General features: G+C 44.7%; 1 protein-coding gene, 1 long non-coding RNA gene and 1 pseudogene across 2 annotated transcripts; all 3 read left to right on the forward strand.

Annotated features, from left to right (window-relative positions):
* The first annotated feature begins 49222 nt into the window (after positions 1 to 49222).
* On the forward strand, positions 49223 to 106363 carry LOC148183345 (uncharacterized). Its single transcript, XR_015773611.1, has 3 exons — positions 49223 to 49360; positions 103521 to 103733; positions 106131 to 106363. It is a non-coding gene; the product is annotated as an uncharacterized LOC148183345 (long non-coding RNA).
* LOC148183346 (uncharacterized) lies at positions 87109 to 100222 on the forward strand (annotated as a pseudogene).
* A 15878-nt stretch (positions 106364 to 122241) lies between the features above and the next one.
* On the forward strand, positions 122242 to 124693 carry LOC148183347 (uncharacterized). Its single transcript, XM_088061539.1, has one exon. The coding sequence runs from the start codon at positions 122242 to 122244 to the stop codon at positions 124210 to 124212; it is 1971 nt and encodes a 656-aa protein (XP_087917665.1). The 3' UTR covers positions 124213 to 124693.
* The last annotated feature ends 19486 nt before the right edge of the window (positions 124694 to 144179 follow it).

Below are 144179 nucleotides of genomic sequence, written 5' to 3' on the forward strand. Positions count from 1 at the left end.
GCAGCAGCTTCGCTTGTGGCCCTGTTTGCCCCCCCGTGCTGGGCTGGGCACAGAGGGAAGAGTCCACACCCGCCTCCGCCGTGGTGGGCGGTGCCGCTGCCGTCAGGGGGCGGTGCAGAGGCTGTGCGGAGGCTGGAGGGAATGCCCCTGATGAGGGTAGCAGTGATGGTTGCCCCCGCAACACTGGCTCATGCGCGGATCCCGCAGATGGACGCGGGGGGGCTGACAGCTGATCTCCCCCCGCCATGCCGGTGGGTCGCAGCGGGGGCGCCTGTGCTGTCCCTTGTGGCACAGGAGAAAGGAATGCAGAGGGCACGGAGGGGCTGAAGAATGCTATCGACAGCGAAGGGCCCTCCGTGGCCGCTCGCGGCGGTGCCCACGGCGCCGGTGAAGGCACCGCGGAGGGCGCAGGCGGGGACGGGCGGTCTCCGTTCTCCTGCCGCCTCTTTGTTGGCGAAGCTTGCACGCCCAGCTCCACGGGTGACGGGTACTTGAACTCTCATGGAGAGGGAGATTTCTGGTGCACAGACTGCTTCTGCTCGCGGCTGAAGTCCTCCGAGGGTACAAAAAAGGCACCCTTGGCATCCGAATCCTCCATCTCAGTCTCACTGTTCCCAGACTGGTACCGCTCCAATGCTTTAAAGAGCATGCCCCAGGTGGCTGCCAGGCTGCACACGCTGGTATCTCTTGCAGCTAACTCAGACCGTAGGTGGTCTCCCACTGACAACCAAAGTCCGAGATCTAAGGCACTATTGACAGTCCCAGTAAAACATTGCGCTTCTACCCACTGGAACAAAGCGCGCATAGCATCTTCAGAAATACTGAGTCCCATGCGTGGCAAGGCGTTCTGCCACGCAGAGAAGACAAGCTGATCATTAGTTGAATTGCGGTTCTTCATTGTGAGAACCGTCTATCTTGACGGCCCGTGAATGCAAGTACGCAGACGCAGTGGCTTAACCCGGGACTTTAAGCTCTAGCTTCGCCAAGATAAGCCGTTCCAAACCCGCTCACTGGCAGGGCTCTACTATCCCGTTGGTCTAAAAAAACAGTTCCCTCCAGGGGAGCCCGGGAGATTCTCACTTACCCCTCTGTGGGGGAAGCGGCTGGTTCGTTGTCTGCCGGCTGCACTGACCCTCAGGGATCACCAGATGCACATCACATCGGAGGTCACCAGATGTGCATCACGTCAGGGTCACCAGACCTGTTGTTTTTTGTTGGTTTTTTTTTTTGATTGTGTTAGCATTTGGAATTATCCATCGTTTAATTTTTAAAGCCCTTAGTAGTATAATTTCTACTACCTCAGAAGCTAGCCACATGGAACTAGTCGACAGAAAAGAATCTAACCAACCCACCAATAGTGAGTGGTGGACAAGCTCATAGTCTGAGTCAAAATAAGCCCAAGTTTTTTTTTTTACTTTTGTATAACAGAAAAGGATAAGGTGTTGTAGTGCATTGAAAAAATTATGGTATTCCCAGGAGAAGAACTCACCCTTAGTTTTGTATAATGTTAGTCCCTACCTAACCTCCCTTCCTTTTTCCCTATCCCATTGGCTGTAACCCCCCTGTATCCCCTGACCACTCCCTCCCCCTAGTTTAAGAGATAGCACCTGAGGCACCTCGGCCTCTTTCTTTCCCCGGGCGATTCACATACAATAAACCCTGGACCACGTCTCACAAGTTTGATCCTCCTTTGTCTAAAATACTCAAGTCCATGTTGTATATATTATGAGATTTCCCTCCTCCCATGTTCTGTGAAGGGTAGGCACAACCCCACAGGGGACAAGAATTAAGGGGTTCTCGAAATATTTACAGCAGTAGTGGGCCAAAACCAGCAATGGGTAATAGATGAACAGAAGCGTCATTTAAGACTGGTAGAGCTGATGGCCAAGTGCAGGCTGGTGGAGTTTGGGGTGTCCCTTCCCAGACCTGAGTTTGCACTGGGGGTTGGCTGAATTGGGCCCCATTGGGTTGAGGGGCACTGGCCTGAGCATCCCTGTTCAAGTTTCCCTGCTTTTGGAGTACAGTGCCATCCTTGTCAAACTTAGAGTGGCATTGGTTACTCCAATGAAGTCCTTTTTTTGCAGTGAGGACAGGGTTTATTTGGCTTTTAACTAGTTTTTTGTCCCTTTGAGCATTGTTTCTGGACACGCCCCTTGTCTCTGCATGCAAAGCACTTAACAGTTGTTTTAGCTGCTTACAATTGCTGCGTGATTGTGGTAGCAATTAGTTTTGCTTTATATTGTTCTGAGGTGATATTAGCACATGCTTTGGTATAATCAGCAAGTTCCACATAGGTATGGTTGCATTTTATATCTAAGGCTTACAGTCATTATTAGCATTTTCATAAGCGAGGGATTTTAAAACAGCATCGGCTGCCAATTGCATTTAAATTTGTCCTCTTGACTGTTGATTGCAGTTGGTCTATGAAGGTGATATATGGTTTCTGGGCACCTTGACGAATAGCAGCAAATCCTGGCTCTAGGTATTTTGTATCAGGTACTTTCCTTAGAGCACACAACAAAATAGTTTCGCTTTGGTCTCAGTCCTGGGGTTGTAGTTGCAGCTGGGCACAGGCAGTGGAACATGCTGGTCCCTGAGAGCTGGGGTGCCATGATATTAAGTGACAGATTTTGATTACCATTATTCAAAGCCTGGGTTTGAGCCAAATCTACAAATTCCATCCACCATACAGAGTACTGCCTGCCTGTTAAAACAGTTTTAAAAAGATTTTTCTAGTCCACTGGTAATAGGGTATGTGATTCCTCTAAAGAATCTATTAAATTCACAGTAAAGGAGAAATGAAAGGTATTTTCCTTCACCAGTTTCCTTAGTTCTTTAACCATTTCATAGGACTACTCTTCATGATGTGGGTTTTGACTGCAATATATTACAGGCATAGCTTGTAAAAATTCAATGTCTCTCTTGTAAAGTTCTTTTGCAGCAGTTATGTATAAACCTTTCTGGCTTGGGTTCAGTGGGTAACATGTCCTCATAATCATTAGCCATGTGAGACATGGCATAGGTAGGAGGACAAGTAGGTGAAATGATTGCAGCTGCCTTTCGGCATGCTGTCTGTAATATTTCTTCTGCGCTAGGAGTGGTGGCTGCCATAATGTGTACTGGGGTCAGAGGAGGGTATAAATCTGGTTCTGGGTCAGGATCAACCGGCCCTGGATCAAACGGCTCTTGGCATTCTGGATCATCCTTCTCAGGAGAGGAGGATAGTGGTGCATCAGAGGCGACATGATCCACTTCCTTAAATTGTTGCAAGGCAGAATAGATGACACGCCAAGTCAAAATATCATTGGGATGAATGTCATGGTGAGTAACCTGAAGAGTTTGTAAGCATTCCCTGACTTTTTGCCAATGACTAAGTTCATAAGAACCATCAGAGGGGTACCAGGGGCAGTTTTGTCAGATCCAAATGAGTAAGGATATAAGTTTCTGAGGTATTAATTTAAATCCTTGCTCCCTGGTAATGCTCAACAGAGTCTTTATGGAGTCTTTGAGATTTTGTTGTGCTTTGCCCCATAATTAAAGAAAAATGCTACCCAGCCGCTTGATTTTTGGCTAATCTTGATCCATAGCCGTGATGAGAGGAGCTCCTCGGTGATCTTTCAGGCACAACTAGATGGTTTGGCCAGGGTGTATCACAGGACTGGATCACTGTAGCAGTTGTAAGCCCATATAATTGGATGCCATTTGTGATACATGAAGGGACGAGACCCACCAGCGGAGTGAATCTGAGGTTATATTTGGAAGCATCAGTATATATATCTTTACTCCTAAGAGCTTTTTTTTTGGGTTACAGCTAATAGACGTAATCACGATTCTACAATAACTGTCCTCTTGACACTTTCCATTTTTCTCTCCAAAGCCATGGTAAAGGAGCATGAAGAGTGTACATTTCTATGTTGATGTAGAAGTAGAAACTCATTTGTCTGTTGTGTTGCACTAAGATGGTTATTATGTTTACATTAAAGTGGTTTTTCCCTGTTGCTCCCCCCTGGGTGTGTGGTTTTGGTTCCTTCCTCTCACCCCTCCCCTTTGATTTCATCCCATTGGTTGTAGTCCTGCTTTCCCCCTCCGCTTTCCCCCCAGTTTAAAAATCCTTGCCATTTCATGCTCGGTCTCTTTTTTCCCTGGAGTTCATTCTGAAAATAAACTGTGGACTGAGCCCTGGAGAAAAGAGCCTCCTTTGTCTTTTACCTTGTCCTTGTCGCACCTCCTTCTCCCCCCGGCGGACTAGGAGCTAGCCAGGTGATCCCCCAGGCAGAGGAAAGGAGGTTTACAACAGCTGGTCCCCAAAGGTGGGGGCTTTCCACAAGGACAGAAGACCCCACACGGCAGCTGGAAATCCACATGTGGACTATACAAGCTTTGGATTATCAGATACCTTGTAGAACCGAGTTGCTTTTTGTGCAGCTGCGCTTACAAGGGCAGGATCAGCAGCTTTCCCTATGCTCGGGAAAGTTGGTTCCAGGATTAAGGACTTCCTACACAGCCCCAAGCCAGCCGAGGTTCCAAGAAGGGGTGAGTATCTCCTGCGAGTGTAAGCAGGGACCCCGTGGTCACCCCCAGTTAGTGGAGTCTTGGGCGCAATGCCGGGCATGTGCGGTCCCGGCGTGCACAGAAGCCGTGGTTTTTCAGCTCTGCCGCACAGGAGCCGCTGTTTTTCGGCCCCAGCCACATGGTGTGCTCGGTGCCGCGGCACTTTCAGCGCGTGGGCGGGCGCGGGGGTGTGGCAAACCACGAGCGGGGACAGCCACGAGCCGCAGTTTTCGGCTGCTCCAGGGTGGCTGCAAATTGTGGTTTTCGGCAGGCACTGGCCACGCAGCAGCGGAGCTCCACGTGGTTTTGGTGGTGGGAGCCCTGAGTGTAGGCAGCAAGCCACGTTTTTTTTTTTTTTTGGCTCCGATGCGTGCCAAGCCACGGCTTTTTTTTTCAGCTCTGCTGTGTGACACGCTTGGCTGAGCAGCGCGTCAGTCGCGGCTGAGGGCACAAACCACAGTTTTTCTGCTGGCGCTAGCCACATGGTCTGGGATCCTCTGCGCAGATCTGGCCACGTGGGTTTTGGCGGCGCGGCTAGGTGTAGTGGGGGGCAGTGGTGCCACTCCCATGCAGCTGCTGGCTGAGTTTAAAAACTGTGGTTTCTCTGTCAGGTAGTTTCATGTCTTACCCCAGTGTGTGTGTGTGTGTAACTGCAAAAAGCCTTTCAGGGCTGGCTGTGGAGATTTTGCTGTAAAGGAAGGTAGATTAATTGTGCAGATAGCTTTTAACATCAGGATGGGCTTGGAGCTCTCTGTACAAGAAAGGAGTTTATATTTCAAAGTTTGGGAAACTTTAGGTGGTGGGAATGTTAAGATTTCTAGGACTTGATTAAAACGGTTTGTTTGTTGGCTGTCTCTCCACTTTCCCCAGTTCACCCTGCTAGATGTGGATTCTGTCTCTTCCTGGGACAGAGTCAGAAACCTGTTAACTCTCAACATAGAACAGGGAGACAAAGTTGCTTCTAAGTTTCTCCTGTTGTTTCTTTTAATTCGGAAAGAAATGGTTAACAGGGAAGTGAAGGGACAGTCACAGCAGACCACCCCAGTTTCCCCTACCCCTTCTCCTAAACCCTCTGCCCCTGAGCTGAAAGGGACTCATGGAGCAACCTGAGAGACACAGGACACCCGGTGCACCTGCTGTTGTCCTGGCTCCCTGCCTCCCATTCAGCACCCTGGCTCTGGTGGTTGTGCGCAGACTGACAGAGATCCTTCCCTGCATGCCCCTACCCTGGTTGTTACTCTGTTTCAGCATTCTGTTAGCTTTAAAAGTGATGACCCCCCCTATCCCCACGCAGCTGGGGTCCAAGATGGTGCCAGCCATGTAGCGGCCAGCCATGTGGTGGACCCCCCATCCTCCCTTTCTTCTTCCCAAAATCCCTTTTACCCACCTGTCCTCTCCCCCAACCCTTACCCCTCCCAAAACCCCTTATTTCCCTTGGACATCCCCCTTCACCATGTTCCTGCCCTGCATGACATCACCCTGCAACCCTACACCCAGGTGTTCCAATCCTGGTTCCCATGGTGGGGAGGGCAGGTTCCCACCCTGTTCCCATGGTGGGGGTTAACCCGCTTCCCTGCTTCCACGGTGTGGGGGCTGAGCCCCCACCTGGTACCTGCAGGGGTGGGGACGGGGGGGGGGACCCAGGGGATGGGGACCCTGGGGATCAGGAAGAGGAAGTTGTACCCTCAGCCGCTCCTGTTATATATACTGGTAAGAGAAGGGTGAACAGACGTTACCAGCCTTTCTCTTACCAAAACATAAAAGAGATCTGTAAAGCCCAATGGGAGTTTGGCAGAAGTAGTGAGATCTTTAAGGAAACGGTGAGAGATACTCTAACATCAAACGAGTTAGTTCTGGCTGATCTCTGAGATCTCTTCTGGTGTCTCCTAACCCCCTCGGAGTTTGATCTTTGGGAAAGCACGTGGAAGATATCTTTAAAAGGGCTCCTGGTTGAGCTTAAGTGCCCAGGATGCAACAGATGCGGATGATAATGATATCACATATGAACATGCATGCAGTGAGGGGGAGTGGGCCAATCCTGAGGACCAAGCTTGGGTGTTAACATCCAACATTCGAGGTGGCCTAGTTCTCCTAAAGCTTTAGCTGCTGCTACCCAGGGCAAAAACACTGAAACAGCAACTCTTTTCCCTTTTGCCCAATGAATAATTTCTTCATTGCAGTGTTCGTCGAATTCGCTAACACTGTGTTTTTGTATTCAGGTCGAATTTAGGATTTTGTTTTGCCAATTCGCAATATGGGTTTCGTTGGGAGTAAATAAAGTCTCCCAATGGTACAAGGTCCTCCTACCAGGTAAGAGGGGATGCCAGCCCAAGCTCGATCACCACAAATAAAAAACACACCTTTTTTAAGGATTTGGGGGCGTCCAACAGGGGAGGAATCTGAATCAATGGTAGCAAGGGATTTACAACACCTGGCAGCCTGAAATTCTTTTTTGTGCTGCCGGAGAAACGTGTATCCTTTAGGGTGCAAAGGGTCAAAATTAAAATGCACACAATAATGGCAGGGGATGAACCCAGGACTCCAAACTCCTGTGGTTCTACTGAGGAGATGGGCAGGACTTGAGCCCACCCTTGCCAGAGGGTAAATGGGTTATCTACAGGAGAAAATAATTCAAGAGCTCGACCACTTTTCCTGTTTATAACTTCAACTTTGGAATTGGGGGGGGAGGAATTAACCTTGTAAAATAGGGCTTTTAAACTGAATGGGAGTTCATTGAACTTCGCTGGGATCCCCACCAGGCATGTTGACATTGGATTTTCTGCTGCTGCTGTGGACAAACAGATGTGGTTTTGTTTGAGGGTTTCTGCCAGCATAACCCATATGTTTTTTCTGGGCTGTGAAACAACCCATGCCTCTGAGGCTGGCATCAGCACAGGGAGGATGAAAATGAGCCACAAAACTGTCATGCTGGGGATGGTTTCTGTTGTAGTTTAGGGTATAGCGGAGCGGAAGAATTCGGGATGTAACGGAAAGTTAGCAGACCCCCCTCTCTGTTAGGATAGTAAGGCCTCCTGCAATTAGCCAATAGCACCTAACTGTGACGAAAGCAGAAGGGAGTAACACAATGACCCTAGGCTATAAAATGTCAAATTCCCCTGCAATAAATCACCATATTCGCCATCCATCACATTGATGCTGTAGGTTATGGTCCGTGTGGCTGAGGATAGCCGCCGTGCTGGCTCTGGCCAGGGTGCCTGCCTTGCTTGAAAACCTACATATGGTGCCCGAAACCCGGGAAGAAAAGTGGGAAGAAAAGTGGAAAAAACCCAGAAAGCAAGGATTCCCTGGATCAGGAGCAGCGGCCAAGATAGCTGGACTGATCTTGGCGAGAGAAATCCTGGGCCCAGAAGGAAGATGGAATCACTGATAAAGGTCAGATTGCAGTTAAGGTGTAAACTTAATTCACTTGCTATTGCAAGGCTTTGGGTTATTGAGGTTGTAAATCAGCTTGTAAGGTTTATCCACCCTAAGGTGTGGGACAGATGTACTAAAACCCTTGCCGAAGGGATTTGGGGAGCGACAAGGAACTGTATGTTGGCTACCCTGAAATTTGGGGTCAGAGCTTTACAGCCCCCAGATGGGAGAAGCTCAGCTGAACCGGGGGGGGCCGGGAGGGCGATGCGTCCCCTCGGTCCCGAAATCCTTATCTGCTCTGGAACAAACAACGGAAAGCAAGAGATTTTTGGAGAAAGTTAACGGAGGAAGCCAGAAATGTAGCAAGGAGGGTAGGGGGAGAAGCATCCCCCCAAGGACTTAAAGATGGTGCTGAGAAAAAAGTTATAGAGCGGGAAAAATATGTCTTTAACAAAGAACAAAGACTGGCCTTGAAAGATGAGCACAGTTGGGAGGTCGAAAAAGATAAGAAATGTGGAAAAGAAGCAGGGGATAGGTACAGAGGCACAGAGATTGGAATGCAAGAGAGGAAGGAGGGGGGAGCAGAAGGCGAAGGGAAAGGTGGGGTGAAAGGCAGAGTGAAGGGTGGAACGAAAGGCGTGGAGAACCAGGAGGGAGGGAACGGCCCGCCCACAGGGGTGGCAGGCGGGGCCAGAGCCCAACAAAAAGGCACGGAAAACAGGAAGTGGCCAGCCAGTCGAGCTCTGACTCTGATCGACATAAAAGCGACGAAGGGTCAGAGCCCGAGTCCTCAGAAGAAAAACAGTAAAAAATGTGAAGGGGGATGGGAGCAGAGCTACGACAGCGGAGCAGGCGGTTCACCCCCCCCACTCCCTCTCTAAGAAAAAGCACCGGGATAATACCCAGTTTGTTACAAAGTCATGATTTATTGGGTTTTTAAAATGTTTCTATATACCCTTTTAGAGTTAATTTTGTGTTTTAAGTAATTATGAGTTTATGCAGTTGTAGTTTTTAGAGATTTTTCTCAGATTCAAAACCAGCCCGGCGCGGACGGGTTTAACAAAACACACACGCGGCAGCACACTGCAGCCAGAAGCACTGTCGCCATGGCAACCATCGGTGTAACAACTCAGGCAACTTCGGTAAAACCACAGAAAGCAAAGCAACAAAACAAAAGAGAAACAACAGAAAGCTGGACATTTCAGAGAGGGATAAAAAAGAGAGTTTTAATTGGACAATTCAAAAATTAGAAGCTTTGTAAATTGTACTGTTTGTAAATTAGCAAATTGTTGTAATCAAGATTGAGATTTAAAAATAAGTTTCCATTGAATGAAGTGCCTTTAAAAATAGATTAAAAAGTTTATAAATATTTTATAATGAAATATATATAGATGTTGTATTTCTAATAATATCTGCTGGTTTTGTTTTTACAAAATAACATGGAAAATGATGATATTTATGCATCCCAAGAAACTTGAAAGATTTTTGTTTTGTTTCAGTATTCTCAATACATGAAGGTTTTAAAAATGTTATCTTCTCTGTACATCTACTGATAATGTAATATTATATGATATGGAGTGATCATCAAGTATTATTACTGTAGTTACAGTTAATTTTTGCAGGATGCATTTTTTTTAAAGTTGAGTTGAAAGATCATATGATTTACCCTACAGAAAAAAAATTTAAAGACAGGTTTCTTTCATTCTTAACCTTTCCTTTCATTTGAATAAGTGTATTGTGGATTTAGTTCAATACAGTTTTCAGTAATTTCAAAGTTATGTTAACCATATATTAGCCATTTGCTTGGTTTTTTGACAATTTTAATCAGGAAATTTTAATGTGAATCCTTTTGTTATATAAAACACATATAACTGCATATATATCAATTTGGATTCTGGATTTTAGTTTAAAAATTAGACTTGATGTTCCTGAAAAGTGTTACAAAAGCTAAATGACAACTTGCCAAATCCTGTGTTGTTGTGGTTTTTCTCTAGAAAAGCTGCACATTAAAATCCTAACCAATTTAAGCATATATTAGGCAAATTTTTGTTATGAATGAGTATTTTTAGTAATATTTGCAGTTCTTGTGGGTTATTTTCAAAGAGATGACATGGAATTGTGATGTATTTGTTACATTTTTATAATCTTTATAGTGAATCCATGTTACTGTTGACTTGGATGTTTTTAAGTTAAGTTGTATAAAATGGATATTTTTTTAAAGTTAAGTTTTGTTATTTCCTTTTGTCATAAATAATTATTGTTAGGTTTAAATATTGTTTAATTTAAATTGTTTTATTGGAGACACTTGTCTAAATTGCAAAGTATAGTTATTTTTCTAGAAATATGAAGACAGCTACAACTGAAACAGCTGTGATAGAACACTGATGAACACCTGCTTGTGGACAGAAATGAATACAGTCTGTGACACCCTGGACTTCATCGGGAGTTCTATTGAGTTGTTGCAATCCCTGCAGTTTCGTTTGTTATAGCTTTCTTATTTTTCAGTGTTTCCAAAATTTTAAGATGTACCATTGCTGAAGATCAGCTGCCATAGAAGAGGCTTCAGATTAAACCAACTGCTGAATGATTTAATTGGTCTGGTACCTAAGGTTTTTAATTATTTGCTTTGTACAAATGCATTTTAACAGTTTGCTGTGCTGTAAGCATCTCATAGCTGCTGCTATTGAAAATCTTGTTCCAAAAATATATTAAGAGGCATTTTTCCAGTTTAAAGCCTAAGGCCCTGGCCAAGCCTTGACTTTATCTGGACAGAATGTTTGCCAACAGATCCAGGTGTTTTCTGTACTAAATCAGTATTTGAGTCACTTTTTGACTCAGCAATTTGACCCTATTAATATGACAGCTGGATCAATTTTGAAGTGGGCTTGGAGAATCATTTCCGGAGGTGATTATCCAATCCTTCACTGATAATTTTTTGTTTCTGTTTGTTTGTTAACTATGTGATGCTAGTACAGTGTTTTAATAATTAACAGTACTTTTATATTACATATGTTATTAATAATGTTTATGATTTAATTAATTTTCAACTGCTATAGGTTTTTACTAATTGTGTATAAGGTTTTGTGTTAATGTTGAACAGAAATACATCTCATTTTTATTTTTTTTAAGAAAACGGGGGAAATTGATACCCTAAAAGCAATTTGATTAGTGTAATTCATTAACTTCAAGGAGAGAAGTGCCTGTGTTTTGTTGGCAGGTTCAGAAAGGTCACCTGTCCATCTGACCAGACTGTCTGCCTCTGAACACATGAGAACCAGTGAACAGAGAAGTCACCACACAGCCTTGGTGCTCCAGACATGGATCAGAAGCGGAGCTGTCAGGACACAGTTGTGTCTGAACACTACACAGACAGTTGCCAACAGAAATTTTATGTTGTTATTATGATGTTGTGTCTCTATCAATTTTTCAGTTATCCTTTGTTTTAAGATTTAGAAGGATCTGAAGAACAATTTGAACATCAAAGCCCTCAGTCACCGATCAGCTACCAGCTGACATCACGGGAGCAGTGAACATTCCAGGACTGAATTGTGGTAGAGAAATTCTGTAGAAGATCTAAGAAGTGTAGAGACTCCGTCTAACTGTATATAAAGCAAATTGTAGTTGTGTGTTTATCCTTTTAGCAAATTGCTTTCACGCTTAGACTACGTATATACCAGAGCACGTGTGTTAAAAGTAGTTAAATAATAGTTTAAGGTAAAGTGTCTAGCCTGTGTAGTAATTGTTATGTTAGTATAAAGTATAAGCATCCCCCCCTTCAAGAGGTAGTGTAAGCATCTTTGACAGTTCATTTAATGTTAAAATTTTAGCTGTGAGTTTGTAAGTATGGTGTCATTTATATGGTAAACTGCTTATAGTAATTGTGCTGTTTATAGTCATACCACCTGAAGCAGTGAGCCCCAACCTTGTGGTACAAGCTGAGAACCCACGATCTAATAGTCTAGCCCTTGCATTTATACCCAGAGCTTTAACTCCTCTGTTGACTTTTGTGTATTAGCTGCTATCATCCCCAGAGTCCTATACCACTCCAGAGAAGAAGTGAACCAGTACCTTGAGCGAGCAGGCCACCTTCAGAAAAGAGAGCTGCTGACAGAACTGCCAATAACAATGCTGCTCGGCTTGGGAGCGACCGGTGCAGCCACGGGTGTCTCCGCTCTGGTAACCCAGAGTCAGAGTCTCTCTCAGCTACAGATGACTGTAGATGAAGATCTACAGAGAATTGAAAAATCCATATCCTTTCTAGAAAAATCAGTCTCCTCACTCTCTGAAGTTGTTTTGCAGAACAGGCGAGGTCTCGACCTTTTATTCATGCAGCAGGGAGGCCTCTATCGCCCTGAAAGAAGAGTGCTGCTTCTACGCAGACCACAGCGGAGTAGTGAGAGACACCATGGCAGAGCTACAAGACAGGCTGTCTCAACAAAAGGCAGAGAGAGAAGCCCAGCAAAGCTGGTTCCAATCTTGGTTCGAGCAATCTCCATGGCTGACCACCCTGGTGTCTACCCTGATTGGACCAGTTGTGATGATTTTACTCGTGCTAATCTTTGGACCATGTATTCTAAATAAGCTTGTGTCCTTTGTTAAGAGCCAACTAGAAAAAGTTAACATTCAGTTTACAGAAAGGCAAGAGATGCTTTAAAAATATACTTAGTTACTGCATGTGCTTTATATTTACCAATGAAAATTGTAGTATCCATTTTATAAGCTTTTAGCTTTTTAGCTAAGTATAATGTATCCTATATTTTACTCAATTTTATATTATTCATTTTTAAAACTTTTTTAATATAGATAAGCAGACAAAGTGTTTAGAAATACGTATATAAAAAATAACATTAGAATTTTTAAGACTAATATACCTTATATTTTAGCAAATTAGTTATTCATAAAGAGAGGGGAATATGTTGTAGTTTAGGGTATAGTGGAGCGGAAGAATTCGGGATGTAACGGAAAGTTAGCAGACCCCCCTCTCTGTTAGGATAGTAAGGCCTCCTGCAATTAGCCAATAGCACCTAACTGTGACGAAAGCAGAAGGGAATAACACAATGACCCTAGGCTATAAAATGTCAAATTCCCCTGCAATAAATCGCCATATTCGCCATCCATCACATTGATGCTGTGGGTTATGGTCCATGCGGCTGAGGATAGCCGCCGTACTGGCTCTGGCCAGGGTGCCTGCCTTGCTTGAAAACCTACAGGTTTCTTCCTAAAATACAGGTAAACAAGGAGCAAAAAACATTAACTGAATTCATCAATAAACAGATTTATGGATGCTAACTGTGAAGCAGGCAGCATAGTGCCTGTGAAATTACAGGCCACATAACTTTCTCAGTCTTGCCTGGGAAAGTGGCCTGAGAATTCATAAGGAGGAAGTAAAACAATCCTCAGAGATAGAAAACAGCCTTGCAGGTGCTGTTTGTCAGTTTCTTGTTTTCTTGCAAGAGAAGGTCGAGGGATGGTGTACCCCACTGACCAATGATGGTGATGTGTTAGTTTACTAACCAATAAGAGTTTTACTTTTCTGTACTTTCACGTATCGGTCTATAAAAGAAGATCTGAGGTAATAAACCTTAAGAGAAAGAACTCTCCTGTTCAACTCACAAGAGAGTGTGTGTCATGCTTCTCGCCGTTCCCAATAGAGCGACAGCCTTGTAATATTTTTGGATCGATGGTGACTGAGAAAGACCCACTCTATGATTGTCAAATGGTCTTTCTGGTCCTTGTCCCACTGAAAATCAACCCCTGGAAGTGTGGCAATTTTCCCATTACAATAAATTTGAAAGGCAGCTCTGGATGGCATCTATGTGCCTGTCTCTTCTCCATCATGCTGTTTACCTTCTCTAAAGCATCCCTGGCTTCTGGACTCAGAGTCCTTGGAGCACTCAGCTCATCTCCCCCTTTCAGTAAATTGAAAAGAGGGGCTAGGTCATCAGTGGCAATGCCTAGCCAAGGCCTAACCCAATTCAGTGTTCCACACAGAGAGTCCAAGTCTGCTATGGTTTTGGGATTGCTGTTAAAAGTCAATTTTTGAGGAACAATTGTTTTTGCAGTGATTTCCAGACCTAAGTATTTCCAAGGAGGCATCTTTTGCACTTTTTCCTTCTGAAGGGTGAGTCCTGCATTTGTTAAAACTTCAGTCACCCGGTCAAGCGTGGACTGTAGCAATTTTTCATGTGGGGCACACACTAGCACATCATCCATATAATGCAGGATGATGGCCTCCCCCACCTCGGCCTGCACAGGGGATAACAAGGCGGCAACATACCATTGGCAAATCACAGGTGACTTTTTCATCCCTTGGGGGAGGGATTTCCAATGAAACCTTCTCATTGGTGCTTCCCAGTTGATGGTAGGTACCGAGAAAGCAAACCTAGGGGCATCTGCAGGGTCTAGGGGAATTTTGAAAAAGCAATCTTTGATGTCAATCACAGCCAATTCCCAGTCTTGAGGAAGCATGGCAGGGGAAGACATTCCTGGTTGAAGAGGTCCCATGTCCACAATGATTTTGTTAATTTCTCTCAGATCATGAACCAATCTCCACTTGTCTTTCCCCGGCTTTTTAATGACAAACACCAGGGAGTTCCAAGGGCTAAAAGTTGGTTCAATGTTGCCTTGAGCCAATTGCTCGTCCACAAGATCATTTAGCGCCTTTAATTTCTCTTTACTCAGTGGCCACTGGGGTATCCAAATTGGGGAATCCGTGGTCCATTCTAGTTTCTGGGCCTGGCGCTTCTCAGTGGCCGCAATCAAAAATCCCGAGGTGTTTTCGGAATTTCAGTGCGGACTCCCCATTGGGACATGACATCTCTTCCCCATAGGGGAACCTGGAAATCAGTGACCCTCAGGTCCTCTAATCTGAATGGGTTCCTTTGATATTTTGGCCAATTGGGCTCCCCCTATACCTTGGATGCGGCTAACCATCAGCTGCAGTTCCCATTGTGGTGGCCATCTCCTTTTAGGGATGACAGTCACATCTGCTCCCATGTCTATCATGCCTGTCATTCCCATGCCTTCACTACCTTTTTTCAAATGGCATGAGATGATGGGTTTGTTTTCTCCCACTGCTTGAGCCCAGTAGATCTGCGGTGCTACATTGTCTACTGGGATCCCTGATGGAATGGGAATAGCTTGAGCAATTACTTGCCCTTGTGCCAGGTAGAATGGTGGGTTGATGCACCGTGCCAGAAAGATGAGTGCATCCAAGTCAGCTGAAAGAGTGACAGGAAAAATTTCAATCTCTGGGGGTGTGTTTTTTGTGTCTCCTATAACAAGGAACTTACAGTTCAAGTCGGGGGTCAGTTTTTCCCTCAGCAGGTCAACGGAAACAACCGTCCAGCAGCAAGACCTGAAAAACTAATCTTTCACGGTAAACAATTTGAAAGGTAATTTTGGCTTTCAAACCTCACAACCCTTAGTGTTATTTTGGTGGCAGAAGTCTGTCTTGTGAAAAATGTCACCTGTAAGAGTGTTATCACATTCAATTTTCCCTCCCCCTGCGACTTCTATTCCACTTGTGTCTCTGCGCAGAATAGATTCGCACTGTGTATCTAGTTTTTTTGGTTTTGACGTTCCCCTCCCTTTTCCCTGTTTCCCTGCCCTTGCTTGTTAGGATATGGCACTTTGCAGAACTTTGCAAAATATCCTGGCTGTCCACATCGATGACAGGTAAACGGTCCTTTCGGTTTGGCTGGTGATGGCAGGGTGTGTACAGTTGTGGCTGCAATCCTTCCCGGGGTTCTCTGGGAATCCTCAGTCTTTGGCTTTATAGTGCTGACTACATCTATACACATCTTGATCAAAGTTGTCAAGGTAGGTGGTGGATCTTTTGGCAGCACTCGAATCAGTGCTTTGCAGGCTTCATTCGCATTCACTTGAGCCATTTCCAACAGCAAGTCAGAGTGCAGGGTGGTATATTGCAGTTGTCTTTCAATCTGTACCTTTAATCTATTCACAAAATCTACAAATCTTTCATCAGAACGTTGTTTAATTTGAGCATAGGGAACAACAGATTCAGAAAGAGGAATATTGAAAAAAGCCTTTTCTGCAGCCTTCTGTATTTTCTCTCTAACTCTCTTTGGCAAAATTTGGGCCTGGTAGATAGGTTTTCTCAAATCCCCTTCTCCACATAAATGATTCATGGTAATTATTTTACCATTTTCATCTAAAGCCTCAAAATCACTGCACAGTAGTTCTCCCAAAAGGGTTTTCAACAATCTTTTCCAAGCCCCTTCCCATAGGAGATATTCTCCTGGGGACAGGAGGCAGGAAAACAAATCCTTCAAGCTATGTGGGAGCAATTGATTGGAGGAGAGGGTTGCCTTTAAAATACTTTTAAAAAATTTGCTTTCCTTTCCAAATTCCTTTGCTGCTTTGCATAATTCCATTTTCAATCGAAATGACATTGCATTCCATTCTGGTAACCTTCCTCCAAGACCATGATAAGTTACAGGTGCTGCAAAGAAGGCAGGCCTCTGTTCGTGGTTTCTCCCTTCACCCCCTCCCTTCTCCACACTGTGTGAACTGGAGGGAGTGGCCTGGGAACCAGCAGCAGAGAGAGGGTAGGCGGGGTTGCAGAGGGGGTAGGAGGGGTCAGGGGAGGGGTGCCTTGGGAGGGAGACACCCCTGGGAGGTAGGGCTGAGGCAGAGGAGGGAGGGTCTGGAGGACCAGGAGGAGGGAGGTCTTTAGGGAAAAAAGGGTTGAAGGGGGTAGGGGAAACAAAAGGATTGTGGGAAGAAGAAGCTACCTGGGGGTCGACCATGTGCTCGCCACCATTTTGAAACCCCTGGGCCCTTTGTGTAACACTTGGGGAGGGACCCACCATGTGGTCTCCTCCATTTTGTGCACCCAAAGAACTGCCAGGAACAAAAGGAGAGGGATATTGACTATAAAGAGGGGTAGGAGAGTGTTATAAATGCAATGGCAAATTAGGGTTAATATAAAAAGCGATTTATTATAAAACAATTTCAAACACAAGCAACGGGAGAAAAACCACAATAAAATAAATCAGCGCAGCGCCGGGTGGATAGGGGTCTGCACCCAGAGGTACAGATTTTCCCAAATCCACGAGGAAGGGACTGCGGTCCGGGGTTTTTATAAGGATTTTTGTATCCTGAGGCAAAACCCGGGATGGGCACAGTCCAACAAAGAGTCTAGATGTGTGGGTGAATAGACTTCCCGGATCCATCGAGCTGAGTCAATGGTCGACGGGGCAGAGTCCTTTCACATGCAAATGGCTCTGAGTGTCTTCTGATTGCATCTCCTGGGGTGGAGTGTCCAGGTTGGGTGCGGAGCCGATGGATATCTCGACTGGGCTACTCTTATTGTCCGGTTTGATTGCCTGTGTCCTGCTCTTTATTTCGTGCTGATAAGCGTCGCCGTAGATCATTATTGTCCGACTCGGGAAGGAATCTCTGGATTATTTTATGTTATAGATACATTTTATGTTATTGGCTTTTCGCAAATATTAAGATGAAAGTTATGTGTATAAGAATGAGAAATTTTGTTGTATTAATATAGTTTTCTTTATTTCTGTTATTGATGAAATTTAGAAATAGTAGTATGATACATATATGTTAGGTTATGGCATAGTATTAAAATAAAAACTGTCTTTGTTTGTATAACCCAAAGACTGAGAAGAAAATAGCTAGAGAACTCCTGCATTTGTAAACTATCTTATCCAGATGAAGACAGCAGTGACCAGAGCTCTGGGGGAGGAATTTATTGCGTTCCTGGTATCAGAGAATGTAAATCTCAATGGCGCCGAGAAGATCGATCTATTGGGAAGGGGGCAAGAGAAAACTAAACAGAAGAACACCAAAGATCCTAAGAAGAATGTATGAATATGTATGAGAATTTATGAATATGTAGTAGGATTCTGTTTTTAAGGGACAATCCTTTGTTAGTAAGGTGTGCTCTCTTAGCTGAATGCAGACACCCGGCCGTATCTGTATACTTTACTTTATTTTTCTCTCCTAATTGTTTTTTTATTAAACTTTTAAATTCTATAAAAATTATGTGAACCTCGTTTTTCACATTTTACATTTTGTATCTTTATAGTATTACAAATATAACATATAATTCTTTATTCTCCTTCACGAATTTTTATCCAATGCTATATTTATCACACAGAGGGAGCTGGGATGGATTTTAGGGAAAGGTCTCCAATAGCTTGGCCAGAGCTGCTGGAACAGGGGTGCTGAGAGGACTCCCCCAGCTTAGGGTAACAGGGTTGAGGTAAAGAAACAGGGTTATCAGGGTTAGGATTGGGTAAGCTTTTTTCCTTTTCTTCTTTTTCAGTAAGGGTTAGTCTAATTAAAACAAACAAATGGATTACTTTGGGTTAGGATTGGGTAAGCTTTTTTCCTTTTCTTCTTTCTCAGTTAGGGTTAGTCTAATTAAAACAAACAAATGGATTACTTTCTCTGCTGAACTATTTCCAGCATTCACAGATTCAGTCAATTTTGTCCCCACTCTGTTCCAAAAGGAAACAGAAGTTACATCTGCAGGAGACACTTGAGAAAAGTTTTAAAAAACCCAATTCACTAATTTTTTCACTTATTTCTTAGAAAACGGTTTCTCCTCAATTTGAAAAATGCCAATCACTTGATTAAAAATCCCCCTTTGTGTTACAGACAGTCTTGCACCCATCTCTGTGATCTCACCTGTCTGTCGCAGCTGTTTCACCAACAGCTCCAAACTGCTCTGCATCCAAAAGTTTCACCTGGGATGGGACTCTTCTCTCACCCACTCCCTCTTCACCACTTCCCCCCTTTTGGGGAATTCAGTCTTCTGAATGCTCGTGCCATTGTCTCGCTCTCAAAAGCAGCCCCTCAGTGCTTAGGGGTTCTTGCTTTTCTCCCCCAAAACGTCTTCCACTTAAAAGAGTGAATGTCGCTTCTGGGGTAGATGTCGTCCCAGCGGTGGTCTGAATCTCACCTTCCGTGGTTCTTCTGTCCCCTTTATTGAGGGACAGGCCAGCCCCACATCTTGGGGGCCACCTGACTCGAACCCCCAGAGTGGCCCAGCTTAGCTTAGTGATGAGGTTTCTCCTCACTCTGGTTTTGAGCCAGCATTGTTGGATTTTGGGGCCCTCTGAGTTACTTCAGAAATTCAAGTCTATTGAGCGAGCAAAGAAATAAGGGGTGGAATCTCTCCCTGGGTTGCATTCCACAGTTTCTTTCTGTGAAGGGGAATCCAGAAGGCGAGAGACCAAGGGTTTGGGGTCTGGGGGGTTTCTTTTAACAGGGTTTCTTGGAGGGAGGGAACATAAGAGAGAGAACCAATTATTTTTCTCAGCTACTACATTTACAAACTTGCTACAAATCAAGTTTACATACACCAAGATAAGGAAATAACAGACACCAACTTCTTCAAATGCTTACAAAGTGTAGGAGGATTGTCCACAGAGGGGCAGAGGGGGAGAGAGGGGGGGGCATGGTTTCCTGGCAACGCAGGAGGGAAAGAAAGGGAAGGCGCGAATACCCTCTCGGCTTCCGTAGCTCAGAGGCATTCTGGGACAGGAAAAAATAGAGTTAAAAGTTGTCATGCGGGAGAGAAGGGTCTCTCTGCTATCACCCCCATGCTTTCCAGGCTAAAGTGACTCCAAGCATCTGGAAATGCCAGAAGGGTTTTTTCTTTACTCTATCCGGCTTCTTGCTGCAGAGATGAGGAGAAAAAACTTTGGTAACCATGGTAACCTGGCTCCCGATAAGAGCTGGGACGAAAAGAGACGGGGGAGGGGAAATTGCAACTAAAAGAGGGAAAAGATACATTTCAAGCTATCAACTACTAACATAAACTAATTTAACAACATTCTAACAACTTTACTACAACAGAGTGGGTCTTCCTCTCCCACCAACAATCCAAAACCATCACTAAGCCACAAGAGCTGATGGCTCAGCTGATCCAAAAGGCCAGGGTGAGGCTGTGGGAACTGGCTGGTTGTGACCTGTGATAAATATAACATTGGATAAAAATTCGTGAAAGAGAATAAAGAATTATATGTCATATTTGTAATACTGTAAAGATGCAAAATGTAAAATAATCCAGAGATACCTTCCCGAGTCGGGCAGTAACGACCGGCAGCAACGCTTATCAACACAAAATAAAAAGCAGGACACAAGCAATCAAACCAGACAATGAGAGTGGCTCCGTCGAGATATCCATCTCCTCCGCACCCAAACTGGCCACTCCATTCCGGGAAATGCAATCGGAGGGCACTCAGAGCCTCTCACATGTGAAAGGACTCTGCTCCACCAACCATTGACTCAGCTCAACGAATCCGGGAAGTCTATTCAAACTCTTTTGTTGGACGGTGCTTACTCCGGATTTTGCCCCAGGATGCGAAAACCCCTATAAGAACCCCGGACTGCAGTGCCTACTTCGTGGATTTGGGTAAATCTGTACCTCTGGGTATAGACGTCTCCCTGTCCACCCAGCGCTGCGCTGATTTATTTTATTGTGGTTTTTTTCTCTCGTTGTTTGTGATTGAAATTGTTTTATAATAAATCGCTTTTTATATTAACCCTATTTTGCCATTGCATTTATAACAGATTGGTGCTGTGACTCGGATCGGAGAAACTGCGGGGAATCTCACTGCCCAGGACGGGTACCCCTGCTGATTTTGGCGGCCTGGTGAGTTGAGAACCCCCGTAGCTCGTTCCGACGTCCGAACCAAATTTAGGCTGAGATAAAACCACAATAAAAAGGAAAAGGATCCGGAGCAGAGAGCTCGGGAAGGCACGGAGCCTTCAGGAAGCCGCGGCTTGTTTTGCTCGTAAAACGTCTGTTGTGCACAAAGACATCCACGCAGGAAAATAGCTGTAAGTACTGCTGGTTGAGTGGGCGATCGGGCGAGTGTGTGAGACGTGATCTGATCACGAGGCGAGTGTGGACTTCAAGGCCACGTTTCCATCCTCCCGCGAGGGAATTGGCCGGCCGCGAAGGAAGCGATCCAGAGTGAAAGCTTTTTTTTTCTCGACACGCACTTGTAAAAACCTGAGGCCAAAGGGTGTCTTGGGGGACTGATCGCAAGGAACGAAAAGGGGAAGGATACGTCCTGTCGAGCTCGGGAACTGGTAAACCCTTTTAGTTAACGGACCCAGGTAGAGGTCCGGAAGAGGATCAAAAGTACCGATTACAAGAGACCTCAGCTCAGCTCGCTGAAGGGTGAGTATCGGCAAAATTTTGATTCCTAGCACACAACGCAGAAACGGATACCGACTCACGGAGAAGTCGAAGACAGGTAAGAAATTATATATATTTGCGAAGTATGGGGCAGAAAAAGAGTAAGCTTCAAAGAAAAAGCACAGGGAAAAATCCCTCCGATCAGGGGGAGGAATCACCAGACATCCCGCTGGAAAGTCCCTTGGGGTGGATGCTAAAAACACTGGGAAGATTGTCCCCAGAGGAAGGGGAAATCAAAAGCAAAATTGATACATTATTGTATGGTGGTTTGGGGAGGACAGGAGTTGAGAAGTCATCTCACTTGGCCAGTGTTAGGCACATTTGAAAAATGGACGTGTAATAAGTTATTCTCCTATGTGGAGAACAAGGTCCCCTCAGATCCTGAGGAGGAGGAATATGCTAAGCTCTGGGTAAACGTCGGAGTAGGGCTATTCCCAATGAAACAAAAAGAAAAACGTGAGTCGAGAGCTGAATCCTGGGAACCCCTCGACCACTTACCACCCCCATATCATGGACCGGCTGGGCCTTCCTCTGCAGATCAAGTGGTGCCTTCAGCACCTTTGGGCCCCCGAGACCAACCCACTGAGATGCATGGGTCTCAAGCGGGAGACTCGGTGCCGGCAGTGATGCCGGCAGCCCTTTCCCTTTCCCCGCCTGCAAACACCGTAGCCACAGTAGCCTCTTCAGAGGTTTCTCCTGCACAAGGCTGGGGATCACTCTATCCGTCCTTGGTGGTCCGGCCGCCACAACCAGGACCCTCCCATACAACGAAGGGGATCCCTCCCGTCAACCGGCTGGCGGCGGAGTTCCCACAATTGATAACGGGGAGGCAACCCACAATCACCAACTCCCCTCCCGCAAGTAGAACCCGTTTGAGAGCGAGAATGGTGGATAATGAATGGGGAGAGAGTGAAGAAGGGCACCGGTTGCTCCCTCTTAGGGAAGTACCAACGGCCCCGGGAATGATCGGTTTTGTGAATGTACCCCTTAACTCTGGAGATGTAAGGGCATTTAAGAAAGAGATGGGGCGGTTGTTGGATGATCCTTTTGGTGTGGCTGAGAGGTTAGACGAATTTTTAGGGAGTAGTATTTATACCTTTGACGATCTTATGGCAATCCTAAGATCATTGTTTAATCAGGAGGAAAGAGAAATGATTAAACAAGCTGGTATCAGGGACTGGGACAGACGCAATCCACAGGGGACGCCAGGTAACCAGAAATGGCCTAGCGTAAGCCCGAGCTGGAATGCACAGACGGAGGAAGGCAGACGGAACATGATGGATTTAAGGAGCATAATTGTACAAGGTATAAGAGAAGCGGTCCCTAGAGGCCAGAATATTAGCAAAGTTTTTGGAGAGTGTCAAGGGAAAGAGGAACCACCCACTGAATGGATCGAGAGATTACGGCGAAGTTTACAGATTTACTCTGGGACTGACCCGAACTCTCCTGTGGGGGAGGTTCTGTTAAAAACACAATTCGTTGCTAAATCTTGGGAAGACATTAGGAGAAAATTAGAAAAGATCGAGGGGTGGCAAGATAAAAGCCTCCAGGAGCTCCTAAGGGAAGCTCAAAAAGTATACATGAGGAGAGAAGATGAGAAGCAGAAATTGCAAGCTAAGGTTTTAGTAACTGCAGTGAAAGAGGTCCAGAAACAAGAGCAGATACAGGGTAAGTTTAAAACACTACCCGGAAAAGGTCGAGGTTCTCACCGGGCAGCCCCGGCCCCACGGAGAGAACCCCCTGAATGCTACTACTGTAAAAAGGTAGGACACGTTTAGCGGAATTGTAAACAAAGAATAAAAGACGAGAAAATTTTTCAAGAAGATTAGGGGTGTCAGGGGCTCTTTAATTTGGGGACCGGAACATCCAAGGAGCCCTTGATAAAATTAAAAGTGGGCCCCCAACGACAGGAGGTAAGCTTTCTTGTGGATACTGGGGCAGAGAGAAGTACCCTGCAGAAATTGCCATACGGATGTGTGGCTAGCAGAGAAAAAGTTTTTGTAATCGGTGCAAAGGGAGACCCCTTTGAAGTGCCTGTAATAAAAGATGTGGAAATAGAATCTGAAAATAAAATTTGCTTAGAGAATTTACTATTAGTGGAAGAAGCAGATTACAATTTGCTAGGAAGGGACATGATTGTCGCTTTAAGAATTAATATCATGATTAAAAATTCTGAATTGGTGGTGAAAATATTTAAGTTCACTCCTAAAGATGAAGAGAAAATAAACCCTGAAGTATGGCATTCAAAGAGAGAGGTAGGAAAGCTAGATATCAAACCTATCAAAATAGAAATCGAGAACTCTGAAGACCCTATAAGGGTTAAACAATATCCCATCCCGATGGAGGAGAGAAGGGGGTTGAAACAAGTAATTGATGACCTCCTAAAAGGGGGTACTTTAGAACCTTGCATGTCTCAACATAACACCCCCATCCTGGCTGTAAGGAAGACGGATGGCAGTTTCCGATTGGTCCAAGACCTAAGAGCGGTAAACGCTAGGACCCGGACTAGATTCCCAGTGGTAGCCAACCCCTATACTTTACTAAATAGACTCTCACCAGAAGATGTGTGGTACAGTGTGATTGATTTGAAAGATGCTTTTTGGACTTGCCCTCTGGATGAAAGGAGTAGAGATTATTTTGCATTTCAGTGGGAGGACCCAGATACAAACCGAAAGCAACAGCTAAGGTGGACGGTCCTCCCCCAGGGGTTCGTGGAGTCTCCGAACCTTTTCGGGCAAGCTTTAGAACAACTGTTAACCCAATTTGTTCTTGAGGACGGGACAAAGCTTTTGCAGTATGTAGATGACTTGCTAATAGCTGGACCGACTGAGGAGAGCGTGAGAAAAAGCACTATTGCCTTGTTGAACTTTCTAGGAAAGAAGGGTTTGAAAGTCTTAAAATCCAAGCTGCAATTCACAGAGCCTGAAATAAAATACCTCGGACATTGGATATCTCAAGGGAAAAAAAATTGGACCCAGAGAGGGTAGCAGGCATCCTTGCATTGCCTGCACCAAAAACAAAGAGGCAAATTAGACAAATTCTAAGGCTCTTGGGATATTGCAGGCAGTGGATTGAGGGTTTCAGTGAAAAAGTGAAGTTTTTGTATGAAAGATTAAACACTGACAGGCTGAAGTGGACTGAACAGGATGAGTCTAATTTCCAGAAATTGAAAACTGTTCTTATGACTGCCCCCGTACTAACTCTACCAGATACGAATAAAGAATTCCAGTTGTTTGTGGATGTGAGTGGACAAACAGCACAGGGAGTCCTGACTCAAGAATGGGCAGGCAAAAGGAAGCCTATAGGGTTTCTTTCAAAAATCTTAGATCCTGTTAGTCGGGGTTGGCCTACGTGTTTACAAGCAATTGTAGCAGTGGCTCTGTTAGTGGGAGAAGCGAAGAAAATAACTTTTGGGGCTCCCCTGGTAGTTTACACTCCCCACGATGTGAGAAACATATTGCAGCAAAAAGCAGAGAAGTGGCTGACTGATTCCAGACTTCTAAAATATGAAGCCATCTTAATCAGCTCACCCAGTTTAGAATTGAAAACCACTTCTGCACAAAATCCTGCTCAGTTTCTATTCGGTGAACCTCCAGAGAAATTAGTACATGATTGTTCTGAGATCGTGGAACTGCAGACCAGATAAGTTACATCAACGCAAACTGTGATTGTTTTCCATTTATACATTTTAAATGTGCTTATTGTAAACAAATTTGAGTAACCCACTGTTGGGGAGAGTACAAGTCTAAGGGATTGTGTACCGATTGTATGACTAAAGAACAGGAGCTGACTAGCCGTTTCTTAATACTTGTCACCCTGGCGGGGTGTTTAGAACTTGACTCTCCTGAGTGGTACCTGCTTTTTCAAAAGGGGATTAGAGGTAAACTAGACTCCAAGGCAGAAACTTTAGAAATCGAGTGCCGAAAGACAGTCAAGGTACCGTGCAGGACAGACAAGATTAAGTCGTCTCGGTGGGCTGCTTTCAAGAGAAGGTACGCCATTAGGACTACAAGGGCCCCTGAAGAATATCCTTGCTGCCGAGAAGATGGTAATCCCCGCCGTATATTTCTATATGGGCGAAGGGCAAGGCAGAGGGATACACCGGTGGGGAATCCTGACTGTCCTGAGTCTAGCCGTGTGCTTGGCCGAGGGAATGATTCCCGAGGTACCTCCGGGGGAGCGTCTCCTGGGGAAGTGTGAGCAGTGTCGGACTGCCACAGATACCAGACGAATAATTAACTGTCCTCCGGAACGTTGTTTGTCTAACAGCACTCAGTATAATCTTTGTGAATTAAAGGGGGAGGTCTAGTGTTACCACTCAGGGGCAAGTTTTAAGGACGGGCAGTCTAAGACTCCTATGAGAAGAAAAACCAAAGCTACCCACTTCAAGTATAAGAGAGAAGTGGGAATGCTTCCTCCAATTCCAATCTGCAGCCAATGTAACAAAACTGTCTGAATAGGAGGAAAAAGACAATCCACCTTTTAGCATATTATAAAATCAACCCTTTGTGTTACAATAAAGCAAACTTAAAAATGTGTACCATAAGGGGGAAAGTGTATTGAGAAAGTAAAAATTTAAAATATAAAGAGAAAGCCTCCTTTAGTAATGAACCGATAATTCTTGATTTGTTAAAAAGTGATGATGACCAAGTATATTTACAATTCGATCAAGTGTTCTGCTTCTCCAGGGATGAGGAAGGGATGGACCCTGAAAACAAAATAAAACAACTAACCCTAGAATTAAAGAGGCGAGAAGTGGAAAAAGATACTAGAACAAGAGAGGCTTAACTCTCTTAGTAAGCACTATGAGCAATTAGAGAGACAATACAGCAATTGGGGATTGCCAGCCCCCAACCAGAATCTTTTCATAGATCTAATGCAAGAAATAGCCACAGAATTAGGTCTATCTAACTGTTGGATCTGTGGCGGTTTAAAATCGGCTGAAAGGTGGCCTTAGAAGGGAGAGGGACTCACCCCAGAGCAACTCCTAAAATGGGAAGGCTCTAAAATGTCAAAAACAAAATGAAGACCAGAGGGATGGGTTATAGACCAAAGGATAATCGGTACCGTCTGCATTAGCAGAGAAGGAAAAGAATTCACTGATTTAGTAGGCTATACCCCGTGTGTAAGCACACTCACGGTGAATTCTGACAGCAAAACAAAAGTTTGGCAACCTGAACCACCCGCGGGCTATTGGAGTCGCTCCCGGGAAAATAACTGTGAATGGATGGAAATAATTGGACTTTGCTGGTACAAAAACTCTGGGGCCAATCCCTTCCATGAGCTAATAGGCCTGAAAGAATATTGGGATGATCCGGCAAAGTTGAACAAGGGTTGGGAAGCTCCTGATGGCATATATTGGATATGTGGAAAAAAGGCATACAGCGAGCTACCTAGAAGGTGGAAAGGATCCTGCACACTTGGAATAATTCGGCCCTTTTTCTTTACTCTACCTAAAACAGAGAGTAAATCATTGGGAGCCCCTCTCTTTGAGACATTAAACAGACAAAGGAGGGAATTAAAACGGGAACTACCAATGGCGGGAGGCAACCAGAAGTGGAACGAGGAAGAATGGCCTGCCGAAAGAATCATTCAATATTATGGGCCCGCTACTTGGGCAAATGATGGCAGCTGGGGTTACAGAACCCCCATTTATCTCCTCAACAGACTTATCAGGTTGCAAGCGGTGGTAGAGGTAGTTTCCAACCACACTTCAGAAGCCCTGGAACTCCTAGCAAAACAACATTCACAAATGAGAGCTTTTGTGTATCAAAACAGACTAGCTCTCGATTATCTGCTAGCCGAGGAGGGAGGAGTGTGTGGCAGATAAAACGAATCCGAGTGTTGTATGGAAATAGACGATTACGGGGAAACAATAAAAGGATTGGCTGCTGAAATAAAGAAAGTAGCGCATGTACCAGTCCAAAAATGGAATTCAATCCTACAATCCTCCTGGTGGGACCAAATATTCGGGCAAGGGGCTTGGTGGAAGAAGCTAGTATTCTTCATAGTTTGTTCAATTGCCAGAATCATTTTCCTTCCCTGCTTAATTCCTTGCTTCATCAGACTAATTCACTCTGTTGTGCAAGGAATGCAGATTGCCACCCTTCCAATCGATCCTGAGAAGGCACAAGGGAAACCTACTTCCCTCTCTAAACTAATGAAATTAGAGGAGGAAAAGGAAAACAAAATCGCAATGAAGGCTTTAAAGAATTTTGAAAATAAACATAACCTGTCACAAGAATATTGTGGGAATTCGTTAACGGACTGGGAAGAAAATGAATGTGAGTGAAAATTATAGTCCTTCCCCCGTAGAATTGGATAAAATAACACGAATTTTTAATGTGATGGATTATTAGGCGGGGGACTGTGATAAATGAACTTATAAAAATTCGTAGAGATCTAAATAAATATATTTGTAGCTATAATAATATAAAATATAAAGTACAGTGTGGCCAACAAGTCCTTCCCAGATCTAGTCGCGAATTCCCATTCGAGAGATAACGATCCTAGCCGGCGCCCATCAACGGAAAAGAATGAGCAGGACACGGGCCATCAGGCTGACAAAGGGACGAGCTCGGACGAGATACTCATCACCGGACCTGAACACCCCGCCTTGCAGGCCACTGTTGGGGAAGCAATCAGGCAGACAAAGGGAAAAAGTCCAGCCGAGATATCCATCGGATCCAACCATCCCATCCAGATGGCCTGAACCAAAATGAAATCAAGGAACACTCAGAACTTCTTTATATATGAGGAGACTCTGCCCGGACGTCTATTTGACTCTATTCTCCAACGCCAGGAAATCAATTCATTCAACAATCAAGGACCCTTGGTGAATGGTGCCTGCCTGGAATTTGGCCTCAGGACACAAAATCCCTATAAAAACCCCGGACAGTCTACCCTCCTTCGTGGATTTGGGAACACCTATACCTTTGGGTATAGACCCCTGTCCACCCAGCGCTGCGCTGTTTATTTTATTGTGGTTTTTCCTCATTGTTTATTTTTATTATAAAAATTGTTTTATAATAAATTGTTCTTTTATTTAACCCAAATTTGCCTTTGCATTTATAACAAAGGCAAAAAGAAATTGCTAGAAGAAATACCCCAAGATAGCCCTTTGGGATTTATGTTAGCTAATTGGGATATTACCCCGAGTACAAGGAAAAAGGATAGAGTAAAGATGATTAATTTTTGCATGATCGAATGGGCAAACAAGGAAGTAAGATCTGACCACCTTAGCTGGCCTACATATGGTTCTTTTGAAACTTGGATTTGTCAGGCTTTAAACGTGTTTGTAAATTTAAAAGAACCGTTTAATGCAGAGGAGAAAGAATATGCAGCATGCTGGATGGGGGACACAAACTCTGAGAGAGTAAAAATTCTAGAAATATCAGAAATCTCAAAGACAAAACAAGAAGAAAAAAGGAAAGAGAAAAGCTGGGACCCTTTAGAAGTGTTACCCCCTCCTCTCCTGCTTTGCCCCCCGCCTGCTGCAGATGTCCCACTGGGGGTCCCGCCTGCCCCGGGTGCAGCCGCGTGGCTCGCGGCCGCCCCGCCGGCCCTGCCGGGGGTTCCATCTGCCCCGCCTCCGGCTGCTTTGCCCGCACTGGGCACCCCCGCTGTCCCATCCCCGGCCACTTTTCCCGCAGCTGCCCCGGCTGTCCCAGCCCCAGCTCCTTTGCCCGCACTGGGCACCCCCGCTGTCCCCTCCCCGGCCACTTTTCCCGCAGCTGCCCTGGCTGTCCCAGCCCCAGCTCCTTTGCCCGCACTGGGCACCCCCGCTGTCCCATCCCCGGCCACTTCTCCCGCAGCTGCCCCGGCCGTCCCGGCCCCGGTGGCTGTGTCCGTGCCGGCTGCGCTGGGCACCGCTGCTCCTGCCGCCAGGAGACACGTGCAGACTGTCCATGCCCCGGTTTGGTTTCCGCCGAGAGACTCCGCTCTCCCGGTGGTTCCGGTAACAGTTCCTGCCTACGGCCCCCCCTTGGAGGACTCAGCGGCGGGACGGATCCCTGCCTTCACCATCCCATCAACCTCTGCCACGGACGCAGCGGTCCTGAAGAATTTCTCCCTTAACGGAGAGGTACCATATCAAAATACAGCAAGCTTAGTTCAAAAGCGGGTTTCCCCTGACTCCTCCCCAAAACAATACAGAAAGGCTACTAGTTTATTCCCATTACGAGAAGTCCCAATGGGAGGGGGAAATATGGGATTTGTAAATGCCCCTTTGACTTCCTCAGAAGTCAGAGATTTTAAAAAGGAGCTAAAAGGACTACTAGAAGATCCTATAAGTACAGCAGAGCAATTAGACCAATTTTTAGGTCCCAACATATTTACTTGGGAAGAAATGGAATCGATAATGAAAATTTTATTTTCCCAAGAGGAGAGACAGATGATTAGGGTTGCTGGAATGAAAATATGGGAAAGGGAAAACCAGCAAGGACCACCAAGGGACCAGAAAATGCCAATGGTACCTCCCAATTGGAATCAAAATGATGAGGCAGGACGGAGAAATATGAATGATTATCATAATCTGATAATCAAAGGAATAAAAGAAGCAGCACCTCGAGGACAAAATGCAAAAAAAGCATTTGAAGGACAACAAGGAAAGGAGGAGACGCCAACTGAATGGTTAGAAAGACTTCGGAGAGATATGAAACAATATTCTGGGATAGATCCTGAGACAATAGCAGGACAAACCCTTTTAAGAGTTAATTTTGTCACCCATGCCTGGCCAGATATTAGAAAAAAACTGGAAAAAATGGAAAACTGGCATGACAAACCTTTAAATGATTTATTAAAAGAAGCTCAAAAGGTTTATGTAAGACGAGATGAAGAAAAAGCTAAAGAAGAAGCAAAAATCCTGGTAGCAGCTATGCGAGAAAGTAGTTTCCAGAGAAATTTGGAGCCTCTAAATACTACCTCTAGGCATACAGGGTTTAGGGGCAGGGAAAAAGAAAAACACAAAACCTCAGTACAAATAGAATCCCAAGAGCACTTTAAGAACACCTGTTATCACTGTGGAGTGAAAGGGCACTACAAGAGAGAATGTCCTCACCTATTGAAGGACCAAAAAATTTTCCAAGAAATAGGCCCAGAAGAAGAATAGGGGAGTCATAGGCTCTATTTTCTTGGGGACAAATACCATCTAGAGCCTGTGATAACCTTAAAAGTAGGTCCCCAGGAGGAAGAATTGGAGTTTGTTGTTGACACGGGGGCAGAGAGGACCTGTCTATTACGGATTCCAACAGGTTGTGATGTAAGTAAAGAAACTGTAAAAGTAACAGGGGCAAAAGGAGAATGTTTCACAGTTCCAGTCATCAAAGATGTGGTGATTGAGGGAGAAACTAAAATTTGGATGGGGAATGTTTTATTAGTCCCTGGGGCAGGTAGCAACTTACTGGGGAGGGATTTACAAGTGAAGCTAGGAATAGGAGTTATACCTGAAGAAGGGAAAATGACTGCCAAAGTTCTAAAATTGAACCTAGAAGATGAAGAATAAATAAACAAGGAAGTTTGGGCTGGGGAAGGAAATAGGGGAGGACTGGATATTGACCCCATAAGGGTCACGATTGAGAGAGAAGAATGCCCCATACGTGTGCATCAGTATCCCATATCTTTAGAAGGAAGAGAAGGTTTAAAACCAGTGATAGAAGGACTAATAAAAGATGGGACATTAGAACCTTGTATGTCCCCTCATAATACCCCTATTCTCCCAGTAAAGAAACCTGATGGGAATTACAGATTAGTACAAGATTTACGGGAAGTTAACAAAAGAACTCGGACCCGTTACCCAGTAGTTCCAAATCCTTATACTCTCCTAAGCAAAGTTCCACCCCAGCACCAGTGGTTCAGTGTGGTAGATCTTAAAGATGCTTTTTGGGCTTGTCCATTAGCTGAGGAAAGCAGAAATATCTTTGCTTTTGAATGAGAGGATCCCACTACTGGGAGAAAGCAACAACTGAGATGGACAAAATTACCACAGGGGTTTACCGAATCTCCAAACCTATTTGGGCAAGCTTTAGAAACAGTATTACAAACTTTCCCCACTCCTCCAGGAATACAAATTATCCAATATGTTGATGATCTTTTGTTATCAGGGGAAGCTGAAGGTGAAGTTAAAGAGGCTACTATAAAACTCCTGAATTTCCTTGGGGGAAAAGGACTAAGAGTATCAAAAGGTAAATTACAATTTGTAGAATCAGAGGTAAAATACCTCAGACATTTAATAAGCAAGGGTAGCCGAAAGCTAAACCCTGAGAGGATTGCAGGAATTCTATCTCTCCCCCCCCCCCTCTTCAAAAAGGGAGATTAGGAAATTGCTTGGATTATTGGGGTATTGTAGATTATGGATCGAAGGCTATACACAAGCAGTAAAATTTTTATATGGGAAATTGGTAGAAGGTGAAGAAGTAAAGTGGACCCACGAAGATGATAGCAAATTAGAAGAATTGAAGTTAAAACTAGCCTCAGTATCAGCTTTAAACTTGCCATCATTAGAAAAACCCTTTTATCTGTTCGTGAATGTGGAAAGTGGAGTAGCTCATGGAGTTTTAGCCCAGGAGTGGGGGGGAGTAAAAAAACCAGTAGCATATTTGTCAAAAATGCTAGACCCAGTGAGTCATGGCTGGCCAGTATATATTCAATCTGTAGCAGCTACTGCAATCCTAGTAGAAGAGAGCCGTAAGCTCACTTTTGGAAGCAAACTAATTGTGTACACACCTCATGCAGTCCGAAATGTGCTAAACCAGAAAGCTGAGAAATGGTTATCAGATTCTAGTATGTTAAAATATGAAGCAATCCTAATAGACAGCGATGATTTGACACTAGAAGTAAGTAAAAGTTTAAACCCAGCTCAATTTTTGTATGGAGAACCAAAAAGTGACTTAGCTCATAATTGTTTGGAAATTATCCAATACCAGACTAAGGTTCGAGAAGATCTTGAAGAACAAGCTCGCTCAGAAGGGGAAATAATATATGTAGATGGCTCTTCCAGATGTTTACATGGGAAAAGGATGTCAGGTTATGCAGTAGTCGATGGGAGAAACATGCAAACTGTCGAGAAAAGAAAATTACCCTCAAATTGGTCAGCTCAAACTTGTGAATTATATGCTCTAAAAAGAGCATTGGAACATTTAGCACATAAAAAGAGAACCATCTACACTGATTCAAGGTATGCCTTTGGAGTGGTACATACTTTTGGAAAAATCTGGGAGGAAAGAGGATTACTAAATTCAAAGGGAAAAGGATTGATACATGAAGGACTCATTTTAGAAGTTTTAGAAACATTAAAACTGCCTGAAGAGATAGCAGTAGTACATGTTAGGGGTCACCAAAAGGGAATGACCTCAGATATAAGAGGAAATAATTTAGCAGATCAAGAAGCTAAAGATGCAGCAGAACATGGGATCAAAAGAGTTCTGTTAATTCTAAATCCGGACATGGAAAAATTGACAATTCCCAAATTCAGTGAAGCAGAAGAAAAGCAGTTAAACAAGATAGGGGGAAAACAGGATGAGTGTGGAAAATGGAAGCTCCCTGATGGAAGACAGTTACTTAATAAGTCACTTACTAGAAAAATACTAGAAAATATGCATCAAAAAACTCATTGGGGCACTCAAGCTTTGTGTGATCACTTTTTAAGGAATTATGGGTGTATTGGGATTTTTGGAGTGGCAAAACAAGTAACTGAGAGATGCATAACTTGCCAAAACGTAAATAAAAAGGTAATGAGACAGACGACATTTGGAGGCCGTGAGTTAGCCCTCCAACCATTTCAAAGTATCCAAGTTGACTTCACTGAACTTCCCCAGGTACAAAGATGGAAATTTTTATTAGTCATAACAGATCATCTAACCCATTGGGTGGAAGCAATTCCTACTGTCAAGGCCACAGCTAATGTGGTATGTAAAACCCTTTTAGAACAAATCATTCCCAGATATGGGATGGTTAATAGAATAGACTCAGACAGAGGAACACATTTCACATCAAAAGTCTTGCAGCAAATAACTCAAGCCTTAGGAATAAAATGGGAACTACATACCCCATGGCATCCACAGAGTTCAAGTCGGGTAGAAAGAATGAATCAAACTCTAAAGAGAACTTTAACAAAATTAATAATTGAAACACAAATGTCATGGGTAAAATGCCTACCTCTAGCTTTATTGAGAGTTCGAACACAGCCTCGATCAGATTTAGGAGTGTCACCCTATGAGATGATGTTTGGGTTACCCTTTCTGACCACCCAACATGAAACTGCTACCTATGAAGTCGGAGAGACAAGTATCAAAGAATATGTGAAAACAATTGCAAAAACCCTTGAAAATTTGCAGTTAAAAGGGATAATCTCTCAAACCACACCTTTAGACTTTAAAATTCATGATATCCATCCAGGGGAATGGGTATTGGTAAAAACATGGAAAGAACAATCCTTAACTCCACAATGGGAAGGTCCTTTTCAGGTACTGCTGACAACGGAGGCTGCAATCCGGACCAGGGAGCGAGGGTGGATCCACGCCAGCAGAATCAAAGGACCCGTGAAGAGACCTGAGGAGTGGACTGTAACTTCTGAACCGGGTGATACCAAATTGACTCTAAAACGGGGACTGGGTGGTAATGAACTGGGAAAATCCACATGATCCAAGGAATGTACAGAGAATAGCACCTACCTGAGAAGTACAGCCTAGCTTATACCAGTGGTTTCAAGTGCTGCCTGGACAAGCTTTAAAACATCTCAGATACCCACCTTGGGGAGGAATACTCCCACCTCAAACCTCCGGACTGTTTCAAATTAAGAAATTCCCAAGTTCTGGCTCTTGCCTGTGACTTATACAAAGAGGAGGGAGAATTACAAGTCCCATCAGTGCCATACCATATACCCTGTCTCAAACATCCTAAGACATGCTAGCTGAATTAAATGTAAGTATTTAAATTGTAAAGAAAATTGGTATTATAGTACACACAATTGTCGTTCTCTTTGCATGAAATGCAGAGTGCTAAATCGATCCTCTCTCCAGACTGAATTAAGAACAACTGAAATAATAACTTTGCTTTGTAGATGGGAATTATTAGTGCCTGTTGAGTGGGAAATACCTGAGGAACAGTGAGAAATTACAATTAGGAAGTGCTAAAAGCTATTTGCCTGGAAACTGACAGAAAGGAGTTGATAAGGAAATAGAGGGCAAGACCGGGTTGGCCGCTGTAGTCGCCACCAAGAAGATACTACACACCTGCTATGGGCAGCAACCCCATAGGCATGGGAGGTGGGAATACAAGCCATACCGGACCTCTGTTACTCCTTTTTTTATCACTCATTTTTTGTCTTTTCTTTTTTGGAATATCAGCAAACACGTGCCATAAATGCTACCGAAAGCTGTATATGCAAAGACACCGAGGTTCCTTTTTTGTCACTCATACCCATATCAACAGTCACTGTTATAACCCATCCAAACTAGGTAACTGTATGCATAATGGGAAAAAATATTGGGTTACAGAAAATTTGGGAGCAAGTGGTAATAGGTTAGGAAGTGAATGTCCAAAAGGGGAGAGATGGATTTGTTTTACATATATTATTGGGAGCAAAACCCAAGATTTAGTAAAAGAACAACTGGTAAGCAAAAAGGCAAAACCAGCACAGCAATCTAATCCTGTGTCAGTTTCACTTCAAGATTTGTATACAAAACTGGACCAACAATTAAAAAAAGAAATAGATATCTCAAGACTGGGAAAAAACCAGTTTGTAGAGTTGGGAGAGAGAATCAGTAAGGAACTTAACATCACTAACTGTTGGGTATGTGGAGGGGCTTTGACATCAGAAGAATGTCCATGGAAAGGCAGCAGCTTAGGTCCAATTGAACTCCTAAAATGGAACCAAACAATTACAAAGAGAAAAAACCGTCCTGAAGGGTGGATTTTAAGCTCAACAGTGATAGGAGAAGAATGTCTCTGGCGCACGGGGAGGAATTTCCTTAATGAAGTAGGAAATACTCCCTGTAAGAGATATAAAGTTAGTAATGAAACTTCCACATGGTGGATCCGAGATGAACCAACTTGGTACTGGGCTCCCAGAAAAACAAAGGAAGGAGATTGCATATATAATAATGAAACTAAACTGTTTCAATGTAAAGATAAAGGCAAGAATCCTTACTTTAGTATACCTGAAATCTCCAAACTCTGGGAGAACTTAAATCAACAGGAAATTGATTTTTGGAAAGCACCAGATGGCTTATTTTGGTTATGTGGAAAAAGAGCATACCCAAAACTCCCCCCACGATGGAAAGGGAGTTGTACTTTGGGAATTATACAGCCAGGATTTTTTCTTCTGCCAGGACCAAATGGAGACAAACTAGGAGTGCCAGTATATGAGGACCTAAAAAGAAGCAAAAGGGAGGAGATTGGAGGATTTCAAAAATGGGGAGATGAAGAATGGCCCCCTGAGCGCATATTAGAAACCTATGGGCCAGCCACCTGGGCACAAGATGGGAGTTGGGGATACCGAACCCCAATTTATATGCTAAATAGCATCATAAGGCTCCAAGCAGTTGTAGAAATAATAACAAATAAAACTGCTCGGGTAATAGAATTAATATCCACTCAGCAACGTCAAGCCAGAGCTGCAATATATCAGAATAGGCTGGCTTTAGACTATTTGTTATCTGAAGAAGGAGGTGTTTGTGGGAAATTTAACACATCAGATTGTTGTTTAAAAATAGATGACAACGGGGATGCCATTCTGGATATAGTCAATGATATCAGAAAAATAGCACATGTACCAGTTCAAAAATGAGACCCAATACTAAAAAGCAGTTGGTGGGATAATCTATTGGGAATACAATGGTGGAAAAAGTTAGGCTTCTTCCTTTTGTGTGCTACAACTGGCTTGATATTTCTTCCTTGTTTAATCCCCTGCTTTATTCAGCTAATCACCAGAGTAGTTCAGAGTATGCAAGTGATAACAATGCCTATAGATCCAAACTTGACTACATCTAGAACGGCACAAAAAATTATGGTGTTAAAGAAACAGAACAACATAGAAGATCCTCTTGAAGAAGCAAGATTAATTTGGAAAAAAAATGAGCAAATAATAAAGGCTAGAAGACAAGAAATATTGCTCAAGCCAAATGATTCATGAAAAGAAAAAGGGGGGTTTTGTTATAGATACATTTTATGTTATTGGCTTTTCGCAAATATTAAGATGAATGTTATGTGTATAAGAATGAGAAATTTTGTTGTATTAGTATAGTTTTCTTTATTTCTGTTATTGATGAAATTTAGAAATAGTAGTATAATACATATATGTTAGGTTATGGCATAGTATTAAAATAAAAACTGTCTTTGTATAACCCAAAGACTGAGAAAAAAAAAAAAAAAATAATAGCTAGAGAACTCCTGCATTTGTAAACTATCTTATCCAGATGAAGACAGCAGTGACCAGAGCTCTGGGGGAGGAATTTATTGCGTTCCTGGTATCAGAGAATGTAAATCTCAATGGCGCCGAGAAGATTGATCTATTGGGAAGGGGGCAAGAGAAAACTAAACAGAAGAACACCAAAGATCCTAAGAAGAATGTATGAATATGTATGAGAATTTATAGATATGTAGTAGGATTCTGTTTTTAAGGGACAATCCTTTGTTAGTAAGGTGTGCTCTCTTAGCTGAATGCAGAGACACCCGGCCGTATCTGTATACTTTACTTTATTTTTCTCTCCTAATTGTTTTTTTATTAAACTTTTAAGTTCTATAAAAATTATGTGAACCTCGTTTTTCACAAGCTGATGCAAGGCATCACCGAGGCAACGCCAGTGTGCCTTCAGCAGGGCGTCCGCAGCAGTTGAAAAGAAGCCCTGCTCCTTTCCCCATAAATACAAGGCATTAATATCTGCCTAAGGAATGTTCAAGTCATGCCTGTGCAAAATATCAAACCATAATTCCAGTACCAGCTCCTCTTCTCGACTCAAGACGGTGATTTTCATGCCGTCAGGTCACAGGGAAAGGGTCTCCAGCAAAAACGGCAGGCAAAAACCCACAGACTCAACTGAAAACTCAGTTTTTCCGGGTGGGCGGGCAAGGGGATGGGGGATGGCTTTTATCTTCTCCAGTCGCTGCAATACCAAGTTCGGGCACCACTGTTGGACACGATGTAGAAGTGTGGGTTCAATGCAGCACACCAGAACGAGTTGCTAGGAAAAGGGGCCTTTATTCTCTGAACTTTTCAGCTTTTATAGGGTCTTATGCTACAGGTTTAACATGATTGGTCAAGAGAACACCACCTCTTGTCCCATTAGTGGGACAAGAGAAAAACACACCATCTACAATTATACATAACTCTTTTGCAAAAGTAAAATGGTTTACAAAGATCGTCCTTGAGCGAGAGATCTCCCAAGAAACTTTCCCTTGGGAACAGATCAGCCACTGACAGGCTGTAATTCTCTCAGTTTCAGAGAAAATCAGGTCCACAGGTTCTGGCAGGATGATTCTTCACCCAACTATTTTAAGGGTTTCTTTTCCTGCGGAAGTCTGATGGAGCATTTAAGCACTTGATGAAAACAGTGGCATTTTGTAGGTCACCTGCTAAGGACATCACTGTGTCTTCATCCTGGAAGATATTCCCATCATCCCACCTATGCCAGGACTTGAGGAAGAAGAAAGGAACTCTCTTCTGCTTTAGCTTATTTTGTCAGTACCTATCTGTATCTATAACTGAGCTTTCCATGCAGGAGATGTAAAATTTGAGTAGACTACAGTACATCAAATTTTGCCTTCAGCAAATAACCCCTTTGGAGCAGCAGGTTCTCATCATTGCTAAGCCTCTTGTTATTTTCTGGGAACAAAATCTTTGAGGTTGGAGCTTTTTCCATTAGCATAGATCCACCAGTTCCCACTGAATTAGGAAAGAACTTAGGGAGGCTCTTAACATCTTTCCAGAGATGCTCAGTGTTTCCCCAGAAGCAGCCCTGGGAGGATTCTGAGGCAGGATACAGTCCTTCTTGCACAAGTTCCAGTACCTTGTGGACTCTGTGCTTGGCAGCATAAAGAACCAGGCAAGCCTGCCTCAATTCCCACTGCTAAGGTGATGTAGGAACTCCCCTGACACCTCACTACCTCCCTGAATACACACTTTTAATAAAGAGCAATTTTAATTTCCCAAGCACTGAGTAATCTTGTGTTATTACCTGGCATATTGTACCCAGCACAGCAGCCACAACATCTTTTCCTTGAAAGAAGGACATTTGTGTTCCCTCCTACAATAAGATTAAGCCAAAAGCAGGGATAAAAGGAGCAGGTCAAGACATGCAGCTTGGAGGGGTTGAGGCACCAGGCTGAGGGGAGCACGGTTGTACCTGCATGGGGACAGGACCAGCAGCTCTGCTGTGCTCTTTGCACCTGCAGCTGTGCCAGCTCCTTGTCAAAAATCCCTGCTTACCATAAAGCTGCACTTTCTTTGTGCTTGAACACGTTAATAATGAATGGAATGCCATGACCAGGGTGGCCATGGATCTTGGAACCCATGTAAGGGAGGGAGTGCAGGGGTGAGATGGCAATGATGGCCCCTTTTCCCAAATCCTAGGCTGATGCTGCCCAGCATCCATCCCTGGGTTTACCTTTAGTCACCCTACTGTTATCCCTGTCCAAATTCCACCTCCACCTACTAGAGGAATGAATCCAACTCCCTCACATACTCAGACACCATGCTCTGTTGGATGGTTCATTACCCAAAAATCTCAGGCTGGAAGTTGTGTGCCTTGATCCAGCACCTATCTGAGCTCCTGAACCAGAGCCCCGAGTTCCCAGCCTTGCCACCTTCTTGCTTCCAGCAAGGATGGAGGAAAGCTCATAGTGGCATTTTGTGATGCCACCAGGCCAAGGATGCCTTGAGCAGGTTGGGGCAGGACCAGGATGCAGAGAGAGGTCCCACTATGTAGGGCCAGGACCTACTGTGCCCACCCAGGAGTTGGATTTACACATGCCAATATGTCTACACCATTAATATTATGGGCCACTATTCTCCAAAGTAGGCTATTTGCTTTAAATAGCTAGATGAGATGAATTGTTATCAGGTTAAAGCTGACAATTCCAGTTGCACTGACATTTCAAAAAAAATTATTATTAATGCAAGAACGGATCCTGCCTTTTTCCCCCCAGTCTTGCTCCTATATACCAGGAACATCCTTGGGAAATCCTGGGCATTGGGGGTCTCAGTTTAGGGGCTTGGGAGCTGGAGAGAATGGGGGGGGGGGGGTGCTGCATGAGGGGATGTGCCACAAAAAAGGGATGCAGGCAGAGGTGTGTTCTGCCTCAGTGAGCCCTGCATGGCAGCTCAACTTTCAGTAGAGCAATACTATTTGTGCTTGGATTAATAATTAAACCATAATATGAGCATAGATAAGAATATGAAAATCCAGGCAGTTCCCTTTTGCTTAAAATGCTTAAAATACAACAAAATAAAAAAAAAATCTGGAGTTAAATTAACAGTGTGCTCTCCTAATTATAGCCACCCTCCCGTGAATAGTGGGTTGACATGGAAACTTGCCCAGCAAACTGATATGGCCCTGGGCACAGCCAGGGAAAGAGATCTTTTGAATCTGATTTTGCTGTCAGAGTAGAATTAAGGTTTCTTCAGTGTAAGGGACTTCAGATGGCTCTTCTTTATAATGCTATTTATTCCATAGACTAGATTACAGCAGGAGGTCGTGGGTCAGCCTACAGCTGATGGCTACAGGCAAGCCATGTGTCCTAAAGCCTGTTTAGTTCTTGTTACAATGCATTATATCTCTTTATTTTGCTGTGCATATTATTATATAACAACCAATCAGCATGTCCTGGTTTAGGGCAAATTTGGGAGAAAACCTCCAATGGCCCCCCCCAGGAAGCAAACCTACGTGGCCCCTTTCTCCCACCCCCCAGCTGGTTCGGGAAAAGATTTCTCTGAGAGAAGTGTAAAAAAACTGTTTATTTAACAGGCACAGTGCTACCCAGCACAAGAATGAACAGTATAAAATTACAAAACCTCTCGCTGCTCTGAAGAGATGACAAATTCAGAGGGTCTCTTTCCTGTGGGTGTTTGCTTTGTTATCAATCCCTCTGGCACTGGAAAATGCCGCTGCCCAGGCTAGGCTCCCGGTAGTCCACGGGTGCAAGCTCCCGGTGCTCCCCCAAGTCCCCAGTCCAGAGCAGGTTTGATCCGTTCCAAGGAAAGGGAAGGAAAACAGTCCAGGAAGACCACTCTGCTTCGGCTAGCTGGAAAGCCAAGGCGATCTCTCCCCTGTTGTCTGTCTGTGCTGTAGTCAAAACCCTGTCCCGGGATGCGGGGGGAGTAAGTACAGTCTCTGATAACAGACTCGGTGCTTCTTTTCCACTCACTTTTACTCTTAGATGAAGTTTTAAGGATACAAAACCTATTTCTGGGCTAGGTGGATGAATGAGGATACAATTTAACATCACAATTACCCCAGGACACAGCATCATACACAATACCTTTACATTTACATATATCTTATTGTAATAAATAGAGACCCTTTTGTTCGACTAAACATGTAAGATACGATGCTTTGCAAAACTATGCTTTGTGTAATAGGGATGAGGTTGAAGGCTGCTGCTGACGTCTGTATAATTATGAGAACAGCCTTGCAAGCTCTCTTGAATTCCAGAAAGTTAAGCCACTCAGATAAGCCTTAAAAGGAGAACAGTGAGGAAAGGTCAAAAGAGGAAGACTCCTGATCTTCGTCCTGCAACCACCAGAAGGCAGAAAGCGACCACCAGTGACCGGAGGCACATGCGCAGAGACACCCGAGAAAGGACACGTAACCCGGAAGTCGGAACACTTAAAAGGGAGAACACGGAAATTGGAAACGCGGCAGCCGAAGGAGCAGAGACTCCCCTGCTGCCCAGCGCTGATTTTTGCTTATTGCTTGCTTGCTGTAATTAATAAAATTTTTACCATATCACTCTCTTGAGTGCGTTCATAACAATTTGGTGCCGTGACTCGGATGCAATCTGTAGGACAGATTCTCGGCACTACCGGGGGGGCGCCCCGCTATTATTTAGAGGCCCGGCGGAGGGCTGGTTTCTGCCTCGGTTGCACCGACGAACCTAAAATTAAAGCAATAAGCAAAAGGGAGACCGGTCGACCCCTTAAAATCTGTGCACAGAGTCTGGACGAAGACGCGGGACGTGGGACGCGGGAGTATAACGGGGAACTGTTCGGTCGGGGTCGGGATCCCGGAGTGCGGTGACGTGGTGTGTGTGTGAGAGGGGAACTGGCAGCCAGATTCCCCAAGTGAGAGCGGACCCTTCATTAGTGCGTCTCCCATTAGCCTGCGAGGGCGTGGGCCACGAACCAGGGGAAGCGAAAGAGACTGTGTGATTTGGAAGGCACTCCGGAAGAATGGGGCAGGGGAAAAGCAAGCCCCCTGTATCTATTAAACTCCCTCCGGTACCTAGAGATAGTCCGTTAGGTTATATGTTAGAAAATTGGCAGTATTTCCCGGGAACAGAAAATAAAGATAAGGCGAAAATGATTCATTATTGTGTAGAAGTATGGGGAGGAAAGGAAATTTCAAAGAAGGTATTTTGGCCTATATTTGGATCAACCGAAGATTGGGTTAGACAAAAGTTAAATTCCTGGGTAAACACAAAGATCCCCTTTAGTTCAGAGGAAAGTGCTTATGCAGAGATCTGGGTAGTAAATCCCGAGGTTTTTATATTTAAGCTGACAGAGAATTCGGAGGAGGGGAAGGGAAAGAAAAAGAAACCTCAGAAAGAAGATACTTTGATAATTCCCCCTCCATTTGTACCACCACCTCCTCCACGGGTCCCTCCCCCTCCGAACCCCGAGGAGGAGGATTTAGACGTGCCAGATGTGGGGCCTGTTACCAGGAGTAGATCCAGAAAGAAACAAGAGAATCTATTCCCATTAAGGGAAATGCCAATGGGTGGTCCCCAAGCTGGAATAGGGTTTATATCTGTCCCTCTCAGTTCGGGGGATGTCAGAGAGTTCAAAAAGGAAATGGGGCATTTGCTGGAAGATCCACTGGGGGTTGCAGAAAGAGTGGATCAATTCTTAGGACCCAATATGTATACATGGGAGGAATTACAATCTATTTTAAATATTTTATTTACGGCAGAAGAGAAAAACATGATTAGAAGGGAAGGAATGCGCATTTGGGATGCTCAGCACGCCCAGGGACCACTGGCAGATGTAAAATGGCCCCTCCAAAATCCCCATTGGGATCATCAAAATCCAGCGCACAGAGTACATATGCAGGATTTGAGGACTATTATAATTCAAGGGATTAGGGAAGCAGTCCCGAGGGGTCATAATATCAATAAAGCTTTTAATGAGAGACAGAAGAAAGATGAAACTCCTACAGAATGGTTAGAAAGGCTAAGAAAGAATTTTCAACTATATTCAGGAATGGATCCAGACACCCAATTGGGGCAGGCATTGCTTAAAGCACAATTTGTGGCAAAAGCCTGGGAGGATATTCGGAGGAAGATAGAAAAATTGGATGGGTGGCAAGACAGAGGTTTGGATGAGCTTTTGCGGGAGGCACAAAAAGTGTATGTTAGGAGAGAAGAGGAGGCTCAGAAGCGGCAAATTAAGATGATGGTGGCTGCTGTGAGAGAAAGTAGAGATCAAACCTGGAAAGGGAAACAACAGAGACCAATCAGAGATTCAAAGGAAAGACAGAACACTCAAGTTTGTTTTTACTGTGGAAAGAAAGGACACTTTAAGAAAGAATGTAGGGTAAGAATCCAGGATGAAAAGATGTTTAAAGAAGATTAGGGGGGGTCAGGGGCTCTTTATTATGGGGACCCGAGAACATCAGAAAGAGCCCTTGATAAAGTTAAAAGTGGGTCCCCAGCACCAAGAAATAACATTCTTGGTAGATACTGGAGCTGAGAGATCAACAATTCAGTTTTTACCTAAAGGATGTAGTATATCCAAAGAAACTACTATGGTAGTAGGGGCAAAGGGGGAACCCGTTGAAGTGGGGGTTATTAAAAATGTGATGATAGAATCAGAGTCAAAAATTGAGTTGGGGAATTTTTTTGTTAATACCAGAAGCATTAGGAATAAAGTGGGAACAACACACCCCTTGGCACCCTCAAAGTTCAGGGAGAGTGGAAAGGTGGAAAGGATGAATGGAGAAATAAAGAAGCAACATACTAAGCTAGTAATGGAAACAAAACTATCATGGGTCAAGTGTATTCCACTAGCCCTTCTGAATATTCGAACCCAGCCAAGGGCAGATTTGGGAATTTCCCCTTTTGAGATGTTATACGGTATGCCCTATAATATAGAAGAAGTTCAAACACATCCAAATGTGAGTGATCAATACATCAATGAGTATTTGATAAAATTAATGGAGTTTAAAAAGGCATTGTGGGAAAAAGGGATGCTAGCTCAAAGACCACCATTGGATTTTATATTACAGCAGGTACAACCCGGAGAGTGGGTGCTGATAAGAAGTTGGAAAGAAAATCCCCTAACACCGAAGTGGGAGGGGCCGTATCAAGTCTTACTAACAACTGACTCTGCAGTTCGAACAGCGGAAAAAGGCTGGACACATGTGAGTCGAATAAAAGGACCTGTGAAACCACCAAAATCTAATAACTGAGAAGTGGGTAGCCTGGCTGGGGACTTGAGACTTAAAATATCCTGAACAAAATAACATCCCAGAACTATTAATTTGCTTAGAAACTTATGAATAATAAATTCCATAAAGGCTTTTATATAGAATATAAGATACCTCCATCTAGTGGTGAGGAAATATATAATAGAGGTGTTAAAATAGGCTGTACGTTATGCCAAAATTGTTACCCTTTTGTCTGTTTTAAATGTATAATATGTGAAGAACGCTGGTGGACCCACTGTCATAGAGGCTACCCACCAAGAGGCGTGTGTAACTCTTGCTACACTGCCCAGAGGGATCTCACTGATTGGGCTCTAGTAACTAGAATACAAGCAGGAGAATTTGAAAAGGGATCAGAGAAGTGGTGGGCCATCTACTCAAAAGGGGTCAATCCCTTGTATTATTGTTATCATCCAAACAAACCTACGCCTTTTGTAGCAAATATAGTAGCTGGGTTGTGCAGACGGTGGCTCCAGAAATTAGGGTGTTATACCCCTTTAATAAAGCATAAAAGTTGGGAAAAATACATACAAAGAATTAATAAAAGAGGAAATAATTCCCCTCCTGAAGAGTACTCTTGCTGTCGAGAAGATGGTACACCCCGTGTCCCGAGGCAACCGGGTCGACGAAGGAGGCAGAGGAGTAAAAAAACCGTGGAGGGAAGCATTCCAATATACATGGGACCAAAGGATCATGGTTCTGGAAATGCCACAAGAGTGGGAATGAGACAACCCAGCGAAGTAATTTCTGGGGAATCCAAATTGACACATCACAAAAGAAAAGCCTCTATTATAGTAGGGGAAGCCAATGCTCATTAAAGAAGTCAGTAACAGTTATAGTCTTAATTAGCACATTTAATATTAGTACAAGCAAGACTCACGAGCCCTTCAATTGGTCCTTAATCCGATGGGAAGACCAGGTCGTTATCCAATCACAGATTACCTCTGAAGCCCCTAGCTTTCAAGTTACACTAGACTCTCTCATTGAGTGGAAGGGTACTAGTTATAAACCGCCTGGGTATAAGGTACTATATATGTGCCCAGCTTCTAATCCAGGCAGAGGATATTGTAATTACCCTGGCGAATTTTATTGTAAATACTGGGGCTGTGAGACAATTTCCATGGGGTGGAAGGTACAGAACCCAGATAAGTATCTAAAGGTTGAAAGGGGTCCACACGGATGCATAAAGCCCTGGATAGGTCCCTCAGGGGCAGTAACATATGTTGGGACTTGCAAATTTCACTACATCAATATAACACAATCCCAAGACCCTGGGTGGTTATTAGGACGAACCTGGGGTCTCAGGGTGTGGGAACCCGGAAGGGATCGGGGAGTGCACATTCTTATAAAGAAAGAAGTAGTTCCCCATGATTCGGGATTTGTTGGACCGAATCCAGTGGTGTGGGGAGCCGTAGACCCCAACGTAAGGAATCAAAATAACCATTCAGAAAAACTAGAAAATAGCACCCAAATAACAATCACGATAGGGACACCCCAAGAATATGGAAACAAGGCTCTTTGGAAAATTTTGCAAGCTACCTTTAAAGTGTTAAATGACACACACCCAAATTTAACTAGAGAATGTTGGTTATGCTATAACATTAACCCACCCTTTTATGAGGCCATAGGCTCCATAGCAGAACCAAAAAGAGCAAACGGCACTAATCCTGCCGCCTGCTCATGGAAATCAGGAAGAGAAGACACCCCAGGAATAACATTATCTCGAGTTACTGGAAAAGGAAAATGTGTGGGAAATGTGCCCCCAGATAAAATTCATTTATGTCAAACAAAACTACAGATTAATGACCCTCGTAAGCCAGCTCAGTGGCTAATTCCAGCACCTAATACTAAATGGGCTTGTAACATTTTAGGAATAACCCCATGTGTTTTTATAACAGCCTTTAATGAAACCTACGAATTTTGCATACAGGTTATAATAGTTCCCCGGATTATTTATCATTCTGAAGAATATATGTATACACAATACCAAAATTCAAAGTTGGTGAAACGAGAACCCCTCACGGCACTAACAGTAGCCGTATTACTAGGTATAGGAGGGGCTGGATTAGGAACAGGTGTAGCATCCTTAATGAATCAGCATCAGGGATTCAGAGAGCTTAGAATTTCAGTAGATGAAGATTTAAGAAGAATTGATAAATCTATAAAAGACCTCACAGACTCCCTAGACTCGTTGGCTGAAGTAGCCTTACAAAACAGAAGGGGATTAAATCTATTATTTTTACAGCAAGGAGGCCTGTGTGCAGCACTTAGAGAAGAATGTTGTATATATGTAAATAAAAGTGGAGTAGTAAGAGAGACCATGGCTAAATTACGAGAAGGACTGGAAAAGAGAAAAAGAGAGCAAGAAATGCAACAAAGCTGGTACGAATCTTGGTTTAACTATTCTCCCTGGTTAACAACTCTAATATCTACTATAGCAGGACTGCTAATTTTACTAATCTTAGGACTTATGTTTGGACCTTGTATTTTTAACAAAATCATTAGCATTGTGAGAAGCAGGTTAGAAGCAGCTCACCTTATGCTAATACGAGCCAAATATGAAGCCTTAAATGGGGAAGAGACAGAAGATTATTTAGAGTTAAGTAAAAGAGAACTACAAAGATTTAACGAACAAAAGTAAGCAATAGAAAAAGGGGGGAATTGTAATAAATAGAGACCCTTTTGTTTGCCTAAACATGTAAGATACGATGCTTTGCAAAACTATGCTTTGTGTAATAGGGATGAGGTTGAAGGCTGCTGCTGACGTCTGTATAATTATGAGAACAGCCTTGCAAGCTCTCTTGAATTCCAGAAAGTTAAGCCACTCAGATAAGCCTTAAAAGGAGAACAGTGAGGAAAGGTCAAAAGAGGAAGACTCCTGATCTTCATCCTGCGACCACCAGAAGGCAGAAAGCGACCACCAGTGACCGGAGGCACATGCGCAGAGACACCCGAGAAAGGACACGTAACCCGGAAGTCGGAACACTTAAAAGGGAGAACACGGAAATTGGAAACGCGGCAGCCGAAGGAGCAGAGACTCCCCTGCCGCCCAGCGCTGATTTTTGCTTATTGCTTACTTGCTGTAATTAATAAAATTTTTACCATATCACTCTCTTGAGTGCGTTCATAACACTTATCAAAACTGCAAGAGTTACCATATTATGTTAGTGACTAACTGTAGGAAAACATATTAACAGAGTAAAAGCATGATATTTTAGTAAAAGTCTGTCTGCACAACCCAGCTTTCAATCCAGGCGACAATATTAAAGGCGGTGTCCTTGAAACTCTCCTGGAGCAGCGAGAATAAAGAAAAACAATGGCATTGTGTATTGGGGAAAGAATGTAAAACAATATGTATTAACCAATAGTAGCTTGCTAAGCCCGCGGACCCTGTTGGACCGTATAAAAGTGTGCTAAAGATAGAAATAAATGACGTTCGCTATACTTCTATGAAGACTCAGTGAATAGTCTGAGTGGTTTTCCAGTAACTAACCAATCATTTGAGTTAGTTATTACATGTTAAATTTTGAAGCTTGTTCTGCAGTGGAAAATTCTTTTTGGTTTGGTAAAAAACTTCTTTCTGCTTGCCTATTCTTTTTTTACTTGGTAGAAAACATGTTTTATTTGAAGACCATTTAACCTGTTGGACTTTAGCCATAAAAACCTCCTTCTAACTGACTAAACCTTTGTTCTAAACCTTCCAACTCGACTTAACCTTTGTTCTGTCAGCTGTTTCAGCAACAACTGGCTCTAAAAACATCTTTTTATATATCAAAACTTGCTTTCATTTCTAGAGAACTTTCTGCTAAGCATTCATAACCATAAAACTTTTCTGCTAAGTTCTCATCCTTCCCAGCACTTCAGAGGCCAGTTCTTCTGGTGAATTTATGGCTGTGGTTCTTCTGCTGATGTTCATTAACACGATCCATTTATCTGGATTAATGTTACAGCAGAACTAGACAGAAAGCAACAAAGAATCCATGGTCGGAAATAAAGTTAACCTCATGAATATTGCTCAAGAAATAAGAAAAGGGGAATAATTGTTGGGTCAGTGTTTTTGAGAGCCTGGTGGGGTAAAGAAAAAGAGGTTTAAATCCCTTGTAGGAACATTTGAGCAGGTCTGAAGTGTCTAAATAGATCCAGTTAGCTAGAAGGGTGTTTAAAAGGTATTTGAATTAATTTTTTTTTTACATTTCTTAACTTAGAGTTTTGTGTATTTATATGGAAGCACTTTGATTATATACTATCCAGAGGGACCTAGACAGGCTTAAGAGGTGGGCCTGTGTGAACCACATGAGGTTTAACAAGGCCAAGTACAAGGTCCTGCATTTGGGCTGGGGCAATCCCAAGTGCTAGTAAAGGCTGGGCAGAAAATGGATGGAGAGCAGCCCTGAGGGGAACAACTTGAGGGTATTGGTGGATGAGAAGCTCAGCATGACCTGGCACTGCATACTCACAGCCCAGAAAGCCAACTGTGTCCTGAGTTGCATCAAAGGCAGGTCAAGGGAGGGGGATTCTGCCCCTCTACTCCGCTCTGGTGAGACCACACCTGTGGTACTGTATCCAGCTCTGGAGCCCACAACATAAAAAGGATGTTGACCTACTGGAGCAAATCTAGAGGCAGCCATGAAGATGCTCAGAGAGCTGGAGCACCTCTGCTATGGAGACAGGCTGAGAGAGTTGGGATTGTTTAGCCTGGAGAAGGTGCCAAGGAGACCTTAGAGCACCTTCCAATACCTAAAGAGAGCTGGAGAGGGACTTTGGACAAGGGCATGGAGTGATAGAACAAGGGGCAATGGCTTCAAAGTGACAGAAGACAGGGTTAGATTAGATATTGGGAAGAAATTCTTGACTGTGAGGGTGATGAGGTACTGGCACAGGTTGCCCCGAGAAGCTGTGGTTCCCCATCCCTGAAAGTGTTCAAGGCCGAGCTGAATGGAGCTCTTCGCAACCTGGTCTAGTGGAAGGTGTCCCTGCCAATGGCAGGGGGTTGGAACTAGATAATCTTCATGTCTCCTTCCAACCCAAACCTTTCAAGGATTCTGAAACACTTGCTGCTTCCTTCTTTTAAGCTCACTTGAAATCACCCTCCTGAAAGCTCGATGGATGCTGCTTGACCATGAAGAGGGGGGATGGGACCGGAGAAGATGCAGTTCTAGGTCTGAATCCCACAGGATGAGGGTAGTAACATGAGAATCAGTGTTCAGCCCGGTCAGGGAAGGGTGTGTGTGTAGGGGGAAGTAAGTAGCACCACAAAGACTGCTCTGCGACCTGGTCGGTCTCAATCGCTCTGCCGGGCTGGCCTCTCGATGGTCGCGGGGGCCTCGGCAGAGCCTCGGGACCCGGGGGATCCGGCCGTGGCGGGCAGGCTGGGCCCAGGCCCGAGCTACATCTCCCGACAAGGCCGACGGCAGGGCCTGCGGGGGGCGGGGCCGGGCGGGCGACGCGTCACTCTCCGGCCGCCCCAGCCCGTCTTTTTGCAGAGCTGGATTTTCTTCTCGGGTGGGTGATGTTCCTGGTGTCCCTCCGCATTTTCTCGCACCTCAGCGCTGCGCCCATGAACCTCCCGGCGGGGGTCTGATTGCGCCCGGCGCCTCGCACGGTAAGGCCGGGTAGGGGGGGCCATGACAACGCAGCGGCGAAGCCGGGGGGGAGGGGGAGAACGTCCGGCCTTTGTCTCTCTAGGAAAGAATCAAACCCCCACGCGCCGGGCTGCCGTGGGTCTGGGGTGTCGTTTTGCACATGGTTTCTCATCTGGTACCGGCGACGGTGCTACCCGAGTGGCCTCGTCCCGGGTGGGTTTCTCGCTGACATTCTGTGCGTGGACTTGGAGCCCTCCCTCCCTCCATCCCTCCCTCCATCCATGATATTCCCTCTCCCGGTGAAGGTGAGCGGCGGGCAGGGCAGTAACTGCGGCGGCAAGGTCTAGGGCCGGATTTGGATATGCTCCTGGCCTCTGGAAGCTTCCTGGCAGCTTCATTAGCTCTGCCCAAGGGCAGGGCTGGCCTCTCTCTCCGGGTCCTCTGGCGAGTCCCCCACGGACAAAAAGGAGAGGGAGACCCATTGGGTCCCCATCGCAATGAATATTGTTCATCGTGGTCCGTGCTGCAGCAAAGCCAGCCGAGGTTCCTGTGCAGCAGCATCTGCAGACACAATGGTACCACCTGGTTTAGCCCTGAGCATCTTCACAGGGAGGACATTCCCAGTGGTAATGCTGCTGTGTGGTACCAAAGTGGGAGCCTCTCCCACCTCCTGGGAGATGCTTTCCTTGTCTTTGGTGCAGGGTTGGGTTTGGGTGTAGCAAGCGAGGACACAGCAGGGACTCAATTTTGTTGTTATTTTATGGTTATCATTTCCTGCAGAATCGTTCTGGCTGCATGTGGTCTTAGAGATCGTGGGTGACAGTAGGGGAAAACAGATGTTATAGCAGCAGAGCAGTCAGCAGTTGCAAGACTTGTTTGCCACAGCTGCCCCCAGCAATGCTGAACGGCTGGAGGCACATTTGCTGGTTTTCCCTGGCATCCCAATGCCTCAAAACTCAGTCCTTGGAGCTGTTTTTCCATAAAATGAGAAAAAGATTTATCTCCTGGGGCTGTTCTGTGTGTTTGGCTCCTCTGGAAGGGGTGAGACCCCCCCCACCAGTAAGACCCCGCACTGGATGAGGTAGCAATGCCATTAGATTGGAAAGGAGCAGGTGCAGCATGATGTGGAGGGCTGGAGTGCCTTGGGCCTCTCTGGAGACCTGATGGCTCCTCTGAAATAGGCTATTTCCACATGTCCATTTGTGTCACTTTCACTCCTGCTTCAGTAATCCATTATTCTTCCTCCACCACTCAAGCAGGTATGGGATGAAACTTGAAGTCACGGCCTTGTTAACAGAAATAAGAAAGGTGTGAAGAAGCAGAAGATATACTGAGCTTCCAGGTTGTTTCTCTCAACCCAAAGATACCAAAATAAGGCCAAGAGATTTAAGTCACTCCTTTCCAAAATCTAGAAAGGCTTTTTGATGGTGGACCATCCTCTGAGCATCCAGATGATGGCAGGGGAGTGCCACATGGGATGGAGAGGGAAGCATCCCACTCTCCTTGCAGCTTATGTGACCCTGACAAGCAAATATTTACACTATGTCTCCAGTGAGTGGAAAAAAACATTTTATTGTGTTGATACACATTATGTTTCCCCATAAGGACCGTAAAGGCTTTGCTGTGCCATTGATGATCCTGAGGTCCAAGAGCAAAACCTTGCACTGGATTTTATTCTTTCAAGCCTTGGGTAAAATGGTTAGGTTGTGATTTCCCTGTTTTAAGTGTGTTATCTTTGGCAGAGAGATTGTTACCAAAAATTCAGTAAAATAAAGTCCTTAACACCAACGGAGCATTAAGAAGCAGGCATTCTTTATTTGGCCAGATGCATGGGGGGGATAGCTCCTCCCAAAGCCATGCATGCTGAGTATGGGAAAGTTTCTGTTTCTATACTGTATTCTACATACATATTAATTGATTGTCTTGAACTAAACATACATATGATAATAATTTCCCCAAAATCATTAACGTATTTCCCCTCCCTTTTACGCATGTGTTCTTCTGTCCTGGGGATCTCTCTGGTGGGCCCTAGTGGTCGGGGACCCCGATGTTCCAGTTGATCTGGTTGAGTTGGCAGGATACTGGGGCTGGTGAACTTCCAGTTCTCCTTCTTACACAATGGGCATTGTGCAATTACACAGGCCAGTGGTTTTGGTAGAACAAGCATTGTGTTAGCTCACCAGGTGTAGACAGTTTATCATTTGGTAACAAGATGAGTAGCATCTCTTTGAGGAAGTTCAGGCTGTGCTTGTATGTGATGCTCTTCTGAGCTCTATCTGAGCCCTTCTTGCAATTTGCATACTGTACCAGAGGGCTCTGTGAATTTGAGGTGTTGTAGTTAGTGTCTTGTTGAACTTGTGCAGCTCTTAGGAAGCATTTTTTAAAAAAATTTAGAGGATCTCAGGTTGCTTTTGAGCAGTGGTTGGATGCTGAAGGTGAAAGGGATGTGGGGAAGTGACTTGTCTCAGGTGAGCCATAGGGTTAAGTCTGGCACCCAGGAGCTCCCCTGCTGATGGGAGATTGGAGAAACTGTGGAGATGAATTAAATATCAGCTCTGCCTTTGCAATGAGATTTGGGAGAGGAGTGAACTTCCTGAGGGGCTTGGCTGGGTTTGACACCTTCATTTCCATAGCTGAGTCAACCTCATCCACAAATGGGATGGGAGTGGTCTATGCAGGGTTCCTGAGAGGCGTGAAAAATAATGTGCAAAGCATGAAAACACACTTGATACTTGTTAGCCCTTGATCCGAACTATGGAAGGGGTGCTGACAAGGTGCTGAGCTTTATCTTCAGCTGTCTCTCCTTCAGCACTTGATCTTGAATGAGAAAAATATTTTTCTTGCTCTCTCAGCATGCTCACTTTGGGATAAAGTGCTCCCTTGAGTTCACTCTACTGGGGTCTCCTGGTGAGGACAAATTTTGCTATGCTGATTCTTTCATTTCATTTTGGGTCTCTCCTATTTCCTGTTTTCATCCTTGCTGCTGTTTGGTCTTTTCCCTGCAGGAGTGGTATGAAATTGTGGTAGTTATCACTGGTTGAGTTTTTGTCTTCTGGTCTCTACAGAGCAGCAAGAAAAACCTCCTGGAACTTATTTAATTTCATGTTCTTTCTACTCAAGTGGGTCTTTGGGGTCTTGTGTCTTTGTAAGGAGCTATAGCTAAAAATATAGCAAGACCTTATGGTTTCTAAGGAAACTGGGGCAGCAGATGAGTGTCTCGGTTTAGAGACAAGTTTAGGAGAAAAACACTGGAATGAATGTTTCCTCTAAAAATAAGGGTTCCAACAATCCATTTCTGCTAATAAGAGATGAATACTAGTGGATGAAAGTGAAAAAAACCTAACCATTTATTGACAAACAGAGTGCCCACATGACACAGGAAAAAAAAAGTGGCACCGGCTCCTGTCTCAAGGAAAAAAACCGCAAAACAAAAGGTTCATGCAGCAGCTTGGGCAAACAGATGAGAACCTGGTGAATCTCTGGTGTTGGTCCCCTCTTCGCAGCAGATGAAGCAGGTAGTTTGGTGTTGGGGAAGATGAAACAGGGAAACCTTATGAATATGATTGTTTAGCAAAAGATTCTGAAAATATGAAACCTAGAATCGAAATAGAAATGAAAGCTCACTTTGAGTCATGGGATACTGAGCGCTAGTTACTATATAACCAAAGAACAATAGCCTAGCCAGCTAAAGGAGAATCTCTGTTGATGAAACAATGCCCTTCTGCTGACAGTGAATCCAAAGGTCAAAAGCAGCAAGAGAAGAATTTGAAAGGCTTTTAGAGTTTAAAATGTAACACTGTATGGTAATGTAGTAGTTCTTACAGGCTATATGTAAATTCTCTAGTATGTGTGTCTCATAGTGGTTGGTTACTAGGAATTAGAATATTCACTATAGAAAAGGATATAATGTATTGTAACAAGAACTTCACTCTCTTAACTTCCATGCTTCTCTTGCTCATAACTTCTCCCCACCTCCTCTCTTAAGTTCTTACTCTCTTAATTCCTACTCTCTTACCTTTCCCCTCTTAATTCCTATTCCCTTCTCTTAACCCTTAACTCTTAACCCTCATCCTCTTCTCCTCTCTCCCCCCTCTCTTAACTTGCTCCCTTACTCCCTTCTCCTACACTCTCTCTCTCCTCTCCACTCCACTCTCTCTCCCTCCCTGACCACGTGTACACCATGGCTGTCGGCAGAAATGGGTCTCTTCCTCCCTCTACCCATATAATAAATTGCCTATACCTGAACAGCTTGACCCTGGAGAAGTCTCTCACTGCGAGCGAGTGTTTTGTACATCTATAATTTGGTGTCCTTTTCTCCTTGGTTTGGCTTTTCCAAGGTCTGGGGCTGAAAGGGAGCGGCCTCATGCTGTCCTACTGGTCCCTGGCCAATTCTTCTCCTATTGATTGTTCTCTCTGATCTTGGACCAAAACCAAATTGTTCAATTCAAGAAAAAAGCTACCGAAGGATTGCTGTCGCAGTGTCTGAGGCCAGGGAAAGGGAAAAAACAAAACTTCTTGCCTAAGCTAACAAAACCCCAAGTTAGCTAAGCAAAAAAACCCCACAGTCTGTTGTGGCTGGGCCTGGGGGCCTGTCTGACCCCCAGCTTCTGCCAGCAACAAGCCCAGATAGATGTCCCGGGGAAGAGCCGCCATCCGGGTTTTCCAGGCAGTCTCCAGCCAGGGGTAACCCTTGGGAGCACGGGCAGAGGCTTCGGGTGTTCAGCTCTTTTAGAAGGTGATTTCTGCTCTGTGATCAGCTCTGTTCAGCCTAGCCAGCTCCGTTCAGAGGTTACCCCAGCCAACACAGACGAGACAGGAAGATCATATGGCATTCCACAGAAAGTCTTTAATGCAGGCTTCAGCGAAGGGGGCCAGTGATGATCTAACCACTGATCTGGGAAAAAGCTGGGGTTTTTATAGGGAAGGGGACCAATGGTCTGGGAGCAGGATAAGATGACCAGTAGTTGACAGGGAGATAACATGGGGTCGTGAAGCAGGAAGGGGTCCACAGCTTCGTCACCGTGACTAGGCGGTTTTGTCTTATCTTAGGGGGTAGAACTCCAGGGAGGATGCCTGTCAGACTGGGCTCCCTCCACAGCAGTCCACACAGCACCATGGCTGCCTAGGGAGTGAAGCTTTGAAAAAAGCCTGCCAAAAAGCCCCAAGGCTCCCCCTAGACCCACCTTAAAGCTACAGCAATCATTTCTGGGCACAGAGCAGACAATCAGGGAATAGAGTATCACCATAAAATCACCCCAAGACAAGAGCTATTTCAGGAGCTCTTTGGGACACATTTAGCATATTGCCTGACTATTTCAATGGAGTAATTAAATATTGTTAATTATTTCACTGTTTTTATGTTTGGCAGAAGTATTGAGATGTTTACATTACTCATGCCATTGTTAAGTTTCAAAGTTAACAGTGTGGTGCTCTGTTTGGGGTAACTCATTGTCTTCATCAGGTTGGGAAAAAGACAACTCTTCCTGTCTTGAAAATCTGGAAGCATTGAAGCTTCCGGATGCGCCTTGGGATGTTCTTCTGAAACTTCTTGGAGAAGGTACAGTTATGCTATAATTAGCACGTTACTGAGTCATCCAAAATAAAGCACTACTGTAGCTAACCAATAATTTTCTGTTTGTTTGAAGCCCTGGCTATTTTATTTTTATTTATTTATATGTGTGTATGTGTGCATATATATATATATATATATATATATATATATATTTACAACATAGATACCTTGCTAGTGATCCTAAGAAAAATATGTTTATTGCTTGGTTCAGACTGAAATGGGAATGACATTGGATGTTTGTCGCTTTACTGGGAACGGCGAAAGAACGACACGGACTCTCTCGTGGAGTCAGAACTGGAGAAGTTTCTCCCCGGTTTATTACCTCAGGTCTTTTTTATAGATCGATACGTGAAAGTACAGAAAAGTAAAACTCTTACTGGTTAGTAAACTAACCACCATCATTGGTCTGTGGGGTTCACCATCCCTCGACTTTCTCTTGCAAGAAAACGAGGAACAGACAAACAGCACCTGCAAGGCTGCTTTCTATCTCTGAGGATTGTTTTAATTCCTCCCCATGATTTCTCAGGCCGCTTTCTCAGGAAAGACTGAGAAAGTTATGTGGCCTGCTATTTCACAGGCACTATGCTGCCTGCTTTAGAATTAGCATCTATAGATGTTCTCAAAACTTTTTTTGCATTTAACCATCAACTTTCCTGCTGAAAAGAGAGGTTTTGTTTCTTCTACATCTACTTTGGGTTGTGCCATAGTCAGGCTTCTGCAATGTAGGGGTGCTTCAGCAGTGGCCAGGAATGGGGATGGTGTCTATTGTGGGTGGATTGCAAAAAATTTGTTATGGAAAATAATGGATTTGAGATCTTTGCTGTTTTGAGTTAGCTTTGAAGTCTCCTTTGCAGGAGTCCATGGACCTCTGAAGCTTTAGGGACCACAGCTTGACTAGGAGTGGTCTTGTGCTTACTTCAGAAAAGTCACTACTTCCATCTCCTCTTCTATAGAGACAATCCTTGGCCTTCTCTGTCCTCCACACATGTAACAGTTGTGGTACAGGAGAAGAAAAATCTGGTTTCTTAGGTGGTAGGAGAAACTGTGGTGATACAACTTCTGCCTCTGCTATCTCTGCAGGACCAAATCCTGCCACACCTGTTGGCTAGGAGCCTGCCACAGGAGTATTTCATAATGTGCAGCCATTTATTGAGGGCATCTCCTCTGTGGCCACCAGCACTGGCTCAACTTCATCTTCTTCCCTAGCATGGTGGTGTCCACCACGCTGCTGGGTGGTGGTGGAAGTCATCTTCATCTCTCAAGTGGCAAGATGGAAAGGATTATGGATGGGATGACATGTCCATGATGGGGATGTCCCTGAGATGGGGAGCGGAGCTGGGAGGCTGTGTGGTGCGCCTCATCCCTTGGTGTCATGTCATGCCTGGGTGATTTGAGGATGCATGTAGGCTTCCACAAGCTTCTCATTTCTCACCAGCAATTTTAATTTGCCTTAATGCAAAAGAAAACAACTCAACCAACCTTCCCTCTCCCTCTGGAGCTGGCCTGGCTCACTGGGACTGGTTTCTACAGCCTGTGCTGACCTGGGAAGGGTTCACCACCACTGGAGCCTGCCCCATGATGGAGCAGAAACTACAGGGAGAAACACAGCTGCTACCAGCTTCCCCAGCCACCTGAGATGGGGAACCATTAATGGGGTTCATAATTAATTCTGAAAAATGCTTTTGAACCCATAAAATCCTGGAGGAGCTGTGTTGCTTGGCTTGTGTTCACTGGGACCTTGGGAGAAGCTTGGGAGAAGTTGGTGTTCACAACCAAGCTGTCACCATCCCTCTGCTGCTGGTTGTGTTGGGTGATCGCTGGCATGGGAGGTTAGCAGTTGGGTTGGCATGGGAAGGGAGGCTTGAGAGACTGCAACACAGTAGTGTAGCATGCTGCAACAGTCCAGGTCTGCCATCAGATGTGCTGTGCCACGTGTCAGGAAAGGCACCCAGTCCATCCCCAAGCTGGCATTGAGGTCTTCCGCAAATAAGTATGTACAATCTCAAGTGTTTTGCATTGTTTGATTAAGTCTCACAAGTCTGTCTTTGCAAGCACAATGATTTTGAGCTAAAACAGAATTGCACTGTAGATAATTCATGGATCTTGGCCATCCCAAGCATTGTGTATCTTCTTTGTGAAGCCAAAGCTTTGCCAACTGGCCTGGAGCTGGTCACAGATGACACAACCTTGGGTGAGATCAGGGCTGGGGCAGCTGCTTTGCACAGCTGGGTTTGCCTGTGTCTGACTGCAAGCTGCTCCTTCTGCTACATGGTCCATGGAGGCACTGTTTTAGGACCACCATCTTCTGCAGAGGACTTTGAAGAATGTTTGTGTTTGTGAAAACACATCTTAGTGTTTGCTAATGGGGGATCTTGCATGAATAATCCTGGGGTGTATTTTAAAGGATTTTTTTGTTCTGCAGAGAAGTGTGCGCTCCAAGTGGGACTGTGGTATAGTCTAGGTCCTACCAAGCCAGCCCAAAGCAGTAGTCTGCAAATGCTGATTTGCTTTTGGGTGCTGGCATCTCCCTGCACCATCCACCTAACCAGAAGCAAACCCCCTGGGCTGGAGGGCTCTATCATGTTGGATTCCTGGGCAAGAGAGGAAAAGAAAGCAGGAAGGATTGTGGTTGTGCTGTGGTTGTCAGCTGGAGTTTAATAGAGAAATTATTTATGTTTAAGGTGGTCTTTGCTTTGCATGGTGAGAGGAGATGGGGGAAGATGCCTGCACCCACGGGAGCTGTATTCCCTTAAATCAGGGCATATTCCCAGCTGGGCAAATGCCTTGGAGACATCTTTGATTACATTTTTCTCTAGCTCAGGAAGCTGGGCTGGTGATTGTCACTGTTGGACATGAAATGATTCACACGGACGCATCTCGAAGTGTGGTGAAAGAAGAAGAAAAGTTTATTTGTTCTTTCAGTATTTATAGGTTTTTGACAATGACCAGGGACTGGATATTCAGGTTACCACCTTCTCAACCACACTGGCCGTGAGAGACGTCCATCAAAAGGTATATCTTTAATGGAATGTATAAACACCTATGTTTATAGTTACTTTCCTGGGAAAATGGCTAGAAATTATGAAAACAATATCGAAAGGCCTGATTGTCAGGGTGACAGGTGATTCTAAAACTTGCAGCAATAATTTTTATAGCTGAAGGTTTTACAGCAGGACATGACAGTGGGGAGTGCTTTTGGAAATGATTTCTTTATTTTTCTTGCCATGTGCATGTTTAATTATTGAGAGTGACTTGGAGTTTTCAGTGTCCATGGGGTCTCACTGCAATGGCTACAGATGCCTGTAAAGGAAGAGGAGGCCATGGATGGGGATGAAGAGCTTCAAGGGACCAGCTGTGATAAGGTGATGAATAGCTTTATCTGACAGTTTTTTTCCCCTTATTTTGAGACCAACAGATTCTTGCATCCTTATGGCAGCTTTGCAATGAAATGCACGCTTCTGGAAAGCTCTTCTGGTGAACAGCGGGTTTTCCATCCCTTTCTGCATCCCTGCTCTATCCATCCCTGTGCCAGCCTGGTGCAGGTAGAAGAGTGTTTTTTCTTGCCTTTGCAGGTGCTCAGAGCAGCATCAGTGGTGGGCAGGACATTGTAGCCCTGTGAAGTGCCTAGTTGTCGGCAGAACTGAAACATCCCTCCCTGCCAGGATGCTTTTAATGCAAAGATTCACCCCAGGGTGCTGGTCTCTCCCTCCCTCCTGAGTTTCAGAGCATCTGTGAAGCACACATCATCTTTCTCAATACTGGCTCTGAAAAAAGATATTTGCACATTGCTTTTTTAATATATATTTTCATTACATTGGGTGAAAATTTTATTTACTGTTTCTATGCTTGTTTTTTTTTTTAATTAACAGAAATGAATCTTATGTAAGTCAGTCTGGCTGCCACTTGCTATTTCTCTGGAAGCTTTTTTAACCCAGGGACTAATTTCAGCCGAATTTGATAGAGGAGTGCAGGTTTCAAAGATAAGAAATTAAAGTCTGTAAGAAAGAGGGTGGAAAAGTGAAATGCAGATTTCTTCTTGCCTCCAAGGAGAGTCTGCAGCAATTGTGAGCTTAAATATTATGTCTGGGTGCAAGCAGATCGGTTAACTCAGAAGTACCTTTAGTAAATCACTACATTTTCTTTAAGGAAATAAAACCTAAATTATCTTGAACATGGGGAAGAGGAGTTGGTCCCAGGGATGCTGCCAGGGAGGGTGTGATGAGATGATGCTAGATGACTTGTAAAGGTCCCTTCCAACCCAAACTATTCTATGCTGCCATGCTGTTGTCTCAGGACTTTGTGCTTGTGCATGACCACCAAGCTTGCAGTGAAAAGCTAGTGGTTGATTTCTCCCCAGTCTCCTGCCTGTACTGGTATCCTGCAGTTCAAAATGCTTTTCCAACCTTGAGCTTAGCCTCCCTGCATACCTGCTGGGATGGATAATCAGGTATTATATTGTTACTGCTCTTAATAATGACATTTCATGTGCTACCGCCTAGCTCACATAGAGAATTTGCACACTGAAGACTTGATAAAGTCTGTCCTCAAAAGCTTGGCCAGGCTGTGGCCAGGCTTGCTGCAGTTTCCTGTTGAGACCAAGGTCTTGACTGACTGCATCACCTGGAAGAGATAAGGCAGCAGTGCAGTGGCTTTTCAGCATCATCCATGGTCCATGAACTTGCCTTGAAGCTTGAGCTGCTTTGTTTGGTGAACCTCCAGTTCCCAAAGGAGCTGGGAATGATGCTTTGCGCCTCTCTGCTCCTGACAGCCTTTCCTATTACAGCTGCAGCATGAGGCTGCCTTTTCTATCCCTTCCCCTTTTACTGTCACTATATGCACTTCCATTTTTCTTTTTCTTTTTTTTTTTTTTTTTTTTAAACTGTGGATTATCTTCCTTTTCTGTCAGCTTGGAGAATGATTTTCCTTATGCTCTTCTCTAGGGCTGTGGGGGAGAAAGTGACAGCCTTTCCCATGCTCTGGTTTTCATAGTCATCCCTTGCTAGCTTAGCTAAGGTTTTCCTTGAGCACCTCCCATTACACTTGCTTCATTCAGCAGAAGTGTGTCTTCCTCCTCACTGCACGTTTCAGTAGGAAAGGGCATGGTGGGGGAGGATGAGCCATCAACATTTTTCTCTGTGCCAGGAGGATAGCAATGCAGCGAGGATACTCTGACAGACCTGTGGCAGCTCCAAGTTTCCTGCTCTGCTCCTCATCTATGAGTACAGACATCTGTAGAGAGACGAGTCCAGTCAAATGAAACTTTGAGGGTTGAATCTGTTGAATCAGATCCATCCAGTTCAGCCAGATGTTTCTGGAGAAGGCTTGGTAGCCTTGCAGGAGGTAAGTTTCACCCCAGAAAACGAAGCCTATTGTTTCTTGTAATAGCCATGTCAGATCACATTTTTCTCCTTCCTTGAGTCCCTTGGTCCTTGACCTGGGCTAGCCCATTGCAGCAGGTGGAGGATGGGTGCCTGGGAACATCATGTTTTTTCTGTCCAGTTATGGCTGTTGTGAGACAATACAGGCATTACAGTCAAGTTTTATTGGAAGTGCTTTAAACTTGAGTCATGATAAGGTGGTGGCTGATGTTGTGAAAGCTTGTAATTGAGGAGTTGTAGAAATTTAGCAGCCAAGGTGAATATTTGCATAAAGAAATAAGGTGTGCTGGGAAGTCTCAAGTTCACCAAGAAAAGCTTCAGTAACCCAACTTGGGTTTGGCTTTCTCATGTTCATATTTTATTTTTTTCTTCTTTTAAGAAATCCAACCAAATCATGAACCTGTCAGAGGCTGGTAGTTAACCAGTGTGGTGGTTGTAGAGCATCTAGTGATGTGACTCTTGCATCCTTTTAACTGGAGTTCAAGAGGTCAATCTGTTGGTGAGCTGTCCCCATCCCTTAATGCTTCTGACCTTTTCCACATGTTTACAAGTGTTACACTGAGCTTGATGGGAAGTGTAAGCCAGTAAAGCCTTCATCTCCTCTTCATAGGCTAATAAGCATAAAAATATAATTTCCCACTTTTTCAGTAATTCTGTTTATCCACTTGATTACAGTAGACACATCCATCATGTGATTCCAGCTTCTCTCTTCTCATGTCTCTTCCACGTCATCCAGTGACATGAATGAAAAGCTGTAGCCTTGTTCTCGCAGCACCTACACTCAGCTAAGGCCATGTTAGCTCTCATGAGCATCTCTGTCTATTGATTAAAGCATTAGGAGGAATGTCATCTTGGAAGCAATGGGTTTGATTAGCCAATTATTTTAACAAAAAAGCAGTGAACTTTGATTAAAAGTACATGAGAAACTGTAGCCATTGTTTTTTAATGTGCTGGAGGGAGGTCTAAGCACATAACCAAATGAGAGCATTGGATGGGAAGCTAATGAGAGGAGTTTGCAGGCTGAATGAGAACATATCATGCATGAGGTCTTCTGTAGGACCTATGAGTATGCAAAAATGTTTGTTTGCATCTAAGGGGGATGGCCATTTTTTGCTAGTGAACTGTAGTGACTTCAGAAACTTCATGGTTCCATGAAACATGTAGAGGTACAGTTGAGTCTGTAGGATGCTCTTGTGTGAAGATTTGGTTTAACTTGGATCAGTGTTTTGGTTTAAGACAATTTACGGGGCATAGATTCCTAAAAACGTTACCTCCCTAGTTTTCAAGAGACAAATGCAAGAAGATATAAGTGAAAAAATAGCAATTTACTAAAAAAGAAACAGCAATAACCACTAGATACAAATGTGCTGAGTCACATGCCCCCCCCCCCCCCCCCCCCCAGGGACAAAGAAAACAAGGTGGCGGCCGTTGAGACAGTCCATATAGCCCAGAAGACAAAGAAAAGATGGGAGAGAAACCCCTTCTCTGGACCACCCGGCCGAGAGAGTGAACAAAGGAAAAACAACACAGCAGCTGAGTCTCTGCTGTTCCAGAACTCCCTCCCCCTCAAAAACCAAAAACAAAATCTGGAAAAACTATTTTTTGTTTGGAAGGAGTCAATGCTGCCAAAATGCTGGGAGAAATTTGCTGGCACTTGCAGGGCTGACCCCCTCAGTGGCTGGAACTCATGGAGTGGGCTGTCTCCCTCTGTGATGGGTTGGCATTTAAGAAAAAAAAAGTTGAAAACACCCATGGATGTGATGGCTCTGAACGAGGCTGCTGAGAGTTTCTTCGCCATATCAAGCATGGTCTCCTTCCTGTCATCCCGCTTCATCATTGCTAAAGCGGAGGCGTATTCTTGTGGCCTGAGTCATACAAGTTTTTGCCACATCATGGATGTACCATGGTACCAAGTCTGGATTCCTAGTGTTTAAGTCATCCAAAAAACCACTGCCATTTTAAGTTTTAAGCCTGTTTTGCCCTTCTCCTAATCCATATCTTACAGCAAGAAATGAGTAAGTATTCTGGTGATTTTTTAGCTAGTGCTTTAAAGCCATCACACCCTCCTGTCTCGTTACAGACTTCGTGGTTAGGTTCTTTTTCCCTTTGAACTGAAGATTGACGAGAGGGAGGCAGTTTTCTCTTATTTGGTCTCGGTTGTTTATTCTTTTTTTATCAGCATTACAAGGTACAAGGAGCTATGTGCACTATGATAGGTGTAAAATGGCTAACAAAGATACTTTTCAAGGTCTTTTATATGTCCATTTACCCAATTAACAGATGCCAACTAAATTATTTTTCTTAGTGACTCAATGACCCAACACCTGTGTACTGCACTGTGGCATTCTCTATCCAATCACTTACTACCACCCAAAAACCTTTAGGAGAAGAACATGAAAAAGAAAGAAGGACAAGCACAACACCCTAAATCCTCCATCTTGTCTTTTGCTCTCTAAACTACTTTTTCACCCAGTGATTTAAGAAACTTTCTAATCTACATACTTACACTTTTTCTATCTAACTTTGACATTTGTTCTCATGTATCACCATGAAAACATGCTCATGAATTTCATGTTATCTGAAATTCAGTGTTTTTCTGGATCTTAAAACTAAGTATTAGAAACAAGGGCACACTATCTCAGACTCCAATGCCCTCCCAGCACTGCGTGGCTGGACTGGGGCCAGTGGTGAGCTGCTGGCAGTGGCTGGAAACTTGTGGAGTGGTGTAACACCCCGGACACTTAAATGTAAGGAAGTAAACCAAAGTTACTTTGCTCTGGGTAGGTGCAAGGGAGGGATACCGACCAGATATTCTCAAAAGGTAAAAATTTCACAGAAGTTTACTGGCAAAATATAGACAATCAAGGAACTTTGGCAAAAGATTTAGTACAACATAAAACACTTAGCATAGACTTAGCACACTCAACTTAGCAACCTTTAAACCCATTTGATGTTACATTCTATGAGAAGATATTTAGAAGCCCCTGGGATATCACTATTGGGTTTCTCAGCTCCTCAGGAATGTTGCCACTTTCTAGCAAGGCAGCAGCACACACATACCTGTGTGCACTGAGAAGGCTTATCACCAACTGACCTAATTATTATAATCTCACTCTTCCCTAGATAGTGCAGGTTTCCTTGGCTGTCAGGAAGCTTCCTAGGTTTCTCCAAGCTGCTGTTTTGATCTCTCATCTGTCTTTTAGTAATATTATTCGTTCACTCAGGATGGATAAATTCATAGAATAAGGTTTGTAGCCAGATAGAATGTAAGTGTGAACTGCCCTTCCTGCTCTGATGGACATCTTACTGGGTTTGGTGGCCACAGCCTGCCAAACCTTCCAGGCAGTCCCCTGGATGCCTTTCCTTACAGCCCTGCTCTTCACTGTGACTCCCTCCTCTTTCCCCTGCCCCGACTGTACGCATGCATTGTCTTTACTGTGGAAATGATTTACCAAAATATGGATATGATCTAGTATCAATATCCAACTGAGACGGACAAAGACTCTTTAACCATTTTAGGGTTACAGAGTGTATGTTTATTAGCAGTGCTGGACCAATGTGTCGGGTCACCCCTTAATACACACGGCCCCGAATACAGGTGAATACAGGCTTTTTATTTACAGAAATATTGAATACAAATGCATATTTATAACCCAGTTACCACCCACTCTTTGCTTCCTATGCTAATTAGGAAAAAAAGCAATTAAGCATGCGTAGTTTGTTCCTTGAAATGGGTCGGTGGTCTCATTATGGGGAGGGGTCACAAAAGGGAGGAAGGAATATATCTCTTCCTCGTCTTGACCTTTCTACCTTTTCAATGCAAAGTGAAAAATGGACCCTTGGCTGGGCTCCTAGTTTCATGTCTTCAATGGGATTCTGATTTGCAAATGTCATATGTTCTTGAAGTTGTTTACCAGATTCTTTGTTTCTTATTACCAGCCCTGCTGAACAAGCATAAGTTGACAGACAATTAGTTATTAGCCAATGATTAACCTCTAATTTTAGCAAAGCCTTTCTATCTACCTTTAATTTTAGCAAGGCCCATCTATTTATTTTAATTAAATTTAGCAAGGCTCATTTTTAATTAAGGCCTTAGCTTCTCTAAAATTTTAAATTCTTCAAAGTTTGTCTCAGAAATCATCTGTCTGCTGAAGTTGATATGCGGAATAGAAAGGAACTCTATAACTCGCAGAGTAGTTATAAGAGTAGGTATGAATTTATTTAGCGTTGAGGTGCATAGGGGATATCTCCTCTGAAAAGCATGCTCACCTTTTTTGATTTGGTTTTCCCTTTTTATCTTTTACAGACTAGGTTTACACGATACGCCTAATACATATTCATTTCGTAACCCCGCCTGTCCTCACTTCATATTACAATTAGCTCCATGCCTCTTTCAGTCCTTTGACCACCTTTTGGGACTTTAAATCCATGCCTTCCAGTTTAGGGTCCGAGGAATACCCTTTATCCTGTGGTGCCTTTGTCTTTGCATCTTGTTTGTGTATTCTAGCTCCTTATCTTATCTTGCAGTCTGACCCTTTCCCTGTTCTTGTGGATCAGGGTGTCAGGGTATGGTTTTTGTCAAACCCCCCCTTTTAGTCAAGCATTTCTTTATGTTTATTTCTTAATTCTTAATTTCTCTGTTTCAGTCCCCCCTTTTCTAGAAAATCAGTAAATTCTTTTACTTAGGAATACTAATGCTTTTTTTTTTTTCAGTCTACCTCTACAGCTTGCTCTCCTTCGTATGTATCCCTCATTGCATTACAATATGCTGCTGCTAGGGAAGTTAGTACTGCTATCTGTTTTAACATCCTCTAGTTCTAAACAAGCATTACAACCGATAGCACCAGACTTACACTTACTAATGCCAGTATGACAATGATAGGGTGGTAAAGTGTGTTCAAAATCCCAGTTGCAGTTGGTGACCATCTAAAGAGTGCATCTCACCAGTGATAATTTGTGTCTTCGTTTACCCTTTGTAATACTTTGCTTATTTCTTTTATATCATGATAGACAGTAATCAGAGTCTTTTGCCCGTTTTCTTGGATCTCTTTCAGGATTCTTGCCAAGTCTTGATGGTTCATTAGCTGTCTTACTAATGTCAGGTTCATTCTAATGGGTGTAGGTGATAATTTATGGTATATTGTATAGTTAGATCTTATCAACTGGTGGGATGTAACTGGTGCCGAATATAAAAAAACCACACTCTGGTTTTCATGCATAACCACAGTTGATAGGTTTAAATCTCTTATATCAGAGTATTTTCCCATGAATCTAGTGGATTGAATGAAAGCTTGGGACCAAGGCCATTCAGCATTTTTCTGGCTAGAGGTGCTTTCCAATTTTTGAATTACACTTGTGGCTACAAGTAAAACAAACAGAATGATTCTATTGACTAGGTTTTTGCAAGCTAGATCATGGAATACTTCCAACTGCAATGTACTCATTTTGCTCGAGTAAGTTTTAGTTTTAGTTCATTGTCACCTAGTGTTACTTTCCAGGGGGCTTCTGGAGCCTTCTTCACTCGAGAATGGTGAATCCAGGTGCTCTGTTCCTTGATCTTAACTGCAGTGAAGGTGGTAAGGAGCACCTGGAATGGTCCTTCCCACTGTGGCTCCAAAGTTTTTTCTGTAAGAGACTTAACATACACATAATCTCCAGGCTGTATGTCATGCACTGGCCCATCCAGCCCTCTGCTCCGGGTTCCAGCCACATGTTTCTCAATTGCTTTGAGCTGCTTGCCTAAGGCTATCATATAGGCAGTTAGCCTCTCCTCCCCCACTTGGGTAGACAATCTCTTTTGCACACCATATGGTCTCCCATAAAGCATTTCAAAGGGACTTAGTTTTTCTTTGGCTCTAGGCTTGGTTTGCTTCCGCATCAATGCCAGTGGGAGAGATTGAGGTTAAGGTAAATTAGCTTCTTGTCTCAGCCTAACAATTTCTGTTTAATTAAATGATTCATTTTTTCTACTTGGCCGCTTGACTGGGGGCGATAAGGGGTATGGAGCTCCCAATCTATCCCCAGATGTCGACTGATATGTTGTACTATTTTTGAGATAAAATGTGGCCCCCTATCTGAAGATATTGTGGCTGGAACCCCGAAGCATGGTATTACCTCTTGTAACAATACCTTGGTTACCTCCCGGGCTTTGGCAGTTCTGGTGGGAAAAGCCTCTGGCCACCCTGAAAAGGTATCTGTTAAAACCAGCAAATATCGATACCCCCCTTTTCTTGGGAGTTCTGAGAAGTCAATTTGCCACTGTTGTCCAGGCCCATGGCCTTTTCCAATTTGACCGAGATTTGGTTTGGGAGTATTCTTAGGTTTAGTCTGGAGGCAAATGTCACACTGCCGAGTTACCTGAATGACAGTAGAGTATAAATTTCTGGCAGTAATCTTTTCAATTAGGTAGCTATACAGGGCATCTATTCCCCAGTGTGTTTTCTAGTGCTCTTCTCTTACTAGTGACCATAACAAATGAGAAGGGATGACTATTGTCCCTTCTGCAGTAATAGCCCATCCCTCTTGGTTATATTTTCCCCCTTGATCTTGAATTAGTTTTCTATCTTTTCTAGTATATACTGGCTTACCTTCAAGGGAGACCTGTCCATCAGGAATTAAGGCTCCCTCAATTGCTCTCACCTTTTGCTGCTTCTTTTGCCTCTCTGTCCGCCAGCTCGTTCCCTTCCTCCAATTCTGAGCTCACCTTCTGGTGTGCCTTAATGTGCATAATTGCTACCTGCTCAGGTAGCTGGACTGCTTCCAGTAGCCGCAATATCTCCTGCGTGTGTTTGATGTTTTTCCCTTGTGAGTTTAACAGTCCCCTTTCTTTCCAGATGGCTCCATGTGCATGTACAACCCCAAATGCATATCTCGAGTCTGTATAGATGTTTATTTTTCTTTCCTTTGCAATCTCCAGGGCACGGGTTAGAGCGATGATCTCTGCCTTTTGTGCAGAGTTATCTGTTGACAAGGGTCCAGATTCTATTACCTCTTTGCAGGTGGTAACTGCATACCTGGCATGTTGCTTTCCACTGATGATGTAGCTGCCCCCATCAGTGAACCAGTTTTCTGCATCATCCAAAGGGGTGTCTTTCAGGTCTGGGCAGCTGGAGTAGGAGGCTTCGATAGTCTCCAGGCAGTCGTGGTGCACCGGCTCCCCTTGATTCTCACTGAGAAAAGAAGCTGAATTGATAATGTTAATTACAACTATCTCTACATCATCTTGTTCTACCATGATGGCTTGGTATTTCAGGAACCTTTGTGGGGAAAGCCAGTGCCCGCCCTTTACTTCCAGGACTGCAGCCACTGTGTGAGACACCAATACAGTCATCTTCTGGCCCAGGGTGAATTTGCGTGCTCCCTGAATATTCAGCACTACTGCAGCAACAGCTCTAAGGCATATTGGCCATCCCTTGGCTGTTGCATCTAGTTGTTTGGAGAAGTAAGCAACTGCTCTTCGGTACAGACCCAAGTCCTGGGCCAGTATTCCCAGGGCAATTCCCTGCTTCTCATGGGAAAACAGGAAGAGTGGTTTACTAACATTCGGGAGTCCGAGCACCGGAGCTGACATTAGAGCATTCTTCAGCTGGTGGATGGCTTGTGTGGCCTCTTTTGTCCACTGGAGGTCTCTATTCCCGCTTGCAATGAGCGCATACAGAGGTTTCACAAGCAACTTGTACCTGTGTATCCATAGTCTGCACCATCCTGTCATCCCTAAGAATGTTCGCAGCTCCTTTACTGTTTGAGGTTTTGGGGTTTGGCATATCGCTTCTTTGCGATCTTGCCCTAGAGTCCGCTGTCCAGCACTGATTTCATAACCCAGATAAATTACCTTTGGCTTCATTACCTGGGCTTTTTTCTTTGATATCCTGTATCTCTGAAGTCTCAGAAAGTGTAGCAGGCTTACAGTCCAGGCTATGCATGCCTCTTTTGTCCGGGTGGCTATGAGGATGTCATCCACGTACTGCAGTATCTTTCCTTCTTCTGGGGGAGCCTCCCAGGATTCCAGATCCTTGGCAAGTTGCTCCCCAAACAGAGTAGGAGAGTTTTTAAATCTTTGAGGCAACACAGTCCAAGTGAGCTGGGATTTGCGCCCACTTTTGGGGTTTTCCCATTCAAATGCAAAAATTTTCTGGCTGTCCTCACAGATAGGGAGGCAAAAGAAGGCGTCTTTCAAGACTAAAACAGTAAACCAAGTTAGCTCGGGTGTCAGGCACGTTAGCAGAGTGTATGGATTCGCGACTACAGGATAGAGATCCTCAGTTATTTTGTTGACAGCCCTTAGACTTTGTACTATCCGATATGACCCATCAGGTTTTTGGACTGGCAAAATGGGAGTATTGAACTCAGGTGGGCACTCTTTTAACAAGCCTAACTGCAAAAAGTTTTCAATTACGGGACTAATTCCTTCCCTATCTTCCCTTTTCAGGGGATACTGTTTAATTCTAACTGGTTGTCTTCCTTCCTTGAGTTTGATTAATATTGTAAGTGCATTTTTCACTCTCCCTGGTACATTGGAGGCCCACACTCCAGGAAATACTTGATTTATTATTTCTTCACTAATTTCCCCCTCCGTGTGAACGGCTGTCAACATTAAACTCAATGCCTCTATGTACTGTTCATCATTTACCTCCAGAATAACCTCTCCATTTTTAAATTTAATAGTTACTTGTAATTGTTCTAACAAGTCTCTACCCAACAGATGTCTCGGGGATCTGGGCAGATATAGGAATTTATGAATGCCCCATTGCTTTCCAAGCTTATACTTTAATGGCTTGCAAAAATATGCTTTTTCAGGTTGACCAGTTGCTCCTATTACTGTAACATAATCCTTCCCCACAGGTGCCAAAGTCTTATTCAAGGCTGAATATGTTGCCCCCGTGTCAACTAGAAATTCCACCTCTTTCCCTTTTTCCCCCAGTTTCAATTTTATAACCAGTGGATCTTCTGGGGTGAGATCTACCGGTCCTCTTCAATCTTCATATGCAATCATTTTCCCTTTTTCCCGGTCTCTCTTTTCCTGGAAGCCACCCCGTCTCTGCTCTGGGCACTGATTTTTTCAGTGACCATATTTCTTAGAGATGGCACACTGGTCTCTGCCCAGTCGGGACGGGCCTTGTCTATATGATTCCTGTCCACGTTTTCCTCTCTCTCCCTCACTTACAACAGCTACAAACTTCCTTATTCCTTGTTTATATCCTTCTTCCCGGTTACTAAAAACTCTCCACACCTCATCCAACAAAGTCTCTAAGTTCCTCCCATCTGCCCTCCCGAAGCTTTTGGAGTTTACGCCTTATGTCACCCATAGACTGCCCCAGGAATAAATTAACTAACTGCTGTATCCCTACTTGAGACCCAGGGTCCAGTGATGTGTGACGACGCATGACATCTCTTAATTTTTCCAGGAATTTGGATGGCGACTCAGAGGGCCTCTGCTTGATTGCATATAAGGCTGACCAATTTATAGTTTTGGGGATGGCTCTTTCCATCCCCTTTGCGATCCACTCCTGATAGCTTTCTAGTTTTTTTAATTCTGCTAATCTGTTTGGATCCCACTGTGGGTCTTGGAGTGGGAAATAATCTTTCACATCCAATTGTTGGGTTTTATAATAATCTTCTGCCAGATCTCCTGCCGTTTTTATAATTAATTGTTTTTCTGTTTCGGTCAGTGCATCTAATAATAATTGCATATCACTCCAGTCTGGATTGTGTTGTTTTATTATATGTCACAGACGTTTAGCTGTGTTAACTGGATCATTGCGGTAATTTTTAGCAACTTTTTCCCATGCCTCCAAATCGATTGTGGAGAAGGGAATTTTAACCAATACCACTCCTCCCTCTGGTGCCACTGCCTCACGCAGAGGTGCTTGTAATATGTGTGTCTGTTGTCTAGTGCGGTGTGCAACCGGAGGGGTGTCTACGTCCCTTGAGTCCACATCCTCATCCTCATCCCTTTCTGGTCTTATGTGGGGAGGCTTAAACAAATCATCTGCCAGATATTGTTCCTGGGCCACAGTCTGATAAACCTTATCTGATTTTGTGCATCTTTGCCCTATGCTACACGCTGAACAACACCGCTTAAGCCTCCCCCTCTTAGTCTTATTCTCCTTCTCCAGGGCCAATACCAGAGGGTCAGAGGGAGCCTTGGTCCCACAGTCCCTCTGCCATTTGGGGTGATTTTGAAGGGAGAAAAACATATCAGCATATGTTACCTCTGTCCACTTCCCTTCCCTCCTGAGAAAAGAGCATGAGTTGCAATAGCATGTTATAGTCTAAAGTTCCACTAGGTGGCCACCTCGCTCCCTCATCCAATTTATATAGTGGTCACCAGTCCTTACAGAATCTGATTAAATCCCTCTTGTTTTCAGTTCCCCCACGTCCAGCAATATTTTTCCAATGTGCAAGAATACAACCTAGCAGACTTGCTTTAGGGATTTCTTTACTTTGTCCAGTGCCCATTATTTCCCCCTTCTTGTCCTGTCCCGTTTCCACCCAAACTTCTCCTCACACAATTCCACTGTCTCTTCCCAGTATTCTTCTCACACACAATTGCAATTTGTGGGCGCCCAATGTGACTTTCCACACATGAACTTCAGAGTTTTCACTTCACACGTGGAGCATATGCCCTGATGGTTATTAAAGCAACAATATCAGCATCTACCCACAGTTAAAACAAATATTAACCACTTCACACTCAAGCACAACACTCCTCATTTACACTCGGGTTTGCTCCACACTGACTCCAGTCGCTTCGCTTTTCTATGGCAGCCTCAGTCGCCCGAGGTCGGAACTGCGGATAGAGCTCTACACTCGCTCCGCACCTCTGGTGCGTCTCACTCGCCCATTCACACACCAAACACACTCAGTGACTCAACGTGTCCAGACTTAGCATTCACACAAAACAAGGGTTCACTCGACTCACCCCCAGAGTCGCTAGCGGGCTGCTCTATCAGCTCAGCGAGAACCCCCCTTTGTCGGCTGCGCTACTGGCCAGGACTGATCCCTTTCCCTCTGTCTCCAGCCCCTTCTGGCCGGGTGCTTGCAAGCCCACTGGGACTGTGCTGTATGACAGACATCTCTGTTCGGTTTACCAGCAGCCCTTCTCTTGATATTTAATTCATACCTTTATCCAGAGGCCGGCACGTTGTTGTCTGTCCCCGCAGTGAGCGAACCGAGGCTCGGGGTCCCTCCCGGGAAAGGTCCTGGGGACGCGCCAGGGAATCCGTTCCTCAGAGACCCTCCTGGCTGGCTCGCCAAAATGATATGCGGAATAAAAGGAACTCTATAACTCACAGAGTAGTTATAAGAGTAGGTATGAATTTATTCAGCGCTGAGGTGCATGGGGGATATCTCCTCTGAAAAGCATGCTCACCTTTTTTGATTTGGTTTTCCCTTTTTATCTTTTACAGACTAGGTTTACACGATACGCCTAATACATATTCATTTCGTAACCTCGCCTGTCCTCACTTCATATTACAATTAGCTCCATGCCTCTTTCAGTCCTTTGACCACCTTTTGGGACTTTAAATCCATTCCTTCCAGCTTAAGGTCCGAGGAATACCCTTTATCCTGTGGTGCCTTTGTCTTTGCATCTTGTTTGTGTATTCTAGCTCCTTATCTTATCTTGCAGTCTGACCCTTTCCCTGTTCTTGTGGATCAGGGTGTCAGGGTATGGTTTTTGTCAAACCCCCCCTTTTAGTCAAGTATTTCTTTATGTTTATTTCTTAATTCTTAATTTCTCTGTTTCAAAGTTAATGGGTGAAAATTGTGCATTGCCACTTTCTTCCCTGCTCTTTGGATGCAGGGTTGTTGCCTATCCCATTTTTTTGTCCCCTATTTCATTTTATTGTTCCCCATCCTATTTTTGTTGTTGTTTCCTATCCCGCTTTTTGTTCCCTATCCCATTTTTAAAAAATTGTTCCCTACCCTTCTTTTTTGTTCCATGTCTTATTTTTTCTTTCTTCTGCCCTGTGGATGCTAGCTTTGGAGCAGGCTGCAGGCCCCATGGCCTCTCAGTCCTGCCTGAGAAGCTAGCCTGAGAAATTCATAGGAGGATTTCAAAACAATCCTCAGAAACAGAAAACAACTGCCAGGTGCTGTTTGTCTGTCCTCTTGTTTTCCTTGCAGGAGAAAGTCAGGGGGTGGTGAACCCCACTGACCAATGATGGTGATGTGATTTACTAACCAATAAGAGTTTCCTTTCTGTACTTTCCACGTATCGGTCTATAAAGAGACCTGAAGTAATAAACTAGAAGATATTCTCCTGTTCTGACTCCCTTGAGAGTCCGTGTCGTTCTTTCCCGCCGTTCCTAATTAGAACGACACTGCCCTGCCTTCCCTGCTGCAGATTCTCCTTTCCTTACCTTCTCCTTTCCCTGTCCACAAAGGGGTTATTTGGCCACAGATATAGGCCAGGTGCTTTTTAAAGGTGCCAAATTCTTTTTTTTCAGCAAGGCAGAGATTTGCCGCATGTTAACAGGTTTTAACAGGTACTTCAACATAAATAAAATGAAGTTTAGAAGAGAAAAAAAACACGAAACCCAACCCAACAACAAAGCCTTGCAACTTGGTATGAGTTCCCTCCATTCATAAATTTAATTTTCTTCTTGAAAATTTTATTTGGGATTTATCCCTGTGCTATCTGCAAGTTTCTGCTTTCCCTGTCAGCCAGAGAATAACCTGGTATAACACAGTTCCTCCTTGCAGGGATAGGGCTTACTGGTAAGCTTCCTGGTTAAACCACCTAATGGGATCAAGAGAGGTAAGCAGCATCCCAGAGGCTTGCTGGCAGAGGGTTTGAAAAACAAGTTTTTACGGAGCCATGCAATGCAGAGTCCCCAGGCAAGTGAAAGAGAGAAGTCCTTTATTGCAAAAACCAAGCCTTTTTAAACAGTTAGGCCTTTATCAGTTACATAGCTTTAAAACATAAGAAACACAATCCAACCAAACACCGTATACCACAATGTGAACATGTGATGGTTATATAACTTGTTTTTCTACCTTTAATTCAGCTGAGTCACTTTCCCATAGTTCTTTTCTAATTAGCTTGAGCCATGATTTTATAATGGTAACAAGGCCCTTATTTTTTTAGGCTTTACCTATACACAACAAGTCAGCAGCATTATCCTGAAAACATTTGGATTTTTATGTACAAGATGTACAAGATCCAGTTTGACCTGAAAGGGAGCAGGAGAGGATATAGAGGGGCATCTGAGTGTCAGTAAGGCTTTATCTGCACTGGAGTTTTTGCAGCCCTGAGTATTATCTTGTATGATGCCTGATAGTCTCCAGAGAGTAAATATTTTCTCCTGGGGCAGAGCAGCCCATGGAGGAGCTGGGAACAAGCCAAAGAAGAGCCATTACTGGGAGGATAAAGCCCAAAATTCTGTGAGTGGGGTTGTGCTCCACATCATGCCTTGCCTCTAGAACTGGGGCTGCAGCAGTGTCCCCTCTCTTTGGGGAAATGTTGGTTCCCGTCTTCTTATTTCATAGAATTGCAGAATCATTTAGGTTGGTGAAGACCTCTAAGATTTCCCTCTTTAAAATATATGTGTGTATATATATATACATATATATATATATATATATATGTATATACATGTGTGTGTGACCTTCCCTGAGGTTCCTATGACTTTCTAACATATGTGGATCACGGTAGTACTTTAAATTACATCTTCTCTCCTGGAGCACTGCTGCATCCTTTGAGTGGGTACCCCAAGTTATTCTCAGGTATCCTGAATAGCCCTCAACTTCAACCCATAGACCAAATAATTGATGCTAATTGTATTTTTTTTATCTAGTTAATTAGCCCGTTGAAAAATGTTGGTACTAAAAATAGTTTTGGAGGATAAGATAATTTTTAGCTGGGGACAGTGAGGATAGGTATTTTTACTTGGTTAAAACAGGAAACAAAATAATATCAAGTCCTATTTAAATCCAAAATGAAATCTGTCTTTCAGTATTTTACACCATAATGGAGAGATGTGTGTCCTGGGGGAAATTTAGGATACGTCAACATGAAATAAAAATCTTTTGTTTAAAAATACCAGTCGCTAAAAAGAAAACATGGAATAAGTTTTTTCAGTATTTTCTTCCCAGTGTTTTGGCTGCAGTGACTTGACCAAAACTATTTAAAATCCACTAAGCCAAAGGTAGGCTGCTAGCAAACAAGTGGTTTTAAAAAAATTATTTGATGGGTTCAGCCTTTTACTTCTGCAAAGGTGGATTCAGTTCCTTGAGTGATTGTGACAGGAGAAACTTGACCCTCTGCAGTGGTTTAGATTCACCAATTTGAGTTTCCCAGACAACACACCAAATAATGTGGTGGGCTTAGCACTGGCTAAAATCACCAGTGTACTTACTTATTTCTTGCTGTAAGATATGGATCAGGAGAAGGGCAAAATGGGATCAAAACTTAAAAGGTATAAAGAAACTTTATTAACAGGACTACAAGAATAAGAAGCATCAGAATAAAACCTCCAGAACACTTCCTCCCCCTGCCCAACTTCTTTCCTTTCCCAACTGACAACACAGAGACAAAACCTGGGATGTTAAAGCAGTTACCAACTATACAATAGTCTTTTATCAGTTCTTGTAGGGAGAAAAGTTTTCTCTTGCCATGCCATAGAGACTTCACAAGAAACAGTTCTCTTGTGGCTTTTCACTTCCACGAATAGCAGCTGCCTGGGAAAAGTTCTGCCATCGTGAAATTCCTCCCATTTTCACAGCCCTCCTAGAGATGTGTCCATGGGCCATGAACTCATGGGGTATTATTTTAAGGATGAGTTGTTCAAAGGCAAAGGTTCTCTTCATCTGTCCCTGTGATCATCTTCATCTCTGGGAACAGAGGTTTTCTTCTCTCCCTGGGGTCAAAGAGTCTTCATCACTCTCATTTCTCTCTCTCTCTCTCTGTTCAAGCTTCTCATGGGATCACAGCTACTCCAACATCTGCTTGGCTTTATCAATGGATGCCTCTGCTCACGTCTACAGTTTGAATGTTTCATCCCCCCATACTCTCTCATGAACTAAAAGGGATAGTTCAGTGTATCATTGTCCATCTCCATGGTACTACCAAAAGAGCTTTCATCCCCATTAGGGCATCTCCTCATTCTCCTGCCATCTGAGACTTGATTCCTTTACTGAGCTTGGTGTCTTCATGTTGTCTTTCTATGTGTCATCACTCTTTTTCTCTCCCTGGAGAAAGAATCAAGGTCTGCTGCTGCCCTGAAAATTAAGCCTTCTGGTAATGTTTTCATAGTTTTAGTTATTTTCCCATAAAAGTCCTGTAAACATAAGTTGTTTATCACATTCCTTCTGATAAATGTCTTTTGATGGACGTTTCGCATGACCAGTGTGCTTGGGAAGGTGGTAACTTAATTATCCAATCCCTGGTCATTGTCAAGAATCTACAAATACTGGAGTCAGAGAATAAAGTCATGGGTTTTGTTCTGACACTGAGTGGTCGTGTGAATAATTTTGTGTCCTTTAGCTACAGTGTGCAGGTCTCATCTGTGTAGTGAAAGGGTTAATATCTCCTCCAGTGGCTGCAGCAGTCACATTTCAGGCCGTCCTGGGCTCCTCCCTCCATCCAGTAGCCGCTGGGGGGGCAGGCATCCCGACTTGGCCTGGAACCATTGGTGCGGGCTGGGGGGGGGCTTTGTGTCAGCAAGATGTCAGTGGCCGGGGCCCCCTGCCCTCTATCCCCCACCCAGGAGCCGCTGAGGTCCTGCCCCCCCCTCCCTCCCAGGCCATGCAGGCCACAGGGGAACGGGGCCAGCCCCACCAGAGCTCAGCTACCTTTAAAGGCTGGAAGCAAAGAGAATGATTTCCTGGGCTTACTGTTTTTAAAATGTGGATCTCACAGAGGCGGATCTAATTTCTAAATGGTCTAAAATGTCAGTTCTCAGAACTAGCCAGCTATTGGCCTTTTCCAGGCACAGAGGAAACTCCCAGAAGCTTCTCTCAGAGAAATCACTTTCGTGGGTGGTTTCTTACTTCTTCCCCAAATGCCAATCAGTGCAAAATCACCACACCCTCATCCCAGACTGGAGGAGGGAACAGATGGGGCTTGAGTGCTAGATGTCACCTCTGGTTCCTGGTACTGAAAGGCATTGGGCTTCTCTGGACATTGTGGACACGTGGGGATGCTCACCAGCAGCAGGTTGCTGTTGGAGTCTGGAATACAGAGTGAGTACCCTTGTTTCTGATACTTAGTTATAAGATCTAGAAAAACACTGAATTTCATATAATATGAAATTCATGAGCATGTTTTCATGGTGATACATGAAAACAAATGTTAAAGTTAGATAGAAAAAGCTAAAAGTATAAGTGTGTAGATAGAAAGTTTTTTTAATCACTGGGTGAAAAAGTTAGTTTAGAGAACAGGAGACAAGATGGAGGATTTAGGGTGTTGTCCCTTGTCCCTTCTTCTTTCTTCTTCATGTTCTTCTCCTAGAGGTTTTTGGGTAATAGTAAGTGATTGGATAGAAAATGCCGCAGTGCATCACAGAGGTGATGGGTCATTGGGTCATTAAGAAAAATAATATACGTGTCTACTGTTAATTGGGTAAAAATAAGTATAAAGATAAAAGAACTGCGTAGTTCGAGGCCATTTTGTGCGTCAAACACGAAGTGAGCCACAAGGCCTTGTTTGTACCATCAGAAGAAAGAAATGTGCCAAATTGCAAAGATTAACCTTGTAACCAGTCTGGAGAGACCTGTTAAGTTTTGTAAGGATCCTTCAATAAACACAAGAAACAAGATTCTAACGAGCTCAGGAGTTTTCTTCGAATCATAAGGACTGAGATAAGTGGAACTCCCCATGAGGGAGGATCCCACAGGAATTCAGCCCAAAGGAGGCTGAGAGACTAGGGAAAAGTTATATCCACAGAGAATTCAGCCCAAAGGAGGCGAGGGAAAAGATATTACAGTTGTCCCTGTGGACTGAGGGTCATTAGCAAGCACAAAGGTTCTTCAAGGGCCCTCCAGGAGGGAGAAGCCCTGAAGAAGGTAAAACACTGGCACAGGTTGCCCATAAGAGGTCATGGATGCTTCATCCCTGGAAACATTCAAGGTGAGGTTGGATGGGGCTCTGAGCAACCTGATCTAGTTGAAGATGTCCCTGTTCATTGCAGGGGGTTGGACTAGGTGACCTTTTAAGGTCTTTCCAACCCCAATCTATGGTTCTATGAAAGCACTAACAGGAGTGGAGAAAGTTTGCCCCAAGGTCCAGCATTCTGTGTTTATGTTGGCATTCGTGGCATCTTCCTCTGAAGTCTTCACGTGCTGCAGTAACTCAGGGCTAGGTAAAAAGTTTATTTTCTTAATCATTCATATTGTATAATTTATTCCAGAAGTGTCTTTTTCAGTCCCTTGTTGAGCTCAGCTACTGAATTACTGGGTCATAAAGCTTCCTCAGATGACCTCATCTGACCTGCACTGTACAGGCATCCAAGAGCCAGCAACAGTGGGTTTCCACCTGTAAGGCCCTTTGATGTGAGGTACCATCTGGGTATATAGTGTTATATAGTCACTTGATTAAACAAATTCTCACCTTTTTTCTTTCCTTTTTTTTCCCCCCAAAACTATATAGTTTGAGCTCTTTATTTGCAACTCTGAATTCAGAGGTACGTCAATAGCAGTTATCCTGCTATAATGTTTTTGTTGAAACTGCTAATGTTGCTCCCATTTGTTGCAATTATAGCCCTCCTCCCATATTGTCTTAATGAGTAGCTTTCACAGAATCACAGAATATGCTGACTTGGAAGGTACCTGCAAGTATCATTGAGTCCAGCTCCTGGCCCTGCACAGGACCATCCCCAAGTCACACCATGTCCCCAAGAGTATTGTCCAAATACTTCTTGAACTCTGTCAGGCTTGGTGCTGTGACTACTCCAGGGAGCCTGTTCCAGTGCCAAACTATCCTCTGGGTGAAGAATCTTTTTCTAATATCCAGCCTAAACCTCCCCTGACACAACTTCAGGCCATTCCTTCAGGTCCTGTCACTGGTCACCAGAAAGAAGAGATCAGTGTCTGCTCCTCCTCTTCCCCTCATGAGGAAGTTGTAGACTGCAATGAGGTCTCCCCTCAGTCTCCTCTTCTCTAGGTTGAACAGACCAAGTTGTTTGAACCTGGCTAAGTGCCAGATGCTCATCGAGCCACTCTATCATTCCCCTTCTCAGTGGAACAGGGGAGAGAAAATATGACGGAAAATAACTTGTAGGTTGAGATAAGGCAGTTTACTAAAGCAAAAAAAAGTGAAAGTTTGAACACATAAGCAAAGAGGAAAAGTTAATCTCTACTTCCCATCAGCAAGCAATATTCAGACACTTCCCAGGAAGCGGGGCTTTAGCACGCCTAGTGGTTGCTCCGGAACTAAAACATTGTAGTATAATGAATCCCCCCTCCTTTCCTCCTCTCTCCCCTAGCTTTTATATCTGAGCTGATGTCATATGGTATGGAATATCCCTTTGGTTAATTTGGGTCAGCTGGCCTGGTTGTGTCACCTCCCAGGTTCTTGCCCACTCCCAGCCCCCTTAAGGGGGGAAGGAATGTCAGAGGGACAACACTGCTCAGCGGTAGCCAAAACAATGGTGTGTAATCAACAGCCTTCCAGCTCTCAATGCAATGCACAGCACTTTGAGGGCTGCTTAGGGTAAATGAACTCCAGCTCAGCCAGACTCAATACAGCTCCTCATACGGCTTCCCCTCATTGCCCTCCTTAGGACATTCTATAATAGTTTAATATCTTTCTGTGTTGGTTTTACATGGCCCGGTTTTAGGTAGCAGGGGGGCCACAGAGGCAGCTTTGTGAGAAGCTGATAGTAGCTTCCACCATGTCCAGCATAGCCAATCCCTGATAGCTCTGAAGATGGACATGCCCCTGGCCAAAGCTGGGCCAATGAGAGAGGTTGGTAGTGCCTCTGTGATAACATATTTAAGAAGAAAATCAAAACAAAGTGGGGCACGCATAGATTTTTTTTTTTCTAGTCAGAGAAGAAAGAATGTAGACCCCCTCCCTCCGAATTATTATAATTTTGAAATCAAGGGGCCTTTTAGGCAGAGATCTGGGGATAGGAATAACAGTTCTTTGCTAGTATAAAAAGGCAAACAAACAACAATAACTACAGCATTAACAAGAAAACAGAACCAGGGACCCCCGTGACAGCCTTCTCGGCTGAGACGGGATGGAGGAGAGGCTTTGTTTTCACAAACACCTAGGGCAGTCAGTCCCGGTGCTCCTGCAGGGCTCCGAGGAACAGCCGGCTGGAACAGCAGGGATGAGCTGAGATCCTGGGCTGGTGGATGAGGTGTATCAGCTCCGCAGCAGTGCCTGGCACTGCCACACATCCTGGCAGGACAGGGGGTGCGAGGCCACTAACAAAGAGGGGAGAAGGAGAAGAAGCAGCAGCTCCGTCTGGGTGATGGCAAAATTCCCTTCTCTCTACCACAGCAGCTCCGCGACCCAGCAAAACGAACGTCTTTCCTCGAAGCCGAAGAAAACCAGCCAAAAACTGTCCCCACCCTCCTTTCCTGCCCCCTTCCCCCCCTGGCCCCGGCCACTCTTTGTCCTTTATCGAGCACCCACTAAATACCCACAGTTAGGTTGTCTCTGCAGCTAATGGGTAAAAATTCCACGGGCAGGCCAGAACAACAACAAAAAAAAAAACAACAAAAAACACCTAACCCTCAACACCCTTGGAGTGTGTGGAGGGAGGCTAGTCCTCTGAAAGCCTTCAGCCTTGAAGGTCTGTTCCCTAAGATAAAACAAAACTATTTAGTCATGGTGATTAAGCTGTGGACACCTTCCTGCTTTGGGACTCCATGTTATCTCCTTGTAAACTATTGGTCATTTTACCCCAGTCTTAAACCATTGGTCCTTTTCCCAATTCTCCCCTTCCCTATAAAAACCCCAGCTTTTGCACAGTTCAGTGGATGTCGCCATCACTGGCCCCCTTTGCAGGAGCCTGCTAATATCTCTTGTGGAATGCTACATGGCCTCCCGTCTCTCATCCATGTGTCGGCTGGGGTAACCCGTGATCTGAACTGAGCTGATCACTACAGAGCTGAAATCACATCTAGAAGAGCTAATCACTTGAAGCCTCAGGCCAAGCTCATATGGGTTACCCCCAGGTGGAAACTGCCCAAGACCCCTGGATGGCTGTTCCTTGCAGGACCCCTATCTGGGAAGTCTGTGGCAGCCGGAGGTCAGACAGACCCCTCAGACCAGCTCCAACAAGTGGCACACCAACAGCTCCTGGACCCTTGCGCTGAAACCTTGGCGGAAAGAGCGTCGTCCTGCAGAAGCTTTGGGACTGAACTGCCATCAGATTCGTCACTCCTCTAAGGACACCTCCTGCGTTCTAGCGGAGGCTATCCGAGGAGGCAGTTTCAAGACCCTCGAATTCACCACCTGGGAGAAGAAGCCCTGAGGACTGGAACAGAGACCTGACCTCTATCCCAGCAGTCTTTTATTTTGATCTGACCAGATGAGATTTGTAAGTTAATTCAGCCTCTTTCTGCACGCTTTCTTGTTTTCTTTGGGTCCTTTAGCTTTTGTGATAAATATGGCATTGGATAAAAATTCGTGAAGGAGAATAAAGAAATATATGTTATATTTATAATACTGTAAAGATACAAAATGTAGCATGATCCAGAGATTCCTTCCCGAGTCGGGCGGTAACGATCTATGGCGACGCTTATCAGCACGAAATAAAGAGCAGGACACAGGCAATCAAACCAGACAATGAGAGTAGCCCGGCCGAGATATCCATCAGCTCCGCACCCAACCTGGACACTCCACCCCGGGAGATGCAATCAGAAGACACTCAGAGCCATTCGCATGTGAAAGGACTCTGCCCAGTTGATTATTGACTCAGCTCGACGGATCCGGGAAATCTATTCACCCACACATCTAGACTCTTTGTTGGACTGTGCCCATCCCGGGTTTTGCCTCAGGATGCAAAAATCCTTATAAAAACCCCGGACTGCAACCCCTCCTTCGTGGATTTGGGAAAATCTGTACCTCTGGGTGCAGACCCCTATCCACCCGGCGCTGCGCTGATTTATTTTATTATGGTTTGTTATAAATGCAATGGCAAAATAGGGTTAATAAAAAAGCGATTTATTATAAAATAATTTCAAGCACCAGCAACGAGAGAAAAAAAACACAATAAAATAGATCAGCGCAGCGCCGGGTGGACAGGGGTCTGTACCCAGAGGTACCGAGTTCCCAAATCCACGAAGTAGGCACTGCAGTCTGGGGTTCTTATAGGGGTTTTCGTATCCTGGGGCAAAATCCGGAGTAAGCACCGTCCAACAAAAGAGTTTGAATAGACTTCCCGGATCCGTTGAGCTGAGTCAATGGTCGGTGGAGCAGAGTCCTTTTCACATGTGAAATGGCTCCGAGTGTTCTCTAATTGCACTTACCGGGGTGGAGTGGCCAGTTTGGGTGCGGAGGAGATGGATATCTCGACGGAGCCACTCTCATTGTCTGGTTTGATTGCTTGTGTCCTGCTTTTTATTTTGTGTTGATAAGCGTTGCTGCCGGTCGTTACTGCCCCACTTGGGAAGGTATCTCTGGATTATTTTACATTTTGCATCTTTACAGTATTACAAATATAACATATAATTCTTTATTCTCTTTCACGAATTTTTATCCAATGTTATATTTATCACAGGTTTTTCTTTTGTTGCTTATGATTGAAATTGTTTTATAATAAATCGCTTTTTATATTAACCCTATTTTGCTATTGCGTTTATAACACTTTTTTTTCTCTTTTTTTCTTCTGGGCTGAGACCTGGACTACCAGTATGGGATTAAAGCTAGGAAAGTCTCATCTATCCCATACTGAAAGAGACCTATATTCCCATATTCTAGAAACCCTATCTGCTACCAGTTTTTCTTTCTCTAAAGGGAATCTATCGAAAACTAATTTGAGAAACTTTATATGCTGGATTCATATTCAATTTCCTACCTCTGACACACACTGTGTTTCCCTTGATTTGTTCTGGATAATGTGGGAACTCAAATTTATTCTTTGCAAGCTAATGGCGATTTTTCTGTTACACATTTTATATCATTATTCTATATTATAACCAAAGCTGTTGAAAAAAACCCCTAAAAAATCCGTATCTGCATACCCTCCCCATCCCTCTCAGACCTTATTGGAATCACCTCTTCGTTCATATGCAGATGACGAAGATAAGGCAGCCTCTCTGCCAGAGAAATCAGTTTCTCAGCTTTCCCTATCCTCAGTCTACCCCCACCCTCTCCTTGGGCCCCATAGCTGCCTCTGCCCTGGGCAGAGAGAGCGGAGCCCATCCTACCCTCGGCCCCCCTCTCTCCACCCCTACCCACCCCCGCTACCCTGGCACAATCCACCCTGCGCGGCACCGACCCTTTCGACCTTTCCCCAACGCTAGTGCCAGCTTCTATCCCTCCTATCGCGTTCCCCCCCTCCCCCCACCCCTGCTGTGACCACCCTGCTCCCTCCCTCTGTGCCCGCGGCTCCCACAGCTCTGCCGCTAGCCCCTGTCCCCCCCATGGCTTCCCCCGCCCCCCCCCCCCCCCCCCCCCCCCCCCCCCCCACGGCTTCCTCCCACGGTTTTCCCCCCACCGCGGCTCCTGCCGACACAGTCCTGGCTGCTGCCGCAAACCCAGCACTCTGCACTGCTGAGACCTGGGCCTGACGCACAGGCAACAGCGCTGGAACCACTGCCCCTCTGCAGCCTTCACACAGCCAGGCAGACCCCTGCTGCTCCACTCGAGGCACCCTTGGTGCACTCGAGGAGGCACCACACAACAAATGCACACCCTGCATTCTCTTCTGAGGAAGACAGTGGCAGCACAACTAATTCTGATTCAGATGAGGTTGATCCTTGGACACTAAATTGAATTCAAGCCACCCAGGCAGGGGAATGGCAATTAGCTCAAAAGATTTCAGCCTTCCCAGTAACTTATAAAAAGGGAGGAGGGGTGCGGCCACAAACAAAACAGTGTGGCATCCTGTTACTAACAAAGAACTTATAGATCTTCGTAAGGTAGTGTGAAAAACGAAGTTCACTCCTGTAAATTTTAAAAAGTTTAATAAAGACAATAAGAGACATAAAGTAAAGCAAAGAGTTACGGCCGGGTGCCTTGGCGCGCTGCCAAGAGCACACCTGGTATCTTTGGGATACCCCTTTTATCCCATCCTTGCTGTGAGGGGTTAATGCATATTCAAGCATGTCCCCTCCCTGGTTCCGCCTTCTTGGATCATGCTCTTGCACAGTCTCAGTTTCTGCTGGTCATCATAATTTTTTTGCTGGTCATCATTATTCTTGCTGGTCAGCATTCTTTTGGAGTCTGGTTTCCTTTTTTCTGCAGATGGTCAGTTGTTGATAAGGGTCTGGGCCCCTCATCCTTCTTCTGAGGGCAGCTGAGCTTATCTTCCCCCCCTGCCCACGTCCTGGTACCGGTTTTTTTGATAACAGTTTGCTCTCCATTTCCTGCTGCTGATAACAGCCTGTTTTCCACAGCTTGATCCTCCCATTGTCTTGCCTTGTCCGGATGAAACATATCCTTACCATTCAGAATTCCTATCTAAGCCTATAACTTGCTAAGAGAAAAAAGAATATAGTGAAAGCATATAATATATATTTATCAGAATAATTGTGAAAAGCCCATATTTACAACATGAATTCAGAACAGTAGCAAAAGAACACTGGCGGGGGGCACATCTTCTTAGAAATTACTTAGAGGCCATCTTCTCCGTGCATACCCTAGTACCACACAATGTCAAAAATATTGCTCAATGCCTTCTTTCCCCTGCTGAATATATGCTATGTGAAAAGCATTGGAAAAAACATTTAAAAACATTATCTGACAATTATTCTAAAGATGCAAATAGGCAAAATTTCACTGTTGAACAACTAGCTGGAAAAGATGATCTACAAAACCCTCAGACCAAGCCAACACTTTACCTGAGGATAAGACATACCTATTGCAGCAAAAACATCATTACTTCTTACACCAGATGACTCTACTCTTACCATACATTTCACTAATATCAAACAAGGGGTAGATGAGAGTTTTATTAAATTTGCATAGAGATTAAAGGATACATTGGAAAAACAGAGTATAGACACGAAAGGAACTTCTGAGTAAACTAGCTATAAAGAATGCTAATGAACAATGTAAAACTATTCTGAGGGCTTTACCCCTGGACACGGAACCTACCACTGAACAAATGGTGGAAAGCTGTACATGCCATTTGTCCACTGAAAACACAGTTGCCCAAGCAATTCCTAAAGACATCGCTGAAGGGGTTTCTGGAGCATTTGCAGTGGTGGCCTCCAAAGATAATGCCTGCTGTTTTCACTGTGGGGAATTTGGACACTTTATAAAGGACTGTCCAGAGAGGTCACCCACTCAAGACTCCCACACCACCTACCAAAAGCCTGAGAAACAGCAGCGGTACCAGCAGCACTCGAGAAACTTGCAGCGGAGAGCGGTAAGGCCCTGCGCGCAGAAAACAAATCAAAAGCCTTCTTGCTCCATCCCAACTGTGAGATTCACATCAGACAGCCAGGACCAGGAAGATGGGAAACATCACAGCGCATCATTCCGGGAGATCCCAAGTCACATGAAGAGGATCCAACACACGGAGCGGTACCGATGGGAACCCGGTGCCAGCTGGTAACTGCACTGTCCATTGACTTTACAGATGAAAGTGTTTACCATGTTCTCACAGGAAAGCATGGGCTGAAAGGTGGTCCTTGGGACATCCTAATTATTGGTGACACTTTCCATGGTCCAAAGGAAATTTTTGTTTTTCCAGAAGTACAAACAGTGCACCCTGGACAAGAAATCTGTCCAGCTTTGCTGCTTGGACCTACCCTTTTATCTTTCACCGGGAACCCCAATTGCAAAAGACTTTCTACTCCGACCAAACCGCATGGAACGACTTCCCCTCAATCCCACAATCATGTGGGCACAGATAGTAGGCTCAAGTAAGCCAACCACCAAGTGTGGTACATTCTGTAAGGGGGAGAAGATCCACTGACCACGGATGCTGGATACTGGCACAGACGTGACCATCATTTCCTGCTCAGAGTGGCCAGGAGACTGGGAACTGCAACCGTGCTGGTTTTTATGTTCCCCAGTCTCTCTGTAACCACAGTCCACCTTGCTGTAGCCCAGAGAGGGGGGAAGATATTAATAGCGAGACCTATGGGGAAGAAAACGAGGCTCTCTCCTTCCTGAGATGGTATTCCAGATTTATTCCGGGCATCGGGTGGGAAAAGAGGAAGAAACTGGTAACGCGCTCCTTTTTGAAGTCAGGGAAAGGGGGAAGGATCACAGTCTTACAGCCAATAAGGAAACATTGGGGAGGAGGGGTTAAGGGGAAGGAGCTAACATTCTGTATTTCAGGGGTACATTCCAGGATTATACCATTTTTCTAAATGCATTACAACACCTCACACTTTGTTATTATATAAAATTTTAGAAGGGTTATGAGCTTATCATGATACAGAACACGAGTTTGTCCACCACTCATGATTGGCAGGCCGGTTAGGTTGCTTCCGGTTCACTAGTTCTATGTGGTTGATTTCTGAGGTAGTAGAGACTAAATTACTGAGAGCTTTTAAAACTAAACAATGAACAATCCCAAATGCTAGCACAATTAGAAACAGAACAACAAAAAGCAACAGGATTGTTTTGACTATCCAAGTCCACGATCCTGTGAATCCCCAGACTTTGAACAGCTCACTAAACCAGTCCTCGGATTCTTGCTTCACTTGTCCGATCAAGTTCTTCATCTCTCAGAGGGCTACGTGGATGTTTGGAGCTTTTGAGGTCAAGTTTAAGCAGCAAAGTCCTTCAAATTCCTGGCATTCATGTCCATGCAGTAGCAGAATAAAATCTATGGCTGCTCGATTTTAGAGCGTAGCCTGTCTGGTAATCTCTTTGTCTTCAAGGAGGGAGCTGAGGGTGGTGGATGTTAAGTTGGCCTGTTTAATTACCCAGCACTCTAGGTGACCTAATTCATCTAGTGCCTTGGCAGCTGCAACCCATGGAAGAAATATGGATGCAGCAACTCTTTTTGATTTTGCCCAATGAAAGATGTCAGAATTGCAATTTGAGTCTAAAATATCAGTGCTTCTTTTGTGGATTTCGTGGGTCAAATTGTCTTTCTGAATCCATTTAATAATTTGGGTTTGGTTGGGTGCTAACAGGGACAGGCATTTGAAAGTGCAAGGCCCTCCTCGAAGGCGCAATGGGATTCCTGCCCATGCTCTATCTCCACAAATTAGAAATATACATTTAGGGAGGTTTCTTGGATGTAAGCGGAGAGGATCATCTGCTGTGACTTGACTTAGCATACCACACCATTGTTTTCCTTTGAATTCTTTTCAATACTGGATTATGTGGTGGTATAGTTTTGTATCTGAGAGCGAGTTGTAAATGAAGTGAACACAAAAAGGTGAGGGGGAGGAACCTTATAGCTCTAATTCTTGGGGCTCCTTATTTGCCTTGGGCAGAATTGGTGACCACTTTTCTACAGGGTTCTTCACTGTCAGAGCCCGCCACCTACGGCTTTCACTTGGATGGGCGCTGTGTGTTTTGAGAATTGTATTAAACTTGGGAGTGCTAAAGCTGGCTGGAAAGTCTCCAGCCTGCAGTGGGATCCCTACCAGACAGGTGGACATAGGGTCTTTTGCTGCTGCAGTGGACAAAGAGATATTATCTTGCTGGAGTGTTTGTGCCAGGGTCACCCAGATGTTCTGTCGTGGCTGAGGGACGATCCAGGCAGCTGCTAGGCTGCTCAGTGCGAGCATGATGACAGCTGAGGTAAGGCTCATCATGGGTTTGAGTGTGAGGTAGGGTTTTTCTAAAAGAAAGGAAACAAACATTTTTTAAGCATATTCACAGTTAAGGTGTACAGGTCAGAGAGTAACCAGAGGTTAGGAAGGTTTCTTCTTGCTTTTTCCTGGTGGCATCTTCTTTTGGAAGCAACTGCCACTTGTCTCTCTTCTTCTTCTGCTGGGGCTGGGTTTTTGAGAATAAAAGGTTTGACCCATTTCTGAGGTATCCATCGGGGGCCTGCAGGGGTGGATACACATGCGTAACCATGCCCCCAGGTGACTAGTTCATAGGGGACCTTGGACCCTCTGCCAAGTTTCAGGGTCCCTGATTAAGACTGGCAGATGCTGTGACAATTTAAACTGATCATCACTGTTAAAATGACGAGCCACTGGAGGACTCATGTTTTCAAATGAACAGTTCAGGAAATTGATGGTAAACATAGCTTTTCAAAGCTTTTGTTGTGGAGACGTCCACATTGTCCCACTGCCCTGCCTGGCTAGGACTTGTTTGAGCGTCTGGTGTGTACGCTCGATCACAGCTTGACCTGTGGGGGAGTGGGGGATGACAGTTCTGTGGTCCACTCCCCACTGCTGGACAAATTCTAGGAACTCCTTGGATTTATACACTGGGCCATTATCCATTTTAATTTCCCTAGGGATCCCCAGCACTGAAAAGGCTTGTACTAAGTGTTGTTGGCATGTACAGATTTTTCTCCGACATGAGCAGAGGCGTACACTGCTCCTGAGTATGTATCAATGCTCACATGTACATACTTAAGGCGACCAAAACTGTGAATGTGTGTGATATCTGTTTGCCATACCTCACAGCTTCCAAGGCCTCAGGGATTAACCCCGATGCCTAGCGATGGCACAGCCTGCAACTGGCAACTGGGACAGGTGGCCACAATGGCTTTAGCTTGACCCCGTGTCAGCTGGAACTGATGGATCAGTCCTGGCATATTTTGATGGTATTGCTGGTGGCTCAGCTTAGCTTGCTGGAATACATCTGGAAGACATACCCTTTTTGGCCGGGGTGTCAAGGGTGTCTGCTTTATGGTACCCTTCTGCAATTTTGCCTGGTAAATCAGTATGTGACCTCACGTGCATCACATAGAAAGGATGCTCTTGAGTTGAAATTAAATAAATTAGTTTTGAGAGCAACCTAAAGAGATGTTCGTTCTTGATTTCCTTGAGAGCTGCCTGCTCTGCTCTGGACACTACCCCTGCGACGTAGGCTGAGTCATTAACCAAATTGATCAGCTCTAATAACTTCTCAAAGGCTCTCACGGCCACAGCCAGTTCAGCTACCTGGTGTGACCCCTCCACAAACTCAACATCAGCTTCCCAATGATGTGTCTGAGGATTTCTCCAAGTCATCACCAACTTATGGGATGTCCCAGATGCATCAGTGAACACTGTAAGAGCTTTGAGCTGTTCTACAGCTTGTTTTCTCACAAGGAATGAGGTGGAATTCCTCATGAAACAATTTGTGCGATGGTGCATGGACTGATATTTGCCCACTGTAGCTGTCCAGAGCTAACTGGAGGTTAACATTTCTCTGCAGCAGGTGCTCAAACATCTCTTTGGTCAGTTTCTCAGGAGAGTGTTTTCCCTCCCCAGAAAGTCTGACTGGAAGATGAATACACATAAGGTCACAACCAGCCAGTTCCTGCAGCCTCACCCTGGCCTTTTGGATCAGCTGAGCCATCAGCTCTTGTGGCTTGGTGATGGTTTTGGGTCATTGATGGGAGAGGAAGACTCACTCTGGTTAAGAGTGCATCTCTCTGCCCCTCGGTCCATTGGAATTCAACCCATGTAGATGTGGTAATTTCCCTCGGACAATAAATTTGAAAGGCAGCTCAAGCTTGAAGCAATGTGCCTGTCTTTCTGTCAAGGCCCTTTGTGCTTTTTCAATAGCGGTTTTTGCTTCTGGAGTCAGTTTCGCTAGGAGAGAGCAGTTCTCTTTCCCCTTTCAATAAATTGAGCAGGGGACTGAGGTCTTCATTAGTGAGACCTAGTCAGGGTCTGACCCAATTCAAAGACCCACACAGGGAATGGAGATCTGCTAGGGTTTTGGGATTACTAATGACTTCCAATTTCTGCGGGACAACGGTTTGTGCAGTGATCTCCAGACCCAGGTATTTCCAAGGTGGCATCCTTTGAACTTTGTCTTCCTGCAATTGGAATCCAGCAGAGGTTAAAACTTTAACCACTAGATCAAGTGTGTGTTGCAGCATGTTGTTATTGGGACAGCACACAAGCGCGTCATCCATGTAGTGCAAGATGATGGCATCTCTTTTTTCAGGGCAAACGGGATAATAATGACGCCACATACCAGTGGCAGATAAAGGGTCTGGCCTTCATCACCTGGGGTAATACCCTCCAGTGGTATTGTTTCATTGGGGCTTCTCGGTTAACTGTGGGGATTGGAAAAGCAAACTGTGGTGCATCTGCTGGGTGCAGGAGAATTTGGAAGAAACCGTCTTTTAATGTCCAGAACTGCCAATTGCCAGTTTTGTGGGAGCATGGTTGGAGAGGGCATCCCAGGTTGGAGTGACCCCATGTTTTCAATTTTCTTGTTTATCTCCCTCAAATCATGAAGGAAGCCCCACTTATTTTTCCCTGGCTTTTTTATTACAGAGACAGGGGAATTCCAAGGGCTGGTTGTTTCTACTATGTGGCCTTTGGCTAGATTTTCTTCCACCAGCTCTTATAGCACCCTGAGCTTTTGCTTACGGAGAGGCCACTGATTTACCCACACTCTATTATTATCCAGCCACGTTAACCATTGGGTGGAGCGCTCAACAGTGGCCCCCTCTAAAAATTCTGGGGGGGTCTCAGGAATAGTTAGTTTGACTCCCCACTGGGACATGGTGTCTCTCCCCCACAGGGGGCACTGATAGTGATAAACGGACGGACACTAGCCAATCTTCCATCCGGGCCCTTGATCTGAACAATGCTCTTAGAAAGTTTTGCCAGTTTTACCCCTCTAACAGCTTGTATTTTGCCCGCCACGGGTTGCAATTCCCAATGTGAAGGCCACACCCTTTTGGGTATGATAGTCACATCTGCCCCAGTGTCAATCAACCCTTCTACATGGAGATGTTCTGATCCGTGGGTCAGGTTGCATCCCATAATGGGTTTGTCCTTGCCAACCACTTCTGCCCAGTAAACTCCTGGTGCTTTGTTATCTACGGGGACCTCTGCTGGAACAGGGATCACTTGGGCTATTATCTGCCCTTTGATCAAATAGAAGGGTGGCTGCCGACATCATGCTAAGAGTGTGAGATGTGTTAGTTCTCCCTTAATTGTCATGGGAGCTACTTCAATCTCTAGCGCTGTGTGTGCTGTGTCCCCAATAACAAAATACCTACTATCCAGTCCTGCCATGTCCTGTGAGTTGTCCTGCAGGTTCACTCCAATGACTGTCCAACGGTCAGTTCTGAAATGAAAAGCTTTGGCAGTTACAAGTCTAGATCACTTTTGCGGTTGCCAGATCTTATTAGGCATGCGTTCCCCACAATTATTTTTCTGCTGTCCCCCACCTCGCTCCCCTTTTTCCCTCCTTTTTAATTGAAATAGACTTTTTTTTTTTTTTCCCCACTTCATTTGTGTCTTTGTGCTGGTTGGGAAAGCACTTAATTTCCAGATTTTTGTTGATTAGCTACAGCTTCTTTTTGGCGTTTCTTTTGGTGCTGGCTTTGAGGACAGTCCCTGGTGACGTGTCCTGGCTTCTTGCGCTGGAAGCAGATGATGTGCTGGACGTGTTTTGATGGCATCTGTGGCTTGTTTATTCCTGGTGTTGCAGCTGCCACAGTCCTTGGGTTTATTGGTCCTGGCTTCTTGTTGTGTGCACTGTACAGATCTGCTTTCTTGGCACATGCTTCTATCATGTCTGCTATAGTGGGTGGAGGATTGATGGACAGATTCAGGGTCACTCTGCGGCAGGCCTCGTTGGCATTTTCTTTGAGCCATCTCTTTGATCAGTTCTGGTTGTGCCACTGGTCCCTCCACTTGCTTTTGTATTTGTCCTCTATGCTGGTCGACAAACTGCAAAAAACTTTCTGGTGGAAGCTGTTTAATATTAACATAACTGACTTGGGTTTCAAGTGTTGATTATTTTTTATGTCTTTTCTGCTACATCACAGATCTTATCTAAAATAGATTTTGTTAGAACCTGCGCCTGGTTTTCAGGTTTAGTCTACCTTCCTTCCACACATAGATGTTCTAAATTAATTTCATTATTTTCTGCATCTTTTGCATCCTGAATGCTTTACTTAAGCTCCTCTAGGAGGTTCTTTAAGGACTTTTTTCATGAGCTTTCCCAAAAATCAAACTCAGTGGGGGTTAGAAGATACCTGAACAAGTCTTTGAGATCAGCAGGAACTAATTCCTGATATTTTAATGTAGCTTTTATCATTCTTTTTAGTACTTCGCTATCTCTACCGAATTCCCTTTGGATTTTACAAATTTCCTTTATATCTTGGTAAGAGAAGGCTTTGTACTGTCTATTAATTCTTTTTTTACCAGTATATATCACAGGTGCAGCTGTAAGCATATCTTTATCTTCCCCAGGGCCTGTATCTCCTGGGTTTCCTTGCCCACCCCCACCCCCACCAGGCTCAGGGGACCCCACTCCACCACCAGGTATGTGGAGGGGCCCAGCCCCACCCCCACAGGAGCTGGGTGGGGGCCCATCCCCACCCCCGGGGTGGGGGGTGGGAAACCCCTTTCTTTGCCCCCCTACGGGAGCAGGGGGTAGAGCTATCTCTCCGATCCCTACCCCCCTTGTGGGGACAGGAGGAAAGGGCATGGGGAGCAGGGTTACAGCATTTGGAGGCAGGGTCACAGGGTGATGTATACCCTTTTAGGGGTGGAGTCATGCAGGGCGAAGGCATGGTGGTGGGGGAAGGAATGCCCGAGGGAAAGAAGGGGTTATGGGCGGAGTAGGGATTGTGGGCGGAGTAGGGGTGGGGGGTGGGGACAGGTAGGTAAAAGGGATTATGGGAAGGGGAAGGGAAGTACGATGGAGGTCTCCCCATGTGGCTATCTGGCACACGACTAGCGCCATTTTGGGTCCCAGACACATGGGGATAGGAGGGTTCATTGCTTTTAATGATCAGAATAGATGGGTACAGGGAAAGGTCTTGGATAGCTTGCGCAGCACTATCAGAGATGGGGGGATGAATGAGACACATGGAACCAGGAATGGCATTGTCAAAGTGCATTTCCTGAGTTTTTTGGTCTCTTATATGTGTCTTTTTCAGCTCAGGAGCAGAGGGTTCGGGGGAAGGGTTAGGGGGAACCAATGGAAACTGCAGTGGCTGTTCTTTTATTTCACTTTCTCTGTTAATCAATTCTTTTTGAATTATAAGAAAAATCGGGAGATACTTTGAAGCAAATTTCTCTGCTCTGGGACCCGCCGCACCGAGTGTGGCTCTGGCCTGGACCCCGCCTTTGTGCCCGTGTAGCCGAACGCGGCTCTGGCCTGGACCCCACCGCTGTGCCTGCGCTGCCGAGTGTGGCTTGCGTCCAGCGCGCCACTCCGCCTGCGGCACCGTGCCTCCGCGCTGGAACCGGAGCGGGTCCAGTGGCGGTGGCGGCGGTCGGCAGGGAGGGGCAGGGCACGTGGCTTGGTGCGCTCTGCGGCCGCCGGTTCGAATCCCGCCACTCTGACTTACCAGTTAGCAATGCAAAGAAGATCCCCTCTGTTCTAGAGCCAACCCTCCAATGATTGAAAGGGCTATCGGCTCCTTCCTTGTGAGCCCACAGCCACACAAAACAGCGTGTGTCTCCCAAGGTAATTGACTATATGTCCTGTGGTGACTTTACCTTTAAGATAGCTTCGGGAGCTGGGGGGAAGTTGAAGCTGCGAGAGGTTGATGGGAGTTTTTTTTCTGACCAATTATTGGTCATTTTTGAGAATTTGCGGCGGTTTTAAACATTGAGAAGTGAGATCAACTTGTGAACACCACCTTAAGATGTAAAGCCAGGCTCCTCTTGTTCTCTTTAGTTTCCAGCTTCTGACAAGGTAACGAGGCTCTGTCTCGGTTTCCTTCCCCCCCGCCCTCCAGGCCAGACAAGGCCGCGGGGCAGGGGGGGGGAGAGAAATGGAGCTGGCCAGCCTGGCTTGGTTTGCAGTTTGTGCTGCTGAACTGAAACCTGACACTATGAACATCTGCAGCTTTTCCAAGACTTTAACTCTTTTACTACCTGGATGAGACTTGCAGATTACTCCTTTTCCCAGAGAGAGAGAAGGAAGAGAGAGAGGGATAGTCAACATGAAGAAGACATCATAAAACCATCAAAGACAGTGAAGAATTAGGTTTTAGATGGAGAAGAGAGAATGAGGAGATGCTTTAGAAGCTGAAATATTTTTCTGTTAAAGCTATGGAGATGGACAATAGTGTTCTGAAAAAAGCTCCTTTAATTCATGACAGAGTATATTGGGAGTGTTCAAAGTGTGGATTTTGAGCAAAAGGCGGAGTAATTGTGATGCAGTGAGGTGCTGGAACAGAGGGGGGAGAAGTAATAGTTGAAGATTTGGGGCCTTGAGAGGCAAAGAGAAAACTTCTGTTTCCAGGGAGGCTCACAGAGACAGATGAAGAGAACTTTTACATTTGAATAACTCATCCTTAAAAATGACATCCCTAGACTCATTGACCCATACACACCTCAGAGTGATGTGAAATGAGAGGAGAGAACTGATGACAGATTTCCGGGCAGCTGGCAACAGAGAAATAGAAAACCATAGGAAAATGGTTTTCTTGTGAAAAACTCCATAGATTAGCAGAAGACGACTTCTGTTTCTCTACAAAGACTGATGAAAATACTCTAGCAGGAATTGGGACTGTTTTAAACACCAAAGTTCCAAAGTTTTTTGTCTCTATGTTGTCATGTGAACAAGGGAATGGTCGGGTAGTGGGGGGGAAATGGGGTTTTCTGGAGGTTTTACTCTGGTGTTCTTATTCTTGTAGTTTTGTTAATAAACTTTCTTTGTTCCTTTTAAGTTTTAAGCCTGTTTTGCTCTTGTTCTAATCCATATCTCACAGCAAGAAGTTAGTTTTCTAGTAATTTTTTTAGTTACTGCTTTAAAACCACAACACTATATTTGAAAGACTTTTTTGAACCCCACAAATGGAGTTCCAGTCACTTGTGGGGAGTTCTAAGTCTCCTACCACCAGGGCACCAATTGCTATTTTTTATATGTTCTCCAGCCTCTCTGTAACCACAGTCCACCTCGCTGTAGCCCAGAGAGGGGGGAAGATATTAATAGCGAGAACTATGGGGACGAAAACGAGGCTCTCTCTTTCCTGAGACAGTATTCTAGCTTTATTCCGGGCATCGGGTGTGGAAAGAGGAAGAAACTGGTAACGTGCTCCTTTTTGAAGTCAGGGAAAAGGGGAAGGATCACAGTCTTACAGCCAATAAGGAAACATTGGGGAGGAGGGGTTAAGGGGAAGGAGCTAACATTCTGTATTTCAGGGGTACATTCCAGGATTATACCATTTTTCTAAATGCATTACAACACAACTGGTGACAGGCATGATTTCTGGGATCAGTGGAGTCCTAGTGTCTATGTGCAGCAAGCAGAATATCATCGTCAAAGGACCTGAAGGCAAGACGGCAACCATCCAGCCATTTGTCGTGAGGGCCCCCATCACCCTATGGGGCCGAGACATTCTATCTTAATGAGGACCTTCCTTACACATTCCCAGCCCAGATTTCTAATTGGGGCCACTGAGGGGCGTGCACCATCACCTGCCCCTCGACTCACCTGGAAATGTGAGGAGCCAGTCTGGGTCGAGCAGTGGTCCTTCTCGAAGGAAAGTTTCACACACTGGAAGCCCTAGTTGAAGAGCAGCTTGCCAAAGGCTACATCATCGAGACCAGCAGCCCTTGGAATTCCCCAGTTTTTGTGCTGAAAAAGACTGGAAAGGAGAGATGGAGACTCCTCCACGATCTTTGCAAGATCAACAACATCACTGAGGACATGAGTCCCCTCCATCCTGGCCTGCTCTCACCATCAATGCTGCCTTGAGACTGGACTCTCGCCATCATAGCTATCAAAGTCTGTACCTTCAGCATCCCGCTGCACCCTCAAGATGCCCCCCACTTTGCCTTCTTCATCCCCTCTCTTAACAGAGAGGCTCCACACAAAAGATGTCATTGGCTTTATCTTCCTCAAGGCCCAAAGAACAGCCCAACTATATGCCAGTGGTACGTCGCTCACATTCTGTCTGCCATCCGGAAGTTATTCCTGGATGCAATCATCCACCACTATATGGATGATATCCTGGTCTGTGCATCAGAAAAGACTTACTTGGACAAAGAGGTTAAAAAGACCATTGAAACCATAGAGAAAGCAGGATTTGAAATTTGTGAAGTCAAAGTGCAGTACACCAGCCCATGGACTTATCTTGGACTCCAGATCTGTGAAAAAAACATTGTACCCCAGCAGCTCGCCATCTGAGATGACCCAAAGACCCTGAGAGACTTACACAGTTTGTGTGGCTCCATCAACTGTCTACATCCCCTGATAGGAATTAGAACAGAGGACCTCTCCCCCCTGTTCAATCTTCTCCATAGCAGCGGAGACCTGGACTCTCCAGGGACTCTCACATCAGAAGCTCGAGATACCATCTCCAAAGTTCAAGAAATCCTGTCTTCACGCCAAGCCCATCACTTCAAGCCCAGCCTGCCTTTCCAGTTTATCATTCTGGGAAAGGCCCCCGTTTCCATGGGTTGATTTTCCAATGGGACCCTCAACTCAGAGAGCCTTTATTGTTACTTGAATGGATCTTTACAATCAACCTACAAAAACAATTACCACCTTTCAAGAAATCATGGCACATCTAATTAAAAAGGCAAGGACTCACCTCCGCTTTCTTGCAGGGTGTGAGTTCACATGCATATACCTGCCACTGACTACTGGAGACCTGGAGCATTTGCTCCAGACTAATGAAAAACTCCAGTTTTCCCTAGATAGCAATACAGGCCAAATTTCCATCCACATACCAAAACATAAACTTTTTAATGCGGCCTTTAATCTGACCCCAAAATTAGTCCAAAGTAGGACACCTCTCAATGCTCTAACCATTTTTACAGATGGGTCAGGCTCATCCCACAAGTCTGTGATGACCTGGAAGGACCCCAAGACTCAAAAGTGGGAATCTGATGTCCAAATAGTGGAGGGATCTCCACAAATTGCTGAATTAGCAGCTGTTTTCAGACCCTTTGAGAAATTCAAAGACGAACTCTTTAATTTAGTCACAGATTCAGCTTATGTTGATGGTATAGTTATGAGGGCAGAACATGCTTTTCTCAAAGATGTTTCCAATCCAAAATTACACCAATTGATCTCTGCATTAACTTGTTTAATATCCTACAGCAAGCAATCGTACCATATTATGCATGTGAGGTCACACATTGACCTCCCAGGTGCCATCACAGAAGGGAATAAGAAGGCGGATGCATTGACCATGTCAATAGAAACTGCTAACGTCCTTGACATCTTTGCTCAGGCAAAGTTGTCACATGCATTTTATCATCAAAATGTATCTGCCCTCATCAGAATGTTCAAGCGCTCAAAAGATCAAGCAAAGGCTATTATCACAACGTGCTTGAACTGCCAAAATTACCAGATACTGTCTATGGGTACCCTGAAGCCTGATCAGCTGTCATTTGTGGCAGAGTGATGTGAGGCATTTCCCACCTTTTGGAAGGTCTAAATATATGCACGTGTCAGCTGATACATTTTCTGGAGCAATATTTACATCAACTCACAAAGGAGAGACTATAAAGCATACTATTAATAATTTTCTTCTTGCATTTGCCACTCTGGGTGTCCCAAAAAATATCAAAACAGACAATGGACCTGCCTATGCCTCTCGTAGATTAAAAGAGTTCTTCAGTGAGTGGGGAATTGAATACAATAGAGGGATACCTGCAAATCCCGCAGGGCAATCCATTGTAGAAAGGACCCATCAAACCCTCAAAAGAGTCCTCCATCAACAATGGAGAGAAGCAATAATTATATCCCCTGTTGAGAGACTCTGCAAGGCTCTCTATGTCATTAACTTCCTAAATTCTACAGCATCTGAGCCTGACCCCCCAATTCTCTGCTACTTTTCAAATTTGACCCAAGCTAAGCTCACTGAGAGACCACCAGTGTTAGTAAAGGACCCAGAGGCACATCAGGTTTCTGGGCCTTTTTCATTGATTACCTGGGGAAGAGGCTATGCCTGTGTCTCACTACCATCTGGCCCAAGATGGTTCCCAGGAAAAAACATAAAACCATATCTAGGCACTGCAAACACTGCCCCCACGGACACTAACAAGAATTCTCCTGAGTCAAATATAAGACCTCTACAAAACCAGACCAGCTTTGCATGGAGACAAAGGCTTCACTGAGCATCCACATACCAAAGAAAAGACCGTCCCTTCACACAACAGCAGACAAAACAGAAAACGGAAAAAGATTCTGCTGCATCAGTCAAGCCATAGGCCAGACACAGCCTGGCCACAAATTGATCTCTAGTTTATATGTGTGTTATCCCTCTTTCCCTAAAAATCCTCATGTCGCTCTCCCTCAACCCTTTCCAGAACCTCCCTAGACTTTATACCTACCCTCCCCCATCCTCAGTTTTTAGTAAATAGAAAAAGGGGGGAAGGAACAGAAGAAAGGGATGAGGAAGAAAACCCTAAACCTCCCCTCCCACCATAAAGATAACAAATTTTGCTTATATTCCCTATCCAAAGCCAAAGATGGAAATTGGTGCTTTCCTCACTGCTGCCTGGATGCTCTTCGCTGTGCCACATGCCTTTGGCTGGATTAACCCACAGCTTTACCATAATGTTTGGGTGACCTTAGCAAGCACACTGAAACAAGATAACATGTGCCTATCCATGGGTAGTGTTGACAACCCACTTTCCACGTGTCTGGTAGGGATTCTCTTGGTAGCAGATGACTGGCCCATCTATAATTCAGAGCTCCTCCGCACCACAGGTAAGAGGCCCAATCCGATAGATACTTGGGACGAGTGGACAAAAATGTTGCCAAATGCTCCAGAGGAACCCCAAGAATTGGACCTGTTGGGGTCCTCCAAAGCACTATGCTGTATTGAATTTTACTTTAAACCTCCAAAACATAACTGGCCAGAGATTGACCAGACAAAAATCACATACAGAAAAGTCATATCACCAATTAACAAAGCCTATAATTATCCAGATTGGTGTAATGACACCAGTCGCGTACTTTCTGTGTCTACCCTCCACCCCAAAGTGTTGTCCCGGGGAATGTTTCTTATCTGTGGTGACCAAGTATGGGCTTGGATCCCCTCGCACCTCTAGAGGGGTCCCTGTAGCCTTGGCAAACTTTCTACCTTCACTCCAAATATCACCTTATTACATAATTGGAAACAAGAAAGTGAATTAAAACGTCAAGAGATCCTACACTGAATTTGATGAAAATTGTGATCCTAAATTGTACAATTGGAATTAATCAAAGAGAGATGCTGTCTCCCTATTCTTACCATTGGTAGCTGCAGCTAAAGCCCTTGGTGAGATAAATCACCTGGGGTGTTGGCTTAGCAAACATGCCAGTGCAACATCTGCTGCCCTAAGTGATCTCTTAAAGGATGAGGAAACCACAAGACATGTATCCCTACAAAATCAAGCCGCGATTGACTTCCTATTACTCGCCCATGGACATGGCAGAGAGGACTTTGAAGGGATGTGCTGCTTCAACCTCTCTTCATGCACAAAATCCATCCACACAAACATCCAGAAACTGAAAGAACTTGTGAAGGACATAAAGGTGGAAAACACCCTGGACTGGTTCAATGACCTTGGTCAATGGGGACTAATGGGATGGGTGTCATCTTTAGTTAAGGGAATCTTGTGGATTTTTATTGTGATTATTATTGTATTAGTTATGTTCTCGTGCCTTCTCCATTACTTTAAAAGAGCTATTGGAGATGCCTTTTTACTAAATACAGAGAGGGGAGTGGTGGAGGGAAGCCAGTCCTCCGAAAGGCTTCCCCCTTGGAGATCTGTTTCTTAAGATAAAACAAAACTACTTAGTCATGGTGACTAAGCTGTGTATGCCTTCCTGCTTTGGGACTCCATGTTATCTCCTTGTAAACTATTGGTCATTTTACCCCAGTCTTAAACCATTGGTCCTTTTCCCAATTCTCCCCTTCCCTATAAAAACCCCAGCTTTTGCCCAGCTCAGTGGATATGGCCACCACTGGCCCCCTTTGCAGAAGCCTGCTAATAAAGGACTCTGTGGAATGCTATACAGCCTCCCATCTCTCGTCCATGCATCAGCTGGAGTAACCCATGAGCTGAGCTAAGCTGATCACTACAGAGCTGAAATCACATCTAGAAGAGCTAATCACTTGAAGCCTCAGGCCAAGCTCATATGGGTTGCCCCCAGCTGGAAACTGTCCAAGACCCCTGGACAGCTGTTCCTTGCAGGACCCCTATCTGGGAAGTCTGCAGCAGCGGGGGGTAGGACAGACCCCTGGGACCAGCCCCAACAGGAGTGTTTTCTCACAGTCCTTAGCTCATGAACCCTTCATTAATTTTTCTTGCCTCTACCCAGCTGTGGCAAGGGAGGGTGAGTAAGCAGCTTTTGTGGGTGCCTGGTGTTTGGCCAGTGTCAAACCATGACACTTTCTTACATTGTGGTGCCCAAAACTGCACACAATGCTCATTGCACAGCCACACAGTGCAAAGTAGAGCAGGACAATCACCTCCCTTTGCCAACTGGTGATGCTTTGCCTGATGCACCCCAGGACACAGCTGCCAGGGCACTTTTGACTCTTATTCAACTTTCCATCAACCGGGACCCCTAGGTCCCTTTCTGTGGCCCTGCTTTCCTGTGTCTCATTCTCCAGTCTATCAGTACATCCAGGGTTGCCCCATCCCAGGTGCAGAATCTGGCACGTTCCCTTGTTGAACTTTATATGATTGGTGATTGCCCCATCCTCTAATTTGTTGACATCTCTCTGCAGGGCATCCCTGCCTTCGAGGGAGTCAACAGCTCCTCCCAGTTTTCTACCTTCTACAAACTTGCTTAATATTTCTTCAAGTCCTGCATCCAAGTCCTTAATGAAAATGTTGAAGAGCACAGGGCCTAAGATGGAGCCCTGTGGAATCCCACTAGTGACAGGTCACCAGTCTGACATCACCCCATTCTCTGTAATCCTTTGTGCCTGACCTGTGAGCCAGTTGCTCACCCATCACATTATCTATTTATCCAGCTGTGTGCTGGACATTTTGTCCAGGATACTGTGAGAGACAGTATCAAAAGCATTACTGAAATACACAAAGATTACATCAACTGGCTTCCCTTAATCAACTATGTGAGTTAACTTGTCATAAAAGAAAATCTGGTTTGATAAGCAGGACTTCCCTCTCATGAAGTGATGCTGGCTGTGACTGATGACTGCGTTGTCTTTCAGGTGTTTTTCAATACCTCCCAATATAATCTTATCCATAACTTTACCAGGCACTGAAGTGAGACTGACAGGCCTGTAATTTCCAGGGTCCTCCTTCTTGCCCTTCTTGAAAACTGGGACAACGTTCACTAGCTTCCAGTCAGCTGGGATCTTTCTGGATTCCCAAAACCACTTGAAAATCATTGAGAGAAGTTTTGCAATGACATCAGCTAGCTCTTTGAGTATTCTCAGATGAATCCCATCTGAGGCTGCATAGATTTGTAGGGATCCAGCTGGAGCAGCAGATTCCACACAATTTCAGGGTCGACTGGGAGTTGACCATTCTTGCAGTCATGGTCCTCCAGCTCAGGGCACTGAGACCCCCTTGGTCCATCATCTGTGTTGAAGACAGAGGCAAAGAATGCGTTAAACACCTCTGCCTTGTCTCTGTCCCTGTTTGTGAGGTGACCATCCTCATCCTGTATTGGGCAGATTTTTTTTACACTGCATTTTGCCATTAATTAATTTGAAAAAACTCTTTTCATTGCCCCCCACAGTTCTTTCACCTTCAACTCCAGTTGAGTTTCAGCCACATTAATTTTCTCCCTACAGTGGCAAGCAGCATCTCTGTATTCTTCCCATGTCACTTGACCTTGCTTCCACTGGGCATACACCTTTCTTTTTTGCCTTATTTCTGAGAGAAGGACTCTGTTTAGCCAAGCCAGCCTTCTGCCTTGCCTGCTTGACTTCTTACATTTGGGAATTGCCCAATCCTGGGCCCTTAGGGGGTGATGTTTAAAAAGTGACCAGCACTGATGGACCACAGCACCTGCAAAAACATTTTCCCAGGGGACCTTACCTACTAATTCCCTGAGCAGCCTGAAGTATGCTCTCCTCATGTCCAGGGGTGAGGTTTTGCTGGTGCTTTTCCTCCTGTCAACAGAGGTTTTAAACTCAATCACTTTGTGGTCGTTGTGGCCAACACAGCTGCCAGTCTCCACTCTGTTGACAATCAGTAGATCAAGGAGGGCATCTTTCTGAGTCGGCTCCCTTAGGACCTGTTCTATAAAGTTGTCATCCAGGTTTTTTAGGAACCTTCTGGCCCAGGTTGTACCAGCTGTGTGATGCTCCCAGTTAATTTCTGGCAAGCTGAAGTCCCCCCTAAGGACAATGGCAGTTGACTTTGAAACATCCCTTAGTTCCTCAAAGAATAATTTGTCAGTGTCACTTTCCTGGATTGGAAATCTATAGTAAACTCCCACAATGACATCCACATTATTTGTTTTCCCCTTGATTCTTACTCAAAAGTTCTTAACTGTGCTATTGCCAACTGTGAGCTCCATACATACCCTTCTATTACATACAGTGCCACCTGTCTGCCTCTTCTGCCCTGCCTATCCCTCCTGAATAGTCTGGAACCATCCAGCAGGGCACTCCAGTCACAAGACTCATCCCACCAGGTTTCACTTATGCCAATGATGTCAAATCTCTGGGACTGGGCCAAAGCCTCGAGCTCCTCTTGTTTGTTCCTCATGCTGCATGCATTAGTGTATAAACATTTCAGGTGTGGTACACTGCATCCAACACCTTGTCAAGTAGGTCGAGGGATCCCATTAGTGCTCCTTTCCTCAAGTTTTGGCACACCATCCCATTGCTCATCACTAGCAAGCCTGGTTTTATCCCTTTCCCCCTTCCAAGCTAGTTTAACACTGTATCAATGAGCCCCACTAGCTCTTGTGCTAGAACTCTTCTTCCCCTCTGAGATAGGTGCATCCTGTTAAGTGTCATTAGACCAAGTGCTGAATAGTTCATCCCATAGTCAACAAATGCAAATTTTTTTCCCCTGACACCAATCTTGGAGCTATGCATTGTCCTGATTGATCTGCCTATTCCTGTCAATACAATTTGTTGTTACTGGAAGAATTGAGGAAATCACTACCCGTGTGCCTGATCCCTCTGCCAATTGTCCCAGGGTCCTGAAGTATCTTTTGATTGTCCTTGGCTTCTCTTTGTTATTTCATCACTGCCAGTTTGAACAACCAACAGCGGATAATGATCAGAGTGCCTTACTAGACTGGAGAGTTTTCCAGTGTTGTCCCTTATCCGAGCCCCTGGGAGACAGCAGACTTCCCTGTGAGTTGTGCCTGGTCTGCATATTGGGCCATCCATTCCCCTTAAAAATGAGTCTTCTATTGCAATTACTCTTTTTTCCCTGCTAACAGAGGAGGTCTTGATTCAGGGTAGAGGTGGTGTTTTAAGATGCCCCACTATCCCAGAAGGACCTTCACCCACCTCATCAGTTGTCTGGCCTTCTAGTTCCAGAGCCTCATACCTGTTGAGCCATGGAGAAATAGGAAGGAGAAGAGCATTGTAACGCCTGTCCATCTTCTATAGACACATCATCCTGAAGAAAGAGAGGTTTTAAAAATATATTCTAGTGGGATGTCTGTTTCATGTCCATGTGCAAAACTCCTCTTTTGACCATTTACAGTCACATCATTGACTCAGCATCATTTACTGCTGCTGTCCTAGAGAAGCTTTTCAGTTATCATCCTCTTCCTCACACCCTTGTCCAGTATCCCCAGCTTCTCACCCTTATCCAGCACAGCTAATGCTGTGGGCTTTTCAAATTAAGTTTTTAATTTTGTTTTTCTCTTGTGCATGTCTGGAGGTTTTCAGTAGTTTATGTTTTAAGGAGGACAGGAAAACTCTGTTGTCCTTAGATGTAGGAATATTACAGAAATGAGACTTTTTTTTTGCACACATGGAAACTCTAAATATGACCACCTAAGATTAATATAAATATTACTGGAAATGCAGATGAACAGCAAAAAAATATCCTGTCCCTGGAAACCAATAGGCTTCAGCTGCTGTTTTTTTAACCTTTTTATAACTACTGGGAAATAATTTCTTGCCTCTTTTTATTTTGCTTTCTCAGGCCCCCTCTGTTCTTGACATCTCTCCTGAAGGGATGGAGAACTTGTCAGTGGCATCAGCCTCCTCAGAGGCAGGGAGCAGCTGCTCTCAGGAGATCGAGGAGTTGGAGCGTTTCATTGACAGCTATGTCCTGGAGTACCAGGTCCAGGGGCTGCTGATGGATAAAATGGAGGGGGATGGTGAGAGCAAGAAGACACAGTCCCACGTCTCACAGGTAGGTGGACAAAGGGCACATTGTGGGGTGGGAGAGGGGCTGGGGAATGCTGGTGACTTACAGCCTGGATTTGGGATGCATGTCCAGCTTAAACACGATGTAGTAAAACATAAGATTTGAGTCAGCTTGCTTGTACAGCTATATATGAGGTCTCTAACCATCTGGTAAAGGTCTCCTGCCAACTGGGTTTTGGTTTTTATGGTCTCAAGGTGCATCATTGGAAGTGTTCAAGGTCAGGTTGGATGGGGCTTTGAGCAACCTGGTCTAGTTGAAGGTGTCCCTGCTCATGACAGGGGGTTTGGAACTAAATGAGCTTTGATGGTTCCTTCCAACCCAGGCCATTCTAGGATTCTATGATTCTATGAATACATTAAGTCTTTCAGGACATAAGTACTTCACTGATTGATCCAAGTTAAACCAAATCTTCACACAAGAAGACCATCCTACAGACTCAATTGTCCTCAACATGCTTCATGCAATCACGAAGTCTTTGCAGTCACTATAGTTTACTGTCTTAAACTAATGCATTAAGAAGGAATTATCTCCCAAAGATATTTTTTTCCACCTAATATCCCAAATTTGGATAAGAAATAATCAGGATTTTAAATTTCTGATTTTCTCTTCCTGATCACTTCTTAGCAAAGCAAGGAATAAATACTCATATATCCTGAAGCTTGCTGAAGTAACCCTGGCAGAAGCCAGCCTGATTGAAGGTGGCATGTTCCCTCTTAATGAGAACCAGAGGAAAAAGAATGGGTTTAGGGGGAAGGCACTGGACTGAGACCAAGAAAATTGTTTTTAACTGTGAGTTTCTGCTGGCAACTTAATCTTTAATGTTGGACAAGTTGCTTAATCTCTCTGAAGTTCTTTTCTTTGTGGCTGTAAAAATGTTTTTCCTGACTGAGAGAGGATAAATCCACTTACCCATGTGTGAGATGCTCAGATGGTACCACATCCCCCAATAACTGCTCTCCGTGCTGGGGGAAGGAAAAGAAGGCACATGGTATGCTGTTTCATCCTCCATACCACTCACAGCAGGGCTGAATCCATAACCAGTCTAGAAAATTCCAAAGTGTGGATGTTCCTATGGTGGGGGTGTCTCCAACCTTGCTCCCACCAGGAAAGAGAGGAAAGTCAGAGGGAAAATGTAATTTTCTTTTGGCTGTAGACATAACAGTAGTTGAGCTGTACCTTGGGAGACCTTTCCAGGCACATGGTTGCACTCAAAATTGTTAAAGGAGATAGGGATAGGTCTAGTAGAAGGCTCTCAAGCATGATAGTATCCTGAGCTTCTCCAGGTAGGTCAGCAGAGGTGTAAGGAGAGTGATGAGCAGCTCCTTAATGAGAGGAGGCTGAGGTCCTCCATCTGTGAGCTAGAAGATGGGCAGAGCTGTGTAGGGATCATGGGCAGTTCTATTGGTGGCTCTTCCTCTTATTTTGTGGCCTCATCCATACCTGTCAAGGAGCTCTCAGGTGGTTGCTGCTTGTATGGAATTGACTTATTATTTTCTCGACTCATTGGCCTTGGTGATTGCATCCAAACAGTGAGTCTCCCTGGAGCAGCCAAACACTTCCAGGATGAAAGACCTCAGAAATGGGGCTGGTCACCGAGGTTCAGTCTCAGCTTTGTTGGTAGGGGTGACAAAATGACTAGGATTAAGCAGCATCCTTTATATTTGTTTAATGAAAATTGCTTTTTTAAAATATTATGTTTTCCTCAGTATGATGCAGCCCTTCCTTTTTTCGAGGGAAAAAACCCAACAAAACAAATTACCCCAAACTGAACTATTTTTGTGGAGGCATCTTGGGGGAAGCTGACCTAAGCAGCTCATGATCCCCTATGGGCAGGAAGTTCCCTGATGTCCACGTCTTTCACCATGGGGTAAAGCTGATGTGAAAGTAGTGCTGTCATCCAGTGTCACGTCACAGTTGCCACATTTTCTGATTTGTTTAAAATAAAACCACAGTTTTTCTAGCAGCTCAGGGCTCATATCTGTCCCTGAAGTGGAGTTGGAAAACCCAGAAATTTCCCAACTTTCCATGGAAGACTCCATAGAAAAGAGTTATCAAGTCAAGTCACCTTGGTGCATACCACATGCCTGAGATACCAAACACTGATGGAGTCTGCCAGGAAATACTGGAGATGGATTTTATTGCAAAGCATCGTTTCAGGTGCCTCCCTGTAATTGTACCTGCATCTTCCCTTTGCTTGCCATCAGCAGGTGGAGTGTTTCCAAGCCAAAGCCTTTGGAATCATCCTCTAAACTGAGGGAATGCTGCACATGTACTGTGATACCTGTGGCCAGATGGTGTTTGCTGTGTGCTGTGGACTGACACAGCAGTTTTCTCCAGCCTGGCTATTATTTTACACAATGTCTTTTTTTATCCCTATTACAGTGGACAGTGGATTGTAGTGAGCAGCTTGATGACAGCTGTTCCCTATCCCAAGGGAAGGGCTCATCGTCTCATGAACACAGTCAGGTAGGGGTTGTGTTTAGCTCTTCCTCACCAAACCTTTGATTTTTTTCTTGTACTGTCTCATCCATCAGTGTGAAGCCTGCCCATGCTTCCAACTTTGCCTCTCCCATGGAAGGGGAGGCGTGTCCCTCTGTTTGGCATCTGAAAGCTTATTCCCACCCAAACCATGGAAGATGGGCAACATCCCAATGTGAGGATGGATTCTTTGACCAGGAGCTTATTGCTCTGTGATAAAGGGGAAAAAATATGGAGTGTCTCATTTATTGCTGAAGAGCTTCTTGTGGCCACCTGTGAAAGCAACCTATTTGGAGCATTGAAGTTGACTTGAAAGTATGAGATGTAGCTCAGATGAGGGATCTTTGTGTAGCTGAGCTTCTGGGTTATATGTCACAGCACAAGGATGGTGTTGTAGGGAAGAGGATTAAATAGTTGAGGGAGTGAATTGGGAGAAGCAAAATTGCATGTGCCAAGAACCTGTGTTTGGTGTGCAATGACAGAAGCCAGGCATAAGTTGGTTTGGGTGGTTGTATGTGGTGTGAACATCAGTGAACAGTATTTACCAAGTGCTGCTGGAGGTGGCTGTCCCTCCTCTGTGAGCACTAGCATGGGAGAGGGTTGGGTAGGGTGGAGGAATGGCTCTGACCATTGTCACCTGGTTAAGGAGCTACTGTGCCACCATGAGGCCATCAACTCTGTAAGAACAGTGTTTGCCTGAGAAGGTATGAGACTGAGGCAGCTGAGGAAAGGGTGAAGTGGCATTTGCAGTAGCTGTGGCTGATGCATGTGCCACCTGGAGAAGGGGCTTCAGGCTGGTGGTTTTGGTGCTCTTGCCCTGCTTGATGTCCTCCAGACTTCAGTCCCACATGTGCGATCCATGAGAAGAAACCTGGGAGCCTTTTACAGGGTGTACAAGAGTCTGTGTCAGTTGGAGCAGTGCCTATTGCAACTTTAATTTTGGGTACAATTTCTTCCTGCACAGAGCCATGATGGAAACTGCTTGGCTGTGGGATGGGGGCTCATGCATCCTCTCCGTGCCATGGGTCTGGATGCAAGGATTCTGGGAATATCTATATCAACACCTGTATCCAACAAAGACAAGATCTTGTTGTGTAGGAAGGTGCATGCTGTATGGAAATGCTGCTTCAAATGAACCTCTGAAGGTGCCAAAAGGAATTGTGGACCTAATTTATTATAGTTTTGATCTGCTCAGAAATATTCATCATCAAAACCTCATCTGTGTTCCAGCTGGCTGCTTGATATTCAGCTGGGAAGCTGGCCATTTCCATCAAGCCTCCTTGGGTTGCTAAGGGTGATAACAGGACCAGGTGCTTACCCTGGGGAAGAAGGTCCCTTGCTCTTCACCCAAAGGCTCAGCTAATGTGCTGAGCCGATGGGTACTACAGGAGGATGCAGGTGTCACACGAGTGATGCTTACCTGACTGCAATCAACACAGCCCTAACATTTTCCATCTGCCTGATGCTGTGCACTCTTTTGTTCCAAGATATTGGGGGGGTGGGGGGGTGGTGTTTTTGGGTTTTTCCTTTGAATTAAACCTTTTGATATCCTCAAATAGGGAGCTTGCTTTCTACATACAAATACCATTCACCAATGCCCAAGCTGTTTTCCCTGTGTTTGGGCTCTATCCCAGCCTGCAGCAGAGCTAGTAATTATCTCTCTCCATGTTTGGCTTCCTTTAACAGTGAGTAAACAAATTTTCCTTGGCACCAAAGAGGAGCTGCAAGATATTGTTCTTCTGTCCAGGCAAGCATCTCTCTTGCTGTTGCTGATATATGAGTGAAATGCTGCTGGTGAGGACTAGGTGCAGTTTATTATAATTTCTGACTGTTGATTTTTCAGTGCTTGTTGAAACATCTGCTATTAGTAGCTGTGGGAGACTGGCACTTGTGCATCCCATACAAAGCAGTGGCTAACGAATGGAGAAAACTCCCTCTAGAAGCCTTTTACTCTGTTTCTTCCAGTTCTCTGGGCAGGTCACTGCAAGAGGATGGTCTGTTGATGGAGGATCTCATGAGATAGATTTTGTGAACTCCTGGTGTGCTGAGAAAATCCTGGCCTCACAACTACATTCAGCTCATCTATAATTCTTGTTTCCTGCTGTAAACATTTTTGTTTGCTGCATGTCATGGCTGTGCTCTGCTAAGCTCTGCTGTGTTTGAGTGATACTCACCAGAAGGTCTGCTAGCACCATGTGACCCTCTGAGGTGAAGACTACTACATTGAGGTACACAAGATAATATCTGAGCACCACATTACCTCTATAAATGAGGAACATTTAGATAATGGAATAATTTTAAATCTTTTTATGTTTGGATTTTTTTTCCCAAAAAGACCCAATGGGAAGATTTTATATAATACTTTATTTTCATTCCCCTTGTGAGGCTGTTGCAAGTAGGAAGCTCTTTGATATAATTTGGAGAGCAATTCATTAAGTAAAAGACTTCTGGTATGGTACATATTTAGACAGCCATCAGAGCTCATGGTACACAACAGGCCTGGCATCATCTCTATCCCAGACTTCCCTTATTGTAAAGGGCATTAACAAAAAATAGCAACTCTGTGGGTTTGTCCCATTTCTCCAGGTGATGGGAGGGGGAGAGCTAAAAGTCCTACTTCCTGGCCAAGTCCATTCCTTCCCCCATGGTGACTGGCTGTCACCCATCATCACCAAAGAAAAGCTTGGGTTGTTGGCAGTATATAAGACTGCCTTTATTTTACTGCTTATTTGCATGTGTGACCATGTTCCACCAGGTGCAACAGGGACTTGGTGAATGATTGGGGACATCAGAGGTTTCTCCAGTTGATGGTCATGTTGACTATCTGCTCTGAGCAGTGAAGGAGGGTGTATGGATCACATCTGGATTATCCTACACCCTGCTTGTAGCATTCTTCTGTCCTCCCTGAGGAACTGGTGGTGAAAGAGATGGCTTGCCTTCCCATTAAGCCAGTAGAAACAGTAGCACGCCTGTGGCAGGCAGAGGTGGTGGGCTATCAAGTTAACAGCATAAGACTTTTTATAAGGGTATATAGTGACAGGACAAGGGAAAATGGCTTCAAACTTACAGAGAGCAGGTTTAGATTAGATATTCTGAAGACACTTTCCTGTGAGGGTGATAAGGCACTGACACAGGTTTCTCAGAGAAGCTGTGGCTGCCCCATACCCACCAGTGTTCAAGGCCATGTTGGATGGGGCTCTGAGCAACCTGGTCTACTGGAAGGTGTCCTTGACCATGGCAGGGGGTTGGAACTAGATGAACTTTAAGGTCCCTTCCAACCCAAACTATTCTGTGATTATAAGATGTTGAGTGTCCAGTGCTGTTTGGTAGTGTGGAGATGTATGTTGATATATTTTATATATTAGTAAAGGCCTGTATGCACAAACCAGCCTTTGAAATAAGTCATGATATTAAAGGCTAAAGTCCTTGAAACCTTCATGCAGAAGAGAGAGTAAAGCAAAACAATATCCTTGTGTGTAGGAGAAAAAATGTAAACCTGTGTGTGTTAGCCAATAGTAGCTTACTCTGCCTGCAGACCCTGTAAAACCCTATAAAAGGTGTGCTAAAGATAGAAATAAACGGCATTCACAATTACTTCTGTGAAGACTGGTGAATAGCTGGCGGTCTCTCAATATTTGGCGCTCTGAACGGGACACCCTGTGGGCAGGGGGGCTTCAGTGGATCCACGCACGGTGGGACGGAGCCTTGGACCGAGGTTGGTGGAGCGGATCTGAGTGCAGATAGATGCTGCCTTGGATCGGTACCAGATAGGCGGCTCGTGAATCAATGGGGGCGAGTCGCTGGGGGAGTCCGAAGGCAGGGGCGTGGTAGAAGGGTCGCAACCTTCCCCCTTGCCCCGGGCCGTCGCCATGGATGTGGAATTTGCCGTGGCAGATAAACTGCTTCTCTGCATCCTCATTAAACGAGGCAGAGCAGCCAGGGAAAAGGACATGAATATGCTCATTATATGGGCTAATTGTCATGGGCATTTGCAGTGCCCACACTGCTTTTTGCAGTGAAAGAACGGACTGATATATCGGCTCTGATATGGGAAACAGCAATTACGGAAAAGAGCAAGGACACTCTGTCTCTCGGTCGAACTTGGCAGATTGTAATTAATACCTTAAAAAACAGAAAAGCGAGATATGCTGAGGCTGTGAGCCCCGTAATTCTACCTGCGTCACAGCGGCAGATGCCTTCACCTCCCACTGCTGGGCAAGCTATCTCCTATCTATGCTGCCCATGGAGAGAGGGAGGGAGAGTCAAAGAGAAGAAAATAATGAGAAAAAAAAAAAAAAAAGTTCCACAGCGATCGCTGAAACAACGAACAGAATCTGTTCAGTTATCGCAGGATGTGATACATCCAGAAATATTTGCTTCATTTTTGGAGTTGCTTTTAACATTACAATCTTATTTAAGTTCCATCTTTACCACCCTGGAAGAAAAGAAGCCAAATTTAGATTGGTTTCCACCTGAACCAGGGGGACATGGGGGAGCACTTGGTGGGTGCGGAGAACAAAGGCACCCTGGGGGTAGAAGCAGTGCAAGAAAAGTTCCAAGTCCATGCTGATAAGCTGCAATGATAGCCGCTGTTAGCACCTGGCCGTGAGAGACTTTTTGTGTAACATCGCCTGCTTTTCTAAAATCGTGCCCTTTTTCCTCTATCGGCGAACAACAAGAGAGATTGAGAGAAAAAACTGCATTTGTTAAAGTTAACTTTGTGAGGTTTTTTTTTCTTTCTCTCCGTTTTTCCTCTCTGCGAGAGTATGTAGAGAATGTGAAGAAAGATAAGAGCAGAGCTGCAGCAGCAGCAGGGCGGGCAGTCCACCCCCCCCCCGTTCCCTCTCTAAGACAAAGCACTGGGATAGTACTCAGTTTGTTACAAAGTCATGATTTATTGGGTTTTCAAAATGTTTTTATATACCCTTTTAGAGTTAATTTTGTGTTTTAAGTAATTATGAGTTTATGCAATTACAGTTTTTAGAGTTTTACTGGAAAAATTATTGTGGTTCTTTGAAGGTTAAAAAAAAAAAAAGTGTTTAACAGAAGTTGCCTTGCAATAATTGGTTTTAGAACTTAAGGTTAAAACATGGTGTGATTTACAGCTTCTAGGAAAACCTTCCAATTAATGCTATCTACAGAGGAGATTTGTGGTTTAAAAAATAATTAGTTAAGATAACTTTACTGTATAAGACAGAGTTAAGTTAGAGCATATATTATCTATTTGCTTGTTTTTTCCACAATTTTAATAAGGTAATTTCAATGTGAATCTTTTTGTTATACAAAACACATTTAACTGCATATATACCAATGTGGATTTTGGATTTTAGTTTAAATATTGGACTTGATGTTCTTGAAAAGTGCTACAAAAGCTAAATGGCAACCTGCCAAATCCTGTGTTGTTGTGGTTTTTCTCTAGAAAAACTACACTTTTAAATCCTAACCAAGTTAAACATATACTAGGCAAATTCCTGTTATGAATAAGTATTTTTAGTAACATTTGCAGTTATTGTGGGTTATTCTCAAAGCTAGATGACATAGAATTGTGATGGATTTGTTACATTTTTATAATCTCTATAGCGAATCCATGTTACTGTTATATTGTGTTTAAAAGGTATATATCAAACTTTTAGTTGCCTCTTTTTAGTAAATGAATAAGATTAAGTTATGTTTTTATCTAATATAGATTAAGTGTTAATAGAATTAAGAAAAGTCAGGATTTATAATGTTTAGGCTTGAATGCTTTTAAGTTAAGTTTTCTAACTTAGATATTCTTTTAAGGTTAAGTTTGTTATTTCCTTTTGTTACAAATAATTATTGTCAGGTTTAAATATTGCTTAATTTAAATTGTTTTATGTTTTATTGGAGACACTTGTTTAAATTGCAAAGTATAGTTATTTTCCTAGAGAGATGAAGACAGCCACAACTGAAACAGCTGTGATGGAACACTGGTGAACACCTGCTTGTGGATGGAGGTGAATGCAGTCTGTGACACCCTTGACTTCATCGGGAGTTCTATTGGTTGTTGCAATCTCTGCAGTTTTTGTTTGTTATAGCTTTCTTATTTTTCAGTGTTTCCAGAATTTTAAGATATACCATTGCTGAGGATCAGCTGCCATGGGGGAGTTTTCAGATTAAACCAACTGCTGCATGGTTTAATTGGTCTGGTACCTAAGGCTCCTGATCATTTGCTTTGTACAAATGCATTTTAACAGTTTGCTGTGCTGTAAGCATCTCATAGCTGCTACTATTGAGAACCTTGTTTTAAAAATATGTTAAGAGGCATCTTTCCAGTTTAAAGCCAGGCCCTGGCCAAGCGTTGACTTTACCTGGATGGAATGTTTGCCAGCAGATCCAGATGTTTTCTGTACCAAATCAGTATTTGAGTCACTTTTTGACTCAACAATTTGACCCTATTAATATAACAGCTGAATCAATTTTGAAGTGGGCTTGGAGAATCATTTCCGGAGATGATTACCCAATCCTTCACTGATTTTTTTGTTTCTGTTTGTTTGCTAACTATGGGATGCTAGTGCAGTGTTTTAGTAATTAATAGTAGTTTTATATTACATATGTTATTAATAATGTTTATGATTTAATTGATTTTTAACCGGTATAAGTTCTTATTAATTGTGTATATGGTTTTGTGTTGATGTTGATGTTTATAACAGAAGTACATCTCATTTTTATTTTTTTTTAAGAAAACGGGGGAGATTGATGCCCTAAAAGCATTTAATTAGTGTAATTCATTAACTTCAAGGAGAGAAGTGTCTGTGTTTTGTTGGCAGGTTCAAAAAGGTCACCTGTCCATCTGACCAGACTGTGTGCCTCTGAACACATGAGATCCAGTGAACAGAGATGTCATCACACAGCCTTGGTACTCCAGACATGGATCAGAAGTGGACCTGTCAGGACAGAGTTGTGTCTGAACACTATACAGACAGTTGCCAACAGAAATTTTATGTTGTTATTATGATGTTGTGTCTCTACCAATTTTTCAGGTATCCTTAGTTTTAAGATTTAGAAGGATCTGAAGAACAACCTGAATATCAAAGCCCTCAGTCACCGATCAACTGCCAGCTGACATCACGGGAGCAGTGAACGTTCCAGGACTGAATTGTGTTAGAGAAATTCTGTAGGAGATCTAAGAAGTGTAGAGACTCCATCTAACTATATATAAAGCAAATTGTAGTTGTGTGTTTACCCTTTCAGCAAATTGCTTTCACGCTTAGACTACATATATACCAGAGCATGTGTGTTAAAGGTAGTTAGATAATAGTTTAAGATAAAGAGTTTAGCCTGTGTAGTAATTGTTGTGTTAGTATAAAGTATAAGTATTCCCCCTTCAAGAGGTAGTGTAAGCATATTTGAAAGTTCATTTAACGTTAAAATTTTAGCTGTGAGTTTGCAAGTATGGTGTCATTTACATGGAACCAACTGCTTATGGTAATTTTGTTGTGCATAGTCCTGACCAACTGTCTGCTAACTAACATCCAAAAGCGACAGAACATATGGGTCACTCCGGCACATTGAACTGGCCAAAGGTCAATGTGTTTGAGCTTAGCCACCCCTGGAGATCCTTTCGCACCTGTCTCAAAGGAGTCCCTAAATGGGATCCTCCAGCATTTAAAGGTTTAATTAATAACAAGACTCGACTGAATCAATTGGCAGTGTTGCAAGAGTGCAGTCGCACTGTTGGCTTCACATTAAGACAACTTGAAGCCTGTTGGTAAGCAAAAATTACCCAAGTTCTCAGTGTTACAACCCTCAGAAGAATCAGATTTGTTAAGTTCCACCAATACCTCAGGTGGATGGATAATGTTTGAACCCCCGACAAAAAGTCATTCTAACAAAGTAATGTAGCACTGAGCTGCAGCCAACCCTATAGCTAATCTCGTTACTACCACTGAAAGTAAAGCCTTTATTTGTGGTGCAATCTCACAGGACAATTACCAAAGCGATTACCTAATTCCATATTCCTAATCTGTGGACATAGAGCATGGAATTAGATTCCTGCTAATCCACAGAGGACCCTGTTATCTTGAGAAACTAACTTTGTTCCACCCAAGCTTACATCAATTGTTGAATATAGCTAGCAAAATGAAGAAGATCAAACTGTCAAAGCAAAGCCTGAATGAATTAAGGCCTAGCAACTCTAAAAAGGCTCACTTGTTAGACTAAGGAAGGATTGAACTTAACATCCACAATGTTAAGTGAGCTTTCAGCCGATGTGAGTAGTGTACGTCATGCAGTATTACAAAATCGAGCTGCAATTGACTTTTTGCTCTTAGCACAAGGACATGGTTGTGAGGAATTTGAAGGCGTGTGCTGTTTGGATCTTTCTGATCATTCAGCTTCCATCCATAGGCAACTACAACAGCTACAGGATGGGTTACATGCCCTGAAAGAAGATAGTGACCCCATTGGAAGTTGGTTCGCCAGCTGGGGCATCACTGGATGGTTGAGGTCTCTTGTGCTAGAAGGGGGATGGACTTTACTTATAATGTTAATCGGGATGACAGTCTAAGTTGTATGTTATCTTATCCAAAGCCTGGTTTGTGCAAAAAGAGAAAGGGGGAATTGTTGATATATTTTATATATTAGTAAAGGCCTGTATGCACAAACCAGCCTTTGAAATAAGTCGTGATATTAAAGGCTAAAGTCCTTGAAACCTTCATGCAGAAGAGAGAGTAAAGCAAAACAATATCCTTGTGTGTAGGAGAAAAAATGTAAACTGTGTGTGTTAGCCAATAGTAGCTTACTCTGCCTGCAGACCCTGTAAAACCCTATAAAAGGTGTGCTAAAGATAGAAATAAACGGCATTCACAATTACTTCTGTGAAGACTGGTGAATAGCTGGCGGTCTCTCAATAGATGTAGAGGGCTTTGCAGGTATTGTGTACCACTGTTACTGAATCTGGCATGTTCCTGCCAAAGGATGTCTGAAGCCCAAGCCTTATTGATAAGGAAAGCATAAGAAATTTGTCTCGTTATGGACTTCGTGGTTAGGTTCTTTTTCCCTTTGAACTGAAATTGATGAGAGAGAAGCAGTTTTCTCTCGTTCGGTCTTGGTTGTTTATTCGTTTCTTATCAGCATTACAAGGTACAAGGAGCTATGTGCATGTCGTGGTTTTAAAGCAGTAACTAAAAAAATTACTAGAAAACTTACTTATTTCTTGCTGTGAGATATGGATTAGAACAAGAGCAAAACAGGCTTAAAACTTAAAAGGAACAAATAAAGTTTATTAACAAAACTACAGGAATAAGAACACCAGAGTAAAACCTCCAGAAAACCCTTTTATCCCCCACTACCCGCCATTCCCTTGTTCACATAACAACATAGAGACAAAAAACTTTGGAACTTTGGTGTTTAAAACAGTCATAATTCCTGCTAGAGTCTTTTCATCAGCCTTTGTAGAGAAACAGAAGTCTTCTTCTGCTAATCTATGGAGTTTCTCATAAGAAAGCTATTTCTGTTATAGCTTTCTATTTTTCTGATGCCAGCTGCCCGGAAATCTGTCATCAGTTCACTCCTCCCATTTCACATCACTCTGAGGTGTGTATGGGTCAATGAGTCTAGGGATATCATTTTTTAAGGACGAGTTATTCAAAGGCAAAAGTTCTCTTCATCTGTCTCTGTGAGCTTTCCTGGAAAACAGAAGTTTTCTCTTTGCCTCAAGCGGCCCCAAATCTTCAACTATTACTTCTCTCCTTCTGTTCCAGCACCTCACTGCATCATAATTACTCTACCTTTTGCTCAAAATCCACACTTTGAACACTCCATTCCTCCCTATATACTATGTCATGAATTAAAGGAGTTTTTTCAGGACACTATTGTCCATCTCCATAGCTTTAACAGAAAAATATTTCAGCTTAATTAAAGCATCTCCTTATTCTCTACCTTTTCTGGAGCTTAATTCTTTTCTTTACTGTCTCTGATAGTTTATTAAGTCTCTTTACATGTTCATTACTCTCTTTTTCTTTCTCTGGAAAAAGGGATTAATCTGCAAGTCTCATCTGGGTAATGAAAGGGTTAAAATCTTGCCCAGGCTTTGTAGATGGTTCTGTGATCTCTGCCGGAGAAGCAGCTGAAGTTGTCTGCCATGGAAGATTCTTCATGGCTGCTCTGGAAAGTGTGGTCACTGTCTCAGCCCGCCACAGGTCAAGAGCATTTTTTCTTTCTTTACTCGGCAGTCTCTGGTGAATTCAGTCACAGCAAAAACTGCAGCTGAGCCAGAGACTGGCCTGGCCCGGCCAGAGCCCGGGGCAAGCCCCGTAGGCCCCATCTCCCGGCTGAGAGCCACAGCAGGCCCAGCCCAGCCCCGGCCCAGGCCGCATGGCCTGGGCAGGGGACGGGAAGCCAGCTAAAGCTCTGTTACCTTTCACAGCCAGGGAACAAAGAGACAAAGAAATTCCCAGGCTTAGGTCTTAACGTGGTGTTCACAGGTTGATCTCACTTTTCAATGGTTAAAACTGCTGTCAATTCTTAGAAATGGCCAGCTGTTGGCTATGAGACAAATTCCCATCAGCCGCCAGCGGTTTCAACTTCCTTAGGTGTTTCTCTTTGTTTTCTTAAATGCCAATCTATCACAGTGCACTATGATAGAAAGGTGTAAAATGGCTAACAAAGATCCTCTTCAAGGTCTTCTACATGTCCACTTACCCAACTAACAGATGCCAGCTAAATTATTTTTCCTGGTGACCCAACGACCCAACACCTGCGTACTGCACTGCGGCATCCTCCATCCAATCACCCACTACTACCCAAAAACCTCTAGGAGAAGAACATGAAGAAGAAAGAAGAAGGGACAAGAGAAAATACTCTAAATCCTCCATCTTGTCTCCTTTTCTCTAAACTAACTTTTCCACACAGTGATTTAAGAAAACTTTCTAATCTACACACACTTTTAGCTTTTTCCATCTAACTTTAACATTTGTCCTCATGTATCACCATGAAAACATGCTCATGAATTTCATGTTATCTGAAATTCAGTGTTTTTCTGGATCTTATAACTAAGTATCAGAAACAAGGGCACACACTGTATCCCAGACTCCAACAGAAATTCACACAAAATCAAATGTATCACAAGAAACTATCTCAAATATCTCAGTGACTCAAAGAAGTGCAATGCTGTGCTAGTACCAAAACATTTCAAGGCAGGACATGCTTTTTGTCATGTGAGGACATCTCACCTGCCTGCATCTGAGGAGGTATCTCTGACTGCTATATGTGGGGTGAGAGCAGAGCAGATCCACTTAAATCTTTCAGGTCTGTCTTCCATGTGTCTTGCCTGAACCTCAAAACCCCCTTTGATGATGGGCACTTGTCTTCCAACTGTATCACAGAATTACAGAATATTCTGAGTTGGAAGGGTCCCACAAAGATCCTTGAGTCCAACTCTTAAGTAAATGGCCCCTGCAGGGATTGAACACATGACCTTGGATGTTATTAGCACCATGCTCTAACCTCAGGGTCAAACAACTTCCTTCCATGAGGTTTTTAAGAGAATCCTAGAATAGCTTGGGTTGAAAGGGATCTTAAAGATCATCTCGTTCCAACCCCCTGTCATGGGCAGGGACACCTTCAACTAGACCAGGTTGCTCAAAGCCCCATCCAACATGGCCTTGAACACTTCCAGGGATGGGGCATTTATGACCTCTTTGGACAACCTGTTCTAGTGCCTCACCATCCTCATAATGAAGAATTTCTTCCGAATATCTAATCTGAACCCACCCTCTTTCAATGAGAAGCTATTCCCCCTTGTCCTATAAAGTACGTGCCCTTGACATGTAGTCATGGCTAGAAAAGCTACTACATTGCCAAAGCAAAGGCAGTAGTAGGGATGGGGTGATATGTGAAAGTTGTCTCTTGGGAAACAGAAGATTTCAATGCACAGTAGAACTTAATTTTATAGAAAGTGGAAAAACCAAAGTATCAGTGCAGATTTCTCTTGAAATTCCAGAAATTTTTTTTGCAGGCATCAGTGCTTCTTGGGATCAAACACCAGGAGATCCTCTTCTATGGATGCTGTAGAAGCAGGTGGCAAGCGATCATGGTCTTGGATAGGGGCCACAAACTAGGTCCAGAGTTAGACTGAGGCTCCTGTGACCAGAACTGCTGTCATATAAACTTCTCAAGTCAGCAGTGAAGTTGTCTTCTTGTTATTTTAAATCTGCTGACAACAGCAGGAAGCATGTAATGCCCCAAATCTTTGACTAATCAGATCAGCTCTGCAAGCAAGTGAGAACCGCTTGTGAAGAGGCTGGCAGGATCTCTTGACAAAAGGTGTAATTCATTTCCCCATGCTGGTAGACAGCCTGTGTCTGGCTTTAGTTGCCCATCCTTGGGTTCAGATCTGAAGCAAAATGTGAGGGATGATCCTGGGGGCAGTTTGAGGTTCTCTATCTCATTGACCTGCTTGTATCATAGTCTAAGTCCAGTTTGTAAACTGAATTTCATTGAGATTGGCCACCATGATGAAGAGTTGTTTGGACAAATGGGTGCTGGCTGATGCTGCAGTTGCTGTTGTTTCCAAAAGAAAAAGAGAAAGCAAAAGACGGGGAGTTGTCGCTGTTGGACACTATGTAGAAGTGTGGATTCACAGCATGCACCAGAACGATTTGCTAGGAAAAGGGGTCTTTATTCTCTGAACTTTTCAGCTTTTATAGGGTCTTATGCTACAGGTTTAACATGATTGGTCAAAGGAACACCACCTCTTGTTCCATTGGTGGGACAAGACAAAAACACGCTATCTACAGTTACGCAGAACTGTTTTGAGAAAGTAAGATCGTTTACAAATGTTGTCCTTGAGCGCGAGATCTCCCAAGAAACTTTCCCTTGGGAACAGATCAGCCACTGACAGGCTGTAATTCTCTCAGGCTCAGAGAAAATCACGTCCACAGGGAGTTACTCTGACACTTTGCCAGTGAATATAGGTTGGTGTAGCCCTGCCTGACAGAGGAAGAAATGAAATCTTTAGGTGGGGTGACCTGCCCATGATCAAAGAGCATCTCTAAGAAAACCAGTCACTTAATGGTTTTCTGCCTGTAATTTCTGTGACACTCCCTCTGTGTAGTGAATGCAGTCTTATTCGGTTATAGCTGGAGAGGACTGCTGAAAAATAAATTAAGTCCTTTAGCTAATGTATAGATTTAACTTTGGGACTTCTATTTGGGATACATATCATGAAGCAGCCACCTGCATGAGTGTCTGAAGATCTGGGAGTGAAATGTTTCACTGCTTTGCTGCCTGATTTAGGAAAATTGTTGCTGCTTACCGAGGATGGAGGAAGGTATCTTCTAGGCCTGCTGTCACTAGTGACTCACATGAGATGACATCTTGTCACCCTCAGTTTTCATTTGTGTAGAGGGGACAGGGTGATGCTGGTCTTCCTGATGAAGGGGGAGCTTCTGACACTATTTTTGGTGAAAATTGCAGTAGTTGAGTTCCCTTTGAGGTCTCCATTCTTCTTCCAGAGTTGGTTGACTACATCAACAAGTGCCAAAGCTCTTGGAAAGGAAGGAATAATGCTGTGGGTTCAGCACTGGCTAAAATTTCCAGTGCACCTACTAGAAGTATGTACTCATTTCCTGCTGTGAGATATGAATTAGGAGGAGGGTAAAGCAGGCTCAAAACTTAAAAGGTATAAAGAAAACTTTAGTAACAGAACTAAAAGAATAAGAAGAATCAGAATAAAACCTTCAGAACACTTATCCTCCCCTCCCCACAACCTCTTTTCCTTCCCTCTGACAATGTAGACACAAAACCTGGGATTTTCAGTTATCACTTCTACAATAGTTTTTCATGAGTTCTTGTAGGGAGAGGAGTTTCTCTCACCATGCCATGGAGACTTCTCCACAAGAAACAGTTCTCCTGCGGCTTAATGTCACAGAAAATTAGCCGCCTGGGAAAGGAAAATCTGTTCATAGTGTGAAAGTCCCTCCCATGCCTTGCAGCTTTCCCAAAGCTGCTTTCATGGGCCATGTCAACTTATGGGGTATTATTTTAAGGATGAGCTGTTCTAGCATAAAAACCCCAAAAGTTCTCTTCTTTTATCTCTGGGAACAGAGGCTTTTCTTCTTCTATCCCTGGGGCAAAGTTTCTCATCTCTCTGTTCATGCTTCTCATTAGATTACAGCTTTTCAGCATCCACATGGTCCAGCACGAGTGCCCTTTTCTCATGGGCTGTAGGTGAATGCTGCATCCCCCTATTACTTAATGAATTACAGGGAAAAAACAAAGTCTGATATATCAAAAATATATCTTCACCATAGCCTTACAAAGACAATTTCAGACCAAGACCAAGGCATCTACTCAATCCCCTCCTAACTAGAATTTGACTCCTTCTTTACTGACCTCAGTGTCCCATGTTGTTTTCTTTACATGTCTTCACCCTTTCCTTTTCCTGATTCAGGAGAAAATTTGTGTTCATAGGTTCATTTGTTCTGAAGCTTTATCAACTGAAACAGGTTTTACAGAGTTCTGCAGTGCTGAAAAGTTGATCTCATCTAGGCTGTGCATCAGGGACATCACTCGCCGTGCCTCTCACTGCTGGTCACATGGTCTCTGCCGACACTGTGCAAGCCGTGCTGGCTGCCAGCTCCACTCAGCGCTTTTCTTCATGTGGAGTGCTGAAAACAAGAAAAGCTGCTGCTGCCATTTTTGTTCTTCTGTCCACGGCATGGCTGGATAAAAGCAGCTAAACAAAGTTCATTGTGAACCATGCCGAAGCAGCCACAGACGCGTGCTGCTGTCCTGGTTGCACTGATTCTGGCTGCGCAGACCCAGCCCCTGGCCACTCCTGGCCTCAGGGCCATCTCCAGTGCCGACCGCAGGGCCACTCCCGGCACTGGTCTCGGCTGTGTGGCTGTTCCCACTGCTGATATAACCCCCGGCTGGCATAGCCTGGCGGTGCTGCTGGAAAAAGGACCAGCAGTCTCAGCCAGGAAGGGGCCTGGACTCGCTGGGAAGGGGTCCCAGCTGCCCGCCAGGACAGGGCCTGATGGACTCCCTGGTGAGGGGCTTGGCAGCCCACCCACCACCCCTCAGGGGGCAGAAAACTTTTTCTGGGCCACATGGGACCAGCCTAGCTCAGCCGCACAGGCCAAGTGGGGCCGGTCTGACTGGAACCCAGTTACCTCTTCAAAAGCTGGAATCCAAGAGAGAGATTTCCTGAGCTTGCCCATCTTTAAAATGTGAATCTCACAGAGGCGTGTTATAAGTGCAAAGGCAAATTTAGGTTAAATAAAAGAACAGTTGTCCTGGGTTGATTATGATGTTAAATTGTATCCCCATTCGTCCACCTAACCCAGACACAGGTTTTGTATTCTTAAAATTCCATCTCAGAGTAAGAGTGAGTGGAAAAGAAGCACCGAGTCTGTTATCAGAGACTGTACTTGCTCCCCCCGCATCGGGAGTTTTGACTACAGCACAGACAGACAACAAGACACAGATCGCCTTGGCTTTCCAACTAGCCGGAGCAGAGAGGTCTTCCTGGACTGTTTTCTTTCCCTTTTTTGAAACGAATCGAACCTGCTCTGGACTGGGGACTCGGGGGAGCACCGGGAGCTTGCACCCGTGGACTACCGGGAGCCCAGCTTGGGCAGCGGCATTTTCCAGAGCCAGAGGGACTGATAACAGAGCGAACACCCACAGGAAAGAGACCCTCTGAAGTTTGTCATCTCTTCTGAAGGGCGAGAGGTTTTGTAATTTGATATCGTTCATTTTTGTGCTGGGTAGTGCTGTGCCTGTGAAATAAACAGGTTTTTTCCACTTCTCTCAGAGAAATCTCTTCCCGAACCGGTTGGGGGGTGGGAAAAAAAGGGCCACGTGGGTTTGCTTCCCAGGGGGAGCCCCACTGGAGGTTTTCTCCCAAATTTTGCCCTAAACCAGGACAAATACATTCATTGGCGCCCAGCGCGTGGCACGAGAGAGTGGAAAAACCCTGTACTAATTGTACTGAAGTGGCAATTACTTTATATTGGGATAAGATAAAGCAGTCCCTAGCCATCCAGCCATGCTGCTTGAATTAATAATGTCTTTTGGGGTGCAGGCCTTCATGTGTTTCTGGTCGCTAGGCTTTTTTGAGGTTTTAATACCTTTATGGTCCCTTGGTTTATTTTCTTATCCACAACTAGCCCCGGTATTGTCCCTAACACATAGCTTTTACAGTAGAGGGGCACGGATTAGAATAGCTATTGGGCTGGGCCTAGTGATTATGATTTCCAAGAAGTTTATTCAGGTGCTGCAGTCTGTTCCAAATATAAAGGATTCATGGGTATGGTTATGCACCCAGTTTGTTAGAGGAGGAGCAGGGAATGAGGCTTTTCAACCTTTCCTTTCCTTCTTCTCCTCTGAATCGGTTACGTCACTATTGGCGAGTGTTCAGTTTCCCCTGAATGTTAAAGAGACCATCTTTCTGGCATTTAATCTGGTAAGTTTCCTCTATACAGTCTCCAGCCTCTCTAGAATGAGGGCTGAGATTTCTAGAGGGACTGATGAAACCCCTGAACCAAGCATGGAAAATCCTGAGTGGGGTGGAGAATGGGAGGATATGGGCCAAATCCTGAAGGAATTTTCTGACCCTGTAGTTTGGGACTTTCCACATGAACAAATTCTGAATCCAGCTGAGGTGGGTAAATATCTGAAAGAGAAGTGTCAGGATAATTCCAAAGAAAAAAAGATCATTGCAGTAAGCTGGGCCCTGGCATATGCGTACCGTACATTGCTAGATACTGTAGGGCAGCAAACAGAAGGAAGGGGACAGGGAGGTAAATCAACAGCTACCCCAATTACTCAGGCTGCAGCCAACCTCCCAGTTACAAAGCTGGTAGCTAAACCAGACAGCAAGCCTCAACCAATGGCTGTTGCTACTAGCACAAGAAGTGGAAAGTGCACAGATAAAACCGATCGACCAGCGGATGATGATGATGATGATGCAGGAGAAGGACCCTCAACGCCTCCTGACACAAAACCAAGAGTCAAAGCAACTGGAACAAGATCAGAAGCTAATATTGAGTCTTTTTCTCTGAAAGATCTTCGTGGCCTGAGGAAGGACTACACTCGACGACCTGATGAATCTATAATTAGTTGGTTAGTCCGTCTGTGGGATGCCGCAGGTGAAGCTACAGTTCTAGATGGCACTGAAGCGAGGCATCTGGGATCCCTGTCACATGATCCGGTTATCGACCAGGGGATGATGAGGGGGGCTAACCCTCGCAGTCTCTGGGCACGGGTCCTTGAAAGTGTAGCCCAAAGATATCTGTGTGTAGATGATCTCTACATGCAGCAAACGCAGTGGAAAACCATCGAACAAGGGATCCAACGCCTGAGAGAAATGGCAGTGGCAGAGAGTGTTTTTTCAGATGACATACCAATTAAGAATCCAGACTTGGTGCCATGTACATCCGTGATGTGGCGAAAATTGGTACGACTTGGGCCACAAGAATATGCATCTGCTTTAGCAATGATGAAACGGGATGAAAGGGAGGAGACCGTGCTGGATATGGCGAAGAAGCTTCGAGCATACGCAGATGCCGTGCATGGCCCCACACATGCAAGAATTGCAGCTGTGGAAACACGTCTGCAGAAATTAGAGGATAAGATAGAGGAGAATCACAAGAAACTTAGAGATGAGATTAAAGAGGACCTTCTCCAAATCTCAGCAGTACAGACCAGAGGTCCTGGCACTCAACGCAGACGTTCCCCCGATCGGGAGAGAAGGTTTACCCCACAAGCTGAGCTGTGGTTCTTCCTGCGTGATTGCGGAGAAAACATGAGGAGATGGGATGGGAAATCTACTGCAGCTCTGGCACAACGGGCGCGTGAATTGAAGGAGGAGAAGAGTCACAAAGGAAGTTCCACCAAAAGGGAAGCAGCTCCAGTTGCCCGTAGCCAAACTGCCAGGTATGATGATGATGACGTGTCCGATCCCCTTGAAGGAACATCCAAGACATATACCAAAGGAAAGAAGGATAACCAGGCTTAGAGGGGCCCTGCCTCTAGCCAGGTAGAGGCTAGGGAAAATCGTGTTTTTTGGACTGTGTGGATTCGTTGGCCTGGCACATCAGAACCACAAAGATATGAGGCCTTGGTTGACACCGGTGCACAGTGCACGCTAATCCCATCAAGACATGTAGGGGCAGAATCTGTTTCTATTGCTGGCGTGACAGGGGGATCACAGGATTTTACCTTGGTGGAAGCAGACGTGAGCCTGACAGGAAATGATTGGAAGAAACACCCCATTGTGACAGGCCCAGAGGCCCCATGCATTTTGGGCATAGATTACCTCCGAAGTGGGTATTTCAAAGACCCAAAAGGATTCAGGTGGGCATTTGGGATAGCAGCTGTGGAGACAGAGGGTGTCCAGCAACTGAACACCTTGCCTGGACTGTCCGAGAATCCATCTACAGTAGGACTTCTGAAGGTGAAAGAGCAACAAGTACCAATTGCCACCTCGACGGTGCACCGCCGACAATATAGAACAACTCGAGATGCTGTGATCCCCATCCACAAGATGATCAGAGAGCTGGAGAGCCAAGGGGTGGTCAGCAAAACCCACTCACCCTTCAACAGCCCCATCTGGCCTGTGCGTAAATCTGAAGGAGAATGGAGATTGACTGTGGACTATCGTGCATTGAATGAAGTGACTCCACCGCTGAGCGCTGCCGTGCCAGACATGCTGGAGCTCCAGTACGAGCTAGAGTCCAAGGCAGCGAAGTGGTATGCCACTATTGACATTGCTAATGCATTTTTCTCCATTCCCCTGGCAGCAGAATGCAGGCCTCAGTTTGCCTTCACCTGGAGGGGAGTGCAGTACACCTGGAACCGACTGCCCCAGGGGTGGAAGCACAGCCCCACCATTTGCCATGGACTGATCCAGGCTGCCCTGGAAAAGGGTGAGGCTCCAGAACATCTACAGTACATAGATGACATCATTGTGTGGGGGAACACAGCAGCAGAAGTGTTTGAGAAAGGAAAGGAAATCATCCAGATCCTCCTGGAAGCTGGTTTTGCCATCAAGAAGAGCAAAGTTAAGGGACCAGCTCGTGAGATCCAGTTCCTGGGGGTAAAGTGGCAAGATGGACGGCGTCAGATTCCTACTGATGTCATCAACAAAATCTCTGCAATGTCTCCACCAACCAATAAGAAGGAAACGCAAGCTTTCTTAGGTGCCATAGGGTTTTGGAGAATGCATATTCCTGAATACAGTCAGATTGTGAGCCCTCTTTACCTGGTCACTCGGAAGAAGAATAATTTCCTTTGGGGCCCTGAGCAGCAGCAAGCCTTTGCTCAGATCAAACAGGAGATCGCCCATGCAGTAGCCCTTGGCCCAGTCAGAACAGGACCAGATGTGAAGAACGTGCTCTACTCTGCAGCCGGGAACAATGGCTTGTCCTGGAGCCTCTGGCAGAAAGTGCCTGGGGAGACTCGAGGCCGACCATTAGGATTTTGGAGTAGAAGCTACAGAGGGTCCGAAGCCCACTACACCCCAACAGAAAAAGAAATTTTAGCAGCCTATGAAGGAGTCCAAGCTGCCTCAGAAGTGATTGGCACTGAAGCACAACTCCTCCTGGCACCCCGACTGCCAGTGCTAGGATGGATGTTCAAGGGAAAGGTTCCTTCCACCCATCATGCAACCAGTGCCACATGGAGCAAGTGGATTGCCCTCATCACGCAGCCCGCCCGTATTGGTAAACTGAATCGCCCTGGGATTTTGGAGATAATTACAAACTGGCCTGAAGGTGAAAATTTTGGTCTCACAGATGAAGAACAAGAGGAAGTGACAAGGGCTGAAGAAGCTCCACCATATAACCAGCTGCCCGCAGAAGAAACACGCTACGCTCTGTTCACTGATGGTTCCTGTCGCATCCTAGGGATGAACCGGAAGTGGAAAGCAGCCGTATGGAGCCCCACACGACAGGTCGCAGAGGCCACTGAAGGAGAAGGTGGATCAAGTCAACTTGCTGAACTCAAAGCTGTTCAGCTGGCCCTGGACATTGCTGAAAGAGAGAGGTGGCCAAAGCTCTACCTCTACACGGATTCATGGATGGTGGCCAATGCTCTGTGGGGATGCTTGGAGAGGTGGAAAGAGGCTAATTGGCAGCGTAGAGGAAAACCAATTTGGGCTGCTAAAGAGTGGAAAGATATTGCTACCAGGGTAGGGAGACTACCAGTGAAAGTCCGCCACGTAGATGCCCATGTCCCCAAGAGTAGAGCTAATGAGGAACACCAAAATAATAAGCAGGTAGATCAGGCTGCAAAGATACAAGTGTCAAAAATAGATTTGGATTGGGAACATAAGGGAGAGTTGTTCCTAGCCCGATGGGCTCATGACGCCTCAGGTCATCAGGGTAGAGATGCCACCTATAAGTGGGCACGAGACCGAGGGGTGGATTTAACCATGGACATCATTTCTCAGGTTATCCATGACTGTGAGACATGTGCTGTGATCAAACAGGCCAAGCGGTTGAAGCCCCTCTGGTACGGTGGGCGGTGGTCCAGATACAAGTATGGGGAGGCCTGGCAGATTGACTACATCACACTGCCCCAAACCCGCCAAGGCAAGCACTACGTGCTCACAATGGTAGAAGCCACCACAGGATGGTTGGAAACCTACCCTGTGCCTCATGCCACTGCCCAGAACACCATCCTGGGACTTGAAAAGCAGGTCCTTTGGAGGCATGGCACCCCTGAGAGGATTGAGTCAGACAATGGGACTCATTTCAAGAATAACCTTATAAACAGCTGGGCTAGAGAACATGGCATTGAGTGGGTGTACCATATCCCCTACCATGCACCAGCAGCCGGGAAAGTGGAGAGGTACAATGGACTGTTAAAAACTACCTTAAAGGCACTGGGTGGAGGATCTTTTAAAAACTGGGAGCAACATCTAGCAAAGGCCACCTGGTTAGTCAACACCAGAGGTTCTACCAACCGAGCAGGTCCTGCCCAGTCTGAGTCTTTACATGTAGTAGACGGAGACAAAGTCCCAGTGGTACATGTCAGAGGTCTGCTAGGGAAGACAGTTTGGGTCAATTCTACCTCGAGCACAGACAAACCCATTCGTGGGGTTGTCTTTGCTCAAGGACCAGGTTGTACATGGTGGATAATGCAGAGAGATGGAACAACACGATGTGTACCTCAGGGAGACCTGATCATTGGGTAAAAGGTTACTGCCATTGTCTGTACATTAAACCACGCAGACATGAAATAGAAGGAAATGTGTGCTTGTATTTTTTGGGTGGAACGGAGGGGAAGTTTCTATGTATGTAAATGTGTGCAGAGTTGGAATGTTAGTTTTGGCAGTAAGTCGACGATATGGGGATAAGGGGTGGAATGTCCTGGGTTGATTATGATGTTAAATTGTATCCCCATTCGTCCACCTAACCCAGACACAGGTTTTGTATTCTTAAAATTCCATCTCAGAGTAAAAGTGAGTGGAAAAGAAGCACCGAGTCTGTTATCAGAGACTGTACTTGCTCGCCCCGCATCGGGAGTTTTGACTACAGCACAGACAGACAACAAGACACAGATCGCCTTGGCTTTCCAACTAGCCGGAGCAGAGAGGTCTTCCTGGACTGTTTTCTTTCCCTTTTTTGAAACGAATCGAACCTGCTCTGGACTGGGGACTCGGGGGAGCACCGGGAGCTTGCACCCGTGGACTACCGGGAGCCCAGCCTGGGCAGCGGCATTTTCCAGCGCCAGAGGGACTGATAACAGAGCGAACACCCACAGGAAAGAGACCCTCTGAAGTTTGTCATCTCTTCTGAAGGGCGAGAGGTTTTGTAATTTGATATCGTTCATTTTTGTGCTGGGTAGTGCTGTGCCTGTGAAATAAACAGGTTTTTTCCACTTCTCTCAGAGAAATCTCTTCCCGAACCGGTTGGGGGGTGGGAAAAAAAGGGCCACGTGGGTTTGCTTCCCAGGGGGAGCCCCACTGGAGGTTTTCTCCCAAATTTTGCCCTAAACCAGGACAACAGTTTATTATAAAACAATTTTTATAATAAAAATAAACAACGAGGAAAAACCACAATAAAATAAACAGCGCAGCGCTGGGTGGACAGGGGTCTATACCCAAAGGTATAGGTGTTCCCAAATCCACGAAGGAGGGTAGACTGTCCGGGGTTTTTATAGGGATTTTGTGTCCTGAGGCCAAAACTCTGAGCAGTTACTGTTCAACAAAGAGTTTAGATGGCTGGTTGAATGAATTTCCTGGAACCGTGGAACTGAATCAATAGACGACTGGGCAGAGTCCTCTCGTATGTAAAAAGTTCTGAGTGCTTCTTGATTGTATCTTCGGTTGGGGTCTCAGAGTGAAGTATCCAAGTCCGGTGTGGAGTCGACGGATATCTCGGCTGGGCTTCCACTTATTGTCCGGCCTGATTGCATCTTCAGTCGGGGTTTGCAGGGAGGGGTGCCCAGGTGCGGTGTGGAGTCGATGGGCATCTCGGCCTGGCTCCTTTCTTTGTTTGGCTTAATCGTTTGTGTCCTGCTTTTTCTTTCAGGCTGATGAACTTCGCCTAGGGTCGTTACCGCCTGAATGGGTAGTTACTGCTGGGTTTGGGGAAATTCTTCGGCCACACTATATTTTATATACTTTTTACATTGTTACAAATCTTGTTATATACTTATTTATTCTTTCACGAATTTTTTATTCAAGGTTACATTTATCATAGGCGGACCCAGCTTCTAAATGGTTCAGTAGTTTGTCAGTTCTCAGAGCTAGCCAGATATTGTTTTTTTGCTAGGCACAGAGGAAGATTTTAGCAACCCCTCCCAGAAAAATCATCTCTGTGGGTGGCTTCTTCCCTCCTCACCAAATATCAATTAATGCAAAACCAGCACAGGATGACATGAACCATTTCCTCTGAGGCTCAGGCAGGGGCTTGCTGCCGTGTTTCTATAGCACGTCTAAAGTCCTCAGTGCCATTCTGAATGCTCTCAATGCTCCTCATCTTCATTCTCTTGCATAAATGAGCTATCTAGCACATCCTTGGCTAACATCTCTTTCAATGTTGTCTAGAAGGAACACAAGCACACTGGTTTGGCCCTTTCTGGAGAGTCCAGAAAGGTCTTGTAGGCTGTCCTGGGTAACCCAAAATGCTGTTGTATTCCATAGCTTTCTGTGCTCAGAAATTGTTACTCTCTCTTCAAGTCCTGGTGGTGCAGCTGGAAATGGAATCATGAGGTTGGGAGGCGCCAGTCCCTTAAAAAATTGGCGCACCCAAGCTGAGTCCTCTTTTGTCTGGTGGCTTTTGCTTGGGGCCCTGCTTAATTGGAGGTTGTCTCAGGTGGGTTTTTCTGGGTTTGCAACAGCAGCAACTCAGAAAAACTGCATTCCACCATCAGAAACTCTTTCGGAGTGAATTTTGCAAACCTTGTCAGTGTCACGAAGCTTGAGCTGGTCCCAGGGGCCACCCCTCAACACACCTGCAGCTTGGAGGACAGCAGCACCAACACTGGTGGAGTCCAGCAGGCAGCAGGAGGAAGCAGTGCTGACCCCACATGCACCAGCAATTCTCATCTGCTACTAGTACTAGTAAAATATAACAATTTTGTCCAAAATATTTGGTACTGAGTACAGAACTCACTCATCACAATGATGTTCAGTCTAATAATGGGACTGTGGCCCCTAGGCTTGTATACTTGTCCATATAAATGGGACAATTTGCCCGAGATCTGGCTCTTTGTTGCAGGGACACAAACCAAGATTGCATTGTTGCTACATTCTGCAATATCAGCTTATGTCAAGATAACATCAGAGGCAGTGAGGATTATTTGTGATGTGTATTTGCTGCTGTTTACCTGTCCTGATCTCAGCTGCTACTTCTGGGGATTTATTAATAATCACACTCATCCAGTTGGGGGAACAGTAGGGAATGAATTTTCTCAGCCTTTCACTTCCTTCTCCTCCTTCAGGTCTGACACATCACCTTTTGAGAATGTTCATTTCCCTCTGAATGTTAAAGGCATCATATTTTGTTGCTAATTCTGTTATGTTTCCTCTGTATTGTTGTCATGGCTTGACACTGGCCAAATGTCAGGCACCCACCAAAACTGCTCACTCACTCCTCTGTTGCAGCTGGACAGAGGAGAAAAAATTTAACAAAGGGGTCATGGGTTGAGAGAAGGACTGGGAGAGACCGCTCACTAAATACCACCAAGGGCAAAACAGGCTCAGCTTATAAATATAGGGTGAATTTATTACAAACAAAATCAGAACACAATAATGAGAAGCAAAACAAGCCCTTAAAGTCACCTTCCCCCCCACTCCTCCCTCCTTCCCAGCTTTACCTCCTACCCCAGCAGTGCAAGGAGGCAGGGAATGGGGGTTTTGGTCAGTTCATCATTCGTGGTTTCTCCCAGTGCTCAGGGAGAGTTGTTCCCCTGCTGCACCATGGAGTCCCTCCCACGGGAGACAGTTCTCCATGAACTTCTATGATGTGGCTCCATCTCTCTCTATGAACTGCTGCAACATGAGTCCATCCCACGGGCAACAGTTCCCCTCAGACTGCTGCAGCGTGGGTCACTCTTCCACTGGGTGCAATCCTCCAAGGACAGGCTGCTCTAGACTGGGAGCAGGGGCCCATCTCTCCATGGGCCTTCTACAGGATCACAGCCTCCTCTAGGCATCCACCTGCTCTAGCGTGGATCTCCTCCACAGGCTGCAGGTGAGTGTCTGAATCCCCATGGACATCCATGGGCTGCAGGGGAACAATGTGCTTCACCATGGTCTTCAGCACAGGCTGCAGAAGAATCTTGATTCTGGCACCTGGACCACCTCTTCCCCCTCCTTCTTTGTTGACCTTTGTGTCTGCATAGTTGTTTCCCTCACATATTCTCACCCTGCTCTTCTCTCACTGGAATTAAAACTATTCCACATGCTTTGTTTTGATTTCTTCTTAAATATGTTATCACAGAGGCGTTACCAACCTCTCTAATTGGCCCAGCTTTGGCCAGCGTCATGTCCATCTTCAGAGACATCAGCCATTGGCTCTGCCAGACATGGTGGAAGCTTCTAGCAGCTTCTCACAGAAGCCACCTCTGTGCCCCCCCTCCGCTACCAAAATCAACACATTTAGAATTAGGGCTGAGATTTCCAGGGAGGTTGCCCAGAGATCTGCCCCAGTGGTGGAAAATCCTGAGTGGCATGGGATGTGGAAGGACATAGGCCAGGTCCTGAAGAAATACTCTGCCCCAATAGCTTGGAATTTTCCCCCTGAACAAACTGAGAACCCAGCTAAGGTAGGAAAATATTTGAAAGAAAATTGGAATGGCAGCTCCAAAGAGAAGCAGCTCATTGCATTGTACTGGATCCTGGCTAATGCTTATTGCACATTGCTTTTTACTGTACAGCAGCAGCTACAGACAGAGGGGAGGGAGAACAAATCTACAGACACCACGGTCACTCAGCTGCAGTTAAACCAGGACAGCCTAAGCCAGTAGTAGTCGCCCCTGTCCAGAGTAGGAAATATAAGACCAAATCCATTCACCCAGTGGATGACGATGGGGAGGAAGGAACCTTACAATCAGCAGAGGAATCAGAACCAAAAATAATCAGTCTTTGTGCTTCCAAAGCCTCCGCAATCTGAGAAAAGGCATCATTAGACAACCCGACAAGTCTATATTGAGCTGGTTTATCCAAGTCTAGGATGCTGCAGGTGATGCTATAGTTTTGGACAGTACTGAAGCGAGTCACTTGGGATCTCTGTCAAATGATGTGGGTATAGACCTGGGGATTGTGAGGAGGCCTGAATGTCTCAGCCTCTGGATGCCACTTTAACAAGTGTGAAGGAGAGATACTTTTGCCCAGAAGATCTCCAGCTGCAGCAAGGCCCTTGGAAGACCACGGAGCAAGGAATATAATACTTGCGAGAACTGGCTGTGATAGAGATCCTTTTCTCAAATGATGACTAAACCACTAAGAGTCAAGACACCTGGTGAAATGTACAATGCTGATGGGGCTCAAACTGGCATGACTCAGGACCAAAGCATATGCCCAATTCCTAGTGTCACTTCAGTGGAATGAAGAAAATGAGAGTGGGTGCTATGACAAGAAGGCTCTGGACATATGAAGATACTGTCAGTGCCCCTACACAAGCCCAAGTCTTGGCTGTAAAAACAGACTTGACTGAGTGTATGTGGAAATTGGGAGAATTGAAGATACTTGTTAGAATCTCAGAAAGGAACTTAAAGAGACACTTTTCCAAGTTTCTTCAGTACAGACCAGAGCCCCTGCTATCAGAAGCAGATGTCCCTTGGCATGGGTACACCCCACAAGGTGACCTGTGGTTCCTGTGTAAGCATGGGGAAGACATGAGAAGATGTGATGAAAAATCCACTTCTGTCCTGGCAGCATGGGTGGGTAAGCTAAAAGAGGAAAGTTCTATAAGAATGTAGTTCCAGTTTCTCATGACCAAGCTCCCAGGCATAACAGAAGGGAGGATGACATGTCTGATCCCCTTGAAGGGACCTCCACAATGTATGCACAGGGAGGAAACAATAGCCAGAAATTGAGGGGCCCTGCCTCTAGCCAGGTAGAGGCCTGGGAAAATCTGGTCTCTTGGACTATGTGGATCCAATGGCCTGGCACATCAGAACCACAAAAATACAAGGCTTTCATTGACACTGGCATACAATGTATTCTAATACCATCGGGACATGTGGGGGCAGAACCTGTTTCCATTGCTGGGGTGACAAGGGGGGTGGGGGTGGGGGGAGTGTCTCAGCAGTTGACTGATGGAAACTGAAGTGAGCTTGACCAGGAAGGAGTGGAAGAAATTCCCCATTGTGACTGGTCCAGGGTCCCCTTGTATTCTTGGTATAGATTATATCAGGATTTCAAAGACCCAAAAGGATATTGGTGGGCTTTTGGGATAGATGCTCTGGAGATAGAAGGTATTAGACAATTGAACACCTTGCCTGGTCTTTCAGAGGACCCTTCTGCAGTGAGACGGCTGACAGTTTGTCCTGGAGTGACTTTATGATACTGGTATCCCCAATCGCCTGGTTTGTTATATATTAAGTTCTGCACCTTTAAGACTGGCTTTGAGAGTGAAGGGGGGGGAAGAAGAAGCACGCAGTTTGTGTTGAAAGAAATCATCACTCCCCTGCATCCTGCTCCTGGACTGTGGTGTCTGCAGCACGGACAGACAGTGGGACAGAGCTTCTCTCTCTGGCTTTTAGTTAGTTTTAGCTAGCTGAGGCAGAGGAGTTCCCTGGATTTTTTTTTGCCTTTTTTCTTGGATCTGTGCAAACCTGCTCTGGACTGAAAAACACCCAGACAAACCCCGGAAGCTCACGCCTGTGGCCCACCGGGGCCTGGGCCTCGGCACTATCTGGCACCGGAGGGACTGATAAGAACCTGAGCGAGTTGAGCTACACCACATGAAAAGGACTTTTCTTCCTAGATTTGCCATCCCATTGAACAGTGAGAGGTTTTATTATTTAATATTATTCAATTTCTGTTAAATAAACAGTTTTTTCCACTTCTCTCCAAAGAAATCTCTTTTTTCCCAGGGGAGGGATCATTTGGATTTTGCTTTCCTGGGGGAACCCCATTTAGAGATTCTCTCCCAGATTTGCCCTAAACTAGGACACAGTTGAAGAACAACAGGCACTGATCACCACCACAACACTTCATTGTTGGCAATACCACACAACCTGAGACTCCATGATTCTCATCCATAAGATGATACATGAACTGGAGAGCCAGGGAATGGTCAGCAAGACTCACTCACCCTTCAATAGCCCTATATAGCCAGTGTGTAAGTCTAATAGAGAGTGGAGACTGACAGTGGACTATTATGGCCTGAATGAAGTCAGACCACCACTGAGTGATGCCATGCCAGACATGCTGGAACTTCAGTACAAACTGGAGTCCAAGGCAGCAAAATGGTGCCACCATCAAGACTGCTAATGTGTTTTTCTCCATTCCTTTAACAGCAGAGTGCAGGCCACAGTTTGCTTTCACCTGGAGGAGTGTGCAATATACCTGGAACCCACTGTCTCAGTGGTGGAAGCACAGTCCCACCATTTGCCATGGACTGATCCAGACTGCACTGGAAATGGGTGAGGCTCCAGAATACTTGCAGTACATTAATGACATCACTGTGTGGGGCAACACAGCAGAGGAAGTTTTTGAGAAAGGGGAGAAAATCATCCAGATTTTCTTGAAAGCTGGTTTTGCCATCAAACAAAGTAAAGGGACCTGACCAGGAAATTAAGTTCCTAGGAGTTAAGTGGGAAGATGGATATCCACAGATTCCAACCAAGGTTATCAGTAAGATAGATGCTATGTCCCCCTGACCATCAAGAAAGAAACATAAGCTTTACTAGGCACCATGGGTTTTTGGAGGATGCACATTCCCAAGTACAGCCAGTTTGTAAGTCCTCTACCGTGTGACACAAAAGAAAAATTACTTCAAGTGGGGCCCTGAGGAACAGCAAGCTTTTGAACAGATCAAACAGGAAATTGGCTGTGCAGTAGGCCTTGGGCCAGTCAGGACAGGACAGGATGTGAAGAACATGCTCTACACTGCAGCCGGAGATAATGGTCCTTGGAGCCTCAGGCAGAAGGTACCTTGAGAGACTCGAAGATGACCTCTCAGGTTTTGTAGCTGGGGATACAGAGGATCTGAGGCCATCTACACCCCAACTTAAAAAGAAATCCTAGCATCTTATAAAGGGGTTCAAGCTACCTCAGAAGTGATTGACACCAAAACACAGATTCTTCTGGCACCCTGACTACCAGTGCTGAGCTGGATGTGTAAAGGAAAAGTCTCTGCAACACATCATGACCCTGATGCAACATCGAGTAAGTGGATTGCTCTCATCACACAGTGAGCTCAAATAGGAAATCCAAATTTCCCTGGGATCTTGGAGGTCATCACGAACTGGCCGAAAGGTGACAGTTTTGGATTGTCATCTGAAGAGGAAGATGAGCAGGTGACACATGCTAAAGAGGCTCTACTGCATAACCAGCTACCAGAAAGTGAGAGGCAATATGCACTCTTCACTGATGGATCCTGCCATACTTTCAGGATCAATCAAAAATGGAAAGCAGCTGTATGGAGCCCTATGCGGTGAGTTGTGGAAACTACTAAGGGACAAGGTGGATCAAGTCCAATTACAGAGCTGAAAGCCATCCAGCTGGCTTTGGACATCGCCAAGTGAGAGAAATGGCCAACACTCTACCTCTACACTGACTCATGGGTGGTAGCAAACACTCTGTGAAGGTGGATGGAAAGGTGGAAAAAGGCCAATTGGCAGCACAGAAGAAAACGCATATGGGCTGCCAAAGAGTGGCAAGACAGCATTACCCAGGTAGAGAAGCTGATCATGAAAGTCTGTCATGTAGATGCACATGTGCCTAAGAGTTGGGCTAATGAGGAGCACCACAACAACAAACAGGTGGATTGGGCAGCCAAGATCCAAGTGTCACAGGTAGATCTGGACTAGCAACATAAGAGTTATTTCTGGCTTAGTGGGCCCATGACAACTCAGGTCATCAGGGAAGAGATGCAACATACCGATGGGCTCATGACTGAGGAGCGGACTTAACCATGGACACTATATCCCAGGTTATCCATAAGTGTGAAAAGTGTACTGCAATCGATCAGGCAAAGTGGGTAAAACCTCTGAGGTATGGGAGTAAACGACCTAAGTATGGGGATTCCTGGCAGATCAATTACATCACACGGCTGCAAACCTGGCAAGGCAAGCATTACATGCCTACAATTGTAGAAGCAACCACTGGATGGCTGGAGACATACCCTGTGCCTCACACCACTGCCCAGAACACCATCTTGGGCCTTGAAAAGCAAGTCCTTTGGTGACATGGCACCCTTGAAAGAATTGAGTTGAACAGTGGGACTCATTTCAAAAGTAGCCTCATAGACACCTGGCCTAGAGAACATGCTATTGAGTGGGTGTATCATATTCCCTATAATGCACCAGCCCCTAGGAAAGTCAAATGATTCAATGGAGTGTTAAAAACCACGCTGAAGGCAATGTGCAGTGGGATCTGCATTTAGCAAAGGCTATATGGTTGGTTAACTTCAGAAGTTCTACTAACTGAACTGGCCCTGCTCAATCTAAACCCCCACATACAGCTGACGAAGATAAAGTCCCTGTGGTGCATATGAGAAGTATGTTAGAAAAGATGGTGTGGATTAATCTTACGTTGAGTAAAGGCAAACTTGTCCATGGGATTGTTTTTGCTCAAGGAGCTGGTTACACTTGGTGTATAATGCAGAGGGACAAGGAAACGTGTGCCTCAGGGGCATTTGACTTTGGGTGACAACAGCCTGTAATGTTGGAATGCATATGTAACACTGGATGATGAATGGCACTGCCACTGCATGTTTTAACTACTATGGACAAAGAGAATGAACTGCTCCAGTTACATCAGTCATGGACCAAATGAACTCCATCCATGTCCTGGGGGATAGTCAGTGGTTACTGAAATAATTGTATTTGTATGCAGTTATATGTATATCTATAGATATGTATACATCTGAAAGGTATTAATTTGGGCATAAGGTAAATTATATGGAGTAAGGGGTGGATTACGTCCTCAGTATCCCAAGACGTTGATGTACTCCATATCTATCTGTTCCAAAAAGTTGTTACTGTCTCTTTAAGTCCTGGCAGTGCAGCCAGAAACGAAATCACAAAATCAGGAGGTGCCCATCTCTTTAAGAAGTCAGGGCACCCAAGCCAAGTCCTTTTTTGCCTGGTGGCTTTTTTGCTTGGGGCAGAAGCTCCACGTTGTTGGAGGTTGTCTCAGGTGGGTTTTTCTGGGTTTGCAACAGCAGCAACTCAGAAAAACTGCATTTTGCAATCAGAAAAATCTTTCAGAGTGAATTTTACAACCCTGTTAGTGGCATGAAACTTGAACTGATCCCAAGGCCGGGCCACCTTTTGTGGGTGCAGAGAGATGGTTTCTTCCCGCACTATTGATGTACAAAACACTCGCGGTGAGAGACTTCTCCAGTGTCAAGCTGTTCAGGTATAAGCAATTTATTATATGGGTAAAGAGAGGGAGACACCCATGTCCGCCACCAGCCTCGGCATACATGTGGTCAGGGAGGGAGAGAGAGTGGAGCGGGGAGTGCAAGAGAAGAGAGGTTAAAGAGAGAGAGAGAGAGGAAAACAAGAGTAAGAGAGGGAGAGCGGGGAGAACAAGGGAGGCTTAGGAGAGAGGGAGGAACAAGAGAGGAGTAAGAGGGAACACAAGGGAGTTAAGAGAATGGGGGGAGTAAGAGAGTGGGTGTCGTTCTAATTGGGAACGGTGGGAAAGAACGACACAGACTCTCAAGGGAGTCAGAGCAGGAGAATATCCTAGTTTATTGCTCCAGGCCTGTTTTATAGACAGATACGTGGAAAGTACAGAAAGGAAACTCTTATTGGTTTGTAAACTGCTACATTACCATCATTGGTCAGTGGGGCTCACCACCCCCCTGACTTTCTCCTGCAAGGAAAACAAGGAATAGGAAACAACACCTGCAAGGCTGTTTTGTGTCCCTGAGGATTGTTTTGATTCCTCCTTAAAACTTCCCAGGCTACTTTCTCAGGCTGGACTTGAGAAAGCTATGTGGCCTGTAATTTGTACAGGCACTGTGGTTCAGATTTAGCATCCATAAGTGGGGAGAACACAAGAGAGCTAAGAGAGTGGGCAGAATAAGAGCAAAGTTCTTGTTACAATACAATATATGCTTTTCTATAGTGAATATTCTAATTCCCAGTAACCAATCACTGAGACACACCCACTAAAGAATTTACATACAGCCTAGAAGAACTGCTACATTACCATACAGTGTTACATTTCAAACTCTAAAGGCTTTACAAATTCTTCTCTTGCTGCTTGACCTTTGGATTCTCTATCTGCAGAAGGACATTGTTTCATCAACAGGGATTCTCCTTTAGCTGGCGAGGCTATTGTTCTTTGGATATTTATTAACTAGCACTTAGTATCCCATGACTCAAAGCTAGGTCTCATTTGTACTTCGATTCTAGGCTTCATATTTTCAGAATCTTTTGCTAAACAATCATATTCATAAGGTTTCCCTGTTTCATCCTCCCCAACACCACCCCCGCCCTGCCCTCCCCGAACACGCCAGCAGCTCAGAAGACAGCAGCACGATCACTGGTGGAATCTAGCTGGTGGTAGGAGGAAGCAGTGGAAGCTGCAGAATGGAGGGTGAGCAGTGCCACATCTCACTACCATGGAGCTTCAGCTTTCTGCTAAAGTCCAGCTGCCTGTATGGGTTTGGGATGGGGTTTTTATGGGTTTTGTGATGATGCTGATGGAGGACTTTTGTTGTTTGGTTGTTGTTTTTTTAAGGATCGATCATTACTTGTATACTCTTACCTGGTCCTGGAACATCACCCATGAGGTTTGTGTGAGCTTCCCAGCTTCCACAGAAAGGAGGTCTGCAGGGAGTATTCATTTTAGCACAAAGAGGCTTTATTAGAGAAGACAAAGCCACCAGAAATGTCTGGAAGAGTTTCTGATGGACATATTTTTGTTCTGGAGTTTTGAACCCCCACTGGTAAGGTAGCATTAAAAAGTTCATCTTTGTCAATTAGTCAGAAGTTTTGGGGAAATATTGAGCTTGATTGTGCTGGTGAGTTTGAACATGAGTATATTTAAGCCATACTTGAATGGACTATTTCAGCTTCAACAGAAGTTTCAATGATTTTTAGTTTAATACTTTTTCTTTTAAAAATATTTTGGTTTTAAATATATATATATATTAATAGGGTGTGATAAAGATGAGGAATATGAATGGCGAAAAGACCCCAGGCCATGAGTTAGAGCTAGGAGAGAAGCTGATTTAGTGAACAGGTATATGTGATTTTTATCTAACTGGTTTGTGCTTACCCACTGGCTTTTCTTGGTGAGTTTGGATGTTGATGTGTGGTACTACCAACCTCCCCATTTCTCAGAAGTGTTTTATTGTGGTCAGTCATGTTTCTGGAATTTTCAGGTTGTGTCCTAGTTTAGGGCAAATTTGGGAGAAAAACTCCAAATGGGGATTTCCCCAGGGAAAAAATACAAATGACCCCTCCCCCCCAACTGGTCCGGGAAAGGAAAAAATTTCTTTGGAGAGAAGTGGAAAAAAACTGTTTATTTAACAGAAATTAAATAATATTAAATAATAAAACCTCTCACTGTTCAATGGGATGGCAAATCTAGGAAGAAAAGTCCTTTTCATGTGGTGTAGCTCAGCTCGCTCAGGTTATCAGTCCCTCCGGTGCTGGAAAATGCCGAGGCCCAGGCCACGGTGAGTCACAGGCGTGAGCTTCCGGGGTTCGTCTGGGTGTTTTTCAGTCCAGAGCAGGTTTGCACAGATCCAGGAAAAAAAAGAAAAAAAGGTCCAGGGAACTCCTCTACCTCAGCTAGCTAAAACTAACTAAAAGCCAGAGAGAGAAGCTCTGTCCCACTGTCTGTCCATGCTGCAGACACCACAGTCCAGGAGCGTGATGTGGGGGAGTGATAATTTCTTTCAACACAAACTGCGTGCTTCTTCTTCTCTCCCCTTTGCTCTCAGAGCCAGTCTTAAAGGTGCAGAACTTAATATATTAACATAAACCAGGCGATTGGGGATACCACTATCATAAAGTCACCCCAGGACAGGTTGCCTGTAGAAAACCACAACCAAAAGTTGGGTCCACTGACTATAAGTGAATGGTGATGTTTATATTCAGTGTGTGTTTTAAAGTGAAGGGTGTGGATGTTCATGTGGTCCCATGGTAGCATTTGGCACAGAAATTTTTCATACATGGATGAAGAAAATGTTCAATGTGTATGATACAATAAACTGGTAATTAATCCTTAGAATATCTAGGTGATGAAGGTTCATTTCTTCCAACCACTTTCTGAGTTACTGCACGTCTTTCTCACATCAAATGAGATATTTCTCACTTCTCAGGATGCCTGTAAGGCTGGATCTTCCCCAAGGTTTCCTAAAGTGGCCACCTGCCTGTGTTTCACAAGTGGCATCGATCAAGTTTGTTTTCCCTCTGTGTCAATTTTACAGGTCTCTTAACTTTGTGCCACTCAGTATTTCTCAGCCGTTGGAGATTCAGGTCAGAGTGTGATGACAAGGGAAAGAAGGTGCTTTCTACTGTTATTGTAACATGGTGGGAATAACCACAACCTCTCAAATTTCATCAATATACAACTTGAAAACCAGCTGACCTCCTCTTTTGAAGTCAGTACTGATTTTAGGCTATAGCAACCACAATATATTTGATCTTGCTTGAGACTTGGTCTGTTTGAGGATGGAGAATGTGCAGCTGGATCAATACAGAAACCAGCACTGATGTGTTTTGTTTCCAGTCCCTCATGCTGGGTAAATACTTATATGTTTCTTGTGCGCTAAGGTCAGTTCTGGACCACTGGGTAGTATGACCTTAGGTAGTTTAGGGTCTGCTGTGGAACTGTCTCCCTTACCTATCCAACCCAGGTGGCAGTAGTGGAGCTGGGACCTGGTCTGTGCCCTCAAATTAGTGACCTGGACTTGGCTGTTGTATGCAAAGAGGAGTTTAAGTGTTGAGTCCTTTTGGTTCTTGAAGGCCAAAGTTGTTCTGCCCTTGACTTAGCCCATGGCAGTCTGCAGGACCTCATGTAGTCCTGCAAGGATGTCTGAGATAAGAAACCCTCTTCAAGTGTCAACTCTCACACCAGTCCTAAAATGAATGGTCCCCTTTGTATTTCCCAGGTTTTTAGAGTGCTTGAAACAGTTGAATATTCTGCACTCTTGGATTTCATGTCTTTTTTTAGGTCACTTCAGAAGTCTTTCCCAAGTGTTTTGGGGTGATTTTATGATGATGCTTTATTCTCAGTCTGCTTTATGCCCAGAAAACAAGTGCTGTAGCTTTAAGATGGACCAGAGGGGTGGGTCAGGGAGCCTTGGGCTCCTGCGCGGGCTCAGATCAATCTCTCACTCTCCGGCGTGGTCAGCAGCTACTTGGATTGCTACTTCATTACCTTTTTTTTTTTTAATTTTCGCCACTTTAGACAAGAAGCTTCTAGGTTTTTGAGGTTTTTTTCCTTAAAGCAGTCTGGAAGCTTTTCACCAGCAAATCTTTTCAGCAGGTTTTTTTACTGTTTTTTTCTCTCTGGCCCAGGGAGCCTGTGGGGTGGTTCCAGCCCTTTCGAACCCCAGAAAGACTGAGTCAGCGAAAAAACGGACATTAAACTCCACTAACTTCACTGGCTGTGAGGAGAAGACCCTGTAGTGGTTTAGGTTCACCAATTTGATTTTCCTGGCCAACACACCAAATAATGTAGTGGGTTTAGCACTGGATAAAATCGCCAGTGCACCTACTAGAATTATTTATTCATTTCCTGCTGTGAGTTATGAATTAGGAGGAGGGCAAAGCAGGCTCAAAACTTAAAAGGTATAAAGAAAACTTTAGTAACAGAACAAAAAGAATAAGAAGAATCAGAATAAAACCTTCAGATTCACTTTTCCTCCCCCTACCTGACTTCTTTTCTTTCTCAGCTGACAACATAGAGACAAAACCTGGGATTTTCAATCAGTTACCATCTCTACAATAGTCTTTCATCAGTTCTTGTAGGGAGAGGAGTTTTCCCTTGCCATGCCATGGAGACTTCTCCACAAAAACCAGTTCTCTTGTGGCTTTTCACTTCCACGAATAGCAGCTGCTTAGGAAAAATCTGCAATCATGAAGCTCTTCCCATTTTCACAGCCTTCCCACAGATGAGTTAATGGGCTGTTTCAACTTATGGGGTATTTAAGGATCAGCTGTTCAAAAGCAAAGGTTCTCTTCATGTATCTCTGTGATCATCTCTGGGAACAGAGGTCTTCTCTCCCTGGGGGCATAGGGTTGTCATCATTGTCATCTCTCTCTGTTCAAGCTTCTCATGGGATCACAGCTACTTCAGCATCTGCTCTGCTTCCTTATGGATGCCTTTGCTCACATCTACAGTTTGAATACACCATCCCCCCATACTTTCTCATTAATTAAAGGGGATATTTTAGTGTATCACAGTCCATATTCATGGCCTTACCAAGAGAACTTTCAGCCCCAATACTAAGGCATCTCTTCATTCTCCTTCCATCTGGGACTTGACTCTTTCTTTACTGACCTTGGTGTCTTCATGTTGTCTTCTATGTGTCCTCACTCTGTCCTTTCCTCTCATCCGAGGGGAGGATAGAGGTCTGCAGGTCTCATCTGTGCAGTAAAAGAGTTAATATCTCACCGAGGCCTGCAGATGGTCATGATGGTTTCTGCTGGGCAGTGGCTGAAGCAGTCACAGTGATGGATTTCAGGCCGTGCTGGGGCTGTGCCAAGATCTCAGGGGGCCTGACCAGAACGGTTGTGGCCGTTCTGGCTGTATGGCTGGTGTCTGGCCCCTACTTCCTTCAATTTCAGCTGCAGGCCGAAGGCTTCCCCTCCCGTTGCCTGGCAGCCGCAGGGGCCGCACAGTGGAGGCCATGGCAGAGGGGGCCTGGCTTGGCCTGGAACCATTCCTGGGGCCCAGTGGACCTCTGTCGCACTATTGGGAATGGCGAGAAGCATGACACGCACTCTCTTGTGAGTTGAACAGGAAAGCGAGGTTTATTACCGCAGATCTTCTTTTATAGACTGATACGTGAAAGTACAGAAAGGTAAAACTCTTATTGGTTAGCGAACTAACACATTACCATCATTGGTCAGTGGTGTACACCACCCCTCGACCTTCTCTTGCAAGAAAACAAGAAATTGACAAACAACACCTGCAAGGTTGTCTTCTATCTCTGAGGATTGTTTTAATTCCTGCTTATGATTTCCCAGGCCACTTTCTCAGGCGAGACTGAGAAAGTTATGCAGCCTGCTTTTCCACAGGCACTGTGCTCCCTTCTTTTGCTCATGTTTAGCATCCATAGACCTAGGCTCAGTCCGGGCCAGGGCGAGGGGGGCTTAGTGTTGGCAAGCTGTTAGCAGCAGCTGCAGCCTGGCCCAGCCTTGGCCAGGGCCCTGCAGCCTCCCGTCCCCCACTGGTGCCCAGACTGGCCCCACCAGGCCATGCAGGCCGTGGCAGAGCGGAGCCAGCCCAACCAGCGCCCTGTTACCTCTTCAAAGCCAGAAGCAAGAGAGAGCTTTCCTGGGCTTGCCTCTCTTTAAAATGTGGAATTCACAGAGGTGGACCCAGCTTCTAAATTGTAACTTTTCTCTAAAAAATCATTTTTCTGTTTCTCTGATTCTGCTGCACTTCTTCTGTATTTTTCTTTCTCTTCCTGTATTTCTCAGCCTCCTTTGGACTGAATTCTTTTGGGATCCTCCCTTGTGGGGAGCCCTGCTTATCTCAGTTCTTATGATTTGAAGAAAACTCTCGAGCTCGTTAGAATCTTGTTTCTCATGTTTATTAGAAGGTCATCAAAAAACTTGGCATGTCTCTCCAGACTAACTGCACAAGGTTATATCTTTGCAATCTGGTACATTTCTTTCTTTTGATGGTACAACAATGCCTTGTGGCTCATCCCGTGCCCAATAGCACAAAATGCCCTCGAACTACACAGTTCTTTTATCTTTATACCTATTTTTACCCAATTAACAATAGACACGTATATAATTTTTCTTAATGACCCAATGACCCGTCCTCTGTATGCTGCACTGTGGCATTTTTTAACCAATCACTTACTATTACCCAAAAACCTCTAGAAGAAGAACATGAAGAAGAAAGAAGAAAGACAAGAGACAATACCGTAAATCCTCCATCTTGTCTTCTGTTCTGTAAACTAACTTTTTCACCCAGTGGTTTAAGAAAACCTTCTAATCTACACACACTTTTAGCTTTTTCTATCTAACAGTTGTTTTCATGTATCGCCATGAAAACATGCTCATGAATTTCATATTATATGAAATTCGGTGTTTTTCTGGATCTTAAAACTAAGTATCAGAAACAAGGGCACACACTCTGTACCCCAGACTCCA

The sequence above is a fragment of the Pseudopodoces humilis genome, chromosome 12 (genome assembly GCF_049639895.1).
Source record: "Pseudopodoces humilis isolate 2021_Gansu_Grassland_sample_001 chromosome 12, ASM4963989v1, whole genome shotgun sequence".
In the NCBI taxonomy this organism is placed as follows: Eukaryota; Metazoa; Chordata; class Aves; order Passeriformes; family Paridae; genus Pseudopodoces; species Pseudopodoces humilis.

What these genes read in the sequence shown, in the direction of transcription:
- LOC148183347 (XM_088061539.1), top strand. Translation starts at nt 122,242, where the DNA reads ATGCTGCTTGAATTAATAATGTCTTTTGGGGTGCAGGCCTTCATGTGT.